General features: G+C 43.4%; 1 protein-coding gene across 2 annotated transcripts; it reads left to right on the forward strand.

Moving 5' to 3' along the window:
- Window positions 1-1,252: 1,252 nt before the first annotated feature.
- Window positions 1,253-101,954, forward strand: Add2 (adducin 2). Of its 2 annotated transcripts, none has more exons than XM_090336738.1 (16): window positions 1,253-1,500; window positions 55,202-55,319; window positions 61,316-61,532; window positions 63,069-63,207; window positions 68,121-68,272; window positions 68,681-68,761; window positions 70,757-70,906; window positions 72,533-72,676; window positions 73,975-74,073; window positions 83,242-83,418; window positions 87,189-87,446; window positions 88,234-88,353; window positions 89,399-89,488; window positions 91,346-91,493; window positions 92,727-92,852; window positions 100,157-101,954. In XM_090336738.1, exons 3-16 carry the CDS (start codon window positions 61,350-61,352, stop codon window positions 100,462-100,464), a joined length of 2,175 nt encoding a protein of 724 aa, XP_090192864.1. In that variant the 5' UTR covers window positions 1,253-1,500; window positions 55,202-55,319; window positions 61,316-61,349; the 3' UTR covers window positions 100,465-101,954. The 2 variants fall into 2 exon arrangements, with proteins under 2 accessions (XP_090192864.1, XP_090192865.1); XM_090336739.1 differs by having other exon boundaries at window positions 100,160-101,954.
- The last annotated feature ends 42,225 nt before the right edge of the window (window positions 101,955-144,179 follow it).

The following is a 144,179-nucleotide window of genomic DNA, read 5'->3' on the forward strand; positions in this document are numbered from 1 at the left end:
ATTGTAGGTATGTTGGGGTGTGAAGAGGGACTAAAAAAGATCAAATCTTCCATTGTATCTGGGACAGAATGCGAGCCTGGTGTTCCAGGGTGGTCGCGATAACATTTTCTCTGCTCTAAATCAGGGGTAGTTCACATAAGAAAGGCAATTTTTAAATGCTAGTGTGCAAAGGAGTGTCTAGGGGGTTAAAAAATTCAGAGACTTGAATTGCTCAACAGCACTGTGATGGAGTTCAGTGAGTTTATGTCTCCTACACAAAAATATCTGAAAGACTTGATGCTGAAGAACCCAGAAGGAGAAGTGGGCTGTGGTTTAATTTGGAAGACTTGTCTGCCTGCTTTTAGAAGCATTTAAAAGCATTTAGAAGGCCCGGCATGGTGATATACACCTGTAATCTCAGCATTTGGGAGGCTGGAGCAGTCAGATTGAATTGGAAGCCAACCCAAGCTACCTAATAAGAACCTGTATAAAACTGAGCAAGGCAGGCAGAGCCAAGGTGTCTAGTGGAGATTTGGAGAGCTGTTGCAGATTATGGAGATGTAAAGACTAGGGCATCCCGCTCTGAGAGCCGGGCCTAGACAATTACCCTCAGAAAATACAGGACTCGGCCTAGGTAACTCCGCAAGTGCACAGTCATTTTCTGGGGGCAGACAACAAGGCCGAGGGAGTTGGGTGGCGTCATCCAGGTCACACAGCTGATTGATGGCAGGTCTGAGTGCTGTCAAGGGCTGGCACCCCACCCAGCCACCTCCTCACTGGTACTGCTCTCCGTGGGGTAAGAGAGGAGAGGGAGGGGAAGGGGCCTGGGAGGACAGAGCCCCAATAACATTTTTGTCTTCATTGGAAATAGCGTCACAATTGGAACAAGGAGAATTGCGATTTGGAATTCAGAGAACCACCATTCATATCACTTAGTGGTTGTCTTTGTAAATTCACCTCTCAAATATCAGACTTTTTGGGTTGCTTTGTTTTTAGAATCCTTGGACGGGGCAGCCCCGAACAGAACCCCGCTTCTCCCTGGTAGGCAGGGCTGCTGGTGGGCGCTGGGCTCTGGGAACGCGGTGGCCGCGGGCCGTGCAGGGTCTGCGGCAGGCAGGGCAGGCGGGAGGGCGGGCGGGGACACTGCAGTAGCCGCGCTGGACGCCAGCCGCGGCCCGCTCGAGGGGGCGCTGTGGGCACCGCCGGGCCGCCTTTTGTCAGCGCGCACAGCCGAGAGCTCTCATTTCCTCCCAGCCTGCTGCGGGAAATGGATTTCATCCTGACTGCGGGGCCGTGAGGGGCCGGCGAGGGAGTCGCAGCCTTTTGTCAAGCAGTGGCAGCCTCCGCGCTGAGCTGACCTCCGGCTGCCGGAGGTGCTGCGCTGCGGGGCTCCGGGCAGCCGTGCCCGGCGGCGACGCTGCAGGATGGCTGGGCAGCGCTGCTCTGCAGAGTAGCTGGGCGGACTTGGGACGCGCATCCCCACAAAGCCAGACTGGAGATGGACGCGGCGTTGTGCGGGAGGTAGGGCGGTCTCAGGAAGGGGTGGTGGTGCTAATAGCTTCGGAGAGCGGTCAGCATCCCGCGGCTGGCTGGTCCAGCGCGAGAAGGGCTGTGGGCTGTGTGTGGTTTACACCGACAGCTTTTTGGCGATGGCGGTGTAACGCGGAGCTCTTTGGAAGCTGGGGCGGTCTGGTGTTGCTTTTACCTTGATCCTGATCTGATCTGCCTCGCCTGGCTGGGGACCACCCCGCCCCTCTTTCCTTCCAGCTCTGCTGGCCTCCGCCCTTCTGGTGAGCCGGGCTGTGGGCTCGGTGCAGCCTGGGCTGGGATGTCCTCCCGGGGCCACTGCCCCGCTGCAGGCGCAGGGGCGCACACGTAGCGGGTGTGGTGCCCGCAGCGAGCCCACATTTGGATGGGGGTGACTGGCGTGTGAGCAGCCCTCAGGGTTTGCATTTTTTTTATGTGATTCTACTACTTGGGGAGGGGTAAAGGCTACTGTCCTTGAGGAGGTGTTACTCGTCTGTTTGTCTTGAGCTTCCAGAGAGGAGACTACCCTGAGTCCAGGAGGCAGTGTCTGCTCCCCCCACCCCTCCTTAAAGTCTGCTGCTTGTTTTGAAAATCTCATCCACAGGCTACCTGGGGTTGTAGGGAAGGGAGGGAGGAGCAGACTGCTTTGGGATGCTGGTCAGACGCTCTGTCTGGCCTATTGTCTTGCTTTTTCTTCTTCTTCCTATTCTTAAATCTAATCTCCACCCTCTGCCAAAAATAAATAAATAAAAATTACCCCCCCCAAAAGCCACAGCCCACACCCTATCAAATTTCCTTAAAAATGTCATTTTTCTATGACACATGATTAATACCCATCTGTTTCTTTACACCCACTCTTCCCTCCGCTGGCGGTTTGTCATCCAAATGAGCCTTATAAACCCTGAAGTCAAAGCTCAGTTTCCTGTGAACCAGTAAGAGGGAGTTGTCTTGGTACAGTGTGGAAAAGGTGGGGGTGGGGGGGTGGGGGGAGACCGGTGTTGAAGTGATGAGAGATTCAGCTCCTTTCTCATCTAGCTCATGGAGATCAGTGGAATTTGTGAGAAGTGTTCACTTTAGTGGGATTTAGAGGTTATGCTTTGCTTAAGAAAAAAAAAAATAGCTAGTCAATGTTTGAAGTGAAGGTGTTTTAAATGAGTATGACCAGAGAAATTTCATCCTTATAAGTGACACCTCCCAATAACATGTGAATAACACAAACTGGAGATTATAAAAAGGGCAATATTGTACAGTTTCCTTTCTAAGTGCTTTTAACTTATTTAGCTATTTCTTTGTTTTACCGTACTAGGAATAGAACCACTTTAAGCCACAATGTCACTTCTGGGTTTCTGGTATTTAATTGGAGATAGGAGTCTCGCAGACTTTCCAGATTGGCTTTGAACCATGATCTTCCCACCTCAGCCTCTTGAGCAGCCTAAGCTCAGCTATTCTTAAGGCTTACAGATGATCAAATATTTTTGTTGGCAGAAGGCTTAATATTAAGCTTTTAAATATATGTATACATATGTATGTGTATATATATATATATATCTTTGGAAAATACATCTTTTATCTTGTTTCACAGAGGATTTAAGACAGTTTATAAGAATCCATAGATTATAACAAGGTAGTCTAAAGTAGGAAAAAGGAAATTCAGGTTGGAGACTTTGGGTAGGCCAGGAAATAATATCTTATTCTAAACCTTCTAGCAACTTATACAGAAACGACCTGCCCATGGCTCCTTCATTTCATTCTTCTTTTGGGGGTGGGTGGGTCATGGGCTTGAACTAGGCCTCGGCACTGTCGCTGAGCTCTTCAGCTCAAAGCTACCACCCTACACTTGAACCAAGCCCCACTTCCTGTTTTCTAGAAGTTAATTGGAGATGAGTCTCAGGTCCTTGCCTGGGCTGGCTTTGAACCTTGATCCTAAGATCTCAGCCTCCTGAAGCTAGGTTTACAGGCGTGATCCACCGTACTTGGCTCTTTGTTTTATTCTTTAATTCAGTTGTTTGCTCCATATTCAGTGAGAACCTACTATGTGCTGGGTTCTATGAGAATTTTTGAGAACAAAGAAGTAACTTGGGTAGATAGGGTTACTGCCCTAATGAAATTTAATGATAAATGGAAGAAATGGATATTGATTAAGTCATTTCTTGGCTGGGTACTAGTAGCTCATCCCTGAAACCCTAGCTAATTGGGAAGATCTTGGTTTGAAGACAGACAAGGCAAGAAAAGTTTGTAAGACCCCATCTTAACACCTGGATAGGTAGCTCATGACTATTGCCAAACTACTACAAGAAGCATAAATAGGAAAATATGGTCCAGGCCTGTGCTAGCAAAAAAACCCCAAAAAACAACAAAAAAAAACCAAGCCCCTATCTCGAGCATGATGAGAACAAAAAGGGCTAAAGACACATCTCAAATGGTGGAATGAAGCCCTAAGTTCAAACTCCACAATTAAAAATAACCCCAGTCAACCACAATTAGAAAAACTCTCAAAATGCAAAATTATTAACTGTGATAAGATTTATTGCAGGAAAAACACAACATAAAACATCATATGCACCAAATACTATAAAAACATTAAAAAAGAACCACCTAGTTCTTGATTCTAAAACCAGAGAGATTCTCCCAAATGCAGTGTTTGAGGTAAAGTCTGTAGTTATCTTACCAGACATGGTATGTGTCACCCATTTAAATTTTAGTGTCCCTGGTTGAGGTCACAATACCACACCACAGGTCTCTCATACCCTTGAGGATACAAGTATTTTAGGGGATTTTATATTCTCTAAATGCATAGCTTTATTACAGTAATATAAAAAATAAGCTGTGGACCATCTTGAAAGCCACATAGTGATATTGGGGCCTGAGCTTGCCTCTGTCTTTTGGGTTGGGCCAGGGGCAGGTCTGGCGAGTTGGTCACAGTACAGATGAATGTTGAGAAATTTGAATATGGGAGAGAGAGGGCACAGGCTTGCCAAACTCAAAAGAACAGATCCTGGTGACCACTGCGGTGTTGGCCGAGAATGAAGATATCCTGCCAAACTGACTTTCCTTTAGACCAGGTTGTAACAATGAGCAGCAGGTGCTGTAGTAAGAATGTAATGAATAAATCGCTGTTGTTGGTTTTAGCCATAACTGGATTATATTTCCCTTTAAAGCTGATCAAACAACTACCCAATAAAAGAACCTTACACCCAAGACAAGCAGTTTGGTATAATGCTTCCAATTCTAGTAGCTGCTGTAAGACCCAGCTAGACTTTGATCCCCACGTCAGTGAGCTTGTTCCTCCATTTCTGCATGGGCCTATTTGCTGGGGTCTCTGTTTCATTCAGCTACACGATTCCTGGCTAGAATCTGTAGTCCTCAAATGCCCCCCTCTCTTCCCTGCTTCTCATCTGACCACCGCTGTCTGTAGCTGATCTTTCTGAAACAGAAATGGAGTTTTATCATTCTTCTGCTCTCAGGATAAAGCCAGAACTTGTCTAGCACTGCTGCCTTCCCTCTTCTTCCTCTCCACTCCACTACGAGTGGACTGGCAACTACTTCCTCTGGAGGCCCACTCAAATGTCTCTCACGAGCCCTTTCCCCCATTGTGTTCTCTCACATCTTCTGTCTAATACGTTGGGTCTTGCAGAAAGTAAGTAAAATAGACAAACTTCTAGCAATACTGATTTTAAAAGGGGGCAAAATTCATCATGCTAGAAACAACATATGATTAGAGGAAAGAAAAGATTTAAAACCATAAGGATACTGCCTCGTTGAATCCCAACATGTGAAGTTCTTAATGAAATGGACAGGTTCTTAAAGTACCAACTTCATTACACACAGAAGGAATCGAAAGTCATGTTGCTGTATGGGGGAGAAGGACCATGTTGCAAAGATACAGATCCCCCACACTTCCTGTGCGTGGAAGGCAGCTCCTGGTAACCCAGAGCAAAGCAAGTCTGTTCCTATTTTCACATTCCTTTGGTAATTTTCTGTCAAATTTTGAAAGGGTGGTTTAAATGCTGGTGTTCAACAGTGAAATGTTTTATTGAAGAGAAAATCCATTCAAGTGCATTTGAATGTCACTCACAGATTGTTTTTCTGGAAGAACAAATGAAGTTATTGAACTTTGAGATGCAGTGGGGACTTCATGAAGACAGAATTGCCTTTAACAATGGACATAACTTTCCATCTGTGTTATTTTATTGAATATGAATTTCCTCCTGTTTGTTTTCTTTACTTGGCACAAGGCCCCCAGAAGGATTTGGCTTTTACTTAAATAAATCTACAGTGAAAAGACACAAGAGAAGCAAGGGTGGGTTCAGTTCTTTCTTCTTCACTGTGTCAGATGGCAGAGCATCCATACTGATTATCTCAGCATCCCTTTATTTAGAGTTCTCTTTCCCTCTGTATGCCAAGGTTTCGCTTCGCTTTTTGCAACACCCTCATTTGTGTCCTAAATTAGCTACATCTGCTACCATGGTTATGCGGTAGCCAACTTAACCATTCCAAGCTTTCTTGGCTTTTCTGGGCAAGACTTCCTTTCTCTTATTTTAGGAAATAGATCACTGTTTTTCTTATTTTTCTGTCTCCATATATATTTTTTAAAGATAGCCAGGTTGACCTAACCCAGGTTGTCCTAGAACTTGTGATTCTCCTGCTGGAATTAGAGGTGTGCACCACCATTCCTGGGGAAATTTTTAGTTTCAAGGCAAGACATGCACATAATTAATGAATCAAATAGGACTGAAAGGAGTTTTAATGGAAAGCAACAATCCCTGCCCCCACTCCTGTATCCCATGCCAAACCATTTTTAGTTTTGGCTTCAGTTTGTGATTACCTCTGTATCTTAATCTGCACATAAGTTGTTTCTGAATTCATTAACTACAGTCGTCATCTGGTGACTTTCTGTCATAAAAAGGGAAGACGCTTATTTGTGCTGAGCCTCATTGCCTTTCTCTTGATAATACCAGATGACTTATGTCTTAGAACCAGACTTTCCATTTCTTCAACTGTTCTTAGTGTCACTTGACTTTCTATTCAGAGGATCATACTTTACCACCCCCTACCCTTGCCATTACCTACTCTTTCACTCTGGCTTTACTATCTACTTACTTTTGAATTGTCAAAGTAGATATAATATTCATTCTATTTCACAATCATAGTCTGACTGTATGGTTTGTCCATGAGCTAATTGTAAAAGCTGAAAACTCCTGACGTTGCTCAGTATGGGAGTAGGCTGATATTCACTGCACAGTAAGTGAAGTTCTAGGATCTTATGTCCTTATCCAGGCTCCAGTATCTCAACCCTTAGGCCACTAAGTAGGAAGCATTCTTAGGGCGAAGTTCAAATGGATTCTGCTACCTTGAGAGCCAAAAGACAGCCCCTGAGAAAGACTTGCCTTGAGGGGCACCACCACTTCTACTCTAGTCCTCTCCTGCAATGAATGATGGACCTTTCTTTAAGAAAGCCCATGTGTTATTGAAGCTGATGAGTTCAGAAAGTAGCATATGTACACCATTTTGAAATAAAAAGGTAAACCATGTCTGAGTGGACAACTGTACGTGGATCAAGAGAGAGGTTGTATTGATGTGTACTTTGTGCTTGTGCTCAGCATCTTTTTCCCCCTTCCTGCTCTCTGTGGCGTACCTGCCATCTCAGACTTTAGAGCTCTGCCACATAGATTGGCTGCTTCCGTGGCTCTAGACTCCTGTGCTTAGAATGTAGGCCGAGTCTTCTTAGACATTAGTCACCAGTCTCCCATATGTTTTGTTGTCCTCTAGGAAGTTGTTGAAGTCTCTCCTTTGATTATGACCTACTTTCACGTTGTCATAGGATTGCTTTTATTCCTTATTATCAATGTAATGGAGTCCAGTGAGGGTTACATGAGCCAGCTCTTGCCATCTTGAAATCAAAGCCAGGAACATTACTTTTCAACCTAGCCATGCAAAGTAGTAAATTAAATTCGTGTCGTGGACATAATTAAATTCTAAGCCTGGTGAATTTTTCTTTGGCATAAAAAATGACCTGAGATAGCTTTCATACTTAATAATTGTTTCAGTATGTTCTCCAATCTAGAGTAGCCCAGAAACATAACATTCTTTTACTCCATTTGATTGTTGCTGTTTAGTTTACATGCAATTCTAACAAGCACACGTATGGCTCATTAGAAAGCAGAAAAACAGAAGCAATAGATTGATTAGAATGAAAAATTTGGCTAATAGCAGATAAGGGATTGGGATGAAATGAGAGTTAGAGGAAATGAACCCTTCTCTATGCACAGGTGCTGTGGAAGATCTTCTGTGAGGGCGGCTAATCTGGGAGAGCTTTGGTGTCCACGGCATGTGGTTCCAAGGAGATGGCTGTTGAGGAAAATCCCACAGTGCTCAGGATGGAGATCTCACTACTGTTTGATGGATGCTTGATTGCTTTCCCCAAATACCTCCCAACTTGTGCAAAAAACATGACACCCCTTTGACAAATCTGAAATGTTTATCACTTAAATGAAGCACATTCACGTTTACCTTGATTTTTATGGACCTCATTTGCTCTTTGGGAGCCAGGTTTGTCAGAAACTTAAGGGCAAGGAATCACTCAGATCATGCAGTTTCAACACAACTGCAGATAAGGCAGGACTGACAATGCTTGGCACCAACTGAGCTGCACAATGTGTGTGGGAGTTCAATATTTTTTTGTCTTTGAAATCTCTTTTTTTTTTTTGTGGGTCATGGGGCTTGAACTTGACCTGGGCAGTGTCCCTGAGCTCTTCAGCTCAAGGCTACGAACCTACCCTCAAGCCAAGCCCCAGTTCCCATTTTCTAGAGGTTAATTGGAGATAAGTGTCTCAGGTCCTTTTGTGCCCAGACTGGCTTTGAACCTTGATCCTCAGATCTCAGCCTCCTAAGTAGCTAGGATTACAGGCATGAGCCTGTAATCACTGAGCCCGGCTGTCTTCGAAATTTCTTTAACTGCACCTGGTCAGAAATGCATGTAATGAATCTAGGAATAAGATGGATTTACTAGATTTAGTCCCAGAAAATAAGAAACTAACAAATGAACCCACAGTGCATCCACACAAGGAGGGGCTGCTAGCATTTTTACCTGCAAAAGAAAGCTAGATTTTTGGGCACCAGAATCTATTCAGGGAATCTGGAGTTATAATACTCCATATTTCTGTCACCTTGGCGATTATTGCCTCACTTTCCAGCTTTAGCAATGATTAAGACTGCAAACAGGTTTTACACTCTTACTATATAGAGCTTAAGTTTGATAATGTTACAGGCTGCAAAACTTGTTAGTATAGATGACTATATTTGTTACCTTTAGTTCAAACTGAAGATACACCAAGCTTAAGGATATCAAAGAATTTATATCTCTATTATAAGGGGAAAGTAGTGTAATGTATAGAGTTTATCCCAAAGTAATTTTTTATGGGGGGGCAGGGCAGGATAACAAATGAAGATAGAGGTAAATTAGGATAGATGAGGTGGAATTGCTGATGAAGAGTGTAATCTATCATCTAACCTGGTACGTTTGTCAGGATGCAGGGAAGTGTGCTTTGTATAATAACACTAGTATAAGAGGCATACTCTGGATCTTCTGGGCAAACTGCAGGTGACAAAGTAACAAGTCTTTGGGGTTCATTGTGGCATGTTTTAAAAGTTCATGTATTTTCTATTTTTCCATAATTAAAACCTACTGTTTTATACTATGTCCTGTTTTACTAGAATTGAAGCTTTTCTAGTTGAATCATTATGTTAACAACTAGCCAACTCCAAGCAGAAAATGAAAACAACTAGAGACCATTGTTAAAGGGTAGATGTATTAAGTTGATTTATAATGAAGCACAAATCTACAGATTTTGAAACAGTGGCACCCAGAAAGCAGTAGTTAATTAAATGGACGACTCATATGATCTGTAGCTTCCTTTCATGCGAGGGAGCCTGGTTGCTGTTGTGCAGTGGCATCCCAGGGATGCTATGGCTGAGTGGAAGTATCTCCAGAAAAGTGAATCTGCTGGCTGGGAGTTTGGCCTAGTGGTTAAAGTGCTTGCCTAGCATGCTTGAAGACCCGGGTTCAATTCCTCGGTACCACATACATAGAAAAAAGCTGGAAGTGGTGCTGAGGCTCAAGTGATAGAGCTCTAGCCTTGAGAAAGTCCAAGGACAGTGCTCAGGCCCTGAGCTCAAGCCCAGGACTGGCAAAAAATTAAGAAAAAATTTTAAAAAAAGTGAATCTGCTGGAACAAGAGCAGGACTGAGAAAGGAGGATTTCCATTTGCGGAGCGAGTCCACGTGCTTATCATAATTGTCATAGTGCCTCTCATATTTGAGTCTCCATGACGTTTCCCTTGCCGAAGTACTCATTTAAAGTGAGTCTGACTTTGAAAAAGGTTTCACTGTCCCTGCCCCTTTGCAATTCTCATGATTCAGTTATCAGCAGATCTTCTGATGCTTTTCATAGCTTGACTTGTGGTAGGGTGGCCAGGAGAGCACTTGGACAAAGTTGAAAAGGTGGGCACTGTCTTTCAGGATGTCAGTCATGTGATTTCTGGCCGTCGTAGGTCCCAGTGGAGGTGGACTGCGAGTAAGGTTTCTTGTGCCTAAGCTGAGGTGGATGACTGCCCAGCCTCCATGTGGCAAGCAGCAAGGTGGCTAGGATTACAGGCATGAGCCACTGTGCCAGGCTTTTCCAGAAGGCTTTACAGGAGGACTTTGCAGTTTGCATTGGGAGGTGCTGCACATAATCCCTTAGGAAGAGAGGAATACTGATTCCATTTGATTTTATTACTCCGAGTTCTGTTTGTTATATTGTTAGTTCAGCAAATACCTTTTTGAAGTAGATATGTGTTTTGATAGCAGCCTCACTGTTAATTTTTACAGGGTGAGGTAAGTGAGAGATGCTAAAGAAAAGGTACGATTAAATTTGCTTGAGGCATCCTAGTACCAATAAGTAATTGGACACAGTATCAGTCCACACAAATTGACTGGACCCCTTCATTTGCAGCCACTGTACAGAGAGTGAGAGGCTACCCAGAGCCAGGAGTTCCCGCTCCAGTCAGGAAAGAAAAACTAAACACGCACTAAACAAAGGAATGAACAGTGCCAAGCACTGATACCTGCTGTGCAGAAGAGAATTCTGGCAGCACAGTGACAAAAGGAGACTGCCTGGCCTGTGTGGCCAGGGAGGGCCCCTGGGAGGTGGAGCTCTAGTGACTGGGTCAATGGATTGCATGATGACTGTGGGCATGCTCACTGTGCTATGTGAGGTGACTACATCAGCTGAGAGTGAGATGAGCAGCATATTAGGACCTGAGAAGAGATGAACAGAGTCTTGAAGAGTCTATGCCAGGGACGGGGCAGATTTCTTGCCAGTGGTAAGAAATCATGTAAAAGGGATGGAAGACATTTTTGAAGTGAGTCCTTCCTACATAGTTGTGTGCAAGGCTCAGTAGCTCAGGAACAGGTAGAAGCAAGAGAATGCAGTGTTTAACCAAGGTTTATTCAACCTGTGTAAGGGAGTGCTTATCTCAGGATCATTTCATTTAAACTTTGTAGGAAGGAGTAGAAAGAATCAAAGAGTAGAAAGAAGAGTAGTGAAAAAGTGACCGTGAGGTTTCGGTGACTTGTTTAATTGCTAGGCTGGGGATACCAGAGGAGGTGGACTGGAAGGGCAGGGCCAAAGAATGAGACATTGACACCAAGATGGTCTGACTAGTGACGGCAGGATATGATGTATGAGACTAGGCTATGAGGCCTACACCTGTAATCCCAGATACTCAGGGATAGAAGTAAGATCATCACTGTCTAAAGTTGGCCAGGGTAAAAGTGAAAGGTCGTATCTAAAAACAAACTAAAGCAAAAAGGGCCGGTACTGTGGGCTCAGTTTCAAACCTCACAATTGTCCCAAATAAATCCCCCAAAGCAAAACACGCAGGGTATGATCATGGCAAGAAATGGTCAAGGTTGAGGTGGGATGAGAGGATAACTAGTGTCAAAAGCCATGTGGATGTGAGGCTGGTATCAGCAAGTCATTGTGGAAGTGGAACCCATGAGGAATGTGTAAGGATGGTGATGGAAGTGGGGATGATCAACCAGGAGCTGATGTCATCAGAGAAGGAGGGGATTGACCAGGAGAAGGAGAGCCAGTTAGAAGGAACAGACTGCCAGTGGGAAGATGCATACTTCCACGGTGATGGGTTTTTGAAGGAGGAGAAATAGAGGGAGGTGGCAGCTGTGGGGTTCAAATAGGGTTGTATACACCCAGACAGCCCTGAGAATGCAAGGTAAGAGGAATACACAGGATGAGGACTGAGGAGATAATAGTGTGTTTTTTAATTTATGTGTCACAGAATGTTTTTTTTTTTGCCAGTCCTGCGCCTTGAGCTTAGGAAGCTGAGCACTGTCCTTGGGCTTTCTCAAGGGTAGAACTCTACCACTTGAGCCACAGCATCACTTCTGGCTTTTTTCTAGGTTTGTGGTACCAAGGAGTCGAACCTGGCCTTCATGCATGCTAGGCAAGTACTCTACCACTAGGTCAAACTCCTGGCCCCCGGAAATGGGTTTTAGATAGCTGGATTAGGGAGTATTGCCAAGAATTATGTTTGGAAATCATATTGGATTGGTTTCCAACGAGGAAGGAAGGTAACCAAAGAGGTATTACTGACTGGGCATGTTCAAAACTCAGCCACAGACAATTAACAGTATCTGGTGTTTACCAGAATATTCTGTCTCAGGAGGGATCTCCCAGCAGTTCTTGTGCATGGTAAGAAAGAGAGGAAAGACTTCTCCCCTGAGGCCTCTTGCATTTTCCCATCTCTAATTCCCACATCACCCTCAGTCATAAATCTCACGGAGGAGGCAGAAGGCTCCTGTCCTTTTGTATCACTGTCTTGCTCTGATGATTCCCTTGTATATCTTTGCTCTGCTGCTCCTGACCTTTAGTGTAAGAAAATGCTTACAGGAACAAAGAAAATTAATGGGAAAGATGTGCCTTCTCCTGTGTCATGTCTGTGTACACTAGTGCAGAAAAGTTTTGGAGGGATGCAGCATACTAAGGGAACTCTAAGCTGAGCCTGCTCCAGGGCTCTCACCTGTCTTTGCTGTATATGCTGTTCTGGAACGCTAGTCTAGGCCTTCAATTTAGATTGCATTTATATTTATGTGGTACCGAGTCCGAAGTACTTCTCCTCACAGCTCTAGTTCAGTAATTTTTTGGATTTTAACGTGCACCATGAATCATCTGGGCAGACTGTTAAAATGCAGGTTCCAATTCCATAGTGCTGAGGTGGCCTGGGTCTCTGCATGGCCACCCAGCTCCCAGGTGGTGGTGCTGTTGCCACTGTACTGGTCTTTGGATCTTCCTACTTGGGAGCTATGTAAAGGTGTAGAATTGTGTACCCATTGCTTTCCTGACATTGCTAGCGGGATGTCTTACAAGCATGTCAGGCCAATGCTAACATGACCCTGTTAGAGTTCTTGATTTCTTTCCTCACTTTTCTCGCTGCATATTTCTTATATTGTCCTTAAAGTTTCTCAAGCCAAATATGCTGGAGTTGTCTTTGGTTCTTTATTTCCTTCAGTTTCTCAAACAGTCCAACAGCAAATCCTGTTGGTTGGATATAACAATGACTACTTCCTCCATATCAGATCATATTAGTAATATCTTTATCTTGATATGTATTACAAGTCTAATCACAACTACTTCATGGGAGTAGATGGTATTAATTTTTTTTATGAGAGAAGTAGATCGATCATAAACAACACATCTTTAGGCTTGAGTAAATGAATAAACTTTATACTTGTGTCTCTCCATAGAGCTGAAATTTGTGACTTTAGAAAGCTCAGCTTAGGTTGTTTGGGAGTGACACCTCTGCAGCTCTGTGGCAAGTGCACCCAAGGATGCTTTTGGGGTGGTGGTGGCAGTGGTTGAGGGCCGTGGTGGTGAGGATAGCGCTGGCCTGCAGGCCTGTCTCCTGAGGCAGACACCAGTATCACTGAGTGCTCTGCAGCTTCTGTTTCTTAAGTCTCTGGGCCTGGACTGCAGTCACCTTGTCTCTTGTCTTCCCAGGCTGGGGATCCCCTGCTTGGGACTGCAGCTGTTCTTTTCACTAGCCTCCAAATCCCATTAACTACCTTTTCAGTGTTTCCTTTGGGAGAGGCCAGGGTAGCTGGATGAACTGTCTCAGGGAGTCTCCAGTGAGGAGAACCAAGAGTCTGTGGTCTTTTTAGAGGGTCCCATGGGGCTTAGGTGGAGTAGGGGTTGTTTTTGCATAGATGGGGACTTCCTGAGCCTTCTGAGCCATGACTTGAACTATAAGAGTCAGCTTACCTCAGCCCTTTCATCCCAGTTAGCATAGCATGCATGAGAAGAAATGTCCCTTAGGGTGTTGGAGAACCTGATGACAATTTTTCCAGGATTGTTTGACCAATGAAAGAAAATATGAGATAGATACCTTGGAGAATATATGGAACAAACTCAGGAAAAAGAGTATCTCATCTCTTTAGTTGTATTCCCTGTCTGTCCTTTCTCACCACTATCTTCATATTTTGGCTATGAGGTCTGGGCCAGAAGATGGTATCAGTGAGTGACAGCAGCCAGTTCTGTGTCTTGGGGCTGGAGTGCTGGCCACATCCTGCATCCATGACTCATGTCCAAGAACTGGGTGCCTATGGGATCTAAGGAGTATTTGTTGCATATGTTCCAGCAGACCTAGCTTCTGCAGAAGGTATTATTATCTACAGGGATAACATTGCCTATGCAGTGAAGAGCAGGCTACCGGAGCTCCAGAAGAGGACATGGAGAAGTATATGGACTTCCTATGGCTCTTGGTGAGTGTCGAGTCCTACTCTCAGTTCCCTGTGCTGGGGTTTCTGCCTCTACTCTTTGAAGTACACATATCATCAACCTACGCATGAAGATTCTTCTCTTGTTTGGATATCTGCACACTCCTTTTGGACTCTCTGACAAGTAAAATTTAAAGTTGTCTTGAAGACAAGCAGTTCTCAAGAGTCAAAGGGTGCTTGGTTGTACCTTGTCCTCACTGACCTAAGCTAGGATCTGAAGCATTCTGGGGGATGGAAGTAGAGTTGATGACAAGTCTCCCAAAGTCTGGAGCCTCCAATTGATCAAAGACAGATAACCCTTCAACATCTCCGGATCTTTCTGGTAGCAATAGACGTCCTCTTCTGTACAATTACCACATCTGTGCCTTATAAATCATTGGTTTCTTTCAATATCACTCCTTAAGCTGATATACAAGAGACCAAGGGAATATTACCAAGGAATGCAGTTTCAGCTCCATTAATGTGTGATGCCAACTTTTCCTCCATCCTTGCTCACAGCATCATAGAGGCACTTTGTAGCTATAGTCATCACCTGACATTCACATTCTAGGCTCCAATTGTTCAAATAATTCACTTTGCTCCAGGTTCTAGAGCAAGAGCCATGGCACACGTTACAGCTCATATAATCTAGGATACAGCAGCTGCTAATTTGAAATTGTTTGTGTTGTTGAATATACTTTGAGTGAGATATGGATTGGAGGGCATCCTATAGAGTTAGACTTGGGAAGAATAAAGCCCTGATCCCCCAAGCAGGGGGAAGCATGGCAATGGGACTCAAAGAGCAGAGAGCACAAGGATAAGCCACCATCCATCCATCTTCAGGGGTGACCTCTATCTACACTGAGCATGTGAGCCTGCACAGGACCTCTCTGGTAACCAGCCACGGCAAGTACTTGTGTCCTATGAGTCCCCAAGTGGAGGCAGCGTCTCAAGACTACCATCAACTAGTGTTCCTATTTTTTGCGATGGAGAAGTGCAATCTGCACAGACCCTCATGAAATACTAACAGCATATTTTGGAAGATAGTATATCTCCAAGTAGTAGAGGTCAGACCCACCAGAAAGTCCTCCACCGAGGATTTTTTGTATGACAAGGAAGAACATCTTTTGCTCAGAACTTTCTGGATGACCAATAGTGACAATTATCCATCACAGACCCCCAAGTAGTTTATATCTCTGCCCTGGGGAAGACAATCTGTGCAGACCCTCTTTGATGATCAATAACTGCGATTGTCCAACCACTGTATGCCCTCAAAGAGTCAAGGTTAGAGCTTTCAAACGGATACCTACTGGGCTCTTATCTCTGCCTTCAAGGAAGGAAATGTGGGCAGAGTAACCTTAGTGCCCAACAACAGCATAATCAACTTAAAAACCTGAAATCTTACAGGCCCAAGTTACTATACTCAACGCCGACAAGTCTAACTCAGCAGCAAAGAGATTAAACCTCAAACACACCTCATCCAACAAGAAGGGGCATTGTGATCGTGAGTCCTCAGAGAGAAGGCCAAACTCCAGGTTCTCAGCTTCAGAAATTAATCCCTCAGTTAAGGGCCAAACTCTTAGCCTCCAGTCTGCCAGGGCCAAATCTGCTATTGACAAAGTTAAATTACACAGGTCTGTCTTGAGTACCAACAGTGTGCAACACACCTCCAGTACCCCATTAATTGAAGGCAGGTGCCATTGGAAACCTGGCTACTGAGGAATGTTCAGCAGTTGAAGAAATTAAAGGCATCCTCCAAGGTTACCAAGACTCAGGTAACCTTGCCATTTGACTCAGGCCTCTCAAATGCAGAAGTCACCAAGACTCTGCAATTTGACTTAAGCCTCCCAAGAACAGAGGGCACCCAGACTATATGATCTGACTTGAGACCCCCCAAAAGCGGCTGAGCCTCCTCCTCCCAGGGGTAACTTGACAGCTGAGGATACTAAATTGTGCCAGGCCACCTCAAACACCAAGAAAGACCCTGAAGTAAAGAGCTGCCCATTTATGGACAACTGTGCTGAATTCAGAGCTTAGTGTCATTTTACAACTAAAGAAGGAAAACAACACTTTAAGGCCATCTTGCTCAGTAAGAGTGCAAGAGCCTGAGAGCTCTCAATTAGTTGAGGCCCCAGCTGTTGAAATCCAGGCTGCTGGATCTAATTCAGCAGTAGAATACACTAAATAAGGACATACTTCATGATTGTCCCAGATATCATCCACACACATCAAATATTTTGTGATCAAAATAAAATTTGCTCCAAACTACAGAAATTGCCCAAATTGGAAAATAACTGGGAAAACAGTGGAGGTACCAACAAACATGGATGGCACTTGAGAAACTAAATCTGTCAAGAAAAGGTGCAACTTGTTGATGGGAATGTAAACTAATGCAACCACTCTGGACAGCAGTTTGGAGATTATTTCCTATGACCCAGCCATACCATTTCTCAGCATCTACCCAGAACACAAGCCAAGACACCATAAAGACACTTGCATATCCGTGTACTGTTAACAATAGCCAAGTTATGGTAACAGCCCAGATACCCTACAATAGATGATTGGATCCAAAAAATGTACTATCACAATGGAATATACAATATGAACAATGGAATTTTTTTAGAGGTTTTTTTTGTTCTTTATTTGCCAGTTGTAAGGCTGGAACTCAAGGCCTGAGCACTGTCATTGGACTTTTTTCTAAAGGCTAGAGCTCTACCACTTGAGCCACAATACCACTTCCAGCTTTTTTCTACGTATGTGGTACCGAGGAATTGAACCTGGGTCTTCGTACATGCTAGGCAAACACTCTACCACTAAGCCAAACTCCCAGCCCCTGCACAATGGAATTTTATACACCATTAGAAAAATATGTCATTTGCAGGGAAATGGATGGACCTAGAACAAATCATGTTAGGTAAGCCAAGCTCAGAGACAAACGGTGCATGTTTTCTCTCATGTAAAAGGTAGATCTAAAACACACCAGCACATGATAAATTATACAAGTCTCTAGGCATTTACATGTAGACCAAAAGGAGATATTCTCAGGGAAGAAGACAAAGGCATAATACCTACGTGCTTTGATCATATAAAATAAAATTTACTGAAATGAACTCCAGGGAATATAAATGAGGGTTTTCTTCGTTGTTTTTGCTTTATTTTGTCTTGCTTGTTATTTATTAGTCTTTGGGAGGGCAAGAGGCACAGAAATGGATGGATAAAGGGTGAACTATACAATTTGTGGGTGGAGGTGGAATGAGAAAACTGGGGGAAGGAATGACATCCAAAAATGACTTATGTATATCACCTATATAACAAAAAAGCTGCAACAAAACAGGAAGCAGCCACATGAACAAAATTTGTTAAAGGCCATCATCTCTCCTTTCTGGAGTTTTCTCACATGTACTGAGCTGAGTGTGTGTGTGTGCCACTAGAGGAAGCTTCCCCCCCCACCCCCAAGATTATGGAGCAGCAGAAGAAAAGAGAAGTCTGCATTAAAGTATATGAAACCAACTACAGACCTTAAAGAATAACACTTAAATATTTATAGAAGGTGCTAACTGGAGGTGAAAACCGGTTACCAACAATTAGTCATGCTTTTCAACCAAAGGAGGTACTTAGATACAATTGTAGTGTCATAGGATGAGAAAACTAAAAATGATCAACTTGCTAAGAAATGGAATGAATTAATGAATTAGTACACAAAAGACAACCTCTTCAAGCCCGGCGTGGTGGCTCACAACTGTAATGCTAACTACTCAGTAGCTGAGATCGGAGGATCAAGGTTCAAGGCCAGCCCAGGCACAAAAGGACCTGAGACTCTCCAATTAACTCCTAGGAAATGAGAAGTGTGTCTTGGTTCAAGGGTAGGGTGGTAGCTTTGAGCTGAAGAGCTCAGGGACAGTGCCCAGGCCGAGTTCAAGTCCTATGACCCACCAAAAAAAAAAGAAAAAGGCAATCTCTTCATAGAAAACTGAAGTAGGCATTAAACACCTGAGAGCCTATCAGATGAGAAGACACAAAACAAGACAACCTGGGTTTGTCAGGGAGATTTGTTATGAAGCCTTTGATATCAGACAAGATAAACAGAAGACACCAAAGCCAATAAAGCCAATTTGTCCGTCCAGAGGCGGAAATTAAAAGTCTAAGTAGAAACTAAAGGAAAACGGAAAAGGTTGTGTATATGTGGGGGTGGGGATGAGAAATGATCATGTAGGAGAAACTGAAAGACTGATATGAACCTAACAGTAATCAATACCCAAAAGATGCTCCAGTAAGGATTCACTTGTCTTGCCTAGCAAGTCAGCAGTTGGCTGGGGTAGCAGCTCAAGATGGCACTGCCATGACCAGGCTGCTGTCCTCTGCTTGCCATGCTCAGCAAGTGGTGTTGCTTCTCATAAAAGCTCGCCAACCAGCTACTCCCTTTCCAGTCTTCTACCTTCCACACAGAGAGGAGGAGTACTTGGGGAAGAAGAAAGGACGGTATTTCCATCAGGAAATGAAACTCTCAGGATTCCTAGCAGAATTTTTCTTGTACATTATTGAGCAAGGATTATTTCAAATGGTTGCTGCTTATATCAGGAACAATTGGTAGATCCCGTTTTTAAGTGAGCTTGTTTCCTGAACAAACTCTAGGTTCAGTTAGGAAAGTGAATAGACAGCTAACACACACACACACACACACACACACACACACACGTGTAATAGTCTAGTCCTTGGCCAGTACATGTGGCCAGAAGAGGGCCCTTGTTACACTTGGTACCTGCTGTCCTTCCAAGAGGGTGCTTCCTTTTGAATTCAGGATTCTAGAATTAGCTTCCAGCTTAATCCTTCGAACATTTTAGCTCAGTACAACTCAAGCATTTTGAGTGCTCAGGCTTACATGGCTCCATGTAATACTAAGAGCTCTTTAAATTATTTAATGGCTTGATGTATGTTTGTACTCCTAAGCTAATATCATTTTCTTTAATGTGTGCTAATGGAATTTGGAACGTACCTCCCTATAATCTCCCAAATCTCTTAACCATGTTGCTGCCTTTGTGAAAGGAGCCCATGCAGAATGCATTACGGGTGCAGTGCTGGCCAGTATTCAAGCTACAGACCCTGAAGCTTCTACCTCTTAGACCACGGGTATAGGAGACCTGGGCAGTGGCTAGGGTCTGCCATGATCATGTGAGTGGGCATAGCATTCTAATCACAGGGAAGCAAAGCACAGGTCTTCATCCCCAGATAGGAAGTGCTTGGTCTTGTATCCCAGATGGACCCGAAGTGAGGCAGAGGAAGAAGCCATGTCTTTCCTTTTGATTTTCTTCCTTTCTCCCCTACTCTTTCTTCCCTCACCCACTAGGGTAACTCCATGTCTCCTGACAACATGAAACCCAAAAGATACAGACACAGAGTACAGATTCAAAACCAAACCAAACCAAACCAAACCACCATCTTGTCAGGAAGGATTCAAAGCTCTCCTAGGTTCTGGGCATCAACAGGATGCCTGCTTCTATCCACAACACCATCTCCAGAGTATTTCAAAGCCATGATAATCTATGCTATTAGAGATTTCCAGGAAAGCACAGGTCATCACAGACCTCATGTGGGCAGGCAGCGGCTGAAAGGATCCTTTTAGCATTGATAGCTGGCTTAACTATACAAAAGAAACATTTACAGTGGGAATCCATTGAACACAAAGGAAATTTTATTTGAATCATTAGTGTTTACAAGGTCAGAAGTTGTAAATGGCTCCCAACCACTGGCTTGTAGAGAGTTAACTTATTTGGAACACGATGCATGTGGAAGTTAGGAAGGGTAACAGTAAGAGACAAAATGAGTTTTTCTTGCCTCAGTGACTGCTGGGAGGTGATGGGAGGCACAGGGCATGATGGGAGAGCACTTACCCTACAGCTTTGGCATCTTGGGGATTGCTTCCTGTGTGAATCATCTTTGGTCTGTAAGCTTCCAGACCATAGTGCCCATTTGCTAAATCATCGTTATCTCCCAGCTCGTCGCCCAAAGCCTCCTTTTGTCTTGAAAGCCTGTGAAGGTGGGGGTATGGCTCAAGTAGTAGAGTACTTGCCTAGCAAGAGTTGGGCCCTGAGTTCCAAACCCCAACTGCCAAACACAAAGTAAGACAAAAAGCTGTGAGGTTAGTAAAGACTGTTGTAGAGCAGTGATATCCAAGTAAATAAATCTCAGGTTATCTGTCTCATCAAAACCATTTGGCTTAGGCACTAATCTAGAGGCTCAAGTTGTGGTGAAGGATGGGGGTTGGATAGGGTTTTTGCCTGGGGCTGATTTTGGACTGTGCTCTTCCTGCTTCTGCTTTCCACAGCTGGGATTACAGGTGTATGGCAACATTCCTGGAACTCGTCCTACCTTCTAAAGCTGATAGTGAGGACGAACAGGGTTAATGTACCGTGTGCATGCCTAGTGCCATTAACTGATTCATGAGTGACAGCCGCTGCCAGCTCCATGGCTGCTGATGCTTTTTCCTATTTGCATCTTCTTTAAAAGCCCTAGAATAAAGGGCAAATTGAGTGGTATGCCAAGTACTGCCATCAAAGACGGTCACCCGAGATTTACCATGATAAATAATTCTCACTCATGAGTGTTATAAGCACTCAGAGGAGAAGCCCATTAATTCTGCTCCACAGATCAGAAAAAACAGGACAAAGTGGGTGACATCTGACTGGGCCTTCCAAAGAGAGATGGAATAGTTCAGCTTGGTTCCTTCCCCTCTTGGAAGAATCCTTTCAAGTACATGAGGCATGTTATTTATTGGTGGGATTTTAGAAGTGATTATTGCGATAGCAGACTCCATAGCTCATTATTCTTAGGGTTCTGGAAAGAGCGTATCTATTGTTTGCAGCTCACCCCATCATTTACATAACCTGTAGATTCTGTTTCACAATGAATTTTAGACGAAAATCACCCTTATCTTGGCATCTTCAGTGAGAGGTAGTTATGTAACACATGCAGTTAATTTGTTTTTCTAATGATTGGCTACAAGGGTAGGGCTCGGTTTCTCTCCTCTCTGCGGGGTCTTTTTGTTGTCCTTCAGAGCACACCTCACACATGTCCTTGATTGAATGTGACTGATTAATCATAAAAATGGTGACATTCCTTGGGGTAATCGGCATTATATAAAAAGCATCACATCTGCTGTGCTTTCTCAAGAAAGAGACAGGCAATATGCTGTTAGCACAGACAGCTGCTCTCTTGAGAGGGCCGTGCTGAGGGTGGCATCTGCTCTCTCCTCCCACCTGCTCCCCTGCTCATAACACTCCCCTGTTTGGTTTTGTTGTTGTTGTTGTTTTGTTTTTGTGTACTGGGATGTTAGAAGCATCTTTGTGTACTCAGAGGTGTATAGGCTTGAGGAGGAAACCAGCCTTTCGCACCTCCGCTGCTGTGCTTTGTGTCACTGTCCCCAGCACCTACCCTGCGTCAGGGATGGACTGGGAGTACTTGACTAGTAGGTTTTGTTCTCTTGGCTGACCAGCAGGCACATCCAGGTTACACCAAGTCCTGTTTGAATCCCCAATGGAGTCACCATTCTTTGGCTCCTCCTTTTCCCAAGGCCAAACTCCATCATTTCTGCCTGATACCTGCTGCCGCATCTAACTGCCTCTTCATGCCCGCAGGTGCCCTGCCTTCTCCCCATACTCTCTGCCTCATAAGCAGCCAATATGAAAATTGAACCATGCTATCCTGGTTAAAGCCCATGGGTGCTTCCTGTTGTTCTTCATAAAAAGACACGATTCCTCTCTGCCCTAGTCTCATGGCACTCACCCCTGTGCCTACTCAGCTTTAGCCATCAAATGTTTTCTGGCTGGAGGGTCTTTGTGCTCGCCGTTCCCTTGGCCTGCAGTGCTCTTCTAAGGGTTCTTCATTTGTTCTTTCTTGTCACTTTTATAGAATCCTAACTTGTACCTCCTCCATGGATGATCTCTCAGTGTATCTATGTGTGCTATGCATATACACATGTATACACATGTATCCATACATGCCCCAAAGCGGTATAATCATGGTATTTTCCAAATTGTTTGAGCACAGAGCAGACACATGACTGCCCATTTCAGTGTTACTTTCCAAGACCTCCTTTTACATAGCCAAATGCAATTTTTGACCATGGTCATTGACATTTGACCTCTGCCATTGACAGTTCTAATATTCTCTAGAACAAAAAGAAATAATTTTCGGATCTAGGACTTGCTCCTAGATCATGCCTGCCTGGACTCCTTGCATCTGGAACAATTCCTTCCTCTCCTCCTGGCCTTGTGGCATTTCATATTTTCAAGGTCCCCGGCCAGTGCTTGTGTCACATTCTTCAATTAGGGCGTGTCTGGCAGAGTCTCGGAATTGAGCTCATGTTATGTGTTCGGGGCAGGATGTGAAGGGAGGGTGCTGCCCTCTTTCCATGTACTCTTCAGGTAGCCCATCCTGGCTTTGCTGGTATGTGTCAGACTTCTGTCCTAGAGCAACATTTTATCTCTTGAGATTTCTAAGTCTCATGGAAGTTTCTTTGTGACTGGATATATTTTTTAATTGTAATTAATAGAAGGGTTACATTATATTCACCAGATAGAAGGTGCATTACTTCACACACATTGATACCCCTTCTCAAGTTTTTGTCCCCCATTTCCTTCCCCCACCCCTCCCCTCATCTTGTTTTCCCCCTTCCCTATCCTATTTTAAATAAACATATATACAATATATCAGATAGCAAGGTAAGATACTGTAACAATATGAGATAACCAAGGGACAGCAAAAGAGATAAGAAATAACATAGTACATTAAAAACAACAATCACACATTATATGGCTCTTGTTTCTATATCCTGGAGCTCCTTTCATTTAGCCTCATCCTATATGGCCTTATGTATTTAGGTTTTGCCCTATTGTAAATCTCTGCTAGGAGAGTCCAAAGTTTCTACTAATTATAACAAATGAGGGAAACCATTGTGCCTATGTTGCTTTGAATCTGGCTTACTTCACTTAATATGATTTTTTCTAAGTCTTTCCATTTCCTTACAAATGGGGTGATGTCGTTCTTTCTGATGGCAGCATAGAATTCCATTGTGTCATGCTAATTTTGCCTGTCCCTTTCTCATCCAACCATGTCAATCGCTTCTCCTCAGAGCTTTTATCGCCAAGGTTTTGAAAGTATCATATGTATGTTCCATCTAGGATCTAAACCTAGAAAAAAGGCCCCCTAGCCATCCTGTTTGCAGCAGTATCCCCTCTAGGACTTGGAACAGAGTCTGATACATAGAAAGTTATTGGTCAATATTTGGTTGGAGAGTGAATAATGAAGTAGCTGGATGGCTCCATGTGTCACCTCCCACTGGCTTCTCAGCTCTGCTGTACCCTTCCTTTGATTCACTGGGCTTGCCAAGCCCTTACCTACCACAAGACCTTTGTATATGCTAGTGCTCTGGCCTCAAACACCTTTTATTCCAGTTTATTGTTAACTCATTCTTACAATAACAGCTCAAATGTCACTTTCTCAAGGAAGCTCTCTCTGGCCTCCTTAGGCAGCCAACAGATGTACCCCATATACAATAGATACCATGTAGGTGTGTCATGGCTTCCTACATAGGTGTGCAAACAGTCTAGGAGCGGTGGTGCATATCTAGGCGTGGTGATGCACATCTCAGTACTAAGGAGGTAGTGGCAGCAGGATCATGAGTTTTAGGCCAGCTTGTGCTTAAGAGCAAGGCCCCGACTGAAAAACAAACACCAGCATGTCTCTGACGCTAAGAGACTGTAACTGTAGGTATGCTATCTAAACCAGGCTACATGCCATTCTCTTTGGGATGTTTCCTGGTTCTGTTTATCATTCTGCATTCTAGGTGGTATTTGCTGAGTGATTTTTTTTCTCAACTAGATAGTTGGCAACAGCTGATGGCAGCCTTCCTTTCTTTTATGCAAATGCTCTGTTTAGACAGAGATGATTGAATGAACTTCTCAGCCAATTAAACCATCAGTGCTTGGTAGAAAATTCTCAATGTGCTTTTAATACTATGCTATTAAAAATTTCCTCAGCCATTACTTCTGTCACATATTTTCCCAGCTTTACAATAACCAAATGTATTTTGTTATGAATAGTAAGTCTGAATGTCTTCATGATCAATGCTAAATGAATTTGTAAACAGATGATATCATGATCCTAAATTGCTAAATTAAAGTCATTTGGGTTATTAAAAATATCAACAAGATACAGAAGCTAGTGCACCCTTGTTATGTTCTGGAGGTATTCAGCTAAGAGTTTCTAGGCCTGGTAGTTCAACTGTTTAATCTTAGCAAGTTGAGAGGCTGAGAGTGGAAGGATAGTGATTCAAGGCCCGGTGGACAGAAAAAAGTTGAAAAATCCCTTGTCAACTGAGAGTGAACCTGGTAATACATACTACAATGAAGAGCCTAACCTAGATCAACTGAATAATTGGGCAAGAAGAGAGACCCTATCTCAAATATTCCCAGTCAAAAACGGATTGAAATGTGGCTCCATAGTAAGAACATCTGCCAAGTAAGTGAGAGGCCTTGAGTTCTAAACCACAGTACCAAAAAACAGAAAAAAGATACGGAAAATAATTCTTGTCACATATGAAGCAATTACATAAACAGCTTGCCTTCGAGTAGCCAGTAAACTTTTATGAAACACAACTAACTATTCCAGAGTTCACTATCCAAAGTAGTATGAGTAATTCTGAGGGGCAAGTCAAAGACTATGTCTTAAATTGCTTGGCAAATTATAAACTTGCTTCAAAAGGCAGATACCTTCCTAAGAACTTGTGTTTGTCTTTAAATGTCATATAGCAGTTTCTAGGAAACTGCTGTTCCTGTGTTTCTTTAACGATAAACCCCGAAAATCCATCAGAATTGTACACACTTGTTTGAAATGTTACACATCAAAAGGAAAATATTTTGTTCTTTTTTTATGAAAGTTTCTTTTTCTACTGCTGAAGATTGAACTCAGGACCTTGTGGTTTTTTTTTGGGGGGGGGCTAGTCATGGGGCTTAAACTCTGGGCGTGGGTACTATCCCTGAGCTCTTCAGCTCAAGGCTCTCTCCTTACCATTTGAGCCACAGCGCCACTTCTGGTTTTCTAGTGGTTAATTGGAGATAAGAATCTCACAGACTTTAGTGCCCAGGCTACCTTTGAACCTCAATCCTCAGATCTCAGCCTCCTGAGTAGCTAGGATTACAGGCATGAGCCACCTTGCCTGGTTGGGCCTTGTGCTTTTTATTGTGATTGTTGTATTTCCAAATAGGTTCTCATGCTTTTGCCTAGCCTGACCTTGCGCTGTGATCTGCCTACCTTTGCTTGCAAGGAGTGGTGGCTGATGGTGTTGCCAGATCTCCCCCTTATAGAGAACACATGAGGGGCTTGAATGGATTTTATTACAAAAGGAAAAGTCCTGAAGACACAGAATGGTTATTGTATTTTCTTGTCTTTAAGGCTTTATGGTATTCCCTTTCTTTCATTTCCTATTGTTCCACAGCCAAGAGTTGAACATTCAGTGGGTATCAGATGAATCTGACTTGATGCTTTGCCTTGAACTTGTTCAGTTAGATCACCGGATTCATCATATTTTCTTCAAAAAATCCCTCTCTTATGATGGAAGGATATTGTCCAAATTGGATTGTTCTTATGAACAAACATGTTGAACCGAAACCCCTTTGTACAGCCTCTTAAAGATAATTCAAAAACAAATAAAATCTCAAGATGGATGCTTGTGGCTCTTTCCTATAATCTTAGCTACTTAAGAGGCTGAGATCTGAGTATTTCAGTTCAAAGCCAGCCAAGGTAGAAAAGTCTCTGTGAGATTTTTTTTTCTATGTATGTGGTACCGAGGATCCCTGTGAGATTTTTTTATCTTCAATTTACCACTCATAAAACAGAACTAGGGGCCGGGAGTTTGGCCTAGTGGTAAGAGTGCCTGCCTATCATGTATAAAGACCCGGGTTCGATTCCTCAGTACCACATACATAGAAAAGGCTGGAAGTGGTGCTGTGGCTCAAGTGGTAGAGCTCTAGTCAGGAGAAAGCCCAAGGACAGTGCTCAGGCCCTGAGTTCAAGTCCCAGGACTGGCAAAAAAATGAAACAAACAAAAAAACCCAGAAGTGATGCTGAGGCTCAAAGTGGTAGAGAGCTAGGGTTGTGCAAAAGAATTCAGAGTCAGTGCCCAGACCCTGAGTTTGAGCCCTACAACTAAACAACAACAACAACAACAACAACAACTAAATCCTCTCCAACTAGTAGTCTGCTGGGGGCCGAGTAACGCCATGTCTAACTTTGAGATATCTCGTTGGTATTGTGAATAACTTTCTGCTGAGACTTGATTACCATTGGTTATGAATGCACTGTTGCTTTATCACTCTCTGCTGAGACCTACAGTGAGAGTAAACATGTGGACATCCCCCGACCACCTTTGTGCTATATTAGCTGGAGGGACTTCCTCAAGAAGGGGGTTGGGGTTAGAGTTCCTGCCTTGAGGGACCTCGGGCGAGGGAGGGCTGGGTTCGGGTGGTCAGTGGGCCCTCTCTCCTCTCTAGGCTGATCCTGCTCGGGGTGTGCTGTCCCTATCCCTCCTGCTGATCGAGAGGGACCGGGGACAAAAGACCCCGACAGTAGTCCATTTATCTTTTGAGGGTAATTATTTTGGGTCACCTGAAAGAAATCATAGCAAAACTTAGATGTTAGGTTTTCGGTACATGCTTTTATACTCCGAGCTATGTGGGAGGCCAAAGTGGCCTAGGCTAAAGAAGGAGACCTTAACCAATAAATAAATAAATAGCAAAAAGATGGGATACTTTAGTAGAAGAGTTTTTTGTTGTTGTTGTTGTTGTTGTTTTGCTAGTAAGCATGAGGTCTTGAGTTAAAAATCTAGGAACACCTCCCCAACAAAAAAGTAACACCCAAAACTTAGTTCTGCTATTTCAGGAGCTCGTTTCAAGGATATGTAGTTAAGTTGTTTGTCATTTTATTGGACCCAGTGTTTGAACTCTTGGGTGACATGACTGATCATGTATTTCCATGTGAACAGACAGGAGCGGACTTGTTCCTCCATAAAAGATCCTGTTCAGGGCTGGGAGTTTGGCCTAGTGGTAGAGTGCTTGCCTAGCATGCATGAAGACCCAGGTTCAATTCCTCGGTACCACATACATAGAAAAAAGCTGGAATTGGTGCTGTGGCTCTAGTGGTAGAGCACTAGCCTTGAGAAAGCCCAAGGACAGTGCTTAGGCCCTGAGTTCAAGCCCCATGACTGGCAAAAAAAAAAAGATCCTGTTCAGGTTCTCAAATCTGCAGCGATGTCAAGGAAAAGATGAATTAGAATAAGGGATTTGTAGCCTCAATCCCTTCATATTAGAAGTACTAAGTATATAGCTTATTATGGTACTCAGATTCAATCAAACACAGATCTGTTAGAGTTCTCACATTTACAATTTTCCAGCCCAATACAACTTCTTATCTTACATTTGTTGGTCAGGCATTTCACCACTTGACCCATGTTCCCAGCTTTTTTTTTTTTTTTTTTTTGCTTTGGTTATTTTTGAGATACTGCCAAATAAAAAGTAGAATGCTTTCTGTTTGTAGCTAAGTTGACAGCTGCCCACTAGGTAGCCTGTTCTGTTGAGACAGATTCTTATAAACTTCTTGCCTGGGCTGGCCTTCAACCACCATCCTGATCAGCCTCTCAAGTAACTAGGATTATAGTTGTTAACCACCGTGCCTACATTGGCCTCCAACTATTGATGCTTCTGTGTCAGTGCCTTTTCTGGCTTCCCCAAGCCTTTTAACTAGAGAGATTTGCACCTCTGTCTACCACTTTTTACTTTTTCTCTTTGTATTTAGAGACAGAGTGTCACTATGTTGTCAGGCCTGGCCTTTGACTTCTGGGTTCAGAGGACCAACCCTGCCTCAGCCCCCCAGTAGTTGAATAGCCATAGGGAGCATTGGGAATACAGGTATGCATCCCACCTGCCTTTGCCTCTTACTCTGCAGGATTGCTGCAGCTAATCGTGACTCACTCAGGCCTCTGGTCTCCACAGAACAGTTACACTACAACATCATGTATGACCTCCATAGCTGAACCCAGCAGGGATGATCTCTTGCTTTTGTTTGTAGGGCTGGTGCTTGTTAGTGGTGGTGGGATCATCCCAGGCTTTTCCTCCTGAGAAGGGAGTTGCTGCCACATGAAAGCTGCCAGTGGCTACAGCAGAGGGAGTGCACTGCAGGGCCTGTTCCCAGAAGAATTTGTGTTCAGGTGGCATTGATCACAAAAAGCCACATGGCCACCTCCTCTAGGAGAAAATAGAAGCAATAGGTCCTGCAGGAAGTCTAAACACTGTTCTTCCTCCCTCTCGTTAAGCCACACTTTCAATCAAAGCACTGGGGGTTAGAGAAGGTCATGTGCTATGGAGCACTGAGCATTTAAATTTAAAAATGTATCAAGGATTCCAGCTCAAAGGCAGGATGGCTCACTGGCTTGCTTGGTATAGGCCTTCAGGGTTGGCTGTATTACCAGGGGTCTGATTGTCCTTACACTTCTGATTATTTTTGTTTGCTGTTGGTTTACCATTTGATTTTTTTTGTTGCTTTCTCTACAGAACAATGCATCTCTCTGTTTCATTATCTCCTTCCATTCAAGGCCAGCAGGGGATGGCAAAGGAGACAGGAATGCCCTGCTTATAAGGGGCTCATAAAAAAATCTTAGACTAAAATCTCAAAAATCAAAACATCTCCTCCTCTCTTTCCCTCCCCTCTCTTCCTGAGGATTCACTGTACAATGAAGAAGGGTTTTGCTGAAGTGTTCGTGTGAACTGACATCTCATGCAACTCTAGATGCTTGCTTACTAGAATGTCCAAAACACACTTCACTATCCGAATCTGTGTGGGCCCTCGTGATGGTGCACTGGCAGCATGAGGATAATGAAGAACATGTCCAATTAATCAATGTGTTCAGCTTCTGTACAGCTCCCTCGTTGTCCTCTTTCCCATCCCCAAGCTTCTATAATCTGTCAAGGACTGAGAAACTTATTCATCTCACCCATTCCCTTTGTAAGCTTGTTATTTTTTCATGGGTACTTGAGGTTGTTAATTTATCTGTACAGTTAATATGAGGTAATTTGGTACATAACATTGTTTGGATTTTTCTTTTTAGTATAAATGTCATGGAGCCTTTTCTGGGGGTCTGTTGTCTAGCTTGAACTCAGGACCACACCACTGTCTCTAAGCTCCTTTTCTCAAGGCTAATGCGCTACCACTAGAGCCATAACTACACTTCTCATTTTTGAGTGATTATCAGAGATAGGAGTCTCACAGGGACTTTTCTGCCAGGGCTAGGTTCAAACTGCTAAAGGGTCTAGAGCTTTCTTCTGGGAATGTTATTGTCTGTAATGTATGTCTTGTAACTCTGAGTTTTGGATGCATACTTATCCCAATTGCCGGGGCCAACCGGCAGCAAACCAGGGTTCGCAGATTGGGGTTCCTGAAATAGGGGACAAGGACTAGGAAGAAAAAGAAGAGAGACAGACACACTAGGTCCGGGATGTCCGCAGTCCAGGCAAAGACTGACTAGACTGCCGCGTTTATTTTCCCCTCCCCCTTCTTCCCTCCTCCTCTCCCAGGGAACCTCCAGGTGTTACATTCATATGGTAATTCTCAGGTCATTTACATAGAATAGGGCCAGAAAGCAATAAGACAATATAGCCATCGTCTGATGCAAGTCAAGGTACAGTTTGATTCCACTCTGGCTCCCAACACCAATGACTTTTGTTAACTATTCCATGACTTCATTATAACTGTCATTAGTAACTGAAGATGGATTTGCAGCCATTTTTCTTTTACTGGTGTCTTCAAACCACTGCCTGCAACACTGCACTGGAGTCCATTGGTGTTCCTAGCCACATCCTGTGACTGACACTGACATTGGTTTGGAAGAAGCATGAAATATTCACACAGAGATGATTTGGTGTGAAATGATGTGGCATTTGAGAATCGGCTTTCTTGTCATTGTGGACGATGGCTAAGCTGTCTAGAAATACAGCCCTTGAGCTGGGAGGAAGGCTAGCCACAAGACGGGGTGAGCATTGCCTCCAGTCCAGGAGCTGTCCCTCCTACAGTGCCACTTCAGCTACTGTTCCAGCCTCTCCTTCAGTCTCATGAGTCTTGTGATAAGTCATTGTTCATCCATCCTCTACCAGCAGGATTCATGGAGCTCACAGGAGTTACTCATTGGCTTTGTGTGCCAGTGACATTGCCTTTTAGTGAAAAGTTGTGGGAGGGTGGGATGTGAATTCCTTGCAACTTTTGTGATCACTTAAAAGATTTTAGTCTCTCTTTAGTAAAGATTTGTGTTTTTGTTTATGGATAGGTCTTAGAAGTAGTGCTTAATGTGAAAAAGTAGACAAGTTATAGAAGCTACTAAAGATATCACAATTTAGTCAGATACACCATGCTCAGTTTAAGCTCTGCTGCTCATTAAATGTGTATTCCAGAGTAACTTGCTGAAATTGTGGGTGAGCCTCTGTTTCCTTTTCTAGAAAATGAGGATAATTCTTACTGTAAAGGATGAGAGTAAAGCTGGGTGCTGGTGGCTCACACCTATAATTCTTTCTATTCGGGAGGCTGTGATCTGAGGATTGTGATTTGAAGCCTAGGCAGAAAAGTCCTAATAAGACCCATATCTCAAGTAAACTACTCAGAAAAAACAGAAAGTAGTTCTGTGGCTGAAGTGGTAGAGAACTAGCCTTGAGCGAAAGAAGCTTAGGAATAGTGCCCAGAGACTGAGTTCAAGACTCAGGACCAGCAAAAATGAGAGAGAGAGAGAGAGAGAGAGAGAGAGAGAGAGAGAGAGAGAGAGAGAGAGAGAGAGAGAGAGAGAGAGAGAGAGAGAGAGAGAGAGAGAGAAAGGAGTGAACGGTTGAGGGAGTGAATGGTTGAGGTTGTAGCTCAGCACATTGTGTGCTTTCTTGTATGTCAAGATATGGGTTCAATTCCCAGCACCACAGATAAGTAAGATTATAGTGAAGAGCAAAGGTGGTATGTGTGTGTGTGTATGAGTGTGTCTTTGTCTGTGTGTATATGAATCAGGTAGAGAGAGAGACAGAGAGACACAGATACACAGAGAATAAACCCGCTCCAAGCCTTGTTCTTTTGGCCTCCAGATGGGGAGAAGCTGAGTCACAACCAGTTCTTACAGAGAGGGAATCAGAATAGGGAATCTTGAATAGGTAATTCAATGGTGTCAGGCTCTTATCACAGATATAACTCCTCTCTCCCCTAAACTACCATGTATTTATGAGTATCTTAGATGGACTAATGATTCTATTTTCAAGCTGAGATTATTTAAATTACTTTTTTTTTTTGCCAGTCTGGGCTTGAGCTCAGGGCCTGAGCACTGTCCTTGGACTTTCTCAAGGCTAGAGCTCCACCACTTGAGCCTCAGCACCACTTCCGGCTTTTTTCTATGTATGTGGTGCCGAGGACTCAAACTGGGTCTTCGAGCATGCTAGGCAAGAATTCTACCTCTAGAATAAACTCCCAGCCCCTTAAATTACTTTTTTTTTAAAAGCAGGAGTGTAGAAAAAGATTTTCTTTATGTCTAAAATAGTCAAAACATTAATAAGGTTTTCTGAGCTGGGTAGTATCTTGAAAGATGGATGGAAGGTTCTAGAAGCAATATAATAGACTAGATAGCTGATCTCATTACATAGAACGGTGTCAAGTCTTATTTGGTTTAGAAATATCAAGTGGATGTGGTGACAGACTTTGAAGACTGTTATGCTTACACCATGAACCTGGAGGGGTATTTTGCAGGGATACTTAAAACCTCCAGGCCAGCACAGGCAAGGAGCTGTCATAATGTTTCTGTCTCTTCAGTGGCTGCAGAAGCAGTTTAGATTTCACCCTAAAGTGAGTTGTGCCCTAGAGAAAGCCAGTTGTTGTTTCAACTTTATGTCTAAGACATTTGCCAGAGCTGGATGGTTAGAACTCCAGACATCCACTCAGCTGGGGTCCCCTTTACTTCAGCTCCATTCCAACCTCTGCCTCTTTCATATATGGCTTTGTGTCTATGGACTCCTGCCTCCTACACTACAGTCTTTTCCTATGTGATGGGACAGATGTCATTTCTGGCTGTTGGATTGTTCTTTGCTCCCCTGCAGTTGGCTTCACTGGGCTTTGTGTTTTGTGGCTTCTTTCTTTGTCCCTCCATCCTGAGGGGAAGAGAGGCCCATCAGCCTTGTGTGTTAAGAGGGGGAGCCGGGGGCGAGCTTGGAGGAGAGGTGGGCTGGGTGAGTAAAGGAAAAGAAATTGAACATGAATATTTGCATAGTAATGTTGAAGTTGTCAGGACAGGGAGGGAGGGAGGAGAGCATCGGGAAGCGGGCAGAGCAGCCTGGGGCAGTGGGATGTTGGGGAGGGAGGTTGGAGTGGGAGAGAAAGGCCTGTGGGTAGCTGTGCGTGGAGTTCAGTGAATCAGAGAGGAAGGGGGGCTTCAAAAAGCACTGATGAAATCTAAATTTGTCATGGAGTTTGAGAAATTCTACCACAGGATTTGAGATATTTTAAATTTCCAGTTGCATAACTAGGACATCTTCTGGGAGTAACCCAGGTGTGTGTCTGTCTAATTAAAGTCTAGTCCTACTGGTCAAAAAGTCATTTGCTTTTCAGTTAATTATTTTGTAAATCCCAAGCCAAAGCATTGTGTGGGCTGGAAGGGTTTTATTCAGAATGGCTCTTAGGCCCTTAATTCCCTGGTCAGGTGTCTCACTTGGACTTCTCCATCCCCATTGCCAAAAACAAAGCAACTGTAGTAATTGTGTGGTTGAATAAAGCACCAGTAGGAATGAAACCCAAGCTAATACGGTTTGAAATTCTATCAATGACAATCTTAAAGTTATTTCCCTACTTATGCTTGCCAGACAAGCATTCTCCACTATTTGAGCCACACCTACAGCATATTTTACTGTTATTTTTTTCTGGTAGGGTTTCATTTTTACTGGGGGCCAGTCTCAGGACTTCCTACCCCTCCTTCTTCTGAATAGTTGGGGTTATAGCTGTGAACCAACATACCTGGCTTGTTTTATGACAAATTATCAGTTTACACTAGTTTTTTCCCATATATTTTTATTGTAATTAATAGAAGGGTTACATTATATTCACTAGATAGAAGATACATTACTTCACAAATATTGATACCCTTTCTCATGCCATGGTCCTCATTTCCCTCCCCCCACCCCGCTCATCTTGATTTCCCCCCTTAACTATCCTATTTCAAATAACCAATTAAGCATATATAAAATATATCAGATAACAAGGTGAAATATTGTAACAATATGAGATAACCAAGGGCAAAAAGAGATGAGAGATAACATAGTACATTAAGGACAACAATCACTCATTATATGGCTTTTGTTTCTATATCCTGGAGGTCCTTACATTTAGCGTCATACTACATGGCCTGGCCTTATGTATTTAGATTTTGTTCTATTGTGAATCTCTGCTAGGAGAGCCCAAGGTTTCTACTGATTATGACAAATGAGGGAAACCATTGAGCTTATGTTCCTTTGAGTCTGGCTTACTTCACTTAATATGATTTTTTCTAAGTCTTTCCATTTCCTTACAAATGGGGCAATATCGTTTTTTTCTGACAGCAGCATAGAATTCTATTGTGTATAAATAGATGGTCCCAATTTTTAAGTAGCTTGGATTACTGATGTGAGCTACAATGCCTTCAAAATTCTGCACACTACTAGGGGATGACACTGTTCAAAAGAAAATGTATTCATTACCTGACATATAACTGTAACCCCTCTGTACATCAGCATTACAATGAAGTTTAGAAAAAAAATCTAAAAAAGAGTGAAAGATAAACTTAAAATTTTTTTTTCTGCACACTTTTTTTTTTCCCAGTCCTGGGCTTGGGCTCAGGGCTTGAGCACTGTCCCTGGATTTTCTCAAGGCTAGGGCTCTACCACTTGAGCCATAGCACCACTTCTGGCTTTTTGCTACATATGTGGTACCGAGGAATCGAACCCGGGTCTTCATGCATGCGAGGCAAGCACTCTACCACTAGGCCAAACTCCTGGCCCCATTCTGCGTACTTTTTGAAGGCGATTTCACAATGTCCAGAATAAGAATTCATTTATTCTTGAAAATTCAGCAAACCTTCATTAACACTCAATAATGCCACTAGAAACCATTACTCAGAGGTATAGGGATGGAAGGGGGTCGGCATGTGATTATTCAGGGCTGTTGGTTTATTTTAGATAAATACATATTCAAGTGAATATAATGTCAGGCAGAGGGTTGAGGCACAGGTTAGCTTGGGGAGTTCAGAAGACTGGGGACAGTCGTGTGTTGTCTATTGAAAGGAAATCTTCTCAGAAGTACATTGTTAGATGACTCCAGAATTGTCCAAGCAAGACAGTATATACTTATATACTCCGATACTTAACACACTTCTGGTATGGCCTGCTACACATAGCTACTATATGGCATAGCCTGTATAAGTTACGGCACTAAGCACTATAGATATAGTGATACAATGGTAAATATTTCAACTCTAGTTGTCAACCCTCTTATGGGACCAGCTGCATATTTGTGGTCCATTATGGATGGCATTGCTCTCATGTAGTGCACACATAATCTGGGAGTTAGTAGATGAATTGTTTCGTCAAGACTGTGCCTGTTAGGTGACCTTCATGATCTCCCTTCATTAATCCTCCTGTCCACATATTCCACAAACATATTCCCAAAGATACTCCGCATTCTCATTAGCTTATTCCAATGGGGCCCCTTCCCCCCTTCTCCAAGATCTTTATGCTAATCTTGACTATCTCAAAGACCTCTCTGGGCTATACTCCCTGCCTCAGATTTGATACCAGGTCCAGCCCATGGGTGGATGCAATCGGCTGAGACTCCTATTTGGAAATGGGAGTGGGGCAGGTGTTGTGGAGAGAAAAAGTGCAGGAGCCAGGAGCATGGCCTAGTGGTAGAATGCTTGCCTAGAATGCATGAAGCCCTGGTACTGCATACACGGAAAAAGCCAGAAGTTCTGGGTGTGGTGGCTCACACTTGTAATCCTAGCTACTCAGGAGACTTGAGATCTGAGGATCGCAGTTCAAAGCCAGCCCAGGAACTAAAGACATGAGATTCTTATCCCCAATTAACCACTAGAAAACTGGAAGTGGTGCTGAGGTTCAGGGGGTAGCTTTGAACTGAAGAGCTCAGGGACAGTGTCCAGGCCCAGAGTCCAAGCCCCACGACTAACAGAAAAACAAAAAGAAAAAGCTATAAGTGGCACTGTGGCTCAAGTGGTAGAGCCCAAGGACAGTGCCTAGGCCCTGAGTTCAAGCAGTCAGTTCTGCAACTCTAAGCCATTCCTGATAGCATGGGTTAATCGTTTGGCACATGTCCCAGGCCCTTGTCAATTTTTCTTTGTCTTCTTTGTGTAGAAAAATATGATTTTCCTCAAGAGTTTGCTAGTTGGCTTTGGGTTGTCGGTGGAGTCCCACTCTAGTGACATGCTAGGGAAGAGGTCTTCAGCATGCTGGCCTGTGATGGGAGAAGAGATGACAGGCTGCTCCGGGAGGAGTGGGTGGAAGACACTGCCAGGGCCAGGCCCAGGCTTTCTAATTCTAGAGCTGTGAACAGACTGGTTTCCTTGACAACAGAGATGAAGTCTGCTCATCTGCTGCTCAGGATGGGCTTTTGTGTGTCTGTGGAAAGCTCTGGGACTTGGGGACAAGAAAGGCAACCCTTTCTTTATCAGTGCAGCAAGCCATTTCTGAAAATGCTCCAACTCTTACTGTATTATTAACAACATTAAAACCTTCCCAGGTGGTATAGAAACAGCAGTTATGTAATCTGCAGATTGGGAGCCCAGATAGTCTTCTATTCCTTTCCACTGCATTGCTTCTGATCCTTACTGTATCTTACCAGAGTCATACCATTTTTTGATAACCTGTTTTAAAATATCAAATATATAATCACCCTTACTGCAAAAGACTACATCAGTAGCATTTCTTCCTTTGTCAGCTAGCAATGATTTATGTGGCTAGGTTTCTGGGAGGAAATTAAAATCAACAGGACACTGACTGGCTCAAACTTGAACATGTCAGATGGCATCCTTTGCAAAGACTCAGGAATCCAGACCCTCATTCTTGATTCAAACCAGAAGACTCTGGCTCACAGACAGTTGGTTTGCTTTAACCACCAGGCTTTATCTCAAGGCAGCTTGAGATCCTGGCTTGGTGTTTTATTCATGCACCACCTTTTCTTCCTATGCATAATTAAAGTCTCCTCCAAAAGCAGCCAGGGATCATTGGGAAGATGAGCCAGCAGTGATTTCACATCTCCCTGTAAGAAGCAATATCTGCTGCCAGAAAAACTCAGGGAAAAGATTCTGCAAAATTGTAGCCTATGGCAAACTGAATGGGAGATGGGCCTCAGTCCTTAGGCTTATAAAAATAGCCAATTTGTTCAAGCATGTCTTTTTTTCCCCATGTCTGTGTCAGTGCATGGAAATCTTGAATGCTAAGTGGTACAGATGGGAGACTGTGAGCAAGAGTGACTGTGATGAGATGGAAAATAATTAGCAGAGAAAGGTAGATTCAGACAGATGGAGGAACAGAGATGGAAGTCAGAGCTTGGTACCTTTCTATCACGCATTTCAGTGATTCTTCTTGTGACATCCACAACACTGGCTCAAGTTTAAGCTGGTGAGTGAATTGTGGCATTCTAAAGCTTTCTGCACAGTTCCTTTGTTTACTTCATGTTTCCAAAGGAGAGCCACTGATTTTCACAGGCAAACAGTGACCACAGCCTAGAGGCTTCAGTCTGCTGAGCCCTTTGTTTGGAGCAGAGCCCTTTACCCCTGGTGACTCTGCTGCTCTGGCTTTAGACAGATCTCTCTCCTCCCACACTTCTGAGGGCCATCTGAGGATGCCCCCGGAGGATCCAGGACCAGATTCTTGGTCTCTTAAACACATCCAGTCCTTTTTCCTCTTGACAAGACTACTTTAGTTCCCTGGCTTCTCTGCAGTGTGGTGTGTGCATGTATGTGTATGCATGCATGTGTGCAAGCATGCATATGTACATACATACATACGTACTAGAGCTCAGGAGAAGCTGTTTTGCATGGGTATGTGACTCATTTAACCCCAGGTGCTTGAAACAGGCCCCCATTTCTCAGGTAGAAAGAAATGAATGGCTGGCATGTGTAGGGTGGCTTTAAGAAGTCATGCTGCTGGTTAATTACAGAATTGTTTCTGGTTGGTTGATAAATATGAATTATAAAGACCTAAAGGTCTCATACTGTTGGTTTGTTGTTGTTGTTGTTTTTCTACTTCTTGACTTAGTTGCAAATTGTTAACTTTATTCTTCCTTCCTACAAAATCATGTCTGTTTGTCACATTTACCTGTGCTGCTTCTTGCTCTGAGCCCGGTATGTGGAGAGTGGGGGGCAGGGGCAGGTATTGAAAATATGACCGTAAGTTGCCTCAGGGAATTGGGTCCAACAGAATACCTGGGATTTCATTTTTGCATTGTGGTAATTAAAAATTTAAAAATAAAGGGTAATAATCCCTCCCATGCCTCCTCCATGCCAAATTTTCCCTATGTGATTTTTCAATATGAAGCCTGCTGCCTGGTTAATGATGGAAAGGTTTGGTTAAGGATAACTGAAGGTGGTTGCACACAGGAAAGACACCGTGTATATTCTGATGTGACATGCGTGGGCTAGCTACCGAACAGATGCTGCCTAATGAGGAGAGCGAGAGCAACCCAGGGGAGCAGCCAAGAGCCAGCAGGGTTTGGCAGCGCCTCTCTGGGGGAAGGTGAGGGATCTGTGAGGGCTCTGGCCTCTCCCCAGGGGTAAGACCAAGCAGCTGCACATGCCCAGGATCCTGGGGAGATTAACTGTGATTAGAAGGGCCTCCAGTGTCAGCTCATTGTCTGAACCATTGCATTGCATTCACCAAGCCCATTCTGATGGAGCATCTCTCAGAGAGGGCAGAGTACACTAATGAACGGCAACAGACACAGTTCTGCTCTCTGAAACTTCCAGTGTGGTGGCAGAGGTAGCTGGGCCTAGATTTATGTTATCCTCAGCATTTCAGGAAAGTTTTTGCACAATGAGCCTTTCCCCAATTACACGTAGTCTTTGAGGCTACTTGTGTTTCCACCACATTGTCAGCCTTCTACTTCGTCTCTTCCCACAAAGAGGAAACAGACTTAAGATTTGGGACAGTGACAGGAAGTTCCAGATAAATCCTCATCCTTTGGTGTCCATCAACTTCTAAGGACCCCTGTTTCCTAACAGTTCAGGGGCTCAGGCCTTGCTGTTGTGTTAAAGAAAGGAAGCCTGCATTCTCTCTGGATGTGTCCCTAACTGCTGTCTTAGTAGATTACATTGATGTTGGAAGGATGAAATATCTCCATGAACACTGACTTTTAAAAATAAGAAATATTAGCTAAATCTGCAAATGATCAAACCTGACAAAAAGGAGTGGGGAAGGATGCTTAGGTGGCTTGGTGATATTTGAGGCACAGGACTTCAGTCCCCACTCCACACCTATGGTCAGTGACTTTCACAGACCATGTCATTTTGCTTTCTGCATTGTGTGTGTGTGTGTGTGTGTGTGTGTGTGTGTGTGTGTGTGTGTATTTATTTATGGTATCTGGCTTGAAGAGCATCTTTGTTCAAGGGCCAGATATAATGTTGTGCTCCTGTGCTCCCCACAATGTCAGCAAATCACACCCAACATCTAACACCACTCCATTCACACAGAGGGAGCGAGATGAGATATTTCACATACACTATTCTAGGGTTGCTATTTGGAAAAGAAATAGGATTCATTTTCTTGACACTATCTTTCACCAGTTACAAGTGGTAACAATTGCCTGTGGGACTTTGGAGAAATTACGAAGTGTTAATTAGCAGAAGCACTGTGTATTTAAAATATATGGCATATTTAAATAACTATAAAATGAAATCTACTCTGCAAAATTACAAAGCCATCTGGTCCAAAAATCTGCAGCCTATATTGAGAGAAATTTCTAAATACTTCTGGAAATTGTATTTCGTACCAGTTTTTGTGTGTGTCCTTAGAAATGGAAGCTAAAGTCTAGAAGCAGGCTATGGGTTGGCTATGGTCAAAGTGTGATACACTCCAATTGTCCCTAGTTTCTAGAGGCCCTGTTGAGAGAATGAAAGAACTGAAGTCTGGCTGTGGCTGCCCCTCAGAAGTCACATGTTTCCGAATGTTTGACTCCAGTGACTGGCTCTCCTGAATTAAAAGGAAGTATTTTCTTCCATATTTTGAGCGGTACAGAGGACTGACTAAGAAACTCAGTTCAGGCCACTAATCATAAGTATCAGTGTATTTTTTTATACACATCGCATCCTTTTTGACCTGTTTTTTTCATAGGTTTAATGACAAGAGTTGGGTTGGGGCTATATCTTAGTAAGGATCCAACAAGGGGAATAACTTCTTCAAGCATCTCAACAAAAGGAACTTTATGCAGGTAGTTTAAACCCATAAAGGAGGAGCTGAAAAACTAACAGGACATGGTAACATCACCTAGAGAACTGTCCCTAAGGAAGTCTCCACCTTGAAGCTGGGGACTAGGTGACGGTGTGTAAGCTGGAACATGGCAAATCTCTCTGGTGGGTGCCACTTGAGTTTCAGCATGAGAAAGGAAATGCGTTGGCATCTTCCTCAGTTCTGGGGGCAGTGTCTCCCATGAGCCCTACCGCAGCAGCATGGAAGCCTGCGTGGTACAGTGGGAAGGCTGAAGAGTGGCTAGACTGGTATAAGCCCAGGAAAGGTCACCTTTGATGGACTGTAACTGTGAGATTCAGTGAGAGCTGGATGCTCACATAGCCTTGAGAATTTAATGGGAAAATTCATACCAACAGACCCTAATGACCTTTAATGAGACCTCCCTTTCTTCGATGCAGAATGGGAAATATGTATGTATATCTTAAAAATCCATTTTCTTAAATCATATTAAGTGAAGTAAGCCAGACCCAAAGGAATTTAGGCTCAAAGGTTTCCCTCATATGTAATAATTAGTACACATCTAGAACTCTCCTAGCAGAGGATTACAATAGCTCAAACCCTAGATACATAAGGTTATGTAGGATGAGGCCAAATTAATGGACCTCCAGGACATGGACACAAGAGCTTAATTATGTGACTTTTATTCTTTATGTGTTATGTTTTTCTCTTTTTTCTTGTGTTGCCCTTTGGCTAATCTCATATTGTTACAGTATCCCACTTTGTTACCTTTTATATAGATGTTTACTTGTTTATTTGAAATAGGAGGGGAAAAATGAGGGGAGGGAGTATGGGGGGAAATGGGGACAAAAACATAAGAAGGGATATCAATGTTTGAGAAGTAATGCACCTTCTATCTGGTGAATATAACTGTAACCCCTCTATACATTGAAATAAAAAATATGGCCAGAGTTTTAAAAAAAATCCATTTTCTTTGCTACTGCCATCCTCAAAGTTTCTCTTAACCCAAGGACCCTAAATTTCTACATTCTTCCTTAAAGGTTCCATCCTCTCGTTTGAACCCATCTTGCTTCCCTGTTACTTTGACATGTGAGAGATCAAAAGAGCCAGTAAGGCACAGCAGGCTCTTCTTGGACTTGAGGCAGCACATCTCTGTCCTGTCCCTGCTGCGACTACAAAATACAAAAGAAGTTTATTTGGGTAACCACTCTGGAGGCTGGGAAGACCAAAAAAGGCCACATCTGGTGATAGCCTTGCTGCCTTATACTATGGTGGAAGACATATTACATGTAAAGAGGATATAATAAACAGAGAAGTGGACTGTGCACTTTAAATACATGTAAATATATACCAAGTAAAGCATTTTTTCTTCCTTTTTGCCTCCCTTCCTCCTTTCTTCCTTCCTCCCTTCTCTCCCCCCTCTTTTTCTTTCTTTTAAAAATGGAGACCAGAACCTCATGCATACTAGGCTAAGGAGAGGGGAGGGAGGATGATGAGGTTCTGGAGACTACAAAGACCAGATAAGGAAGGGAATAGGAAAGGAGAGCCCTGAGCCCAGCCACAGAGGCAGGGCTGGCTCACGCTGGGGTGGAGGAGCTGGTTCTAGTCTGATCAGAGAGTTTCATGTGGAGCAAAAGTGAGGGATGACACTGTGAAGCTTGAAAGCCAAGAAAACTATCCTGTTGTCCTGAAAGAAAAGTCACCATGCTGCTGCCTGCCTGAGCTCATGGCAGGCACTGGAGATCAATCCCAGTATTCTTCCTGATTGAATCAGGAAAGCACTCAGCCTCTTTAAGTTGGCTGCTCCTGATTGATTGGAGTCACTGCCTGACCCAAAGCCTTGGGACTGTCTTGAGCACAGACCATAAAAAGTCATGGATGATTTGTGTGAAGTGTACTACAAATATAATCAAGCATTATATAGCATGAGTTAGGAGTACCCATGCTGGGAAAATTCAGACTAAGAAATATCTGCTTACTCCTGCACTAGACCAACAGTGAAGCAGCTTTTTGCTGATTGGCTGGTTGGTTGATTTTCTTTTAGCATAGGCTGTATAGTGGCAAAGCTATTCCCACTTCATCCTGGGGTTTTTGTGCCAGTAGCCTCTCCTCCCTTGTCTATTTCCCTGAGGTTCTTACTATCTAATCATAGAAGAGCCCAGGCTACACTAGAGGCAAATTCTCATCTCCTTTTTGATCAAGTGTTTTTTTCCTTATGGATGTATTAAGACAAAAATGGTTTATCATTTTCAACAAGTGCATTAGGAAATTACGAAAAGATGATTCTATTGGTAAGGTTTCCAGTCTCCTAGGAATTGTTCTGATCCTAGAGATATAAGCCAGAGATGAGGGTCTTTTTAAAAATTCTGTTTTCCTGACTAAAAGGTCAAGACCATCCTTGGTTGACCCCGTGAGAGTGATGAACTAGAGCAGTCAGAACTCATTAGCATCACTTGTGTGAGCTGTTCAAGTCAGAGGGATCGATTGAGCCTTGGGAAAAGTGCCACCAGAGGTCAATAGCTTGCATCCACTCTTGATCCCACAGCTAACAGCAGAGCTGCTTTCTGCACAGTCACAACAGCCCTGGCTTGTGAGTGACTAGATCTTCCTCCATCTTCCCCTCCATGCCCATGGTTTTCTTTGTCAAGATGCTGCTGCTGCTGACAGGGTACTTCTGCATCCTTGCTACTCTAGGTGTGGCATGGACAAATCACAGCAATAGCATCAGGAGTCTTTGAGAAATGCAGATTCTCAGGCCCCACCTGAACCCACTGAATCATCTGAGTACACATTCACATTGGTGAAGTTCAGAGACATTTCTGGAAGCCTGAAGTCAGAAATCTAGATGTCAACAGAGGTTCACTCCCACTATAAAGGCTCTATAGGAGGATCCTTCCTTGATTGTTGCAACTTTTTGTGCCTTCCTAGCCACATCATTCCACTCTGTGCCTCCATACATCTATAATACCTTCTATGTGTGCTGCCCGAGTCTCTCTATCTCCCTCCCTCCCTCCCTCCCTCCCTCCTTCCCTCCTTCCCTCTCTCCCCCCCTCCTCTCTTTTTCTCTCTTTCTCTGCCTCTCTCTTATAAGGACTCTTATGGATAATCTAGTTAATAGCATATTAAGATCCTTAGTTTAGTTACACTTGCAAAGACTTTGAGATGTGTGACAACATCCACAGTGCTTGACTCCATGCGTGTACCATACATGGAGGTAGGAGTGGGATTGGAGAGCAGAGGATACATCTTCATGGAGAGCTGCTAGGGTCAAGTTTGAATACTCTGTGTAGAAACCACCCAGATATTCCAGTGCGACACTTCTCAGGAGGCACTGCCAGGGCTGCTGTGTGGAAATTCAGCACACCATGGAAGAACTTCTCCAAAGTCACACAGCCGCAGAGTTCCTCATCCAGTAACACAAACTGGACTCAAATGGGATCGTAATGGGGCAGGCCCTAGTCTAATGTCTGGAAAGAGCCTGTGCTGAAAAGTAGACATTTATTCTACCGGCTAGTTCTTTCATTTAATACCACGTGGGTCTACATTTCCCTGAGGTAGCATGCCAATGCCATGTGAATGTGCATCATCAATTAAGCATGGTAGATAGAACTTAGTGTGTCTTTATCACTTGGCACTTTTGGTCTGTTCTATACTTCATGCTAACATATTTCATTTGTTTCCTAACTTGTATTTGAAGCCTCAGTGAATTTGGTTCAAGTGCTCTCTGCCTTTTCTTTGAGTGGTCAAAGGTAGAGTGATGCTGGGGGCCGAGTAACGCCATGTCTAATAACTTTCTGCTGAGACCTGTAGTAGGGGTAAACACGTGGACCTCTTTGTCCTGCCCACCTGTTGTACTGATAGGCTATGGTACCAATATTAGGAGGAGGGATTTGGGGGTTGAGAGAGAGAGATTTTCCTGCCTTGATGAAGCTGCCTGGTGTTAGGGTCCGTGATCAAAGGAACGAGTCTGACACAAAAGCGGAATTTGGAAGTTAAGTTAAACAGAGTTTTATTCCGCGCCTAGCATCGAGAATCATACTGACCGGTCAGGGCCGCCTCTAAGATGTGAGTGAGAGAGCGACCCCGCCTGATCTTACAGGCTACTTTTATAGGCCCCAGCCATGTGGTTGGGCTGGCCATATACAGGTGGCCAATGGAATTCAGCATGGTTGATTGATGGCTGGGGCAACCACTGACACCTTTTCTGTTTGAACTGACCTATCATCTCTGTGGGCTTCAGGCACACTGCTCTGACGACAAAGGAAGGGGAGGGAATTCCCTGGCAGGCCAAGGGGGTGGGGTGGGGAGGAATTCTGGTAACTCCACCTGGTTTAGCTGTAATCTGAGCTGTTATCAGAGATTCTGCAGCCCCTGCCTCAGGTCAAGCCCTTTGTCATAAAGATGGGAAATGCCTAGAGTGGATGGATTTGGGGAAGTCAAGAAAGGGATCCCCTTCACCTGGCATCTCTGTTTGTGCTCCGGGGAAGGAAGGCTGAGTGCGGGAGGTCGGGAGGACAGTGGGCCCTCTCCTCTCGCGGCTCATCCTGGTCAGGGCGTGTTTTTCCCATCCCTCCTACTAGCCGAGAGGGACCGGGGATGAAGGACCCCGACAGAGTCCCCCTTGCAGGCTTTGCTATTTTTAGTTTTCTCAGGATGAAAAATTGCTACTCTTATGTTTGATGCTTGTCTCCCAAGAAGCACCAGAAGCCCCTCCCAAGGCTTGAGTATGTCAAGACGTGACTGAGCCCGCCTTTCACTGACGATAATAAATGGCCAAAGACATTACGGAGGTTACAGGAAAACACTGCAGCCCAACCCAGGCATTCTTACCACTGATGCAAACAGCATTGTAAGCAGAACTGGAGGCTCTAGCTTACTGTTCTTCTTCCATTTTCTGCTGTTATAACAGACTACTGGGTACTTCTTGAAGAACAGAAGTTTCTGGTGCTAGAGACCGGGAAGTCAGAGACCATTCTTTCAGCATCTGCTATAAGCCTGCTTGTTGTTGAAGGAGGAGCAGATGCTGGCACTGTGGTCTTAGAGAAAAGAAGCAAATCTCATCTTTTTACCAAGAGCCCACTCTGGAGATAATGAGCCTAATCCACTCATGAGGGCCGTGCTCTGTCAGAGTAACCTCTTAAAGCTTCTGCCTCATGGCACTATTACAATGCCAATTAAATTTCAGCAGGAGGCAGGGACACTCAAACAAAAGCAAGTACTCAGAAAGGCAAGTGGAACCAACCACTTAAAACGCTTATTAGCCAAAAATCTGTGTGCTTAATACAGAAATTTAGCTACATGCATAACCTTCCTGATTTTATTAAGCTCCATCTCACAGATTCATTGGCATTCCCTTGAGAACACTGAGGAAGCAACCAGCCCAGAGGCATGCATGGTGGCAAGATAGAATCCAGTCAGCAACTTAAAAAATTAAGCTGTTACAATATCAGTAAGCAATGCTAGGAATGATTTAATAACATCTATTTAACATCTTTTGAGTCCTTACTATTCCTTAGTCCCCGTGCAAAGCCTGAGCTTTTTATATATTGTATCGAACAGCCCTTGGAGGAAGAACTATTTTTCTTCACATTGTACAAATGAAGACCTTGAAGTTCAGAAAAATTAGGCTACAGCTGGAAGGATGTAGAGCTTAGATCAAACCTGGGCCTTTCATGTTGGATTCCTCCCCATGGTACTCCATGGTAGAGCCAATTCCCTGGGTCTGTGGGGTGGGAAGAGTTTTGGACTCCTCTTGAGCAATTCACCATCCTCAGTTTTAATTGCTGCATTCCAGCGTTGAGAAAATACAAGCAGAACTGGATGGCAGATCCGGGAGGACTTTTGGAAGGATAGTGCTGGTATGGAATCCATTGGTTGAGCACCTATATGTTAGTTGAACACTTATATGTTAGTCCCTCTGGAATCTTTCCACCATTGTGATTTTATTACCCAGTGAAGCAGCCATTACATTTTCATCTCATCTTTTCAGCTTTGGCCTTCTCATGCTAGTCTAGTCTTGTCTCATGACATTATGTTCCTGTGTCATGGGGAAGAGACACCTTTCCTCATCAGAACATGGATGTACATTGAGTGAAAACCTGTTTGGGAGCTTTGTCCATAAGTCTGCCTGTTATCCTGGATCTCAGAACACTGTTTGGCAAAGGCAGATAGACAGGTAGCAAACAATGTCTGTTAACAGGCTGTTGAGAAGCTCTCTTAAATTCCTTGTGGTCTGTTTCTCTTGAGTCATTTCTTGGCTTCCTGACCTTGAAGATGACCTGTTACCTACTATGTGATGACACTAACATCTGACTTGGGTTCCCACTTCATCAATTGTAAGACACATTTTCCTTGCACTAAAAAAAGATCTGCCAAACTGGAATATGTCCTCCAATCTGTAGTGATATAACTGGCAGCATTTTTCTTTCTTATTAATATTTAAGGTAATGGTGCATAAAGCGATTTATATCTTAGATTTGAAGAAATAGGGTGGTACCAGTGTTTGTTTATTGCTGGTCTTGGAGCTTGAACTCTGGGCTGGGTGCTGTCCCTGAGCTACTTTGGCTCAAGGCTAGTGCTCTACAACTTGAGCCACTTCTGGCTTTTTGTGAGTAGTTTATTGGAGATAAGAGTCTTGTGGACTTTCTTGTCCAGGCTGGCTTTGAACTGCAATCCTTAGACCTGTCTCTTGAGTAGCTAGGATTACAGGCATGAGTCACCAGCACCTGGCCAGTGTTTATTTTTTTATTCCCTCATTATCAAATCACTTCTAAGACCAGTATCAAATATCTTTTTTGTGTTCACTGTGACTCACCTCCACATCATCGAGTCACCAGTATCTGACAGTCCCAAATTGTTAGGATGCTGACCTTTCATTCCCTCCTTAGTTCTTACCAATAGTTTTGTGGTATCTCAGGCAGGATTGTGGGTTTACTTAATTATTTCTTTAGATCTGATGTTAATTGTCCAAGCACTCCACCACCTTGAATGAGTTTGGTTGAACTTTATTAAGTTTCCTATAGAAGAAACACCCATTTTGTAACGTCAATGTAAGATTTGGCTAGCTTTCTCGATAGTTATCCTTTGATGTCTGACTGATTATTAGGGCAATTGCTATGGCATGTCTTTGCAGAAATTGCCCAGAGGCATAAAACATCACACTAGATTTCTGAAAAACACATAGCTTCCTGATCGTCTTTTGCTAGAAACCATTTTCCCCTGAAAGGTGATACCTTAGGGACTTGATTTCACCTTCTCTGAAAATAAACTAAAAGAAAACAAATTAAAAGTGTCTTGAGAGCAAAAAGCACTTTAGAGGAAAATAAATCCGGAAGATTCAAAAGAATCATTTACTTCAGATAACAATCTGCTAAAACAACCAGAATAAAAATGTCAAAGTATTTTATAGGCTTTGTGTAGTTTAAAAAGACCTAGTTTCTAAAAAATAGAAGAGAATAGTTACAAGGAGAAAATAGACTCACACAAAAAGGCCTGAAATAAAACTAGAGATTAGGGAAGGCATTCAAAAGTAAAATGTTAAATATAATAATTAAGCAGCAAAATCTGTTGATTGGTTTAAAGCATTAAAATGTGTGCCTAGCAAGCACAAAGCTATGAGTTCGAATCCCAGTGCTGCCCTGTCATAATTAAAATTTACCATAATTTTGCTGAATTGCAACCATCGAATCACAGTATTCATGAAGCGGAGACACAAGGATCATAAGTTTGAGGGAAGTCTGGGCTATATGGTGAGACTGTCTCAAACTAAACAATATCAGATTGTTAGAATGCAAGGAAGGAAACGTGTCAACAATGAAACTAGTGAGAAGAAAAGTGATCAGTTTTGAAGACAGAGGTTCAATGCGTGGATAACTGGTGACCCTGAATAAGACACTGGAATGCATAAATGGAATGGAAGCAATAATGATACAGTTACTAGAAAAGTGTCTTTAGCTAAAGATCAGGTGTGATTGTTTTTCAGTGTAGACTATGTGCTGCTGCAACCATGTTAGAAAAGCCAGTGCTCAGTGGGCTTTCTTCCATTTGGTGGCTACATCGTTCCTCAGGCCTGGAAGCTTCCACGGGGTTCTCCACATCTACCCAGGAGCCAAGGCCTGAGAAAGAGTGTGATCTTACTGCTCTGCTAGTCAACTTTCTGTTACTGTAATGACTACGCTAGAGGAATCATCTGAGAAAGAGGAAAGGTTTATTTGGTCTACAGTTATTGAGGTTTGGTCTCTGACCAGTTGACCCCATTGCTCTGATACTATGGCAGCCCAGTATCGTGGTTGGAGTACTTGGTGGGCGGGGAAGCCCATTCACTCCATGGCTAGGTGCAAAGTAGAGGAAGAGAGTGGAGGGCCCACAGTCCCTCTTGAGGGCACACCCCCAAAGCATTCTAAGCCCCCAATTCGTCCAGTTTATTTAAACGTCCTACCAAGTCTTTAACATATGGGCCTGTGGGAGGCATAGCCAATCCATATTAGAGCAGTTGTCTAGGGCACAGGTCAGGCTCTCACTTACCTTCCATTTGCTCCGATCCAGAGAGAAAAAGGACTGGGAAAATCTGGGCGCCTCGTTAGTAGAGGGACTGTGTTTGGGGAGCACATGGCATTATCTTTGGCACAGATATGCAAATATTCAGAAATAAACATTCGTAGGAATAGCTCTTTCTTTCTCCCCAATATTGTTGTGATAAAAAAGTCTAAACTCAGAAGTGGCGCTGTGGCTCAAGTGGTAGAGCGCTAGCCTTGAGCTGAAGAGCTCAGGGACAGTGCCCAGGCCTAGAGTTCAAGCCCCACGACCAACGACAACAACAAAAAAACCCTACAGAATTATCAGGGACAGCTGTGGAAAGTCAACAATATTTGTCCTATACCATTTGCTCCATTTTCTCCATCTCATTGCTGACATCCTGTGATAGTATGAGCCTCACCTCAGGCTTTTGCCATGTTTCCACATGGTATCGGCAGCCCTCAGATCCTTCCACCCAAGACAGTTAGCAGATCTACTTCCCACCATCTTCTTTTCCTGGGCCAGGCCCTTCCTTCCCTTCCTCCTTCCTTCCCACCCCCTCCCTTCCTTCTTCCCTCCTTCTCTCCCCTGCCCCCCAAATCAGCAAGGTTCAAATCACACTGAAGTTGTGACTTTTCAGAGCCTCTCCAAGGGAGAAAGGGGAGGACGGGGTCAGAACATCCTCCTATGCTAGATGCCAGATGTTTTCTTATTTTCTTATGTGTCCAATTAGTGAAGCAAAATACTCCTAAACACAAATAACATGAAACTCACATGCAACTTTGTACTTACTGTGCTCATCTGGCCTAGGATATAGTTTATAATATTAGATGTGGGGGACACATTGTCCAATTTCTAATCCCTTGGCTGTGAGTGGGTGCAGGAGGGGGATGAAAAGGCATGAAGACTGGAACTGGGGCTGGGAGTTTGGCCTAGTGGTAGAGTGCTTGCCTAGCATGCACGAATACCCGGGTTCAATTCCTTGGTACCACACACATAGAAAAAAGCCAAAGTGGTGCTGAGGCTCAAGTGGTAGGGGCAGTGTGGTTTTGAGATCAGTGGCAGAGCCCCCTGGCTGAATGGGTTAAAATCCAGTAGGGCAGAGCCCTAGGTTGGAAACCACCTGGTGTCTTCGTGGGCCTTTGTTGGAGCACTGTCTACCCCTTTCCCCACCAAGTATTACAACATCTGCCCATAAGTTGCAGTCCCCATTGTGGGACTTTTGAGAACAAGGTTTAGGAATTTTACCTTTGGATCTCAGAGGTGAGCCAGTCCTGGCTTGAAGCAGCTGTTTAGGGAAGGAACTGTCTTTGAGTCCCAATGAAGCAATGCTCAGAAGTGAGACTTCACCTTGCATCTCACCCAGCAGCCAGGGACGTGCATGTAGGCAACCTGTGGCCACCTGACCCCATTACAAACCACCTGTGGAGGGCCGGCATCCTCCTCCCCATCCCAAAGCAGGGCACACCTTGTCAGAGTGAGTACCACAGGTGCCGCTCCACCCTTGACTTCTCATCCTTGTTTGTTTTTGAGTTGGGGGACAAGCTCAGCTCTGAGACTTTTTGCCAGGAGCAGAACTCGAATCATCAGGGCATGTGCCTAGGGATGCAGCCTGGGCTTTGGGTAGTGGCCATTCTTGATTTCCATTCCCCCCAGTACTACCAGCCCCCTGGCACCCACTTACCTTCCCTTGAAGGAAGATGGAAGATGTAGTGAGAACACGCTCTGGAACCCCAGACTCTAACCTTAACCAGCTCTGTGACCTAGATTCAGTTACTCTGTAGCCCAGAGCCTCAGGTTCCCCACATGAAAAAAACCCAGATATCTTCCGTCTCATGTCCAGTTCTAGTACTTGCTCACTCCAGAGTACTAATAGATCCTAGGAAATGCCTGTGCTGTCCAGTAAGTGGGAATGGAACCTGTTCCACATCTGCAATTAGGAACACCAGCTGGATCTGATCCAGTCCACCACATATAAGTTCTGAGGAGTGAGAGAAGGAAGATTACGAATGCATCAGGGATGACTAGAAGTCAGTCCTCAGGAGCCTGCACCAGGCAGCGGTGAACACACTCTTCCAGACACTGGGGTTTCTGGAGATGAACACAGAGACTTGACTATCTCTCTCCGTCTTCCTTTTCTTGTTTGAAAGTACTTTTGTTCTAAGTGATCACAGCAGTGAGTGTCTGATGTGGAGCTCTGAAGAATTCAGACACATGTGAAAACATGATGATAAGCAGAGAAGTGGGTGCCTTCTTTATCTGGACACCCCAGGCAGGGCGTGGCCCACCCCCTATTCAACTGCCTCCATTTATTCTGTAAAACAGCAGCTATATGGCCACGAGTGACTCAAGTGTCATATTCAAGGATCGGTGAGTTTGAGTTTTGACTCCAGGCCCTCGGCTTGCAGCAGTACTGTGCTTCCTCACCCAGGGCTGACCTGGGAGGGGGTAAGGCAGGGCTCACAGGCTGGCAGCACTGAGTGGTAGCTGTGCCTATGGCACTGGTGGGCAGCTGAGAAGTGGCACTCTATGGTATCTTTTCCTTTGGGCTGTAGGTACCAAGCTCAGGTCTGGAAACACTCTACTGAAATAGAAGGGAGATAATCACCTCCCTCTCCTTTGATACACAGAGCTTAAGCAGAGTTTTGCAAAAGACCAGGCAACTTGGGTATCTGTTATTCTTCTTGTTGACCGTCTCTTCTTTCTACAGCCACAAGAATTAATCCATTAATGTTATTTCATTCTCCAATGGGCATAAGTACTTGGTCTTGGTGGGGCAGGGAAGGAATTGCTCCTTGACAGGGTACATGTCCATTACTTAGAGCCTCAAGTTGAATGCCAAGCAGGGTCTTTGCTGAGGAGGGAAAGAGGTCTGAGTGAGTGCTCAGACTGGTGCTGAGTGTTCAGAATGGAGTACCAGGGCCCCCTCTGAGCAGAGGGAAGGGTCCTGGCTGGAGAAGTGGGGGAGACAGAATGGGTCTTTGAAGAGCCCAGAGGATTGTAGAGCCTGATATGTGGTGTGTAATATTACTTTGTCTCCTTATGTTGCATTGTGGAATTGAACTAATTAGATGCACTCGGATGTTGGGATTGTGTTTCAAGGTATAAGAGTGGCCTGAGGGGCTAAAGACAGAAAGTTTAGGAAGATGTGACATAACACTAGGGCACCTGCACACATGCCACCATGACCACCTGGTATCTTGCCCTAAAAAGGGCTGCTTGGGGTTCTGTGAGCTTGTGAGCTCCCTCAGGCTTTCCTCCTCTTTAGGAACCCCTCAAGCCCGCTTTGTCAAACTGGTCCTATTTGATTTCCCAATAAACTCTTAGTTACATTGTTGGGATTCAGTTAGCACCCATTCATCATCAGCCTAGCCCCAGCAATGAGGGGCATGAGGGGCGTGTGTGTGAGTGAGTGTGTGAAATGCCTAATGTATGGGCTCTGATGCTCCTGTCAGGTTTCATGTGGAATGAAAGAGGTGAGTCACAGATGTGACTGCCTGAGGGAGCGGGCTGTGGGGACAGGACTCCTGAGCTGAAGGAAGAGGAAAAGGTGTTCCTGATACCGGTGCCAACAGAGAATCTTTGTGGCACCTTCAAGCCCTGCAAATAGCCCCTGGAACATGACAGGTGGAGAGGGGAGGATGGCAGTAAAAAGGACCATCACTCGATAAATGGCCATTCTCAAAGAGAAAGGAGTAGGCAGAGAGACAAGCACAAGCCCATCACTGAGGGTCGATGGGCTGGAATTTCTAACATGAAATATGCATTTGGGTTGAAAACACAAATTCCGAGTTAAGACTTTAGATCTGGAAAAGGCAAAAGCACACCTGACAGAAAGTCTTATGAGTGAGCAGGAATTTAATAAAAAGGATCAGGACCTCTGCCTATGGTAAAGGGGCAGGGGCTCAGCAGCTCTGCGGTAGGCAAGGGCCTTACTTGTCGTTTCTGAACAATGACTCTGGAAACTGATTTTGGATGATGTGCAAGAGAAAGGATGACAGATGAGAGGAGATTATTGAAGGAGCAGAGACTAGATGAAGTCAGGATTCAGGGGCCTCGAGAAATGAAACATAAAACCAGAAATGGACATAAAACCAGAAATCTTGATGACCAGTTAGCTGCACAGGGAAAGATCTAGAAGAGTCAAGGCTGCCTTTTAGGTCCTTGAGCCTTTATTTATTCTTTGGTGGAATTGGAACTTAGTACCTTCTACTTGCCCGGCAGTTGTTCTACCACTTGAGTTATAATCTGGCTTTTCCTTCTCTAAGTTTTTGTTTTTGTTTTTTTTTTTTTGGTGGGTCATGGGGCTTGAGCTCAGCCTGGGTGCTGTCAGTCTGAGCTCTTCAGCTCCAGGCTACCACCCTACCCTTGAGCCAAGCCCTACTTCCCATTTTTTTCTGGAGGTTAATTGGAGATAAGAGTTTCAGATCCTTTTGTGCCCCGGCTGGCTGTGAACCTTGATCCTCAGCTCTCAGCCTCCTAAGTAGCTAGGATTATAGGTATGAGCCACCGCGCCGGCTTCTAAGTGTTTCTTAAGTAAGGTATCAGAGCATTTATGCCCAAGTCAGACTGGACTGTGATTCTTCTATTCCAGCCTTTTATGTAGCTGAGATGACAGATAGGAGCTAGATAATTTGTTGATTGAGATGGGAGTCTCCTGGGCAATTTTCTCTGGGCTGGCCTTGGACCACGGTCTTCCCAATGGCTATCTCCTAAGTAGGAGGGTATAGGTGCCTATTCGTCTTTGGGCACCACACATGGTTCACATTGCCCCTTGACTGTCAGCTCTGCTAGAGCTCTGGATAGCTAGAAGCTGAGGTGAGCAGAGTATGTATGTGCTGGGAAGCCTCAAGCTGATGCACAGTAAATCCTGGGCTTGATTCTGTGGCAGGCTCAGAGAGCTCTTCTAGGCAAAGTTAGCAGAGGCCCCCAGGACCGCAGCCTTATTCTTGGAGCTCTTATAGAAGAATCTCAATACTAATAGAGAATGGGATAGGAATTATTTTGTTCAGTGCTTTTATTTTGTTCCCCAAAGCACAGATGTCTTCCTTGTCCTTCCCCCTCCCCCTCCTCCTCCCTTTCCTCCTCCTTCCTCCTCCCTTCTCCTTCCTCCTTCCTCCCTCCACCTTCCTCCTTCCTCCTTCCTCCTCCTCCTTCTCCTTCTTTTTCTTCTTCTTCTCTGGCCCTAGGGCTTAAACTCAGGGCCTGGGCAGTGTCCTTGAACCTCTTTGTGCTCTAGGCTAGCATTCTACCACTTGAGCTGCAGAGCTACTTCCAGCTTTTCCTGAGTAGTTTATTGGAGATAAGAGTCTCCCATTGGGGCTGGGAGTTTGGCCTAGTGGTTAAAGTGCTCGCCTAGCATGCATGAAGACCCGGGTTCAATTCCTCGGCACCACATACATAGAAAAAAGCTGGAAGTGGTGCTGAGGCTCAAGTGGTAGAGTTCTAGCCTTGAGAAAGTCCAAGGACAGGGCTCAGGCCCTGAGCTCAAGCCCAGGACTGGCAAAAAAAAAAAAAAAAAAAAGAGTCTCACAGACTTTCCTGACTGGGCTGGCGTCAAAGATGCCTGCGTTCTTATATGAGTAGCACATGTCCCTTCTGTGAACAAAAATAAAAGTCGTTTTATTGCACACAAGAAATTGCTCAGATTCCAACAGTTCCAGCCTTAGGTGCTTATGACATGACAGTCTCAGACCAGGCGAGAGGAGGAAGCAGTACAGCAGTACGTGAGCTGAGACAACTCACCTGGCTACAGGACTGGTCTTCAGGGAGAGTAGTGTGTTTATGAGGCTAGAAGGAACCCCAGCAAGGGGTCCATTCTGGAAGGAAGAGCTCCCATGCTGGTAAGCACTGGACAGATACAGCAATTTAAGCCACTGGACATGTAGTGCTGGACATGCTATGTGCTGAGCTGAGTTCTTAGAAATAATTGCTGGTGCACTAAATATCTGGCTGAGGAGGCAGAATCTGCACACAGCTGGACCCCGACAGGCACCCTATACCTACCAACTCCAGTCTCCTTGCCCCTGGCTGTGGGACAAGCTACCCTCGAGACTCTACTAGGAGCAGTATCAGGTCGGGAGTGGAGCTGAGCCAAGCCAGAACTACAGTCAGGGGTTAAATTGGGGGATGGCTAGGGTGCTGCAAGGCCTAAGTAAGACACCCCAGCATCTGTGAGCGGAACCATAGGGCACTCAAATGAAATGAAAAAGCTCTTGAAAAAGAACTGTTCATGACCGATCTTTTAAAGAGCTCGGTCCCCACGAACTTTGAAATAGCAATTTCTTGATTTTGTAAGATGTTAACACCTTCCTTTAGGAGTACTTTACAACCTGTGAACCAGGTGTAATGGTGGTCTTTCTTCTGCTTGGACTGTAGGTGGAACTGTTTTGAACCATGAATTTATGACCTATGTTAAATTAGGCTTTCCCACTTCCTGGAGATGATATATTATTTTAGGTGCTTTCTATTGGTAAAGATAACAAGGGTGACTATCTTTTATTTTTTTTTTTAAATGGCCATCATTTTCTTTTTCTTTATTTGGCCAGTCCTAGGGCTTGAACTCAGGGCCTGGGCACTGTTTGCTTAAGGCTAGCACCCTGCCACTTGAGCCATAGTGCCACTTCTGACTTTTTCTATGTATGTGGTTCTGGGGAATCGAACTCAGGGCTTTGTGCATGTTAGATAAACATGCTACCACTAGTCCACGCTCCTGGCCCACCATCCCACCATCATTTATTTTTAAAATAAAAAAAATATTTGCAGCTCATTTCCTAGCAGTCCCATAAAATAAATCAGATGCAAAGTCAGGGTAGAAGTCCTGATGTGTGTGTACTGTTTGTGTTTTCCAGTTTCTACCTGATTGTATGATGTTGTGTAGATGTGGCTGTTGGTCCTGATCAAGAAGCAGGGTGTGCAGACGCAGCACTAAGAGGACAGAGCCTTGGACAGGCCTGGGACAGCCATCTGGTAAGTAGTCATGGCTTTTGGAGGTGATAAATACTCTGAAGTTGGAACCGTTGAATTAGGATGAGCTTTCAGACACTCGGACCATGCTCCACACTCCCTCCATCTTGCTGACCCGAGAGCCAGGGAAGTCACTGGGCCCTACGCTTTACCTCTGTCCCAGCCCCAGCAAGGGCCTGAGCCTCAAGTGGGCACTGACTGCAGGAAAAAGCTCACCACCTTATGAGCAGCTGTCCTGTCCTCCATTCTTGAACTGCTCCTGCTGGTAGGAAGTCCTCCCTTACCCTAAATAGTCTGCCTATCTGCAGCCACCACCTGGCTTTCCAGTTCCAGTTCTGGAGACTTTAGGGTATCAGCCTAATCACTCTTGCACTAGGCGCTGGAGTGAAGTGAGGATCAGAAGTCAGACATCTTGGGTGAATCCACTGTTGCCTGGGTGACCTTGGACAAGTTAGTTAACATGTCTAATTTAATTTCTTTACCTGAAGCTGGGACAATAATTACTTTCTCATAGTATTCCAGGTTGCGGAAATAAATAATCAATATAAGTTCTCTGGTGTGATGTCACTAATTCTGTCACCAATTGGCTGGTCTATAGTTCAATTCAATTGAAGAACTGTATGCCCAAGTTAATGGACCCACAAAGTCAAGGTTGCCAACAAGACTGCTCGTGTTTCAGACAACCACCACAACCTGTAGCTCTGCCTGCCTTAGCTATGGATTTGTAGAGTGGTTGGGAAGGTCCCTACAGCCCCTCTTCAGGTTCAAAAGTTCATTAGAATGACTCAAAAAGTGCTATAGTTGGATAGTTTTATTATAAAAGATTAAAGTCAGAGACAGCAAATGAAAGACCCAGAACAGGGTCTGGCCAGGGATAGGGACATGCAGGGCTTTGTAATCTTTTTGTTGTTGTTGTTGTTGATTGTGGGGCTTGAATTCAGGGCCTGGGTTCTTCCCTGAGCCTCTTTGTGCTCTAGGCTAGAGCCCTAGTGCCACTTTCAGTTTTTGAGTAGTGAACTGGAGATAAGAGTCTCACAGGGACTTCCCTGCCCAGGTTGGCTTCAAACTGTTATTCTCAGATTTCAGCCTCCTGAGTAGCTAGGATTACAGGCATGATCCACCAGCACCTGGCAGAGCTTTGTAATCTTGATACACCACTCTCTCAATGCTGTAATGATCAGGACACTTTCCTAAGCTCAGTGTGCAGGTTTTGACTTTTTAAATCGGGAGACTTTAATAAAGAAGCCTGGTTAATTGAATTCAATCAGAGGGAAAATGATTTAATCTGTGAAGTGTGTGAAGGGTGGAGCTGAAATTCCAACTTTCTAGTCATGTGCTTGGCCAGAAGCCACATGAGTCACTTTAGGAAACTCAGGTCTCCTTGAAAGGCACTCAATATGAACAACAGAAGGTATTTCTACTTACTATCTTGTGCACTTTAGAAGAAGAAAACTCTCAGGATTTTTGAATTTCTGTAACAGGAAGCAGAAACAAAGATCAGGAATGTTCTTCCTTTTACCACACCTGGCCTGACAAACATCAGTCCCTTTTGGACCAGGCTGATGTGTTCCCATTACCTGATCAGAAAGCTGGACCTTCTCATCAGTGTTTTTCTGGAGGTTCCTTTTTTTGTTAATATAGCTGAAGACTGAGCAAGTCTAAGGCAATAGTTTCAATTATTTAGTATGCACCTGTATACAGCTCAATCACAAGCCTCTCATTACTCAAATTCCTAATGCTAAGATGATTGTAGCTCCCAAATGACACCTAATAAAAGCAAAGGGTTAATCGCATCTTTATGTATCACAGGTCCTGTCTATAAGTACTTAAACTTCATAAAGTGTGATTATCTTACAGTCTCCTTTTGAGGCAAATGAGTACAAACTCTGCTTATATATGGAAAAAAGGTATACAGCAGTTATATTAGTTGGTCCAAGAGCACATATCTAATAAGTGACACAACCGGTATTCGAACCTGTTCATTTCTTGTTGCAGAGTCTCTGTGTTTTTTGTTTTTGTTTTTGTTTTTTTAATGACTAGGCCCTTTGCATGTAACCTATACAGCACTGCAGGAAGGGAAAAAAAGAGCACAAAAGGATTTTTATTTTGGTTCGCAAAGTGACAGGATTAGACTAAGTCCTGTTGTCATGGTGATGGAATCAGGACATCTACCTATTGGCTCCTCCCATGGAAGCACCTCTAGAACAGTCCTGGGCTAAGCTCTAAGAAGGGAAGGTTTTTAGGAACAGAGTAATGTGAACTTCTCTCCCTCAGACCTTGAACATCTTGCTTCTTTGTGCTTCATGGAGGAGTGAGTTGCTTTCCAGCCTTCCCAAACCCATTCTTGGGCAGTGCAACCACTCCACAAGAAAGAAGGCAGAGCGCAACATTCCTTGCCTGGATGGATAGGGCTGAGGCCAAGGAAGGACTACTATGAGATTATGCTGGCACAGACAAGCCTAGAGAAGCAGAGCGTTTGGGTCATTCTGGAGCTGGTGGCCTGGAGCCCTAGGGAACGCAGGGAGCTTACACCTCATGCTCACATTCAAAGTACCCACCAGGGGGTTGCTTGTTGCTGTTTTAAAAATAACATCCCAAATCCAGGTTCTTGAAAGTGCCAAAGACAATCATTTGCCCCAATGAGTCACCGAGCAAAGCAGTGGTAGGGTTGAATGAGGTCCATAGCTGGAGAGGAATTTGGGTCGGCAGTGCTATCTGCCGAGAAAAGTGTGGTGACCACATGAATGCACAGCTCCAGTAAACACCACTGTGTTCGACCTTGAAGGCCCTTCTGATTCCCAAGGTCCGGGGATGAGGTTGGATGGGAGCATGATGGAGGTTGAAGTTATTTTTAACTAATCCCTCCTACATAGGATCAACCTGACCTCACAAGGCCACTGTCAGTTGCCACATGTGTGTTCTTTACGTGTGTTTCTCTTTGGGCATCAGGCTTGAGGGAAGCAAGCAGGTCCCTCACTCTAGAAAACCCAGACCCTCCAAACTTTTGCCTTTTCTGAACAGACATAGCTGTCTCCAAATCAGACAGATTCTACAGAGTCAGAGCCAGAAGGGATTCGTAGAGGTCATTCTATTCATGCCTTCCTTTAGAGATGGATAAGGTAAGTCCAGAGAGGGAAACTGACTACTCAGTGCCCATGCCGTTGTGGAGTGATAGAAGTAGGAAGATTGTAGCCATTTGACTTCTGGGCCACAGCAAAGGAAATATTCCTAACAGCTCAATTACCCTCTCTCCATTTTTAGGTGAAAGGACTAGATGTAAATGATACTAACTACAACCTGAAATTGTCCTACCACCCTGCCAAATCCATTTCAATCTCCTGCTTTAGAGAATATTTTTTGAGGTCCTGTCATGTTCCCAGTAGCTCACCCCCTTATCTTAGTCTCTCATTCCCAACTTTTATTACCAAACATCAACACAACTAGGAAGGGGACTGCTGCTTTGGGGACAATTTGGTAAAGTTTTTCAGACATGAGACTTTGGGCCATCTTTGTCAGGCTTGTAGAAATGGCCAGCACCTAGAGGAGGAACTTCATTATATTATAAATTACAGCCAAATAGCCCATATTATTTCAACACTGCTGCTCACCAGAATCACCAAGACAGCTTATAAAAATCCTGATGCAAAGTCAGGATGGGCAGCTCATGCCTGCAATTCAAAATACTCGGGAGGCTGATAGAATCATTATTCGAGGCCAACTCAGGCACACAAAAGTTTGTGAGACTCCATCTCGTCAGTTAAAAGCTGTACTTCCCACCTATCTAGGAAGTATAAATAAGAAGATAGTTGGTCCAGGCAAAAAGTGATATATTGAAAAGAAAAAAAAAAGGAAAGCAAGCAAGGTATTAGTGGCTCATATTTGTAATCCTACCTACTCAAGGAGGCTGAGATCTGAAGATTCTGGTTCAAAGTCAGCCTGGAGGAAAAAAGCTGGTGCAGTCTTATCTCCAATTATTCAGAAGTGGAGGTGTGTCTCAAGTGGTAGAATACTAGCCTTGAACAAAAAGGCTAAGTAGGTACAAAGCTGAGTTTAAGTCCCACTACCAGGACAAAAAAGAGGGGGGGGGGAAGCAAAAAGGAATGTGATTATGAGTTCTTGCCTAGCAATTACAAGACCCCTTGTTCAAATCCCAGAGCTCTATAACAAATAATCCTGATGTCTGGGGCATACTGGATGACTTATATCAGAATCTCTGGTGTTCTTAGTTTTGAAAGTCTGTTGGTAATACCAGAGTGCAACCAAAGTTGAGATACGATGCTCTGGACAATGCTTAGGCCGTCAATCAACCCTCGAGGGCTCTGACAATGTGCCTTCCTTTGAGCTTGTTAGTCACTTTCCCTACCAGGAAACATGAAAACAGCAGTAACAACTGCAGGCTATCTGTTATTCTATTCTAACCCAATACTTTGAAAACTCATTTATCCTTTCTGGGCTTTCCATAGTACCATCCTCTACCCATTGTAAGATACTGTAAGAAAGGAGAGTAGGGGGCAGGGAGTTTGGCTTAGTGGTAGAGTGCTTACCTAGCATGCACTAAAACCCAGGTTCCAGTCCTCGGTATCACATACATTGGAAAAGCTGGAAGTGGTGCTGTGGCTCAAGTGATAGAGAGCTGGCCTTGAGGAAAGCCCAAGGACAGTGCTCAGGCCTTGAGTTCATGCCCCAACACTGGGGGGGGGGGGGGGAGAGAATGGAGAGTGGGCTCCTGACAGAAATGGAAGAGATCACAGGCAGCTGTTCTTCCGGCCACCAGCAGGGCCTCCTTTGCATGAGCTGCTGCTGCTGGCTCAGATGAGAGTTGAGGTTGGGTCATACAGGACTGCAAGGCTGCAGGGAGGCAGGTGTCAGCCGAAGGTCAAATGCAGAACTGGCAGGGATGTGTTTCCAGAGTACAAGAAGGCATATAGTCTTCTCATAGAATGTGAGCCCGAGAATGTTTTTCAAGGAGGAAAAGCAAGAGCTTGACAGGTTACAGATGAGACCCAGAATTCTAATTCTATTTAATGCTATTTGTATCTCCACAGATCCATTCAGAACCGCATTATTGTTGCCTTTTGCTCTTTCTCCTGTGGCACTGGATGGTGGAGGGGCATGGCTTAGACTTAAGGCTAGGAGAATAGTTAGCAGAGATAACTCATAAAGGGAGTCTGGTTTATCCTAGGTCCTGTGGCTGGGAAGTGAGGGCTAAAACTTCAGTCTAATTTCTCAGAAGGACAACAAAAGATATTCCCTTGCTTCTTGCTCTTGTACATTTTTTTTTAAAGACAACTTTAATAGAAATGTGTCAAGCTTTTCTTCAGCTTGACTGTCAAGGTTTCCCTGGTCCTCACTGCAGGGGGCCAGGCTCAGCATATGGAACTCAAGGACATGACAGGGCTCTTTGCAAATCATGTTATTATTTGTCTAGAGGAGAATACATTTCTCTTCAATAAAAATTCCATACTTCTTTTTACACCTGGAAGAAGAATTGGATTCTGCATTCAGAATAGCAAAGCTCTAAAGGAAAACGATAAGCAAAACATTTCCCACATTTTAGTAGCTGTGATTTTTCTTTAGTAGCAATTTTTCCTCCATAATTTTTGAGGAGGCTTTTAAAAAGAAGGGTTCTACCTATAGCTGTCTAGTAATGCTGGATAGTGAAGCAAGGGCCTCCTGCATGCCAGGCATATGCTCTACCCCTCAGCCGCACCCCAGCCCCAAGGGAGGCTTACATTTTAGGTGAGTTGCCAAATCCCAGTGGATTGCCACTCCGCAGAGGTAGCACCACAAAAATGCTAAAGTTTTGCCCTCCCACCCCACCCCCGTGTGGCCCCTATCTTTACTGCACCTGATGATTCCCTAGCGTTCCCTGGCCACCTGGCGTCTGTGCTCATACCACCTGGGAAGTGGCACAGCCCCCTGTGAATTCAGCTGGACCCCAAGGTCCAGGGCCCAGCCTGGAGCACCCATCATACTCTTGCCCTGTCCTTTTGCTACAGGGTTTGGTGAGCAGATTGCATCCCCAGCAGGAAAATGAGTGAAGACACGGTCCCCGAGGCCACTTCTCCGCCACCTCCCCAGGGGCAGCACTACTTCGACCGCTTCTCTGAGGACGACCCTGAGTACCTGCGCCTTCGCAACCGTGCGCCCGACCTGCGGCAGGACTTCAACCTGATGGAGCAGAAGAAGCGTGTCACCATGATCCTGCAGAGCCCAGTGAGTGGGCGGGGAGGCGGGGGAGGGCAGGCAGGGTGAGGGAGGCGGGGAGAGGGGCCGGGCTGATTCTCTAGGGAACCTGAAAGACCAGTAACTCCTCTTCCCTAGCGCAGGGTTGGTAGCATTTTAGGCCTGCTGAGCAAGAAAGGGCCTGGCTACGTGGGTGTTTGATTCCTGCCCAGCCCCTAGGGGATGGCCAGAGCCATCAACAGTTTTGCTGTGAAAGTGGGAAAACAGGACACCGGCTGGCGTTTCCGTGTCCTCCAGAGTCCGCTTCCAGTCTTCTCTCCTGTAACAAGGAACCAGCCAATCCATGTAGACGGGAGCCAGCAGGGGGTTCCCTTTACTGAGCACCACAAAGTAAGACTCGATGTAGGGGTGAGGAGGAGAGGGTGCAGGGGCTGTGGGACAGGTACCCAGGAAGCAAGGCTGACTTGGGCTTTGAGTTTCTCCAGATTGGAGGCCCGGTGGTGCCTGTCTGGCATGACCATCATAGAGTGCATCCCAGAGGCCTGGAAAAGGGCAGCATGGCTTGCTGGACTGTTCGGCAGAAGGGGGCTGCCACCCTCCGATGGGGAGGCAGAGCAGTGGAGGCAGAGCAGTGGAGGCAGAGCAGCAGAGGGAGACAAGGGAGAGCAGGTGATCTCTAGACTTGAGAAGCCCAGAAAGGAATCTGCCTTCTCCCACCACTTGTTCAGCTCCTCCCCCAGCCCCACCAGCAGGTGCAGGGTATCTTGTGGACCGGATCTGTACAAACCTGGTGGAGAGCAGTATGGGGGCTTGATGGCACTGTGTAGGGAGCCTGGAGAAAACTGCTAGGTGCTAAAGCGTTGGCATGAGGAGACCCTGAGAAGACCCCTAAAGAGCGTCTAGGACCTTTGCTGCGTTCATACCAGCCAGGTTTCAGAGCCTCCGAGGGTGTGGACTGGAGAAGGGTTCTTTCTGTCCTTTGTAGGATCTCCAACACCAAACACCTGCTTTCCTCCCAAGTACTTCCTGCTGCCACCTGGCGGCCAAGATGCCAAATTTACTGCCTGTTGGGGTGGGGTGAAGAGTAGGATTTTAAAAGTAGAAGTGACCCCAGAAGTCATCAGAGCCTTCTGCCCTTCCTCTCAGCCGTTCAGTAAGCACATGAGGAAACAGGCCCGGAAGAGCCTAATGGAGAGGACAGGTAGCGCTTTTTCTAATTTCTGCTCATCAAAAAATGTCCTTAATTTCTGTAGTGAAGTTCTGCCCTGTCTGATGGACATGGGTCTTGGCCATCATAACAGATGCAGGAAGGACATGGAATCAGGATTCCATCCCACGAGGAAAAGGGAGCACAGGAGTCATTCCTATCATGTCCTTTGTACTCCTGCACAGCCATCTGGAGAGAAGCGGCCCTGACACACTAGGAGGTCTCACGCAGGCCCCTGCCCTAGCTTGACCTAGGAGTAGAAAAGCTCATCATTTAGCAACTAAAGCTAAGTGACTGCCCATTTCCTTTGAGAAGGGCTTGGTGGGGGGGGGGGACTAGCGTCTTGGGTCCTACTTCAGTCTTTCAGGGAGGAACTGGAAGGCCTCATCCAGGAGCAGATGAAGAAGGGCAACAACTCCTCCAACATCTGGGCCCTGCGGCAGATTGCAGACTTCATGGCCAGCACCTCCCACACAGTCTTCCCAACATCTTCCATGAGTAAGTGGGTGCCTGGGGAGCTGCCAGGAGCAGAGGAGGAGGGATGGGGTGGGGAAAGGAAAGAGGAGCAGCAGCAAGAAGCAGCTTGGTTGCTAGGCAACGGTATAAGCCTGCAGTTGCATTAGCAGGCCTGGGGGAGCTGAGCAGAAACCAGGGAGGTGCCTGGCTCTGCTTCTGATGCTGCTGCTGCAAATTAAAGACCCATTGGAGAATTATCTGTGGTGCCAGCAATGGGAGGATAGAGGTGATTTTAGGGGATGAGAGGAGACCATGGAAATCTGTCCCCATATTCCACTAGGCATCTCAACCTGTTCCCATAGATGAATGCAAAGAGGATGTAGGGCTGTGCCTAATCCCTGGCATTGTAGGCTATGAAGCTCTGCCCACAGCCTTTAAAACAAATATAAAGAAATGTTCTATTTCAATATGATTCACACAGGATAACGGTTGAAAATTAGGAAATATTCAAGGAAGGCAAGCAAAAATCACTATCTTGTGTACTCAAACCCCAGAAATAATTATCATTAATCGATTGGTGTGCATTCTGTCAACTTTTTCTCTTTAACATATATAGATTATATAAAAATATAAAAACATATAAATAGAAATAGACACATGTAAAAATCACATTTATACATATAATTTTAATAACATTCTAACTATGTTTTTCACACAAGAAAATGTTCTGCAACGTAAGTTTTGGTGGATGCATATCATTTCATCAGTTTTCATTATTGGACCTCCAGGATGCTTCAGCTTTTTGCTGTTGCAGTACAATAGAGGGCCCCTTCCTCTACACTATCTTAGTGCAATCACCATTTGCTTTAGCCTCCTGATCTGACAGGTGATGATTTATATTTTATTTTTGTTTAATGTGCATTTATTTTATTACTAATGAGGTTGTATTTCTTTTACAATTCTAGAGACACATTGGGCATGATTTTCTTTTTGTAATAAGTTCTCTATTTATGGCCTTTGTCAATTTTCCTATTGGTATATTTTTCAAAAAGATTTTTGGTGGGTCATAGGGCTTGAACTCTGGGCCTAGGCACTGTTCCTGAGCTCTTCAGCTCAAGGCAACCACCCTACCTCCTATATGTGTATTTTCTTATAGAGTTTTCAAATTTCTATAAATGAATGCTATTTCCCTACATATATCAAATATATTAAAATTATTTGTCTGGTTTCTCCTTTGCTTTAACTTTGTTCATGGTGGGGTGTTGTCATTGTTGTTTCTAGGACTCCTTAATTTTTGTACAGTTGACTCCATTGTTGTTTTCTTTTGTGTGTACTCTTTTGAGTTGTGTACTGGAAAGCACCTTCCCCAGATTCTACCATCCAATGGGATGGGTTTTCTTAACTGTTTGGATTTTTTTTTTTTTGCCTGTCCTGGGCCTGAATTCAGGGCCTGAGCACTGTTCTTGGGCTTTCTCAAGCTAGAGCTCTACCACTTGAGCCACAGCACCACTTCCAGCTTTTTCTATGTATGTGGTACCAAGGAATCAAACCCAGGTCTTCATGCATGCTAGGCAAGCACTCTACCACTAGGCCAAACTCCCAGCTCCTTAACTCTTTGTTAAAGTTCATTTGTGCAAATGATTTTAGAATTGTTTTTGTCAAACTCCAGCCCTCCCTACTTTAACATAGCCCCTTTGGAATTGTGTGTGACTGTGTGGGTATATGGGCACTCATTCTGTGTACCAATACTGGGACACAGAACTGAGGGCCTACGTATTGTCCCTTAGCTTTTTCAGTTCAAGGATGGCTCTCTACCACTTGAGCCAACTCTACTTTTGGCTTTTTGCTGGTTAAGTGAAGGTGAGACTTTCTTGCCCAGGCTGATTTTTTGAACCTCAATCCTCAGATCTCAGCCTCCTAAGTAGCTAGAATTACAGATGTGAGCAACCAGCACACCTGCCTCCTTTGGGGATTTTGGTTGGCACTGTATTAGATGAATAGATTGACTTTGTGGAGAATTTATAATTTTTTATTAGAATATAAGTTCCCTAGGGAAGTTGTATGTTTGGTTCTAGAATATTATAGCTGAGAGTACTGATGGCACATAGGAAGTAGTTAAAGAAACTTTATGAATTTTAAATCTTTTCAAACTTGTAGAATGTTCAAAATTTTTGAGTCTTTCATATTCATCAAAAAAGCTTAGTAGGTATTTTCAACGAATACTTTTCTGTTCCATTTTCTTCTGGAGATATATACATTCTCTTGGGTTTTGCCTACTGAAAAATCACATCATCTGCAAATGACTGTCAGTATGTCTCCATCATTTTGGTGTATTTTTCCCTGTTCTCATGTTATATCTGTAGCACTTTCAAACCTGTTTAATAATAGATTAGAGAACAATCATCTTTGTCTTGTTTTTGACTTTAATGGAAAATCTCTTACCACTGAGTTTGAGATAATTATTCTTTATCATGTTGGGGAAATGTCTCTTTAATCTGTCTCATTAATGAGCCTTTGTCAGAAATGGAAGTTGAGCTTTATAAAATCATTGCAGACACTTATTGCTCTTTCTTTCCTTAAACGGCTGTCAGGATGAACTAGAGACTTGTGACTATTGATCTGTTTTAAATTTCTGATATAAATAATTCCTGATCTTTACACATTTTCCCAAAATTGCTCTTCTGGATTTGATTTGCTAGAATTTTATAGAAGATTTGTATATCTGTTTCCATGCATGAAATTGTTCAGCTGTTCATTTCTTAGACAGTTTTTATCTAGTCTTTGTATTAAACTTTGCACAGCCAGTGAGATGCTGTCTCATATCCACCCTGCTGTTGTGTAGTCCCAGTTTTTTGTTGACGAATTTAGATATTTGTTTATTTATGGATCTTGCACATGCGCAGTTCTTGGATTTATTTCACGGTTCTTATAATTTTCCCTAATTGCCAATCTCTAGTCTTTATATTCTGTGTGTGTGTGTGTGTGTGTGTGTGTGTGTGTGTGAGTGAGTGTGTGTTTGAAACCAAGTCTCACTCTATAGACCAGGCTGGTCTCCAAGTAACTCTGTAACTCAGACTGGCCTCAAAATTATGATCCTTTTTAACTTTAGAATTATAGACGTGTATCAGCATGCACATTTTATTTGTTTTGTTGATTATTTACTTGGTGGTACTTCGGTTTGAACTCAGGGCTCTGTGCATACCATGTAGTACTCTACCACATGGATCATACTTCCAGCCCTGGTTATTTTTGAGATAGGGCTTGCACCCTTTCTTGGGCTGCCCTGGGCTTCAGTCCTCGTTATTTCAGGCTTCTCACTGCAGAGGGGATAGCATGTACACACTACCAAGTCCAGTTTTTCTTTTGAGAAATATCTCACAAACTTTTTTTTTGCCTAGGTAGGACCAGAACCACAATCCTCCTTAATTCAGTCTCCCTCATGACTGTGATTCCAGGACTAAGCCACTGGTACCCCATTCCAACTCACTTTATTCTTTCCCATAACTTTTCTTTGGTTATTTTGTCCTTTACGTTTTTATAGAATGGAATAAAATAAATTTGATTGATTTTGCAGGTTTAATGATAAGACATTTAAGGCTATGGATTTTGGTGGGGGGAGTATACATTTAGTTTTCATCCTATGAACTTTGACCCATTTTATTTCCTTTATTGCTAGTGTCTACATAGTTTGCATACATTGGTTGTATTTTTATTCATTTATTTTGATAGTACTAGAATCAAACCTAGGGCCTCACACATGTTAAGAACATATTCCACCACTGAGTCTACCACCCAGACTATTTTATCTTTATTCTAAAGGTTATCAGGGAGTGTTTTTTTAATTTCCAAATAGTTGAAATATTTAATTTCTGTGATGGGAATTTATTGAGTTTTTGTGGCCCAATTATTTAAATTATATATATATATATATATATATATAGTCATAGGCAATCATTAGGGCATATTACTTAATCTCTACTTCCATTTTCATTTGATTTTTGTCACAAATGAAAATTGTATTTGATTTCTATCCATTATTTTGTATTTGTGATCATTTTTGCTTTATGTATCTTGATGAAATATGCAGAGGGTAGTATTTATTATAGCTCAAGATGAGTACGTGGCTAAAATCTAAGAAGCAAGGGCTGTGGAGAAAGGAAGTTCCAGGTGTCATGAGTTCAATGCCAAATAGATGTTCTCTATCTAGATACATTTGCCTGCCTGCTTGCTTTCTTTCGGCCTGCCTGCCTTCCTTCCTCTCCTTCTTTGTTTCTTCTTTGTTTCTTTCTTTATTTATTTATTCATTCATTCATTCATTCATTCATCATTCGTTCATTGGTCTTTTAGTATTAGTTTTCAGTGGATTGTGAATTTTTATCTCTGTCTTATTACATACTTGGAATAAATAATCCAGTTAGATCTGTGCCATGAACATGGCATTCAGCCATAACTGTCGTGAGGCAAGATATATAAGACATATCATTATTTAAGAATCACAGAAGAAGTAAAGGATCCAAGACTACTCAATTTATATAAAAAAATTATTGACTTTGGAATTATTCTTGGCTAACTAGACCTTTTGACTGCTGCTTTCCCTGTCAACTACATTTAATGGACACATGCTCTGGAGGTATATCATTTCTTAGTTCACAAAGGCCCTTTGAGTGTTTTGCCCTGACATGAGGCATCTCAGATAAGCTTTATCTATGGCCTTGAGTCTTACATATTTTTTTTCAATCAAATGGAATTTCATGTTTCCTCCAATAGGCAGAGGACTTCATTGGGCAGAAATATCCATTGTGTGTGGCCATTTTCCCCGAGTTAAGGATAAAGAATGTTTAAGCCCCAGCCTAGGGATACTTTATCTTCGGTTGTACTGCTAGTGAAATCTGGAGGACAAGATGGGGAGGGGTGAGGAGCTGGCGGCAGCTGATGGAGCACTGCTGTCCCCACAGACTTCTCCATGATGACGCCCATCAATGACCTCCACACTGCGGACTCCCTGAACCTGGCCAAGGGGGAGAGGCTCATGCGGTGCAAGATCAGCAGTGTCTACCGACTCCTGGACCTCTACGGCTGGGCCCAGCTGAGCGACACCTATGTCACGGTGAGGAGAGCACCTTGGAGTGGAGTGGGACATGTGGGTGGCCCCCCCACAACATCCAAAGAGAACTCTTGATGCCTTGCATAGCCTGTGCCCTTCCTGTTGGTGGCCTGTCACCAAAGTACATAGAATTCTTCCGAGAGTTCTAGTCACCAGAGTCACACGAGTAGACAACTCACGCAGTAGGGCTTTCTTTGGATGGCACGAGGAACTCCTGGCTGCTGTCCTCAAACACTGAGATTTTTCTTGGAGCTACATTTCTTCAGGTCAAAATAAAGGCCAGGTGCTTTTATCTGTTAATGGTAGGAGCAGGAAGGGGTTCTTTGGGAGAAGATGGGTACAATGTATGTAGGGGAAGAAGGAATCCACACACAGTGTCCCTATTCCTCTTTGCCCCTGTCTTTCTTCTAGTTGAGAGTCAGCAAGGAGCAGGACCACTTTCTAATCAGCCCTAAGGGCGTCTCCTGCAGTGAAGTCACAGCCTCCAGCCTGGTGAGTACTACTTCATACGTGACTGTCCACCCTCAGATGGTAAAGGCCATCTCCAAATTAGCTACTGTTGTCCTGTCCCTAGTGGAGCTGAGACTAAAAAGGTGAGGGAAAGCAAGCACAAAGGAGGGAAAATAGAGAAGAGATGAGCCTGGAAATCTCTGGGAAGACTCATAGCTAAGCTTTAGATTGGCTGGCACAAGTTGCCAATATCAAGTCTTTCTAGATAGGGAGCTGCCATTAAAACAAGAACCAAATCAGTACAAAACTTATCTGCCACCAGGCCAGATTGCTTCTGGGTGTAGGATGGAAAAAGACGTGCAGAAAGTGTCAATAGGGAAAGCTTCTGGTGAAAGGAATGCCTTGAAGCAGAGCATGACTTCAAATTCATGTCCGTTTTGTAGATTTCATGCTTAAGACAGTGTCTTAAGCATGTTACTTTTACTTTTGCTTTAGTTCGTGTCATTAGCACGTTCCTCCTTCACACCAGGGGTCCAATGTCTCCTTCCTCCTTCCTTTGGTCCCTATTGGTTTGTGGGACTTTCTGGGAGTGATTTATGGAACTGTTTTGGCTGCTAGATTCAGGATCCCATGGGCATTTATTCTTAGGATCAAAGTTATGTGGTTTTTAGAAACTGCAATCCATCTTATTCATGTTCGGAATAGGTTAACCAGCAGCATCAGGGAGATTGCATGTAGAGAACAGCAAGAATGCTGGGAAGACTTGCAGGCCTGTGTTAGATCTGGGTTTCCAAGAAGGTGTGGCCCTAGAATGTGGGCTGTGATGATAAAGGGACAATGTAAGACTGAATATATGGATGTTTTGCCAGTTTTTACCCAAGAGGGCTAGTGGTGGCGTGCGAGTATGTCTGTAGAGTGAAGCTTTAGCTGTCTTTGCTAACAAGCAGCAGTTCCTCTGGTAGCCAGCAGAGGGGAGTGGTGGTATCTTTATACTTACACTGTTCTTGTTACGCACTATTGAGTGGTCATTTGTCTTCTATTACAGTAATAACATGGACTTCTCTGATGTTGGTATTCTGTGAAATTGTTTATATTAAGTAGGGACATTATGACCAACCACTATCTTTCTCTCCATCCTCCCTTTCCCCCTTCTTGTTTTGTCTTGCATGTGTGCACATATACATGGATATATACATAAGCATGTGGTTTGTGTTGGCTGCTTGGAGTCAAGGCAGATGATAAAACTGGTGAATTTCCTTTTATCCTTTAAGACCTCATTTCTAGATGATTGGTAAATGGGTATTCAATATACTGTTCTCTTTGCCTTTTCTTTGGGGATTAGAAAACTGTGGTTTAAATGCAGGGTATTGCATTTGCTAGCCTGGAGCACTGTATCTGAGCTATATCTCTAGCCCTTGTTCTCTTTTATAGAGGTTGTAAAACTTTTCTGAAAAAAAATTGAAATGGCTCAGCTTAGACTAGACTTCTTCTGGACAGGCATCTGATTCTCCTATTCTGCTGGAACTGAAGATTCTTCATATCCAGGCATGATGGCACATACATATAATCCCAGAATTTGAGAGGCAGAGGCAGGAGGATCATGAGCTTGAGTCCAGCATCAAAACAAAACCAAATACCCTAAAATGAAAACAAAACAAATTCTTACTTTTCGGGAATTCTATAAATTACTCTTTTCCATGTCCTTGCTACTCACAATGGTGTCTATGGGCACTACTTGGGAAATTTCTGCAAACACAGGCTGTCCTGTGAGTCAGATATATATTGTGACAGGCTCTCCAGGTCATTCCTATGCACGGTAGTCCAAGAAGGGCTGCTTTAGCAATTTTCTCTGCTGAATTGTAACCATCAGTGATCCCTAAAGACTATACATACTCTGAGAGCAGGGAGGGTCATTGCCCCTAAACACAGAGGCCAGCCCATTGCTCTTGGAACAAATGTTGAGCCCACATTGTTGGAAGAAGAGTAAGGGTCTTTTCCTGCCTCATTGTTTTAAGACTGTCTTCCTCCCTGTCCTAGATCAAGGTGAACATCCTCGGAGAGGTGGTGGAAAAGGGCAGCAGCTGCTTCCCAGTGGACACCACGGGCTTCTGCCTGCACTCAGCCATCTATGCAGCCAGGCCTGACGTGCGCTGTGTCATCCACCTGCACACACCAGCCACAGCAGCGGTGAGTAGGGCCCTGTGAGACCCACGGGCCCTCCATTCAGATCACACCCCGTGTGTGACAGCCAGATCCAGCATACCTGTTTCTCTCACATTCTCTCTAAGGGAAGGCAGATGTCACCTGACATACAGCAATCTTATTATTTAAAACACTTTTGGAAAGTTCTGAACCTAAGGCCAAAGTGAGGAGAGAATTCCCAATGTAGAAACTCTCGTCATCTTCTTCTTTTTTTTCTTAAATATACCAAAAATCTTGGCATAGGGTACAGTTTGGGACATCCACTCCACTACATACTTCCCATGTCCTGCATTCTACTACCACTAACCACTACTACTACTACTACTACTACACACACACACACACACACACACACACACACACACACACACACACACCACTTGTGCAGAAGATGGTGCCTCCAAGTTTCTAGTCAAGTCATTCTTGTCAGGCCACAAACTGCCTCTGACCTACAGAGCGGAGGGGATTTCTTTTTTTTTCTTTCTTTTAATTGTATCTTATTGTCTGGGGTGTATAGAGGGGCTACAGTTACATTCTTCAGGTAGTGGGGTGCATTACTTCTCACACATTGATACCTCTTCTCATGTTTTTGTCCCCCTTTCCCTCCTCCAACCCCCTCCCAGTCATCTTGTTTTTCTTAGGAGGGGATTTATTAACAGAGGATAGCAGGTTGGTGGGATCCAGGACCTCTCCATTTTTTCATGGCTTCGAGTCACATAGAGCTGAGGACATGAGCCCCCCAAATTGGGGAAGAATAGACGAAATGACTTCAAAGGAACAAGTGGCCCTTTCCTATATATGTACATAAAACCTTGTACTATCACTTGAAAGTCAGTAGACACAAATTCTAGACATTGCCTCAACCCTCCTTCCAACTAGCCCGCAGACCACTACAAGGGCTGAGCAGACTTGCCAGGAGCCTGCTACTTCGTTAGGGAAGCACAGCCGTCATGAGCACAGGGACCTTGCACAGTTGAGACCAAGATGCCTACCACGCGTTTGTGTTTGGTACGTCTGCAGAGCCCCAGGCTGATGCATGGGCACAGTGAAGGAAGTAAGGTCAGAGCCCTTTGACACTTCTCCATGCACACTGCTGTTTAGGCGAAGAGGTAGGAATAGAATTAGTCTGGTTTTGAGCCTGATCGCTGGTGCTCACACTGGCACATTGCCATACGACAGGGCCTTTCCTGTTAGTGAGGCAACATGGTCATTGTGCACTGATACCATGGCTGAGGGTCTCCACAAACCCATTCCAAGGGACTTGGATCCTGTTTCACCACAGCCTGATACAGACTTTGTGCCCCCCCCCCATATCCTCCTCTTCCTAGAATCACAAAGGAAGAGCAGAGCTGAGGGGGGCAGCAATAGCTCACTGAATACATTCTCACCATCAGGTCTATCAGCTGCTATAATGGTGTGAAAGCAGTGATGGAAAGCCATTAGAGACCACATCATTAAAGCATACACCAGTCAGTGGAGGCAAGGGCAGTGTGCCTGCTTCCTTCACCCCACTGGCTCCAGAACATCATTGGCCTATGTTACTTTGAGGGGAAGGCAGCTGTGCTGTGGGGTTGGAGCTGCAGGCACTAGACAGCCATTGTTTCTCTACAGGTGTCAGCTATGAAGTGTGGCCTCCTGCCTGTCTCCCACAATGCCCTTCTGGTGGGGGATATGGCTTATTATGACTTCAATGGGGAAATGGAGCAGGAAGCCGATCGCATCAACCTGCAGAAGTGCCTTGGACCCACCTGCAAGGTTTGCTCAGCTCCTCTGGGGAGACGATCTGGAGTGGCTTGTCAAGGACTGATACCCCAATGTGACTTATGTGCATTAGTGTTTAGATGTTGCCTGAGCACTGTTCCTGAGCTCTTTCTTTGGTTTTGCTCAAGGCTAGTGCTGCAGCTCTACTTCTGCCTTTGTGATAGTTTACCGGAGAAAAAGGCTTCATGGACTTTCCTATCAGGGCAGATCTCAGCCTCCAGAGTAGCTTGGCCAAAAGATTGTTGGTTTTTTTATTTTGTTTTGTTTTTAGATTGGGCCACTATATTGGACATCAAATAGTTGTATTAACTTGAATACCACATACCAATTTTTCAGAATTCTGATTTCTCGAAGGCCTGAAAACCCATGCATTGACCATAGAAATCAATATGCTATATAGTATCAGTTTAAAAATGCCTATTCAGCTAGGTATTATAGTACATGTTTATAATTCCAGCTACTGAGCAGTCTGAGGCAGGAGGATAAGGAATTCAGGGACAACTCAAACAAAGTTAGTAAGACCCTGTTTCAGTAACAGAATAAAAAGCCAGGCATGGTGGCTCACACCTATAATCCTAGTTACTCAGGAGGCTGAGATCTGAGGATCACAGTTCAAAGCCAGCCTGGGCAATAAGGTCTGTGAGACTGTTCTCTCCAATTAATCACCGGAAAACAGGAAGAGGGACTGTGGCTCAGAGGGTAGGGCAATAGCCTTGTGCTAAAGAGTTCAGGGACAGTGTCCAGGCCAAGAGTTCAAGCCCTACAACCAACCAAACAGAAAAGAAAAGAAACAGAGTAAAAATGAAAACGGACTGGTGATAGGTCACAAGTGTGAGAGTACTTGCTTAGTGCACATGAAGTCCTGGGTTTGCTCCCCAGGACAGAGACAACAGAGCCAAAAATCCTGTGATGCTTTGGGTATTGTTGGGGTGTTTGTTTAGGGAGAATACACAGGACTGAAGGAGGCACTGTGAGCCTGGGTCTGGAACTGATCTAAATAAAATATAAATGTCATGGGGCCAGGAGTTTAGCCTAGTGGTAGAGTGCTAGCCTAGCATGCACGAAGGCCCGGGGTTCTATTCCTCGGTACCACATACATAGAAAAAAGTCAGAAGTGGTGCTGAGGCTCAAGTGGTAGAGCTCTAGCCTTGAGAAAGTCCAAGGACAGTGCTCAGACCCTGAGTTCAAGCCCAGGACTGGCAAAAAAAAAATTAAAAAAAATGTAAATGTCAAGAGTAAAGTGTTGAAGGCTTGAGGCTATTAACGCCTATCAATATTCTTCTCCTTCCCAGATCCTGGTGCTAAGAAACCATGGTGTGATTGCTCTAGGTGACTCCGTGGAGGAAGCATTTTATAAGGTCTTCCACCTGCAGGCTGCATGTGAGATACAGGTAAGCCATGTCCTCTGTAAGTGAGCCGACTTTGGCATAGACTTCAACAGGGTCTGTGGGTGATGATGCTAACCCCATTGGCATTAAGTCTGAGGTAGAGGGTACAAGCCTGACATTCTATTTCTCTGCCTCAATGTCTCTTCAACACTTACCATTTCACACATACAGTCAGTTCTGTGCCTTGGTAAACTTGGTCACCATTGTCTTAACAAATACCACCCAGCTTTGGGGGACCTAGAGCCCAGAACAGGTGCTGCCTGGGCTCCCCATCCACTAGACAGGGAGAAAAACTGTCATGGGACACATGAAAGTACTCTTATATTACCTGACGTGCCTGCTCTACCTACCTGTGCCCGTAGAGGCACAAAGGTTAAGTTGTTCATTTTGTGTGAGGGAGTAGAATGGAGTGAAGATAGGGGGTTATAAAGGCCAAGAACATAGTTAAATCTGAAAGGAGAAGTGGGAGCAGACCAGCTGGAATACTGACATGGAAGCCTGGACAACCAGGGTCACCTCCAGGCCATGTGAAGGCAGCCCACTGGGCAGTCCCCTACCTGGTAAGAATGGGTAAATGGGGACCAATGGAGAACACAGAGCCCTCTAGAAGAGCTGGTGGAGAAGCAACAGGAAAACAAATGATCTTCTGTGGACAACAAGGTGGTTGTGAGACCACACAGCGCCTACTCTTTTTTTGTTGTTTGTTTTTTGTTTTTTTCTGAGTTTTTTTATTAAAGAATTTATTAACATTGATTTTTACATCATATTTCAAATGACATATTTAACAAACAAGTATTCAAGAAGGGAATCTCTATATACAAACACTGGCACTTAGATTTTAAAACATAATTGAAATTAGGCTAAGAGTTTGTATGTCACAGATACATATTAATCTATGTAATAAAACCTTATGTCTATAGATTCATAGATTTTTTTATGTCTATGTAGTTGTGTTTATATTTCCAATATCATGTCCATAGCATTGGGTATGCAAATGCTGAATCCTCACTCTTGTACTGTTTGGATCTAATAGCCACATATTAAGGATACCATGCAGCTTTTGTTCCTTTGGTCTTGACTTGTCTCACTCAACATGATTCGCTCTAGATTCATTTACTTCCCTGCAAATGCCATTGTTTTATCTTGTCTGTTGGCTATGTAGAATTCCATTGTGTATATACATATATATACCACATATTCTGTACCCATTCATCTGCAGTAGGGCATCTGGATTGTTTCCATCTCTTGGCTATTGTGAATAGTACAGAGATAAACATGGCTGAGCAGGTGTCTTTATCATATCCTGGGTTATGATGTTCAGGGTAGATGCCCAGGAGTGATATGGCAGGATTGTAGGGAAGGTCTATTTTCTGTTTTTTAAGAAACAGCCACACTGTTTTCCAGAGTAGTTGAACTTGCTTACAATCCCACCAGCAGTGCAGTAGGGTTCCTTTTTCTTCACAACCCTGCCAGCATCTGTCATTGTCTGAGTTCAAAATCTTGGCCATTCTTATTGGGGTAAGGTGGTATCTTAGGGTTGTTTTTATTTGCATTTCCTTTATGACCATGGATGATGAGCATTTTTTCATATGCTTTTCTGCCATTTTAACCTCTTCTTTTGATAAGTTTCTCTTTAGTTCCCTTGTCCATTTAGTGATTGGTTTGTTGGGTTTGGGGGAGATTAGTTTATTGAGTTCCCTGTAGATACTGGATATTAAGCATTTGACTGATGTATTATTGGTAAATATCTTTTCCCAGTTGATTGTCTGTCTTTCTACTTTAGTAGCTATGCTTTTATCTGTGCAGAAACTTTTTATTTTTAGGTAGTCCCATTTATTAAGTCTCTCTCCAATCTGTTGTGACTCTGGGATTCGGTTCAGGAAGTTTTTGTCTGTGCCTATGAGTTCCAGTCTCTCCAACTCTATCATGTAGCAGTTTCAAGGTTTCCTGTCTGACATTGAGGTCTTTGATCTATCTTGAGTTAAATGCTTGTGCATGGCCAAAGGCTAGGGTCAATTTTTAGTTTTCTGCATGTGGCTGTCCAGTTTTGCCAGCTCTTTTGTCAAATACAAGCTGACTATAGGTATATGATTTTATTTCTGGATCTTCTGTTCCATTGATCTTTTGGTCTGTTTTTGTGCTAATACCATGCTCTCTTTGTTATTATGGCTCTATATTAGAGTTTGAAGTCTGGTATTGTAATACCACCTGAGTTGCTCTTTTTGCCTAGAATTGTTTTGGCTATTCTAGGTCTTTTCTTGTTCCATATGAGCCTTTGGATTATATCTTCTATTTCAGTAGAGAATGTCTTTGGGATTTTGATGGGGATTGAATTGAATTTGTATATCAATTTTGGCAGTATAGCCATTTTCACTATGTTGGTTCTCCCTAGCCATGAGCATGGGATGTCTTTCCATTTCCTAGTGTCCTCTTTAATTTCTTTCTTTAGGTTTTTATAGTTTTCATTAAATAATTCCTTTACATCTTAGGTTAATTCCTAAGTATTTTATTCTTTTGGGGCCTATTACAAATGGGATCATTTTCTTGATTTGGCCTTCTGTTTGTGTATTGTTGGCGTACAAGAAGGCTACTGACTTCTGAAGGTTAATTTTGTATCCTGCCACTTTGCTAAAGTGGTTTATTAATTCTAGAAGTGTTGGGTCATTCAGGTAGAGGATCATGTCATCTGCGAATAGGGATAGTTTTATTTCTTCTTTCCCTATGTGGATCCCTTTGATATCTTTCTCTTGCCTTATTGCTCTGGCTAAGGGTTCCAGCACTATATTGAAGAAAAGTGGAGACAGTGGGCATCCCTGTCTAGTTCCTGATTTTAAGGTAAATGGTTCCAGTCTTTCTCCATTTAGTATAATGCTGGCTGTAGATTTGTCATATATGGCTTTAATTATTTTAAGGAATGTACCTCTTATTCCTATTTTTTCTAGTGCTTTCAACATAAATGGATGTTGTATTTTGTCAAATGCCTTCTCCACATCCAGAGAAATTATCATGATTCTTATCCTTAGCTCTATTGATATGATGTATTACATTAATTGATTTGCAAATGTTAAACCAGCCTTCTGTCTGTGGGATGAAGCCTATTTGATCATAGTATATAATTTTTTAAATTTGTTTCTGGATTCTGTTGGCTAGTATTTTATTGAGGAGTTTTGCATCTGTGTTGATTAGAGAGATAGGTCTGTAGTTCTCTTTTTTTGTTGGGTCTTTCCCTGGTTTGGGGATGAGTGTAATATTAGCTTCATAAAATGAGTTTAGTATTGCTCCATCTGCCTCTATTTCTTGGAAGAGTTTCAAGAGTATAGGTATTACTTCATCTTTAAAAGTCTTGTAGAATTCCGCAGTGAAACTGTCTGGACCTGGGCTCTTTTTGGTTGGCATTTCTCTGATTGCTTCCACTATTTCATTGTATGAAATTGGTTTGTTCAGTTTGTTTACCTCTTCATGGCTCAATGTGGGTAGCCTATATTTAATTTAAGAAATCATCCATTTCTACTAGATTTTCCTGTTTCTTTGAATATAGGCCCTGGTAGTACTTATTCATAATGGACTGAATTTCTTGGATATTGGTCGTGATTGTTCCTGTAGGGTCTCTAATCTTGTTTATTTGGGTCTTCCCTCTCTTTTTTTTGATTAATCTTGCCAGGGGTCTGTCAATTGTGTTGACTCTTTCAAAGAACCAACTTTTTGATTTATTAGTTTTATGTATAGTAGATCTTATTTCAATCTCTTGATATTTTTTATTTTACTTTTGTTATTTCTGTCTTTCTAGTTGTTTTAGAATTAACTTTTTCTTGTTCCTCTAGGTGCTTCAATTTCTTCTTTAGGTTATTTACATGCTCTTTTTCTGTCTTTTTATTTATTTTTATTTTTATTTTTTTGCCAGTCCTGGGCTTGAGCTCAGGGCCTGAGCACTGTCCTTGGACTTTCTCAAGGCTAGAGCTCTACCACTTGAGCCTCAGCACCACTTCCGGCTTTTTTCTATATGTGGTACCGAGGAATCGAACCCGGGTCTTCATGCATGCTAGGCAAGCACTTTAACCACTAGGCCAAACTCCCGGCCTTTTTCTGTCTTTTTAATATGAGCTCCTAATGCGATAAATTTGCCCCTTAGAACTGTATGTCCCATAAGTTCCTTTGTGATGTATCTTGATTGTCATTACATTCAAGAAAGTTTTGAATTTCTTCTTTGATTTGTTCTGTAATCCAGGAGTAATTGAGAAGTGTGTTATTCAGCTTCCAAGTGTTTGAATGTTTTTTTTTTTTTTTACCTTTTACTATGTTGTTCAGAACTAATCTGATTCCACTGTGATCAGATAGAATGCATGGAATTATATCAGTTTTCTTGTATCTGCTTAAGTTTTCTGTCTGAACTATTATATGAGCTATTTTGGAGTATGTTCCATGTGCTGCTGAGAAAAATGTATAAAGTTTTGCAATTGGGTGGAAGGCTCTGTGTATATCTGCTAAGCCCAGCTGGGCTGTGGTGTCATTTAAGTCAGTAGCATCTTTGCTTATCTTTTGTTGGGTTGACCTGTCATTTGGTGTGAATGGCGTATTAAAGTCTCCCCCTATGACTGTGTTTGGGTCTATCTTGTTCTGTAACACTAAGAGAGTTTGCTTGATGAATTTGGGTGCTCCCGTGTTGGGGGAGTAAATATTTATAACTGTAATATTCTGGTTATGAATTGTCCCCTTTACTAATATGTAGTGGCCACCTTTGTCTTTATGTACTGATTTAACTGAGAAGTTAATTTTGTCAGAGTTTAAGATAGCTACTTCTGCTTTTTTTACATGATGCATTGGAGTGGAAAATTCTTTTCCATCCTTTCACTTGGAGTTTGTTTCTGTTTTTGGCAGTGGGTCTCTTGGAGGCAATATATGGATGGGTCTTGTTTCTTAATCCAGTCTGCTGTTCTTTGTCTTTTGATTGGGTTGTTCAGCTCATTCACATTTAGGGAAATTATAGAAAAATGGTTAATGTCCTTTGTCATTATTTTTACTTCTGAGTTTCTTTCTCTCTCTTTTGTTCCCCTTTGTGTTTACTGGCTTAAAAGTTATTGCTTCTTGATGTGGGTTCTTGCTGTTCTGCAATTTGTTCTTGATTATTTAATATTTTTTGTAATGCTGGTTTAGTGTGCATGCATTCATATAGCTTCTCTTTGGAATGAAATATTCTTGTTTCTCCCTCAAATGTAAATGCTAGTTTCGCTAGATATATCAGTCTGAGTTGGCAGTTGTTGGTCTTCAGGGCATGAATGATATTTTCCCAAGCTTTTCTTGCATTTAGGGTTTGCATCGAGAAGTCTGCAGTTATTCTAATTTTTTCCCATTGTAGTATAGCTCTTTCTTTGTTTTCACAGCATTTAAGATCAACTCCTTAATTCGGGTCTAATGTTTTTACTATGATGTGCCTAGACGAGTTCCTTCTAGGACCTTGCCTGCTTGGAGTTCTGAAGCCTTCAATAATGTGAGTAATTTCCCTTTTGAGGTTAGGGAAGTTCTCTGCTATGATTTTGGTGAATAAGGGTTGCAGTCCCTTATTTTGAAACTCCTCCCCTTCTTGGATTCCTGTTATATGAAGATTAGATTTCTTGGCTGCATCTGCCAGGTCCTGAAGTTCTCTTTGGTGAATTTTGACTGATTTCTCCAGACTGATGATTCTCTGTTCCAGCTCTTGTGTTTTATCTTCCGTTCCTGATGTCCTATTCCCCATCTTCCGTTCCTGATGTCCTATTCCCCATCTCAGACAATCTGTTGCTAAATGTTTCCATTTTTGTTTGCATTGTGAATGTTGAGCTGATCATGTCTGCTCTGAGGGTATTAATCTTTTATTCTAGGGATGTATAATGTTTTTCTATTTCTCTTTTGAATTTGAGGAGCTCCTTGGTGATTTCCTGCTTATGTTCCTGGAATTGTTTTTGGAATTCTGCTTTAATCTCTTTAGTCATGTCCACAATCATCTCCTTGAATAGAGTCATGTTTCGTGTCTCTTCAGGTGTCATTTCTTAGAATGGTGACATCTCTCTAGTCCCCTCACTCTTGTTTCCTTTTGGGCTTTGAGTGGGACTTTGATTATTTATATATGTTGTAATTTGTAGTTGCACTTTCAGAGGCATCGAAGACTGTTGTTGTAGGTTTGCTCTGTGGTTGGTAGGTGGCGGTCTTTACTTGGTTTGGGACTGGTGGTTCTGGGAATCTGTGTATACGTGTGGTTCTTAGCCAAATTAGTTTCGCTGCTCACTGGGTCAGAGTTTGCAGTTTTTACAGGTGTGTTCGGCATGTTCCCAGAGGCTGTGTGCAGCTGCACAGCTAGCTCTCAGCCCAACCAATGGCCCCACAGTGCGCCATAGGATGGAGTTGCGCACTTCAGTCTCAGCTAGCCCGGCAGATGGCTAGTTTTCCTACCCTGTTCCCAGGGGCTGGGCCCAGCTGAGGGCCTGGGGTTTGGGAGTTTCTGGGGAGAAGCACCTACTTTTGAATGATTTAGTGATTGGGAGGCTTTGCCCAGTCCCAGAAGTCTTGTTAGCAGGTGAGCTGGATTCCATTATCCCCAGCTCTGGCTGTGTGTCCTTGAGGAGAGGACTTGTCCTCTGTGAACCTGTTTCTTCTACTGCAGAAAAGGTTGCTGTGAGGACGAGGCTTCTCAGACAGGGAGAGGTGGTGTGGGTAGTATTTTAGGACAGAAAGGAAGGCTGGTTGCTCCAGGATGAATCAGCTCTTTGCACTTCTCGGTGCCTCATCTGCCCCCTTCTAGCTGGCTTAGCCAAGTGGTGCCCTATGGAGAGTCGTCTGCCTTTCTCTCTGAGTTACAAATGACAGGAGAGGAATATGTAAAAAAGAATTGTGAAGCCAGGGGTGCCTCTTTCCCCAAACATCAACAGTCAACTGGTGCCTCTCTGATACAGCGCTCTCTTTTCCCAACCAAGGAGGCTGATCTGAGCTCTGATAATTGAATGGCATCAGAACTTGTTGGAGCTCTTACAACAAGGAAAGGTACTTGCCTTCTCCATACCTAGACTCTTTGTCTTTTGAACGTACTGGTGTTTGAACTCAGGGCCTCACACTTGCTAGGCAAGTGCATTATCCTTGAGCCATACCTCCAGCCCTGTGTTTCCTTGGTTACTTTTAAGATTTGGTCTTTCTTTCTGCCCAGACACATGCCTGGACTGTAACCTGCCTATTGTAGCTTCCCATCATTGATGGGGTAACATTGCTGGGGAGGCCAAGCCCAGAATCCTTCCATTTTGATGGAACCTGGCAGATGTTTCTGCTGGAGCTGGCCTAAAGCTGTGGCTCTCCCAGTATCAACCTCCCGCATAGCTTAGGATGGTGGCCACACACCATTGCGCCTAGCTGTGGTTTGAGAAGGGGTCTCCCAAATGTTCTGCCTGGGCTGGCCTCAAACCATGCTCTTCATGTCCTTAGCCCTCCAAGTAGCAAGGACTTATTTGAGCCAACAGCACCTGCTTCATACCTGCACCCCTAGGCTCCTCTGGTGACAGGCTTCCAAGAAAAACCTTATTGGAAAAAACACATAAATTTGCAAATATATACCAATGCCAATTCCCTGTAATACTGTAGGCCTCTTCTAGGCTCCAAACCCCAACGGTGGCCTCTGGAAATTTTATGATAGGCAGATAACCATCTGTGATCAAAGGGCAGAGCTGCCAGCCACCAACTTTTGTGAGCCCTTCTGGCTGCTACTGTTCCTGTTCAGGACTAGTTTAATGTGGCTTTGTTAAGGTCACCTTAGGCAATGTAGACAGCCAGCTCCTAGAAATGCTCCTATGCCTTTTGACCAGCCAATGGGCTAGAGAGGATCCTAGAGAGATGAATGATTCTAGAAGATGTGGAAGATTAAGCCAGAGCTGGTTAGTTGGAAAGAGCACAGTTAGCTGAATCTGCAGGTGCTGTTGGAATTGCACCTGGTCCTTTTGGGTAGAGAAGCCATCCCTAAAGTTCTGCTTCCATTGTGATCCCAGTCTTCTCTCTTAATGACATTGACAGACAAGCAGAAGTAACTACAATCATGTTTATGGTTCTAAGCCAAGTGCTTGCTAAGCTCTCTTGGGTACAGTGTTCTCTTTGTTCTTCATCAATTTGGGGTTCCAGGAAACTGTGTCATCTCTACCTGACAGAGGCAGCCTTCTGCTCTGCTGACAGGCAGATGGGACAAAGTGCAGGCAGTTCTCCATCTGCTACCTATCACCATGGGAACTAGAAAAGAAAGGGGGAGTTGGAAGGCAGCAACTCTTGCAAGATGGTAGGCTATTTTTTTCCCTCTCCCCTTCTCCATAAATGGCTGGTCCCAAGGTAGGTGGCAGCTCAGAACTCCCATATCAGCCACATCCATGTAGCACTCTGTAGACACTAGGGCTATTGTAATGCTTCACAACCATGACATTAAAGACTTTTCAGTAGGTGGGCGCTGCCTTTTTAATTTTATAGATGAGGAAATAGAGGCACAAAGATGGTAAATAGTGGCCAAAGCTAATCAGTGAAGAAATGTCAGAGCCAGGATTCAAACTCAGGCAGCATGGTGCCCAAGTCTGAGCTCTTAACACTATTTTGGGCAGATGATCATTTTTCTTTTCTTGGATCTTCTCAACTGGTTAATCCTGTCACGGCAGTCGCATTTTGCCTTTACTCCTGTTAAACCTTCCATATGGGCACACACACATTCCATTGGCCTAAAAGCCAACCTGTTTTACCAAGTCACAGAGAAATGGAGAGAGAGTGGAGACTAAGATTTCAAACATACAGAAAAATGCAGACAATAATGTAATAGGCATCCTGAGTGCCCACCACTCAGATTAAACAAATATTAATAGCTTTAAAGAAGCCCCAGATAATAACAATTCCTCCCGAGATAATAACAATTATAAGTTGCTCGTTATCCCAGGAACTTTTCAGTCCTCTATATTGTTTTATTCCTAGGGTTTAGCATTTGCTATTTCTTTTTCTCTGTGGTCTCTAGGAACTAAGAATAGAAAAGGAATGACTAATATTGCACTTTCAGAAAATGGTAGGATTTCAGATAGCATTTCTCAGTTTCCTGGAATTTCCTGGGTTCTAGTTCTCCATGGTGCATGTCGTTGCATGGAGGAGTGTATGTGAAGGCAGGTCCCACGGGCTCTCTTCTTCTTGCTGCAGGTGTCGGCTCTGTCCAGCGCGGGAGGAGTGGAGAACCTCATACTCCTGGAGCAGGAGAAGCACCGGCCCCACGAGGTGGGCTCTGTGCAGTGGGCAGGGAGCACCTTTGGGCCCATGCAGAAAAGCCGGCTGGGTGAGCATGAGTTCGAGGCCCTCATGAGGATGCTGGATAACTTGGTGAGTCCTGTGAGGCCCGTCTGTGGGAGTTCAGCCTTCAGGACCTGGCATTACAAGTCCCAGGAGAGGTCAGGGACACTGCCAGTGCCACAGTGAGGTTGTTGAAGGCCCCACTGGTGAGCATTTTGAGAATCTGTTGTTCTAATAGCAGTTGAGTTTTCTTAAATGATAGCCTTTGCCACCCCTTTCTAAGTGCTGTGGCTACCTTCATACCTGCTGAGTGCTCACGAAAAGTAGTTATCCAGTACAAGTCAGAACAGCACTTGCATTCTGAGCCTCTTTCCCATTGAAGTCTCGTCTGTGCCTCTCATGTAATTAGCCCTGCCTTTCTTTCTGAAGTGTCCTGACTTCAAGACAGGAAGCACATAATGACACTAATCTGCTTATTCCTGGGCAACAACTTTGTGATAATATCCTATTGTGACAAATGAATGAATGAATGAATGAGTCACATACAGAAACTGCTGTCAGAAGTGGCCTGATTCACTAAAGGATACCTAAAATTTTTCTAGATATTTTTCCTTTCTACAAGGGCTAATTAATTTAGTTGATGATATAGGATATAAACCAAGAGACAATTAAAGAACAAAAGACAAGCATATATAAATGAAGAATTGTAAGGAAAAGAAACCTCTATTATTCCTTAGGTTGTTCAGAAAATGAAGATGAATTTATCTTCGTAATATTTCTGTTGGGTTCTCTCAGCCTCTTTCATTGCTACTTCCCTGAGGTCATTGCAATATGTATGCCAAGGCCACTGCAATACTTTCCCCTGCTTTCTTTCCCCAAGACATCTTTACATATTACCAGGCCAGCCATGAGGACCACTTTACAGGGACGAAAAATTCAATCCACAGTGAAACTGCAGCTCCTGTGTAATGAGAAATCTATACCTAAATAAAGCACCAAGATTAGACAGTTTCCTACAGGAATTCCTTCAAACCTTTATGCTTTGACACTGTTTCCGAGAAGAGTCAAAGATTATTAAGTCATAGCAATTATAGCACAGACCACCAGAAAACTGGAAAGCAACATCCATATAATATTAAAATCGTAATATATAATAACCAAATAAGGCCTCCTTCCTAGAATCATTTAATATTCTAAATCCTTTAAATACAATTAATTCATTAATTTGGAAAGTCAAAAGAAAAAAATTCCTGATTTTGTTTTCCTGTCCTGGGGCTTAACCTCAGGCTACCCCTGAGCTTTTTTGCTTTAGGCTAGTGCTCTACAACTTGAACTATAGCTCCACTTCCCACTTTTTGCTGATTAGTTGGAGATAAGAATCTTACAGACTTTACTGAAGCTCAGATGTCAGTGTCTTGAGTAGGTAGGATTATAGATGTAAGCCACAAATGCTTAGCTCTTATCCGTTTAATAAACATCAAAAAAACAATTTGAGCCAGATGCCACTGGCTCTTGCCTGTAGTCCTAGCTACTCTAGTAGCTCCTTAGGAAGTTGAGATCTGAAGGACTGAAGATTAGAGCCAACCTAGGCAGAAAAGTATGTGAGACTCAATCTTCAAAATAACTAGCAAAAAAACCAGGGCTAGAAAACCATTCAAGAAAATCCAGCAAGTGTGAGGCCCTGAGTTCAAACCAGGTATTGGCAAAAAAAAATTTAGATATTTGTTAAAAATTCCACATCAATTTATAAAAACAGCCACTGATTAGGAGAATACTCATTTAAAATGATTTCCCTAAAACAAGAGCCAGTAGAAGTATGAGATTACTATGTATTTCCATTAAATCTTAAACAAAACAATGATTCCTGCTCTTAGCATTATTCTTTGATATTCTGGAATAATAGTGAAACTGAAACCCAGGCAGTGTGATAAAAGGATAAAAAGTATAAAGGAAAGAAGGTTGCTAATCCTCACAAATAATATAGTTGCAGGCCTATAAAGTCCAAAAAAATCAACCGAAACAATATTAGAAATGAAGTTATCTTAAGGCAGTTAGTTATGAAAATAAGTAAAAGATTAAGTATTTTGAAAAGATAACAAGGTCTAGGGGCATAGTTCAACTGTGAAATACCTGCCTAGAATGCATGATATATGAAGCCCTGGGTTTAAACCCCAGTACTGCAAAATAAAAATAATAATCAGAAAATAATTTTACCTGCAAATGTAGCAAAGTTAAAAACAGTAAGCAAATCTCATTTTAAGGAAACCATAAAACTTCTGATTGAAATCAGAGAAAATTTACAATGAATGAAGAGCTACAATTTGTTCTTGGTTAGAAGCTTCAACAAAGTTAAAGAGGTCATAGACCCTAAATCAATGTATAATCTCAATGTAATTCCCTGCAGAAAGAAAGAGAGAGAAAATACAATGACTTAAGAAAATATGTATTTCAAAAACTGGAAGTGAGCTGTACACTCAAATTGGTAGAATATTAGTCTTGAACAAAAGAGCTGAGGGTTATTGCTCAGGGCCTGAGTTTAAGCCCCACAACCAACACAAATACCCTTACACATAAGATCACTAGGGATTTAATTCCACTCCATGGTAAAGTATGACAAGACTTCAATAACTAAACAGTAGGACATCAGCAAAATGGACAGCCAGCCCATTCAACAGCCAAGGCAATCCAGAAATAGACTGGGGGTATATGAGAATGTATACAGGGTAAGTACATATTTTATAAATAAGCAAGGAAAAGATAGACCTCTTGCCATTTCAAGGTAAAGCTAGGCAAAATTGCTTCCTCTTTCTTCTAAAAAATTAAAGCATAAAAAGCAAATTCACAGAGTTATTAAAAAACAAGGATTTATATTTATAATATTTTTGTGTTAGGAAGACCTTGTCAAGTAAGGTTAAAAAAAGCATGACAGGGGACGGAGTTTGGCCTAGTGGTTAAAGTGCTTGCCTAGCATGCATGAAGATCCGGGTTCGATTCCTCGGTACCACATACATAGAAAAAAGCTGGAAGTGGTGCTGAGGCTCAAGTGGTAGAGCTCTAGCCTTGAGAAAGTCCAAGGACAGTGCTCAGGCCCTGAGCTCAAGCCCAGGACTGGCAAAAAAAAAAAAAGAAGGAGAAGAAGAAGAAGAGGAGGAGGAGGAGGAGGAGGAGGAGGAGGAGGAGGAGGAGGAGGAAGAAACATAGTTAAATGTTGCCCCAGCAGGTACCCAAATCCTCATTTGCTTTTGCTACACAGCCATCAGCTCTGCTTTCATAGGTATAGTTATTCCTTAAGATAACTATAGTTCCAGAGTTCCTAGACAAACATATAAGAAGGAGTATCAATATGTGAGAAGTAATGCAACCACTATCTGGTGAATAAAAACTGTAACCTCTCTATATATTACCTTGATAATAAAAAATAAAATGAAAAAAAAAAGAAATAGCTGCAAGGATTTAGAGTCAAGGAAGGGAGAAGTGACTGAATCAACTGTTGTGTTTGAAAATTCTCAGGTCATGTCATTGTGCAATTAAATGGGCAGCTCTGAAGTGGGGGGTTAGGTAGGCATCAGCATTTTTTAGCTCCTCTGAAACAGACCAGGCCTGTGTGCAGATGGGAGCAAGGTTCTAGGGACTCTCAGTGCTGATCAGACAGCTTGAGTTGAAGACCGGAAGGAAATGGCTCTGAAATCTGCCAGAAGTGTGGCAAGATGCAAGTTATAGCATGGAGATTTGGGTATAAACCGAGTTCTTTAACAGGAAAGATACCAAGTGCAAATGTATATACATGTGTATGAATAGACATGCACATCCATGTGCATTTTCCCCTCACCACTAAATGCTTCTAATTTTGTCCTTGCTAGGGCTATAGAACAGGCTACACATACCGCCATCCCTTTGTCCAAGAAAAAACCAAACACAAAAGTGAAGTGGAAATCCCAGCCACAGTCACAGCCTTCGTATTTGAAGAAGATGGTGCCCCAGTCCCTGCTCTGCGTCAGCATGCCCAGAAGCAGCAGAAGGAGAAGACTCGTTGGCTCAACACGCCCAATACCTACCTGCGAGTCAATGTGGCTGATGAGGTCCAGAGGAACATGGGAAGCCCCCGCCCCAAGACTACAGTAAGAGGGGGAGAACAGGCCTGGAAGGATGGGATGGGGTTGAGGAGACTGGCTCCATATGAGAGGATACACAGATTTACAGTGGGCACAGAGCAAATCTCCCCTTGTGCCATTCCCTCCTAAGACTTTCTGTTGAGCCTCTGGGAGCAGCAGTTCAGCTCTGCTGAATTCCTGGGGTCTGCATGGCAGATCCCCTCGGAGGGAAGCTTGACTAGTGTATTCCCATAGCACAAGACCTGGGACAGTCATTTCTTTGCTTCTTGTTCTTTTGTCTGGAGGCAGGGGGTTTCTGGGAAATTCCTGGAATGGACATATGACATTTAGGCTGCAAGTCTTACTCAAACAGGAAATGGGCACTTGCCATCGCTATCCAGTCATCTTCTTGTTATTTATCCTACTTACTCTCACACACAGACGCTCAATTTGATATTTCACTTACATAAAACTGGCAGCAAGATAGACTAGCTGTTCATGAAGCAATATGAAGTCCTTTGAAACTCACATCCAACTACCTGGATTCATCCTGAAGCCCAAATGGCTTCCTGTCTAACCTGGTCACTAAGGTCCTATGCCCTGTTCTTCTGTTTTCCTTATGAGGGCCTTATTGGGCATATGGATCATCTGTCACTTATATATGTTCTGGGAGACCAATCTCAAAAGGGGCCAAATCAGAGAGAACATCTCTAGTAGTCTTACTGACCTTGTATGTAGACTGATGGGTCCAGATCTTGAGGGCGAGGCCAGGGGTCTTATTCCTTTCTTTTCCTGCCTGATTTGCCGTGTGCAGTGGATGAAAGCTGATGAGGTAGAGAAATCCAGCAGTGGCATGCCAATACGGATTGAAAACCCAAACCAATTTGTGCCTCTCTACACCGACCCTCAAGAAGTGCTGGACATGAGGAACAAGGTAAGGTAGTGGCTATTTTTTTGTGTGTCACTCTCTTTGCATGCAAAAGGACCGCAATCCTGTAAACATAAGCTGAACTCCCAGGAGAGGCCCTATCCTCCAGTACCCCCATAGGTCACAGGACACAGAAATGACAGTGCGTGGACCATGTTTCAGACACTGTACTGAGAACTAGACTTATGTAGTCCTGGACTGCCCTTTATACTTGCTTTATACATACATGCAAACCAAGTTCTTGTGAATTCTATGCTGTTTTCCTTTGGCTTGCTTTGAAGATTTTTGCGATCCTTTATAATTATTTCTGGATCTTTGCCTGAAAGTTCACTCCCTTACACTTTTAATGAGATTTTTAAGAACTTGAGTTGTGCCAGACCAGCTTCAGTAGGTCAGCCTGGGCAAGGCAAAATCTTTCCAAGACTTCTTTTCAACAAACAGCTCGGTATGGGAGCACACACCTGACATTCACCTCAGCTGCACGGGAGGCCAAGATTAGGAGGATGATAGTTCCAGACTAATCTGAATAGGGCATTTTGTGAGACTTCATCTCCATACAAAAAGCTGGATATGGTAGTACACGCCAGCTACTGTAGAAATCATTAAATAGGGGGACTTCAGTCTACCTATTAGAAGGAGAGAGAGAGAGAGAGAGAGAGAGAGAGAGAGAGAGAGAGAGTCTGTGTCAAAATAACCAGTGCAAAAAGCATTGGAGGCATGGCTCAGCAGTAGGGCATCTGCTTAGCAAGCTCAGAACCCTGGTGTTATACCCTAATACTGAAAAAATTCCTCAGGGGCTTCTTAGGAGTATTTACTGCTTACAAACACTCGTCAAAGTTAATGATGTGTGGTGTTTTGCATGAATTAGGAATCACTCCAGAGGATAATTAGGAGCCATCTCACAGGGTAGATAGGTTGTGTCTAGATAGAGGAGACGACTCCTTTCTGCACCAGGGGAGGGTCTTTCTAGACCCGAGGCACAGGATACACTGCACCCCACCATGCCCACCCACATCTGATGTTGAACCTTCCTTGTCCCCTTTCCACACAGATTCGAGAGCAAAACCGACAAGACGTGAAGTCAGCGGGGCCTCAGTCCCAACTCCTGGCAAGCGTCATCGCTGAGAAGAGCCGAAGCCCGGTACAGCAGAGTCTGCTCTTGGCTGGAGGGGAAGCATATTTGCCTTCTGGGTCTTCCATGTCTGGGACCGGGCAGCAGGACCCCTGAGTCCTTATGCCCACCTTCCGTTGTGGTCCTGGGCACTGGGGCACCTACTACAAAATAGAGGTTCACCTGCAGGGGGGCTGCAAGGTCCTGAGAGGACAATGGCTAATTGCCCCTATGGGCGTGGGGTGGGGAGCAGAGCCCAGCTGCCCTCTGGAGTGCCGCTGGCCGGTTCTAAACTCCATACCTCCCGCTGTGGGAGTCCACGTGGCTCTTCGGCTCTTCGTTAGAGCCCACCGCAGCTGGAGGCTCCCAGGTGCCCTGGGCTTGCCCAGCTCTGAGTATTTCAACCTTTCTGTGTAGACATGGTATCACCCAGCCACAGCTCTGAGAAGATGCTCCTGACCCCCTGAGAAGGGAATGTAGAGACAGGAGGGAAACCTTGCTGACAGCACAGGCCTGCTTCGTGTTAGGGAGCATGAAGTCGCTTCTGCGCTTGAGCTAGAATGTTGTCTCATCTTGAATTCACCTGGGGTAAAGTTCAAAATCCTAGTCTGTGTTTGAAATCCCTGCTACTCGTGGCAAGGCAGCAACAGGCATGATGGTTTTCTTAGCAGTGAATTTGGAGAACTGCAGGCAGCATTGCTTTTGGCAGAGCAAATGGAGATGAGGACACAGTTTAGATCAGGCTGCAGCCCACAAGGTAGGAGCCAACTGTTAAGAGAAACAGCACTGGGTCTTCATACATGTCATCCCCCCCACTCAGGGTCAAGCATAAAACTACCCATGATTCTAAGGGAGGTGAACAGTCACTACAGTGGGCAAAATTATTTAAAACCTGTCTCTGTCGTTTACATAAAAACCTTTCCTCAGAATCCCTCTCTTTGGGATCTTGAATCCTCCTTGACCCCATGATTTTTTGCAACAGGACTGTTGCTGTACCCCTTGTGCAAGGAGTGCAGGGCTGTCCTGAGAAGACCTGGCCACTCTAGGCTCACCTTGCCTTGGCTTTGCTTTGCTTCCTCTCTGCTTCAGAGCACTGCATCCTCAAGACCAAGACTGGGATGCTAAATTAGACAAAAGGGCCTTAGAGTCTGAATTTTAATCGTTGCCTTGAGCCACGGGGGCCAGAGGGATTCTCCCAGCTTACACAGTGTCCAACTGGTCATCCCCCCAGAACCAGGGGCCCACAGACCGATGAAATGATGTGATTTTGCTAATATCCCTGCAGGGACCTGCAGAACAGGCAGGTTGAAGATCTGAGACTCAGGACATTGGCCCCTTTGTTGTTTATGACTGCCAAACAGGACTAACCACTGGACTGAGAACGCTGAATCCGCTGTGTTTTGCATACAATTTAATGCTGTGTGATGTGGCTTGCACTGCTGTGGAAGAGGGGATGGGTAGGGAGGGGATAGGAATTGCTGGCATGAAGCTTGCTTGAGCTAATGCTGTGCTTGCGGGACTTTGGTTGACTGATACTGGGCCACTGATTGTATGTTCACAGTGATGGCTTGGAAGTACCCGTAGAGGGGGATTATAATAAAGGTGTGTCGTCCTTCTGCTTGGGAGCATCCTTTGATTTTATTTCACAGAGTTAAAGGTGATCCCCTGTATTCATCCAGGCAGTTGCAAAGTCTGGGCTGAGGATAAGGTAGCAGTGGGGAGGAATGAACAAGCCTCACCCCAAGGCCCTGAGCTGTTTCCAAGGAGCTGCATGCCACACTATTCTAGCAAGACTGCTGGCAGCCACCTGAGTCTGAAAGGAAGTGCGGGCCCGGGCCCCCACCACAGCGTTCAGAGAGCGACACACACTCTGTGGTTAACTTTCAGTCTACAGAGAGCCAGCTGATGTCCAAGGGTGATGCAGATACCAAAGATGACTCAGAGGAGACGGTGCCCAACCCCTTCAGCCAACTCACTGACCAGGAGCTGGAGGAGTACAAGAAAGAAGTGGAGAGGAAGAAACTAGAACTGGAAGGTAAATACCTCTGGCCAGCCCTGGCTTCAGAATGTCCCAGGGCTGCAGGGGAGGTACAGACAACCTAGCAAGGATTTTCCTGCCCCATCACCAAAAAGATCCTAGAATATTATTAGACACAAGGATGGCCCTTTATGGCTCTGTACCTAACAGTTACCCAGTGCCTTTGTGTCCTCATTTGATGCTCTTACCTGGGAATAAAGGAGTTATTATTTAAATGTAAAGGACTTCGAATGGTGCCTGTAATTATGACTTCGGTGAGGTTGGTAAACACAGATAAATGGTAGGTGTATTAAGATAGATACAGTAATCATAGTAATGATTAATGACTTACTATGTCTGGTGGAAACCTTTTAGCCTAGAAGTCAGCTTTATGTCTTCTCTACTCTTCCCGTATTTCAGAGTCTTCAGTCAATCTTGTCTCCATGTTAACTCCCAGATATGTTTAGCAGGCCCTGGTTCATGGGTTTGTGCCTTTTTGGCACTGCTCCCTTCTTGACTAGCCTGATCCAGAGTCATCAACCCTGCAGGCTCCACCCCAAGTCCCCCTCCTGCTAGGAGACCTCCCCAGTATAACCAGTTTGAGAAGTCCCTTCTTGCTTCAAGAGCACCAGGGCCTGAGATACATAATCCAGCTTTCAGCTGTGTCCCCTAGGTTAAGCCATCATTCTCCCAGGACAGAATTCTCACCCTAGACTAGTCATCTAGGCACAACATAAACACTTCCTGGCTTGGAATTCAACTGTGCCAACTTGAAAAAAAAACAGACATGACTTTTTAATTCCTAGGGATTATTTGAGTAGAAAGTACAAATTAGATAAATTATCTCGTAAGTTCTATGAAAACAAATCATGGACATTTTTCAGAGCGGTTTGTGATTGTTTGGGGCCCTACTCTCATCTATTGGTGATATTTATGTGGTTGGTCCTCTTCAAAGAGAGAGTAGAGCCAAGTTCTGATCTGAGCATATGAGCATTTCCTGTCATCTTGCCCTTCAAACCAAGGTAGCATATTCCATTGGGAAATGTGCTTTGATGAAAATGCACTGTCATAGTTGCTTCTTTCTATTTGCCTCCTTGAGGAAGTAGACGGTATTTTAGGAGAAATAGCTAGCTTCAGCTGAGAGAAATGACCAAGTAGAAAAAAAATAAAGCATTGTTTTTATTTCCCACCCCCTCTCCCTATCTTCTTCCCTCTCCACCACTATGCTTAAGTAATTTTATGTACTTTTAGGAGAGAAGGATACTGCCACAGAAGAGGCTGGCTCACCTGTAAAATCTACACCTGCTTCTCCAGTGCAGAGTCCAACAAAGGCCGAAACGAAAAGCCCTGCAACTTCTCCTACCAAATCAGTAGAAGGTGAGTGGAGCTGAGCATGAGGGAGGGAGGGAAGAAACATCCTTCAGGGGAAGGTACCTATATGGAAGCAGCAGAGGTCTGCACATTGCAGGTGGCTGCCTTTCAACAGGTATTGTCTGCACCCTTGGAGAAGCTTTCTTCCAAGCAACTTCTATGGAATCAGAACCATTTCCAACTTGTTCCACTTACAGCTATGGCAGTACTCCTTACAGTGTAATCCCATGCCAAGCAATGATGAATAAACCAGTGATTGACCTTCTCAGACACACTGGCTGATGAGCCTTTCCAGATGTGCTAGCCTGCTTCTAAGACTGTTACCTGCATAGGGGAGACCTGAAGATCTAAGGAAAATGAAGCTTCTGACCCACTCGGTCTGGGATGGTACCTGAGACTGAATTTTCCAGGGATAGGCTAATAGGGTCTTTCTCACCCTTACCTACACACCGGAACTGCCCAGGGAAGGTGTTAAGGTCTCTGAAATCATCTACGGGGAGTATGGAGACGGAGTATACCTTGGAGCTATAAAATCCCTCTGGGAATATCTATGTGTATGCCAGGTTGCAAAAGCTTCATTTGGAGACTCTAGTATACAGAAATGGATTCAAGGCCCAGTTGAACTTGTAATTTCAGCAAATCTGATGACCTTTATGGGCCTCAGTTTGCCTTGTCCACCAAAGGGAGCTCCTAATATTTTCCTCTTTAAAGGTTCTTGTATGTATAAAGGAAGTGTTGATGAAAGCATATTTTGAAAGAGTAAAAAAACATAACTTAAATGTATGGTAATTATAGTTATGATTCTACATGTGGTAGGACAATGATGCTATTATGACTTTGGCCACCTAAATCACAGAAGTGTGTCTGATGGGCTCCTGGACCCTCTCCTGGGCAAAAAGACTCCTCTCCCTAGTCCCCCAGAGACCCCATCAGAGAGGGCCATCTAGAGAGCAGCACGTTGGTTGACTTGCTAGAACTTTCTCCCTCCTGGGTGAAATGACCACATGTTGAACTCAGAGAAACTGCACCCCTGAACTCCCAGCCTGCCAACTCCTGCTTGGAGTGTAGGATAGGCCCAGTGTTGCCAGAGGAAACCTATCTGCTTGAGGCCAGAGCTCAAGTGGATGTCCGCAACTGTTTGTATTCACTGTGTCTCATTGTGATGTTGTGTTGTCAACCTGTCTCCACAACGTCTTCCTTTCTTTTCCCATTGTGCCTTCATCAAAGGAGTTTCCTCCGATTCTGAATACTTGTCTCTGTAGTAAGTATAGAGAGGCTGCGAACTAATGCACGCCAACGTGTGCAACGGGGAGGGAGGAGTTGTCAAAAGAAATATAGTATCCCATCTTTTTTTCTTTTGCTACCTACACCTCTGCCTTGAGGAGGTTTCCTGGACATAAAATTCATGTCAGTTCCACCTGCCTCGTGCATGAACGAGGCTAACGTCAGTGAGAAACTTGGTTATATGCACAGATGAGCACACACAACACGCAAGCACATCCAGAAGCACCCAGCACCACGGGGCAGGGCAGTGGAACCACTCTGAGCACTTCCATGGTAGAACTCACCTCTGTCTGTACCCTCGTGCAGGGTACCTCTAAGGAGCCCAGGGCCTCTTCTAGGGCCAGGGCCAGGGCCATTGCTTTGGATGCCAGCTGCCTCCTGGGAATGAGCAGAGGGCCTGACCTGCCTAGAACCATCAGCATCTGCCTTTAGGATTTGTGTACCAGCTGCAGAAATGAAATGTAGAAATAGAGAGGAGGTTGAGGAGAGGAATAGAACAATGGGTGGTGATTGGTCATCAGCTTCTAGGAGGAGAGAGGGGAGGAGTGTGTGATGGGTAGGTCAGCTGTTCACGCACCACCTAACACCAGACTCACTAGAGCAGGAATCTGCTCTGCTTCAGGCCCACAGCGGGGCAACTGAATTGTTAGAATAACATCTTGAGATGTAAGAATAACAAAAGGTATAGTCTTCCCTGAAGGTCTTCCCATGCCATAATCAGTGGCCCCAGATGATGAGGCCACGGGCTACAGTGGTGTGGAGTAATCAGTGTAGGGTGAAAATGGATGACCTTGGCCGGTTCCCTTGGGCAGTTAGGGCTGACCCACTAGTAGAGAGCAACTCATAGCTAGCTTACCTATCTGAGCATGAGTCATTCATTAACCTGTTAAAACTTCTTGTGTGAAGTCGCCTTCATGTCACTCCTCATTTGTCCTGACTCCTATCCCATCATGTTCTCTCGGGGAGACTCATAGCATCCTCTTCAGTTACCTCTGGCTACTGTGCTACCTCCATCTCTATGACTGTCCTCTGACTGCTTCTTCCCCAGTGAAGTCAAAGGGCTACTGGCTGAACCTGTAAAGAAATGTCTCTATATTTGACATCAAACAATCAGCTCTGCCGCTAAATAACTGAGCTATTTCAAAGAAGTGAAAACATTGCAAAACAGGAGAAACTGTAGATTTTTGCTTTCCATATCTTACAGCATTGTTTTCCGCGTGAAATGAATTAAAGAATAGAAAAACCCTCTGCCAGGTGCTTACATCAATTAGTTCTTATGTACTATGTTCTTGGAATTGAGAGAATTCATACACTACTTGATGTTTTAAGTTACGTATTAGGTAGTTGGTTACATTATTAACTCAGAATGCGTAAAAATGACTTTTATAAAAGTTAGTTCTTTAGTGGATTTACTAGAGTTGACTAGGCTTAGTGTGAGGGTTCCTCTCTCCCTGTGATGGGGAGTGGAGTGGGGGTGGTAGCTGACTGGGAGTTTCAAGTGGCCAGAACTTCCAAGATGGCCCACTCATGTCTATCACCTTACCAGCTGTAGCCAGAAGGTTCTCAGTGTGTTCCCCTGGCCCCATCACCCCTGCTCTTCTCTCCTCTCCTACAGTTTTCTTCCTTCCCTCAACATGTGATGGGGTCTTAACCTATTTTTATTATGGAAGCTAGACTTTTTATTTGGTAACCTAGGTCTTCTAAAACTAAAAGCAGATGTTTTTAGGCAGGCTTTGGCTCAAAGCTGACTCAGGGTACTTTCTCTGTATTCCAGTGGTTCTGGAGAATGTCTGGATTAGCCTAGATCAGTATGGGAAGGAAGCTCATAGGCATGTGTGAACCTGAAGGCACTGTGCATGGTGCCATATTTGCACATCAGCAACATCGTGTACCTAAGTACCATTTGGGTGCTTAACTGTGTTGATAAATTTACTCAACAGTGAGTAAACAGGGAGTCAGTGAGAGTTACCGAGAGGTAAATGTGGGAAAAGATAGGTCATTCTAAACCCATGTTTCTCAGTGGCAGCCAATAGGCCCTTTATATCATAATTACCTGAAGATTTATTAAAAATGGACAAACATCAGGAGAGGATGCACAAAGTATGGCTAGAGCCAGCATTGGGGGCTGGCAGATAGAAATGGAATAGACTACCTGGCAGTAGTGGTCAGGAAACTGGGGAAGTGGGCATTTTAAAAAGGCAATCTTAAGGGGCTGGGAGTTTGGCCTAGTGGTTAAAGTGCTTGCCTAGCATGCATGAAGACCCGGGTTCAATTCCTCGGTACCACATACATAGAAAAAAGCCGGAAGTGGTGCTGAGGCTCAAGTGGTAGAGCTCTAGCCTTGAGAAAGTCCAAGGACAGTGCTCAGGCCCTGAGCTCAAGCCCAGGACTGGCAAAAAAAAAAAAAAAAAAAAGAGAGAGAAAAAAAAAGGCAATCTTAAGATTTTCCAGAGAAAGCCACTCTACTGATAGAGTGCTTGCCTAGCATGCACGAAGACCCGTGTTCAATTCCTTGGTACCACATAGGAAGATAAAAAAAAAAGCCAGAAGTGGTGCTATGGCTCAAGTGGGAGAGCTCTAGCCTTGAGAAAACCAAAGGCCAGTGCTCAGGCCTTGAGTTCAAGCCAAGCTCTTGGACTGGCAAAAAACAGCAACAACAACAACAAAAGATTTTAAGAGAAACAGAACCAATAGTTTATGTGCAAATCTACTTAAAGAAGACTTATTAGGGAATTGCTTCACATAACTATGGAGACTAAGTCCCACAATAGCATGTATGTAAGCTGATAAACCAAGAAATCTACTGCTATAATTCACCCTCAATCCTAAGAACTAGGAGCTCCAACATGCTGATACAGAAGATGAATGCCTGTTACAGAAAAGTTCATCTTTTTCCACCTTTTTGTTCTATTTCGGCCCTGTGCAGATGGGAGGCTTCTCAACTATATTGATTAGGGCAGATCTTTACTCAGTCTACTGAGTCAGTGCTAACTTCTATCAACACCTGTATAGACAGATCCAGAAATAATATTTCATGAGTTACTTGAGTATTCCTTAACTCAAGTTGACACATAACATGAACCATTCAGGGACATTGGCAGATCGAGAGACAAGAAGTAGACTAAACACTGGAGGCTGTGGAATATTGAGAAAAGATGTCTGAAAGTATCCAAACAGCTCTTAGCAGCTTCCCTTCTCATTCATCCCCTAGAAGTTTTTCAGCCCTTTGTCTCCCAACCTGCAGGCTCTGGAACTGGGCCTAACTCTCTTGAATCTACTTTTGCCCCAAATCACTTGCTCTCCCAATTCCTTAGAGCCTTCTCCACCTCCAGCCATTTTCCAGCCTAAGCGCCACTCCTCTCACTCCCTGTGTTTCCTCTTCTCAGAAATGCAAGCATCCCACTCAGGAGAGAAAGCTAGTGATTCTTGGAGGAGGTGGGAAGGTGAGCTTCCACATGCACCTAGTTTCTGGTATCCCTCTCAGCCTATTCTTCAGCTTAACTCCCCTGAGATACCAACAGGAGAGAGCTAGGCTCTTGGATCCAGTCCTTGATAACTGTCCAGGGAATAAAACCATTTTCTTGCTGGCTTCCTAGCCCCTTGCCCCCTCTCTTGACCTATAAAACCTCCCAGCATTGTCTATCTCTATAGTTCTCTGTCCCTATAGCGAAGTAGTGACCCCTATTGAGAATCTAGTTCCTTCAGCTCCACATTTACCACTGCCGCCTCCCCCAAAGACATGACAAAGCTGTCTGCCATCACAAGTGTACAGCAGGTGGCCCTTGTTTTCTCCATGGCAAAAAGACCATTGAGCGTTGCTCTCCTAAACCATGATCCATGCTAGCAGCTGAGCTTGTAAATGAGGTTGGCAGCAGAAGAGATGTGGGTGAAGGGACAGGGATGGAGGCATGGAATAAGGCACCATTAGAGTGAGGATACTCGTCACCAGAGGGCAGCAAATGACACTTGAATAGAAAGTGGGATCCCCTCTTGTTTTATAAGTTGGTTTGTAGAAATAGAAAGCAAGTATAAAAATTACCTTAGAACAAGTGCAGCAAGGGTCAAGCTAGAAGAATGTATCCTAATGGGTCATGTAAGAGGGGCACCTGTCATGAGGGTCTAGACTGAAGTGCAAAATCACAGTACATGCCAGAATTCAGGAAGATGTGAGGACCAGAGAATTTGGCACATGAGCAAAGGGCAGTACTCAGATTTGTGATGATTTACATGGGTAGATTCCACTCAGGCCGGGCTTTGTTAAAATATATCCATGCAGTCAATCACTCAGAGGTTCCTCAGACATTTTCTGAGTACCTTCTAGGAGCCAGTTACATAGATAGTCATAGTCTTTCCTTACTTTTAGTTTATAGGAGGGCAGAGATGAGCACAAAGAGTTTTGGTAGACGTTTACAAGGGAGGCAGGATAGAGTGGTAAATTCTCCCTGGTAGTGGGAATGAGGGTTGGGAAAGACTTTAAGGAAGACAAACTCAAACGGATGGCTTGTATGAGGTGAAGGTCAAGAACACACAGAAAGAAGGAGCTTCCCGGCAACAGGAAGCAGCCTAGGATGACACAGAGGGGCTCAGGGACCAGGAAGCTGATAAAGCCAAATAGCCATAGAATAGAAGTTGAACAGAGAGACTGTAGTATCCAGACTGGTTTGTGGCATTCAAGAACACTGCCAGGGGAGGGCCATGGTACTCCAGGACCTTGAGGATGTGCTGGCGGGATGATGACAGGACATGCCCTCAGTGGGAAGAAGGGGAATCGGTTTGCACAGCCTCCGGTGCTAGGAGGGAGATTGTCCTTGGAAAAGGTCTGACCTGCCAGTTTCAGAAGTGAGGAAAGGCCTTGTGATGAGATGCCCTTGCCCATGTAGCCCATTCTAGCTGCCCTACGTATAGCCCTCTCCAGCCCAACTTCCACAGAACCAAATATTCTTGCCAGACCCTAGCCTGTTCTTCGACCTTATTTCTATATCTTCTTCAGTAACAGAGGCTACATCTTGCCCTCTTACCCACATTCCCACATAGTGGATCATATAGGGTGCCTTTGTGTGCCCTGGCAACACAGCACAGTCACAGTATCCACCCTATCAACACACACACCACACCACATCTCACACATCCCATACTGGAACACCTTTCAGCTAATGGGATGGGAAGGACACTGGACAGGAGGTCATAACCTGACACTGCCTACCACAGAACAGTCGTGTTCCCATTTTAGCTGTGAGATGGACGGGGAGGAGCTGGATGAGCTTCACATTGCTTTACAAGTCTCCTCCTCCCTCTCCTCTCAGGCATTTCAAAGCTTGCATGGGAACAGGGGCGGTGAGGGTGGTTGGAGGATTTGCTTTCTGGAATTTAAGCAGCTCTGCCTTTGAACACGGTGCTTGATAATCTCCAGGCATAATAAGCCCTGGCCCCTGGTGGCACTCTAATGGTCCAAGCCACCTTTGCCAACATTTATATTATGAAATGTGAAGTCCATGCTGATCAGGGTATTTTGTCCTCCACCTGCCTTTACCTCCCTGCCTCTTGGTAAGATATTCTGAAATTTCCTAGCTTCCTCACTGGTGCAGGAAGGGCATGGGTTTCATTCCGGCACAGTTTTACCTGTGGAACTGGGCTGCTTATGATTCTTAGCTGCTTCCACCAAGATGAATGTGACATGCCCTCCCCTTCCAGCAGCCTCTCTCTTCCCCTGTGTCTTTCCAGATTCTCCACCTAGTGTTACTCTGAACTGAGTCTCTGCTGGGCCCCTGACACCTGACACTTTTACTTCCGTGCCCCTGCCATGTTCCCCAGGGCAGGCCATGTAGAAGGGGCACAGGGTAGGGGGGCCCTGGCCTTCCATCTGCCCCTGAGAGCCCTGCTCTCTACCCCAAGACCATCTGCCCCACCCGTAACTCTAGACTTAGCGAACAGAATTGCCTAGAAGTGATTTCATTGACCCCAAATGCACACTTTTACCTGAATAAAATCTTACAAGTCCCGTCTTTCAATCTTTTCTCTTTCTCTAGAAGATGCCAAGCAGGCAGAAACAAGCAAAGCCACCACAGAACCCGAGAGCACCCAGCCGGAAGGGGTGGTGGTGAACGGGAGGGAGGAGGAGCAGACCGTAGAGGACATCCTCAGCAGAGGCCTGAGCCAGATGACCACCAACGCCGACACGGATGCTGATGCCTCCAAGGACAAAACCGAGTCGGTCACCAGCGGCCCCATGTCCCCCGAGGGCTCACCTTCCAAGTCTCCCTCAAAGAAGAAAAAGAAATTCCGAACCCCCTCCTTCTTGAAAAAGAGCAAAAAGAAGGAGAAAGTGGAGTCTTGATGGGTGGCAAGGTGGACTCCCCTGTGCAGCTCCCCCTCCTCCCCTGTCCTTCCCCCACTCTGTCCCTGGAAGCGCAGGGCTAGGAGGGATGAGATAGGACCTGGGATTACCCTCAGAGGGGGAGTTAAAGATCACCCTACCCAGGCCTCATCTTACAGTTATCCCAGGGAAATCAGGTGACTTACACAAGGTTACGTGGCTGGTTAGCAGCAGAGCCTGCAGTGAGCTTGAACTAGAGCTCTGGCCTCCTGACTCCCAGTCCAGTGCTCTTTCTACTGTACCACACTGCCTAGTCATGGGCCGCCTCTGTTAGGATGTTGCCCTCTAATCTGAGCCCAGGGCAGGAAGGCCAGAAATGGGCTGTGAACATTCACAGGCTCAGATGGAATCAGATGGTCAAGGCTTCCCCAAGGGTAAGGTCTGTTTCTTCCCAGGAAATCCATCTCATGCCAGTGGAGCTATCTCCACATTAAGAAGCCTTTCTACTACTCTTTTCCATTGGGGGACCCTGCCCTGCTGCTCCAAGTAATTAAACAAATTGACCCATCCTCTCCAGTAAAAGAAGTTACCCCTTGATTCCAGGCTGATGGCTTAGCTTGTACTTCCCCAAACACTAACCCTGAGCTTTCTTCATGGAACCTCTTGAATGATGGATGGCAAAGCTTGTAAGAGTTGAAAACACAAGGGCAAGCCAAGTATGCCCAATGAGTGGCTGTGCTTTAATGGATATAAGAGGCCAGCAACTTGCCCTGTTTGGATTGTACATCTCAGATGCTTCCAAACAAATACCAAACCACTATAGGAAAAAGTTGTCTCATGCTCAAGGCAGAAATTTTGGAATGCTTAAATCCATTGGCATTGAGTCATACAAAGAAGATGCAAGTAGCACCAGAAATGCTATGTCTGTCTAGCTTTGCATGATATACAGAGCAGTATGGCCACATCTGTCCTATGGTCAAATGCCTCCCCACCCCAGACCTTACCCTCGAACCCAGGAGCACTTGCTCTCAGACCAGAACTGGCATCTTAACCTTGGCAGCTTGAGTTTGGCTCCTTTGGGATTCCAACTTTAAGTCACTTGGGTCCAGAAGAGGGAGAGTCAGAAATGTGTTCAGGATTAACCCTTATGAATCAGCCCAGAAAATAGTTGGGTATCCCCAGCTCTGTCAATTTGTCATCTTGGAGCCTGCCATAGCCACAGCTATGGTTTTAAATGCTGACATCATTTTTCCATCTCTTTCCATGGGACACTGATTAATGAACATTTCTGGCTCCAAGACAATCCATTCTATTTAAAGTACGGTGTCTTCAAAGAATATATCTCCTTTCTATCCTATTATTGTTCAAATGTTTTTGAAAGTTCTTTATAGTTTTCCATTCTAAGCACTATCTGTAGACACTGTGCAGGCTTCACATATACCTACTAACCCCCAGCATATTCCTGTGAGGTGAGTAAAGTTATTCCTGATTTATGATGAGGAAACTGAACTTACCCCACCATTGACTTGCTCAGAAAGAGTGGGAGTCTAGATTTGAATCCAGAATTTGAGCTCTGAATTCCTGTTCTTAACAGCTATGGTAGATGGACAGTTTTAAGGGCGATTGTTGTAGTCCAGGATCCATCTCTGTGACTGGTCTCTACTCCACACGGCCTGAAGGTAGGCAACTACCTGGTTCTTGGCATTCTGCTCCTGATAAACATTGGCTGTGCTGCTGCCCATTTGGACCTCTGACAAAGGAGAAAGAAGAGCCCCTGCTTGGGGCAGGAAATGCTAATCCATGGTTGGCTATTCTTAAGAGGGAAGGAAACTTGCATATGACCAAGGAAAACCTTATGCTGAAAACTAAGTGCAGGTTCTTAAATCTGTACTTAAGGTAGCTCTGGCTCCCTCCCTCTGTTTTGCTTTCTGACTGGGTCAAGTCTTATGGTGGACATCCTAGTAGTCAGAGCATGGATGCCTCAGAAAAACCTGTTATATGGGAAATGGGAAATGCCTTTAAAAGCCAATCCTTTGATGCCTTTTTTAAAAAAGTAGATTTCACCTTCATTCTCTCATAGTATTTGTTAAACATCCACTTTGGGCATTAGGCTGTTATTGAAAAAAAAAGCAATCATTGTAATTGGGATCGTACATGGCAGAGAATTTGAGAAAGGAGGTGTGGACATGACCCGGGGTACATATAGTTTTTGGTGTGTGAGTGTTTCTTGCTCAGAGATGTCCTCAACTCAACAAACTCTTTATTCCCTTTATAGTAAGAGGCCTCATTTAAGTGAAAATGGCAGGGCCCTTGCTGGAACATCATCCTTGGAATTTAGGCCATAGGTCCACCTCATCATTTACCAGTTTGTTCATTTCTCATAGTGTTCAGAGAGTAAGCATTGATCTTGGGTTCCAAAACAGACATGAGGAGAAGACACAGCTCCTTCCCTCAGAATCATTGGAGGCATGTAGACAAATTGCAAAACAGGAAAGAAACAAAGGAAATGTAAGAAAATAATGACTGACTACTGTAGATGCCATAGAAACCTTCCTGCAAGGAGCAGTGGCTGAGTGAGCTTTTCAGAACTAAGAGGAGCTTTCCAGACAAACAAGAGCATCAGAATGGTATTCCATGATAAGAGAACATGCACATGGTGTGGGGTACCAACTCCCTAGCATGTTCCGTGGCAGGGGGCGTTTGCTTCATAGGCACAGGCCTGGCTCACAGGGAAATGCACTGGAAGGATAGAGGAGCTGAATTTCATCATGTGATGACTCAGGAGCCACTGAGGCCTGGCCTTGTGGAAGAATCTCTTTGGTGGCTAAATGGAAATAGAGGAAATGTGTGAAGTATGATGAGAGTTTTTGGAAATGTCAACACTGACATGTTGGACGGCTTGCCTCATGCTGCATTATCCTCTATGACAAGTAGAGTTTCCATCCTGGAATTAACTTGCCACATTTTTTTTTTTGTGCCAGTCCTGGGCTTGAGCTCAAGGCCTGAGCACTGTCCTTGGACTTTACCACTTGAGCTTCAGCACCACTTCCAGCTTGTTTCTATGCATGTGGTACCAAGGAATCAAACCTGGGTCTTCGTGCATGCTAGGCCAGCATTCTACCACTAGGCCAAACTCCAGCCCCCACCAAAGTTTTTGATAAAGTATCTTGAGAGATTTTTGATGAAAGCAAGGAGATGGAGATATTCAAAGAACTAATGCTTAGCATCCATTTTCTGGCTCTACTTTGTCTAATTGTAGAATTGCTGGGAGACGTGTAGGCTTACTCTGCCATATTTCTTCTTCCCTTGGACATGAAGAATGTGATTCACTTAGCTCCAGGCTGGAGGATACATGCCCAGCACCATAAACCCAGAATGTAGTCCCTCCCTTCTCCAGAACCCCTAGGATATTATGGCAAAGGAAAGGGAATTTCTTTGGCTTTCCCTAAAAGTTAGCGGAAAAGTTAGTATCTAACTAGAGAGAATGATAATTTGTGAGCTCAATGTATAAGCAAAGAGTTCATGTCTAGCTGAGCCAGGGTGCTTGGTTTTGCCACAGGGAACAATGATAAAATCCTGTAATGTGTTTGCCTGATCTGGGAACAGAAGGGTTTCTGGACCATTTCCATGGGGCGGTGGGCAGGAAGAATGTGGAGAAGAGTGAATGGCTCTGATGGCTCTTCATGCACTGGTAGCTGCTGTCCAGGTGTGATGTCGGGGAGCCATCCATACCATGACACCTTCTCCCAGTGTGTAAAAAGCACTGTCAAGGGAAACCTTCCACCCCAACCCTGATAGACTGGCCTTCATCTGGCCTGCAGTTAGCCCAAGTAATTCATCCAGGTTACATGCATAAAAATGACCCCATCAACATGCTTGCAAATAAAATGAGGTGTTGCCTTTGTGGACAGCAATGTTGTTTTTAAAGGATATGGGGACTTGGATGAGTGCTAGGTTCTCACAGTAAGAACCTCATGGTAAAGCAATTCCCTCCATCTCCAATTTATGTAGACTGAGCCTTGAAGTCCTGGCACCTACTAGGCAGTGATACAGCAAAATAACTTCCCAGATGCAGTAACTGAGGGCTGCTGCTCTTGTCAGCATGCAGAGAAATGCTAGAAACCTACTTCTTGCTTGCTGTGATTTTGAAAGAACCAACACTCAATGATATGATTTACTCCTCAGGGTTTTTAGTTTGGTCTTTCCGGGAAAGGTATGCATAAGCAGAGAATGCATGACCTATTGTAGGCCAGGGTGCCAGGTCTTTTGTTTCAGGCCAACACTGTCCTAGTTCTAGGCCAAGAGTGATCAGTTCTTGATTACTGGATGGCTGAGAAGACACCTTTTACTCTTGCACATGTGTGGGTCTGTAGAAGCCCTTGGTTGGGTAGCAGAATCACAGCTGAATCTGAACATTGAGAAACCAGTGTTCGTATATTTCTCGTTGAACTTCCTTGCTGTACATTCTAAGACTTTAGGTTCAATAAATGAGAAGAAGTGGGCAAGGATAATATTCTCTCTGCTGCCTCAGTAAGGACAGGTTACCCTGCAAGTCAAAACTCAACAGGACATTGTCATACCTGTTCTTACTGTGAGAACCTAAGAGTAAATTAATTCAAGAAGGAAGAGGCCGGGCCAGGAGTTTGGCCTAGTGGTAGAGTGCTTGCCTAGCATGCATAAAGGCCTAAGTTCGATTCCTTGGTACCACATACATAGAAAAAAGCTGGAAGCAGTGCTGTGGCTCAAGGGGTAGAGCACTAGTCTTGAGAAAGTCCAATGACAGTGCTCAGGCCCTGAGCTCAAGCCCCACCACTGGCAAAAAAAAAAAAAAGGAAGAGGTCTGCAGTGACTTTGTGGTCATAAAGTAAGCTTACTAGTTATCTGTATACACGCCCATTTGTGCCTCTATGTGGAAAAGCATACCTATTAGTGACATTTCCCAAAGCCTTGTCTAACCAACCTGTTTCGGTGAAGCACACATTTTGTGGGAAATGGGAGACCACACACAGGGCTCTGTCTCCAGGCAGACCCATGCATGTGCGTCCCAGGAGCACATGCAGCAGGCAGTGTGTAGGGGTGGAGATTTTAGGCTGAGCATCCTTTAGTGGAGAAAGTACCTGTTACGTTTATATGTAGACAGTTTCTAGGATAGGTAGGTCTCTCGTGGGAACAATGAGGAAGAATATCGAATTGGAAATATGTCTTACACACTTACATGGTAGAAAATGTTGCCAAATTGATGATTAGTGCCACTTGCCTTCAAGATTTTCCCCAAAGTTGGGCAATCACTGAGAAGTCAGGGCCTGGAGATGGAGGAGGATAGTCCTGTCTGATGCAGGAGGGGTTTTCGGACAAGGCTGGAGTCAGTCCTGGTGTGAGAATGCACCGTAGTCTTCCTAGAAGTTAGATCCACGGCTTCATTCTTATTTTTCTCAAGCACAGAACGAAGCTTGATGTTAGGGGGCACTTCTCTTAACTCTAAGAAATGTAGCTAGTACCAGAGTTTAGGGGTGGGAGAATACGAACTGTAGGAAGACCTTAAGCTCATCTCCCCACTAGAAAATAATTTTGAATAACTCTTAGAACCTAAGGCCAGTTTTTCCTTCTTAATGTGACTCAGAAGATAGCAATTGGATCAAGGCTGGAGAGACCACATTTGAAAAACATCACAGCCCCATGTGCAATGGGAAGGAATCTATCTGAGGGAGCCCCATCCCTTCCCGTTAATTCCACTTCATGCCTCTTGGTCCTGTTTTATGAGTGATTATTTGATACGGCAAGAGTGACCACCTTTAAATGATGGCAATTTGCTACAAGTGTCAATGGCCAATATTCACTGTCTCCTGGGAAGAGGCAAAGGGGCGGGGTGGGAGGGACTGTTGGGGGGCAGGGCCCCAGGGCCCCAGTGTAGCTAGGGAGTGTTCAGTGGGTGGTTTCAGTGAAATGTCTGTGTCTGACAATCGTCACATGAGAGAGTACTACTTCCTGTCTTCCCTTGTACATACATTGTCAGTGTTTAGCTTTTTCCAGTATCGTGAGAGTTCAACTAGGGGTTCCATGTAAATACTCTTTCTGCTACTGAAATGCCAGCTTCCCAGATTGCTCCTCATTTTCACAAACAGTTCTGCCTTTCTCTATGCTAACCCTTTTTGAGCCATTGACGTGCAGATGGATGGTTAGTCTCTTGGGCTTTTATTTTGCAATTTTATATATATATACACGTATAATATATATATATATTTATGGGTTGGTTTTGTATAGTTTTCTGTTTGAATCTCTGAGCACCAAAGCTGCCCTTTGATTTTCACAAGAACTTTCCAAAGCCACCTCCTGAGCCCTTCTGATGCTTTGGTGTCTGACCATGTTTCAGGATGGCGTTCCTGCCCGTGGATTTCTGTATGTACGTGCTGTTCTTTTACCTGCGGATATTACCTAGTAAATTGAACGTGCTTGGCTCCACAGTGTGTGTGACTCATCTCTGTCAGCCACTCAGTTCTTCTAGACCCTAGGGAAACTCGGACCAGGTGTCCAGTGCTCACATATAGAAAGCTGAATAATACATGTATAATTGAGTTCTGATGTGAGGAGGCAGTCAAAAAACACTCCTAGCCTCTAGGAAGGAAAAAGGCTATGGCAGTAGAAGAACATGGACTTTGTGGGTTGGAGTGGGGGCTAGGAAACAAACATGATGAGAGCCTCTACCACGTGGAGATATGTGGCAGATTGTGGGCCAGAATGGAGTGGAGTGGTAAGCTTGTATCAGAGAACTGGAGAGAGGTAAGATGCCATTCTGAAGGAGAATGGATTACTAGAAGAGGAGAATGGAAGAGAGAAAAGAGGAAAGAGCCCATTTTGGTCTGCCCAACTCTTCTTTCTTCAAAAAACAGAATACCCAGGAGTTGATGAGCATATATTCATATGCCAGATGCTAAGTATCATATAGCCCCCTTACTCAACCCATATTTAACCCCACTTAGTCCCAGGGATATTCTGTTAGAACTACTAACTTTCAGATGAGAACTGGCCTCCAAAACGAACAGCCTTTCCACAAGTGCATCTGTGGTGAATCCTAAATTCAAATGCAAGTTTTATTGTTTTTCTTCTTTCCAGAAATGAGATTTGAACTTAGGGCCTTGCTTGCTAGCAGATGCTGTAGGACTTGAGCTATGCCCTCAGCTCTTTTTTACCTTATTTTTCACATGTAGACTCAGGCCTGAATCTCAATTTTCCTATTTGCTTATTCCCATGTCATGCTTCCATGACAAGTGCACATAACCACATTCGGCTTTTATTGGTTGAGATGGGGTTTTAAGAACTTTTTGCCTGAGGTGTCCTCACACTATGATCCCCGCATCTCCACCTCCCACTAACTAGGATTAGAGGTACAAGCTACACTGCGCTTGCTCAAATGGAAGCCAGGCCCTGGTTCTTTCCATGGCCTGAGGATCCTGAATAATGTTCTACTAAAACCATTGATCTCTATTCCAGGCCTCCTGCTCAGATTAGATCTTTTTCCTGCCAGTGCTAAGGTCAGAGCCCCACCATTCTCCACTTGTATCCATGTCCCCTGAACTTCCTTTGGGTTGGTAAACTGTCCATTCCTCCTGGGCTGAAGTCACCCAGGAAGCCACCTTTAAGGAGTGGGTAGGATTCTTGAGTTCTCACACTTGTCTGCACTGAGCCTTAAGATGGTGATATAAACCCACCTATGTAATTGTGTTCTCTTCTTGGTTCCACTGAGGAGACTGAGGGACACACACATAGCACAGAGTAACCCCTGTTTGTCAGAAACAATGGCAATGCCTCCAGGGCAGGAGAAAGACGAAACTATATGCAGCCAATCCATCATCACCACATGTAGAGGTAACACCCACGTTGAGGTCAAGGGGTCATTGACCAGCGTGCAGGGCGGGAAAGAGAGTTGGAGACCCTGAAAGGGATGCTGGGGGGCCAGTTCTGGTCTCTGGAATACTGAGGAGGGTCAGGCTTCACCCCGAGGGACCCATGTCTACTGCAAGTTCTAAGTTTAAAGAAAGCAGGGAAGAGGGTAAGTGCACATGGACCCCAGAATCCTAATAAGAGTCACAGACTGTCATGGCCAAGCTCAACCTGGTCATGCACATAGCTATGGATTTACAAGACAGTGCTATGACATCCTTATCAGCTTAGAATTCCATGCCCAGTAAAATCGTTCATTTTTGAGTGTAAAGTTTATCGAAGGAGCATGGAATAATTACAAAAGGCAATCAGCTACCAGGATACTTTGCTTACCCCAAAATCCTACAGAGCATCCAGGAAGCATTCCCGAGAAGACAGCACAAGATCCTCCGTCCCATTCATTCAAAACAAAACCTGACCACAGGCTTGGGTAGGAAATGTTTTACTATAAGAAGGGAAGAAGATTCTTGGTTTGATCCAGTCTAGGATGCTCGTTGGTTAGTCAGATGAATCAAGAGGGAAACAAAGCCCCCTTTGCCTTAAGTGGATTTGAATGCATTCAAGTTCCTTTCCAGTGATACAAAAACACAATGAGACCCAGACCTCCATAGGGAGGTGGGTTTATACCACTGGGCAGCTACCAGCTTTACAAAGTAGGGTCAGCACACTGATTCTAAAACAGTAATCACAAAACAACGACTTATTTACTTTTAAGGAAATCTGTCTTCAATTCTTACTGGATACTTTGGCATTCACCATACAGCAATTTCTTTTGCAGAAAGTTGATCAGGCCTGTCTAGGTGCTCGGTGAATGGGAGGAAGTGCCCTTATCATGCTTGGGGAAACCCTGGAGCGGCTCTTTGGCTTGCTATACTGCCTATGGCCTCTAGAGGATGCTCTCACCCCAGAATCCCATCCATTGGTACTGCTTGTTTCAATCCCTCCAAGCTCTATGCATTCCCCCATCAGCACTCCATTCAAATAACTGGATTGGACACCGTTTGCAGATACAAAGGTGTCTTAACTTACCCTAACTGCATGGCCAGCCTCACCATTCTGTGCCCTAGTCAGCCTGTGTTTCTATGCCCATTTCACCTCATCCTTCAGTGCGAGTGGAAGCTCCTTTGGCTCCCCACTCAACTCAAAGGACTCCTCGCCCTCCACCCTGCTTAACATGGAGCCCAGTGACCTTGGGGACATGGAGGAAATCCTGGGAACAACATACTTGGAAAGGCTGTTGCTGAATTTCCTCCTAACTTGTTTCACAGATGACTTCTGATGGGTCAGTTCTGATGGCGTTGTGACTAATTTCAAGTGTACCATCGTGTATTTCAATAACAAAAGGAGAGGAGAGTCTTCCCATCCCATCCTACCCCACCGCCATCAAATAATGTCCTTCAAGTCCTAGGGAGGGAAGGGTAGGGAGGCAATACACAATGTAATCAGATGTTGTAATGATTTCTTCTCTTGGACCATTGTTGCAGATGCAGGCTAGAACAGGTTGGCTTTCCTAGGCCGGTTTCAGATGCCGTGGTAGTGGTTTTGAAAGGAACAAGAAAGATAACATTTTAGTCTAGGACATTCTATGCTGTGCCTCTCACCTGATCAAGTCCTCAGAAATCTCACTGTTTACTCAAGAACCAGCAGCAGGGACTGTGGGCTCTGAGACACCATAGGGAGAGGCCTGACGTGCAAAGCAAAACCACAGTCTGCCCTTTGACTACCTTTTACTTCCATGTAATATGGTACTCTCTGAGGAACTTCAAATACTCTGTTTCATTATAATCCTGGCTCTGCAGTCAACAGACTTGCCCTCACATATGAGTCCCATCTTAATGGCAAGTCAAGCATTGTCTCAGTGAATTGGTTCTACAGAATGAAATGTTGGGCCTCCCGAGGTACTATATGTCCCCCCTGAGTTAAGGCAGTATAGCTCTGGGTACCAACAAATGCTTCACAAACACGACTAGTTCTCCCATTTTTAATATAAAGGAAGCTAAGATGGGTTTACCACTACATTGACAGGGCTAAGAGTGGAACTCTGGCGTCCATCCTATCTCAGTTCCAGGAAGTTGAGACATCTTGCTATGGTAACAACCACATAGTTGTTCCTGCAGCCCAGGAAGAAGATGTAATTAATGTCTCCAGGATATCTAGATGAAAGGAAGCTCCACTTTGTCATTAACCAGCGGTTTTTTGTGTGTATGTTTTTTTGTCTTATCACTACTTTTGAAGTTTATTTTGGTGGAAGAACACAATGATGTCCCTATGTTCGGTCTTGTGGCCAGTTCACTGGCCTCTTGCCTTGCCTGTACTTTTGTCAGGCCCTGGGCTTCCCCTGAAGCTGGAGCTGGTATATCTATTTGGAGCAGTTATTGGTGGGCCACCTGGATGTCCTCTTCATCCAGTCTCACATAACTCTTCATGTACCTGTCATCTCTGCTCCTTCACGAAGAGACTTCTGGCAGGGGTGACAGCAGAGAGTATGAATGCATAGGCAGATGTTTTGGGAGGGACTGATGCAGCTTAGGATAACTGAGTGGAGAAGGGGAGTGAGAAAGGGAAGGAGTGACCTTAAGACAAACTTCTCCTCCCTCTACAATTATGGGAAAGGCTGAATCATTAAAGACTGATTCTCATGGCTTTGAAAACAAACACCTAAGGCCAGTGTGACCTCAGAGCCCATTCTTACCCACACAGGCCTCGACTGAGAAAAGACAAGGCGGCATGTTCCTGCCACAAGAGTGTGTTGTCCTAAAAGATGAGACCATCAGCCTTGCTGTAGTGAGAAAGACACTGGGCTCTTGTGTCACTGTGGGCCCGGGTGGGTCACTATGGCAACAGGAGGGAAGCAGGTTATAGAAAGAAAGAGAGCATTATGGGAGCATTTTATTGCATCTTCTTTCTCCAGACTTGTCTTGGAGTCCTGAGAGGTGAAGGATGCTCCAGCCTGGGTGGAGAATTGCTGCCGGAATAGAGTCCTCTTGGGGCCAGAGTGAGCATCACTGCCCAGAATGCCCTCTGCCCGTGTCTTGAACTTAAGAAAGCAGGGAGGAAACTCAGGAGTGTCAGGAAAGGAATCCAGGAAAAATTCTTTCTAATTTCAGTTGTCTGAAATCCTATCATTCACTTGCCTTGTTCCAGTTCTTTAGTTTTCGATGGAGCCTCTGACTTTTTTTAAAAATCTTTTAAGTAGTTACACAAAGGAGTTTTGCTTCAATAGGTCAGCATATGCGGATCCATACCACTCCTCCCGTCATTTCCCTGTCTCTCCCACCCCACCCATCCCTCGGTTTACATGGTTCCATTTTCACACGTGTACATTGAACATTAGGCCAAACTTGAGTGTAGAATTAAAGTCTTCCTGTTGGCAAGCTGGAAGCATCATGGGCTTGGGGCTAAGGGCTGGATGAGCTAGGAAAGCCATCGTGCCTGGAAGGGAAGGACCTAGAAGGACACCTGCCAAGACAGGGACAGGAAATATGTTCTCCACACTCCTAAAGGTTGAACTATGTTTCCTCTAGGAAAAAAAAGACTTTTAAAAACCTAACTCCCACTACTGAGGTAGTATAGGGATAGGGTCATTGAAGTTGTGGCTCTTTAAGCTAAAATATATATATATACATATATATTCATACACACATGTGTACATACTTGGATGTATGTATAGCCTTCCTATTAGACCAAGGTAGCCAGGAAAGGTATCCATGCACATAGAGGCAAGCTTCCTCTTACTAGGGGAAATTAATCAGTCTTTTAAGTCAATTTTTGTTTTATCAGGACACATATTTACAAATATCAAATTGAACTAAAATACGTATAGCAAAATACAGTTCCCTGCCCACTTTTCCCCATTCCACTGTCCCCTCCCTCTCAGGCTGATTTCCTGGCTTATACCTCTTCCTGTTCCTAAATAAGATAGGTATGCCACTATCTCCTCCTTGATGCACTGACTTCCTATTATGTAGGCGAGGATCTAGGATCCAGTGCTCTTCCTCTACCACCCCTCCTCTGCTTCCTGTCCCCTCCCCACACATACTTATCACACTTCTTGGTCAGATCAATAGTCTCTGTTTACCTTATCCTGCCTAGACAAATATTATTCACAGGGGAGCAGTACAGTACACCATGATTATGGTTCCGTCCTTAATTTTTGTTGTATCGGTCGTTAATAATTACCTTCTTTTTATTTATTTAATTTTCGTGCCTATGGTTGGTTCTTTTCATAAATCCCAAGTCTCTCAAAACAATTTTCTTCCCTTCTTGAATACTTGTTTGTTAAACACAGCATTTGAAATATGCTGTAAAATCAATGTTAATAAATTCTTTAAATAAAAAATCAGTATGACTTAAACCATGAAAAACAAAAACAAAAACGATTTTCTATGAGGACAACATGATCAAGAGATCTATTTCTTTCTTTTCTCACTCTTTCTTCCTGTTTTTGTGATTGTTTTCCCCCCTTTTCCCTTCTCTCTCTTCTCCCTTCTCTCTCCCTTTTCCTCTCCATGTCTCTCTTCCTCTCCCACTGCATCTTCCTCTCCCTCTCCCTCTTCCTTTCTCTCCCCATTTTCATTTTCCCCTTCTCCTCTCCCTTTTCCCTCCCTTTTTCTTGCTCTTTCCCTTTTCTTCCCTCCTCCCATTTCTCCCTCACTCTCCCTTTCTCTTCTCCCTTTCCTTCTCTCCACACACACTCTGTGTGCCTCTCCCTGAAGCATCATCCCTCATGAAAGCCTACGATCCTCTCTAGGCTAGTTGTTCCTTATCCTGTTCACTGTTGCCTTCATGGGAATGACTTCTTATTTACCTTTCTCTTTGAGTTGTAGTCTCTGTTTCTTGAGTGTCTTCTCTTTAATACTTAGTTTTAATGGAGTGCATGCTCTAGTAGTTTCATCATATCAGAAAGATGGTTCTACCAAAAGACAAAGACGGATTGGTTAGAATTTCCTCCAGCATCTCTCATCTAGTTAGATGATGTCTTTGTTAACTCTGTGCGCTATGGTAAGGCATTTACACAATTCTCCTTTAATCCTCCCAGCACCTTTTTATGTCCTCAGAGTTCTAAGCACATTAAGTGGATAAGAACACTGGATCCAGGGACATTTAGTAACCTGCTGAAGTTTCTTGAAGTGCTCTGGAGGGCTAAAATTCAAATTCAAATCTCTATAGCTTCAAAGCCATGGAGAACTCTGGGTATGCCCAGATGTTTTTTTTCCCCCAGTAACAATTTCTCTTATTTATTTATTTACTTATTTATTGCCAGTCCTGGGGCTTGAACTCAGGGCTGGAACACTGTCCTTGGGCTTTCTCGAGGCTGGAGCTCTACCACTTGTGCCACAATACCATTTCCGGCCTTTTCTATGTAAATGGTACAGAAGAATTGAACCCAGGGCTTCATGCATGCTAGGCAAGCACTCTACCACTAGGCCAAACTCCCAGTCAATTTCTCTTTTATTTGTTCCACCAACATTCTTGGCTATTTAATAACAAAACCTTCATTCCCCAGATGCTTTCAAAAGGGAAGAGCAGAGAATGGACTCTGTCTCTCCCCTTCTACATGTCCAAATATTTAGCACACTAGGTATTTATGGCTCTTTTTTTTCATATCATGTATGTGGTTGGTCTTTGTTTTCCTTATAATTTTCCTTCGAATTTTTCCTCTAGCCCTAACATTTTAATGTTAGTATTATTGGACTTGTGAATTTCAGTCTTTTGTTTCTCTTATCTGCTTTCCTAGTGCTTCTTTTTCTTTACTCCAGTCACAGTTTTAGTTCTTTTTCATCCCCCCACCCAATTCCCATCCTGAGGCTTGAACTCTGTGCCCTGGTGTTGTCCCTGAACTGCTTTTACTCAAGGCTGGCACTCTACCACTTGAGACACTTTCAGCTTTTTTCTGTGATTTAATTGGAGATAAGAGTCCTGCAGACTTTGCTGCCCGACTGGCTTCAACTGTTCTCCTCAGATCTCAGCCTCCTGAGTAGCTAGGATTACAGATGTGAGCCACTGCCTCCCAGCGTTCACTTCTTTCTTGAACTCGGCCACTTCATTTCCATTTATCCCTGTCTGTCTTTTATTATCTTTTTTTCCCCAAGTTCTTACAGCTCTGCTTCGTCCTTTTCTCTGGAAATAATTGATTTTTTACATGTTTTCAAAATTCACAGTGAAAAATTTCCCATCTGCTAATGATAATGTTTTTAGGTTCTTCATCTGCCCTTTGCTTTTTATTTTTCCTGTTGCCTTTGTTTTCTTTCCTTCTAGCACTTGACAATTTAGACTCTGGTTTATTTTCTGTTTTGTTTTAAGTTGCTTATTATTGGGGAATAAAGTGAGATTTTTGTTTTGTTTTGTTTTGCATCCGCTATTTGTGTATGATGCTTGTGTGTCATTTCTTACTTCCACGTCAATAAAGTGGGACAGCTGTTATACTTGTTTGTTTTAATGCAAAAGCCCTTTGTTCCTGCCTGCCAAAGAAAAAGTCTTCTTTCTGTGATTATGACTTGCCTCTATGACTTCTTGTTCTCTCTTCTTTGCATTTTGAACCACACTAAATTCAAAAGTACTTTTACTGATTGCTAGATCCCTCTTTAAATATGGCTTGGAAAAAATTACCTTGGTTTTCCTGTCCAAGGGTTCTCGCTCCTTGAAAAGAGTTCTTTTCCCCTCTTTTTCTCAGATTCAGGCCATGGCACCTTCTCTCTGCAATGTTTCTATTCTGTACATACCCATTCCTGTAAGCAAGTTGCCACATGACTGAGGTTATAACTGTTTCTAAATTTCTCCCTAAATTGAGTTTATATTTTGTCTCTATTTCTCAAGAAAAGTGAAGAAGAAGGCTCTGAGCAACCATCTTCAAACCAGATATCCACTGCCCTTGTTTTTGCAGGCTTGTTGCTCAACTTTATGTTTACTGATCTCTCCATAGTTCTGCCATTCATTCCTCATGCCTGGATATTCTGTTTGTTTGGCTTTGCCTTTTTTTTTTAACCCTTGTTTGTCTTTGCATTTCTGAAAATATTTTACTTCAACCTGACATTTAATTGATATTTTAGTAAAATATAGACTTCCAATTCAGAATAACTTTCCCTCAGTACTTTGAAGGATTAAATTAATTGTCTTCTAGAATTCAGCTGCTGCTGTGAAATATGGTGTCAGACTGACTTCTGGTCTTTATTTGTTTTGATTTTCCTCAAGCCATGTACATAGGAGGTGGTAAACTTTCTATTAGTCTGGAATCACTGAGAAGTGGACTGCATACTATTGCATACAGACATAGGGAAATATCTGGATAAACCTTGGCGAGCTACAGACCACTATGTAGATTTACTTGCGAGGTGGAAGAGGAAAAGTAGATTAGGCAGAAGTGTTCTAGATTTCCATTCAGTCAAAGGGCAGGTTTGGCAGAGATGTTTTAAGGTCCTCCTCTGACTCCCAGGAGTGGGCCACCTTAGGATCCCTGCCACCTTCAGCCACTGGCTGAGAACTGCTGTGACTTAAGGGACAAATATGGGTTCTTTGTTCAAGTATACTCCCCATCCTCAGAGATCTGCAGCCTGAATTCTCATGGCATCTACATACACTTTGCTTTGCCTTTCCTTTGTATTTCTAGAAATATTTCAACCTGACAATTTTTGTCTTTACTTTTATCTTGGAATAGTTGTTCATAGGAGTTTCAATTAACATGCCGTTTATCTGTATCGCATCTTCCTTATTGTCACCCCTTCCACTGCTCTCCTCACATCTATGCCAGCCCCACCTGTCGCTAAAGTTTCCTGGCTTCATGTTCACATCTACACATTGAGCATTATGAGTATATATTTCCCATCTTTCCTAATTTCCTGCCTGTTCAATCTGTCTTTAGTCACTTTGATTACATATTATGTGCTATACAGATTCATAAAGGTATTGTTTATGTGAGGGTGTAACTTCTACACAGAAGACAAAACTTGAGCCCTTTGTCTCTCAGAGCCTGACTCACTTCACTCAACATGAATTTTCCCATGTCTATCAATTCCCCGCAAATGACATAGAGTTAATACTGTTCTTCCTGATAGATGAGCAAAGTTCTATTATGTGTATGTATGTGTGTGTATGAATGTGTATAGCATACATACATGATGTGTATGTATGTGCTGTGTAGCCATATATGTATATATAGTATATGCATATGTATATGATAGCCATGTGTATGTGTGTGTATCTCATTCTCTGGAACCATTTGTTGCATCTGGGCTGCTTCCATAAATGGGCTAGGGTGAGTGGTACAGGCATGAACATAGGTATGCAAATATCTTTATTGTATCCTCCAAGATTATTATCCCTGGATCATAACATAATTCCTTTTTAGTGTTTTTTAGTTTTATTTTGTTTTTAGTAATCTCTGTACTATCTTCCATAGTGGTTATACTAATTTACATTCACTTTCCTATACTATAATATACAAATGAATAACCGTAAGCCAGGCATGGTGCCTGTAATCTTAGCTACTCAGGAGGCTGAGATCTGAGGATCAAGGTTCAAAGCCAGCCCAGGTACAAAAGGACCTGAGACTCTTATCTCCAATTAACCTCTAGAAAATGGGAAGTGGGGCTTGGCTCAAGGGCAGATTGGTAGCCTGGAGCTGAAGAGCTCAGGGATAGCATCCAGGCCGAGATCAAGCCCCATGACCCACAAAAACAAAACAAAACAAAACAACAACAACAAAAAAACCCCTATAATATAACAAGGTTTCTTTCCTTGCATCTTTCCCAGTATTTGTTCTTGTTTACAATCTTCATGATGGCTCCTCTGACCAGAGGGAGAGGGACTCAGAGTTGTTCCAATTTGTTTTTTCTTTATAGCCAGGGCTTTTGAACATTTCTTTATGCATTTATTGGCCATTTGCACTTCTTCTTTTGAGAAATTTTTTTGTTTTGTTTTGTTTTGCCAGTCCTGGGCTTGAGCTCAGGGCCTGAGCAATGTCCTTGTGCTTTCTCAAGGCTAGAGCTCTACCACTTGAGCCTCAGCACCACTTCCAGCTTTTTTCTGTGTATATGGTACCAAGGAATCAAACCCGGGTCTTCATGCATGCTAGGCAAGCACTTTAACCACTAGGCCCAACTCCTGGCCCTGAGAAATGTTTTTTTAACTTCTTTTCCCATCTATCAATTGGGCTATTAATTATTTGGCAGGGTTTTAGATTTTTGTGTTCCTTTTATATTTTGGAATTTGTCCAATGTATTACTAGCTGGAAAATATCTTCTCCCATTTTGTAGGTTATCTTTTTAAGCTTAGAAACTGTATCCTTCACTGTGCAGAAGCTTTTCAGCTTGATGCAATTCCATTTCTCATTTCTCTCTTCAATTTGCTGAGCCTTTGGAATTCTACTCAGAATGTTCCTGCCTATGCCAGTACATTCTAACCCTTCCCTTACTCCTTTCCTGTAATGGTTTCAGGTTTCAGGTCACTTGGAATTGATATTAGGATGAAATGAGACCAGAGGTCCAGTTTCACTCTCCTGCATATGAAGATCCAGTTTTCCCAGCACCATTTTTTTGGGGGGGTCAGGGTAATGTATAGAGGGGTTACAGTTACATTCATCAGGTAGTGGGTACATTACTTCTCGAACACCAATACCCCTTCTCTTGTTTTTGTCCCCCTTTCCCTTCCCCACGCCCTCCCAATCATCTTGTTTCCCCTTTCCTATTTCAAATAAACAAATAAACATATATACAATACATCAGGTAACAAAGTTAGATACAGTAACCACATGAGATTAACTATAAAAGGGGAAAAAAAAGAAAAGAAACAACTGCACATAGTACAACAATCACAAAGATAAACCTCTTATTTCTATATCCTAGCTTTGGTTTCGTTTAGTCTCATCCTGTATGGCCATGTGTACATAGCTTTTGAGCTATTGTGATGAAGCGGTTACTTTTTTGCATATTTCTTTTGGTCAAAACTCAAGTGGCTGTAGATGTGTGGGTTCATATCTGAGTCTTCTAGTCTTTAACGTAACATAGCAAGAAATAGAATTCTCAACTCAAAACACTTTCCCTCAGAACTTTGGTTAACCCCTTTGTCTCCTAGAATTCCATGAGAAGTCTGGTGTCAATTAAACTTATTTTATTTATATTTATATTTTATTATATATCTATTCAGTGTTTTTTAAAAATCAACTCTCTCCTCATCTTTGTAAAGGAGAAATTTGTAGAAAGTTGTTAAAGGTATGTAAATTTTGCTCTACCTTGAACTCTGAAAAAACTCCTTTGACTTTGTTTCAGCTAATCTATTCATTTTTTTCTAATTAATTTTTTGATCATTCCTCTTGAGGAGTATCTCACCCTTGTTTTTAATCCATAGCTGCACAACATGTCATAAACTCTGAGAATATTAATTAAAGGTTTGGGCTTTTAAAGTGTTTTCTTCTCTTCACTAGATGACTTGTTTCTTTTGGAGTGAGTTGGTCTGTTTGTCATTCCATGCCCTGGTGTTTGTCTCGTATCTGATGATTGTCAGATCTTCCTTAATAATAGGGACCAGTGTTGATTTTCCTCCAGAGGTGCTCTGGGCTCCCTTCTTGTGCGAGGGTGTGTCTGTTTTTCTCCTGGTTCTCTCCTGGAACCAGCATGCTGCTGGGATCTCTGTGATATCTGTGAAGTTCAGATCTAAGCCCACTGATCTTTGTGACCAGGATGTGGATCCCCAGCGTGTAAACTGGGATTTTCCCAAGGGTGTAAAGTGAAGGCTTTCTTTCCAACTCTAATCTGGTCCCTAGAAGTATCTTTAGAGAACAGTACTACAGTTTGTAGACCTAAAGAGAAATGCTAGGATTCCTGTAATGAATCATTAATCATTTTTCTTTCTTTTGACTTCTTGGAAATAGGACTACAAAGGAAAGTGAGGGGATCTGTTTTGCTGCCTGCCCCTTCAACCCAATCCTCATTCTCATCCTCACTCTCCATACCTGCCACCTGTGGCCAGAGCCTTTCTCTGGTATCTGGCTTTCTCCTTTGTTGCCTGCTTATTCGGGGATGATTTGTTTTACCCTACTTATTTATCAAGTCGTGACACTTCATGTTCATCTATAAGAAACATGTTAGAACTTCTCCCTTACCAATTGTTTCTTTACCATGTCTCCCATCATTTTCTGAAGTTTAGAGTGTGCTCAGCCTGCCACTTGAAGTGAAAATCCCCAGGCTGCTTTGCCTGCTCCCCAGCAAGGGCAGAACAAGAGCGCGGCTGCCTAGCGCCCCAGGAGCGCTCACTCTTCCTCTAACCTCAGGGCACTAAGGAGCCTACGTGGCCCCCTTGCTCTGTATTGTTAGTGTTACCAGCTGCTCTGCCCTCCCCAGAAACATCTCAGGTCATCAGATTATACCACCCACTGTGTTCCAGGACACCCTCTCTCTCCCCAGTCATTTGCTTTGATTCCTTGGAGATTCCTCAGCTAACCCTTCATCTGGCAACACCACTCCTGTAAACAACTTCGCTGATGACATTTCCAATACTCAGCAGCCCCCTTCCTACACTTTGTTTCATTCTCCATTGTACCTTACTCACTCATCACTGTACTTATACCCTTGACCTTGTCATTAAGAACAATGTCAGTCTGAAGTGCCCATCCATCCACTACCCTTTGTAAGTAACCATTTTGTTAAAATAACCTTTGTAAATAACTTGTACTTAAATGTCAGCAACTCTCATCAGCTCTTCCAGCCCATCCATCCCAGTTTTTTCATTCTTATTTTGTGTCTTATCTAGCGTAAATCCCAGTCCAACCCCACAATCTCTGTTAAAATGTTCGCATTCTCTCCCTCTTCACACTACTCTACTGGAATACCTCAATCCTAGTTCAATCCAATTCTCCATATCTAAATCTACACAAGAGATTGAAGCTGCTTATAAGCATGAAACCATTCTGGTGTGTTGTATTTTGATGACATTGATTCTTTTCCGTTTGTCCTAGGAGAGGGAATATGCTAGGTCCATGAATACGCTAATCAGCGATCGCATCCTGTGTTCCCAGGACGAGCATTTTCTCCGCCGTCCTGTTCTGTCAGTGTGGATGGGGCAATGTGGATGCTCGAATGTTCGGGATTCTCTAGCATTACTAAATTTCTGCTTATTTTCTCTATCAATTAATGACTGTGCAGTTGTGAAGTCTCCAACTGTAATTTTGGATTGCCTATATCTCCTGTCAGTGTTACCTGTTTTTCTTTTGTTTCCTTTAAAATTCTATTCTTACATGGATATGTATTTAGGATTGTTATCTCTTGGCTCTCCATTGATCACTATGTAATATTTCTCTTTACTGTCCCTACTGATAGTCTTTGACTACAAACTTTACAGCTTTCTTTTAATTAGTATGTTCTCAGTGTATCTTAAAAAAGACTTTTACTGGGGCCGGGAGTTGGGTCTAGTGGTAGAGTGCTTGCCTAGCATGCACAAAGACCCAGGTTTGATTCCTCGGCGCCACATACATAGAAAAAACCACAAGTGGTGTTTTGGCTCAAGTGGTAGAGCTCTAACCTTCAGAAAGCCCTGAATTCAAGCCCCAGGACTGGCAAAGAAAATACTTTTACTTACATTAAAAGTGGGCTCCTTGTTGCCAACATTTCATTATGTGATTAATTAATACATTTGCCAGCTACTATCACAACAATGCTATGTAACAGTTTTTAATGTGCAGTGACTTACGACCATATGATTGCTCCGAGGTCTATAGATGGGCTGTGGTTTGGTTGGCATAGGCTGGGCAGGCAGGCAGGCCTGCATGCTTTGGGTTGGGCTCAGGACTGCCCTAATTATCCCAGGCTGAGCAGGCTTTGCTCAAGTTGCTCAAAGACTTTGGTCTCCCAGTTCTTGCACAGCAACTCGGAGTGTCCCTCCCCGGGGCCTCTCCATTGCTGTGCCTTCTGGTTCAGCTCCTTCATCTCAGTTACTTGCATGGCTCACTTCTCATCTCCTTTTTTGAGTAGGAGAGGATAGATTGATTCAGAGGCTAACATTTGATTATTTATCTATCTGCTATCCATCCACCCCGATCAGTTGCCTGCATAGTATATTATACCTAGCTGACAGTTCTGCCCTCGTCTTTATCACTTCTTTGGGGATGGTGGTATTAAAAGTTTTTAAGCCACCAAATTAAATTATGGTGAAAATTAATTCAAGTATATAATTTATTACTTTATCAAATCCGGATAGACTTTTCAACTTGGTCAATGGTAGTTAGTGAAGAATATTCATCCTTTACGTAGAAGACTACGTAAAGACTACAATTTATATGTGCATGTGCCACACTGGGGCTTGAACTCAGGGCCAGGGTATGTCCCTCTCTTAGCATTTTTGCTCAAGACTGGTGGTCCACCTATTGAGCCACAACTCAACTTCTGGCTTTTTGCTGGTTAACTGAAGATATGAGTCTCCCAGTATTTTCTTCTTGCTTTAAACCATGATCCTCAGATCTCAGCCTCTGAGTAGGTAGGATTACAAGTGTAAACCACCTGTGCTTGGCAGGAACTATTTCTTAATCTGACTGATAAGCTACAAAAAGCAACTCCTCTCTTTCAAACTATTCTAGATATACTATACAATAGAGGCCTGTGTTATGTGTTTTACATTATCATCATGTGATGGTGGAACTTATTGACTTTTATAAATAAACAGAGGCAGGCTTAATACATTTTCTTTGAGCTTTCCTAATGTTCCGAAATTCTGTTCCTTGTAGACTGCAAACTCACAAGCAAATCCCTGAAAATACTCCTGGTTGCCAGCAGATGGCGAACTCTGTGTGCTGGGCTCTTCCCAGGAACCAACACAGGAATTCTGAAGGAGTTTTGGTCTGGAAATCTTGCTTGGGTTTCTGGTTATCATATTTCTCCAACGGGCACCTGTTCGACTGGCAGTTCCGTGCATGTACCTATCTTAGCATATTTCTTTGTTGGTCTAGGTTGGCTTGAAGGGAACTTTTGTTGGTTACTACTTTACACAGCAGGTAAGTTCAGATTTTCTTAGTTCTGAAACCAAGATACACCAAGTGATGAAAATAAACATGGTCTTGAGTACCTGGACAGGGATATTGCTGTTATACTAATAGGGTGTTAATTAGTAAAGAGCGCTTAATTTTTTTTTTACTGCCAACCTAAACAAGCTGGCTTTGTGTTTGGCTGTGGGCCTTGTAACTGCGTCTCAAAGTGCTCTGCAAACATTAAACACGTCAGTGCACCTCCAAGTAGTAGGTAACCCACAAATCCTTTTCCAAGACGTGCAAAACAGATTTGTTTTGAACTCTTCCAGTCTGCAATTGACTTCAGGTTAGGACCAAACTGAGACTGGGTTTAGAATTCCATGATGGATCTTCAGACTGCACCCACCGCCCCAATGGGCCTGACATTCCCCCATCCAGTGATACACAGAACTTTTCTTCCCCATGGATATTTTATGCTACCAACCCTACTCCCAATTTCTGTTTCAAAAAAATGTGATTTTTTTTAGAGGTAGGTGTGTGTGTGTGTGTGTGTGTGTGTGTGTGTGTGTGTTCCTATCACTTTATAGACTTCACCTGATAGTTGAATACTTCTGAATGAATACTGAGCTGTAAGCACCCTTCCCGTGATCATCTAATATTTTTTCTGAGAGGCTGGCTGGTCTTCCTGACTGAGTGAGACTCAGGTTCTAGGCTACAAAGATCTATGAGCTAGAAGACATGAGATGCATGACACTGGGAGGCAGTCTTCTGTTTTCCATGTTTCTGTCTGGCTTAGAGAAGTAGGAAACCCAAATCCACAGGATACCCCAAAGCAGGAATCCCTCCTTGCCCCCAGAATTTTCTGATGTTCTGATGTGTCCAAGACTGTTCATGCTCTTCCTTGCCCGTGGAACAGTGGCTCCAGGGAGGCCATGTCATTTTCAGAGAGAAGCAAGCAGAAGCACCTCACAATCTGGCTGTCACTCATGATTGAGCCCCTAGGACCCGAGTGCAGCCTAGAAAGACACCTGCAGGCCTCACACTCCCTCTACCAGGGAGATGGGCTGCAACTGCAAATCGGGAGGCTACAACATTGCTGGTGCTTTACTACTGGCTTCTAGAGGTGACATCAAGCTGACCTGTCCAGCTCTGAGAGCATCTTCAGAACAGGTAAGTCACTCTACTCTGCCAGGTTAGCAGAATTTTCTGTGAAGAGGATGCATTCCAGATGAATCATCTGAGCCCAGGATGTGGCTAGCCATGAGTTTGCTCATACCTGGCTCTTCTCCAGGGAAGCGCTGCCTGAGAAGCCCCTCTGCCCTTCGTTCACTTGGTTCAGAGTTTCACAGAAATCCTGACTTCAGCTAGATGCCCTAAGAGGGCTACCTAACTGGAATCAGACTCACCTGTGATCAGAGAATCGGAGGACTGTTGCAGCTTTATTTCACCTGGTTGACTTCATTTCACCTGGCTTTCCAAGGAACAGCCAAACCCAATAAGTAATTAACCCCTCACAAGCTGAGTCACCAGACTTGGGCCAGTATAGAATCAGAGCTCAGCTAAAGCACCCATGCCTGGGTTTCTGGGGCCTTGGGCGACACTCTTGATGGATTTTCTGAATCCTCAGCAGAACTCACAGGCAGAAAGGCGGCTACTAGGGTCTTCCCAGCCTCTGCATGTGCTGGCCCAGCTAGAGATGTACGTTATTGGAACACACCACATCTCTATAGACGGGACTGGGCTGGAGGTTACAGTACAAATGACTGAGTGGGCCTCACTTGTGGATGAGATAGGCTGGTTCATGAGTCTTCCCAGCCCCTGAATAATTACACTGATATCAGCCCACAGGTGATGGTGGGGCCTTTGATGAAGATCCGGTCCTGAAAGCCAAACAGAACAAATGCTCCTATGAAAAGGACACGAGAGTGCACCCCCATTCCTCCTACCTTATGAAACCCAGAAGGTTATGAATCTGGAAGTGAGTCTTCACTGAATCGATCTGTAGCTTCCTCTTGGTTTTTCAGCCTTCAGAATTGTGAGTAACTAATTCCTATTATTTAGAACTATCTAGTTAATGTCACTCTGGTGTATTTTAGCCTCGTGACTAAAACAATGGTGGGTCTTTAGACACCAGAGGTGTTCTTCAGGAACAAGAATCTTAATGAAAACAATAACAGTTCCCTACCTCACCACCACCACCCCCATTTTAATACAAATTATCTCTGACCTTGCAAAAACAACATTTAAAATTTCTGTTACTAGGGAAAATGAGACATTCATATCTATAATCTAATTTGCAGATTATTCTGGTGATAGATTATTAATTCAAATTCATCAATTTCCATGGAGGGAAAGTCAAAACAATTGGTATTTTGACGATGGTACCTAGTGAACAAATCCAATGCAATAACTTACTGTGTCAAAACCAATCCAAATTGCCTACAAGTTCTACAAGTCATTTCCATGTCCTCCTTTACCTCTTCCTTCCAATGACCCCAAAGTAGAACACAATTTAGAGTTCCTGCCTTTTCTGTGATCGATTGCAGTACTCTTTCCCAGCAAATGTCTGTGTGTCACCACCCTGCCTTCCGTTTACCTAAAAATATTAATGACTGCATCCCTCCCCCTTCCTGTTGACAACCCCTGAGCATCACTCCTTGCCCCATTCACACAGAACCTCCCAGCTCTCCCTAGTGGCTCAACAGAAACCACTGTGAATCTCAAAACAGCTTTGCACAGTCTGAGTATTATCCATGAGCCATGGGCCATGATACCTGCTTAGCCATCTTTGCTTTCATTTCTTTGGGATAAATTTTATTCTCTTCCTAAGATGCATAGACTTTTCTGGTGTGCCATGTATTCAAATTTGAAGCTTGAGAGTCCAGAGTTTAACCTATGTAACTCAAATCTGATTGCTCCTTCTAAATTAATCTCTGTAGTTTTCTAGGATTCTTGGAGTCTTTAAGATTAGGAAGTTCCCGTCTACTTAAGGGTGTCAATCCATACCCCAGCCCCACAAGCTACTTTAGTATTTTCTTAGTCGGCATTACTTGCTGGTAGACCCTCTTTCCTTTTGCATGCTAGTTACATTTGTGATACTGGAATTGGAAGCAATTAGAAGATCAACAAGCATGTAGGGACTAACATAGCTCATATGATAAGCTATCCCATCTCATTTCATTTAACCCTAGAGATAATTATGCTGGGTGTTTAGTTTTTATAGAAACATAAAACAATGTTATAAACCTGAGAAGGGCTACTTTAATAATAGGGAATAAGATTTGTTCTTTCTTACATCAAACTGGAAAAGTCCAGGCATGGAAAACAAAGCAAAAGCAGCTAAAATATCCCCAAGTCAGTCAGAAGTCTGAATTAAACCCCAGAAGAATCCCAGGCCATCATAGTGCTCTAAATTGTTACAAGTAATGATGGTAATTATAAAATACAACACTCATGCACCAGGTACTGGGTTAAGTGCAAGTTTATTATCTTACTGGATCCCCCGAGTACCACAAAGCAGGTACCACAGATGGCACTGAGGATGGAAGGGGTTAAACAGCTTTCCCATCTAAGCAATCTGGAACTCTCCACCCTGCCTGTGGCTGCGAAGCTGAAAGACATTGCATGGAAGCCTCCGTGGAATGAACAGTGTCTGAAGCTCTGCTGGTTCTCAGGTAGGTTAGGTCATGTGGGGACAAAGTGCTCAGGGCTGGCAAGTGGAGGCCAAGCCAGATCACGAGAGCTCCAGGTTTCACTGCTCTGTGTCATTCTTCCAGCACACGTTGCTGCTAAGACCACTTCCACATCAATGAGTCAGCATGAGTTATTAAACCTGAGTTTTCAATAGTAATAGTAAAAAAAAAAAAAGAAAAGATCTTCTGGGCCAGGAGTTTGGCCTACTGGTAGAGTGCTTGCCTAGCCTACACAAAGGCCCAGTGTTGATTCCTCAGCACCGCATAATAGAAAAAGCTGGAACTGGTGCTGTGGCTCAAATGGTAGAGCTCTAGCCTTGAGAAAGCCCATGGACAGTGTTCAAGGCCTGAGTTCAAGCCCCAGGACTGACCAAAAAAAAAAAAAACAAAAACTTCTATCTGGGACGAGAACCAATTGGTGTCATTGAGCCCAAACCTCCCCTATTGAAGACAACTAGAAAAGTTGGGTAGGGAGGACAAAAACATGAGAAGGAGTATCAATGTTTGAGAAGTAATGTACCCATTACCTGACGAATGTTAACTGTAACCCCTCTATACATTACCCTGAAAATAAACTACAATAAAAAAGAAAAGCTGGGTAAAACATTGAAAGTATGCAATCATTAATGCTACTTTAAAAAATGAAACTTAAATAAAACATTCCTCGGATACTACGGAATCAGTATATTGCTCAAAACGGGTCAAAAGTCAACTATTCTTTCTTTCTCCAACTATGTAAAACAAGTTAGTTGAGAGAGGGAATTTCCTCTTTGAAATATTCAAGCTAATAAGAAGCTGAAATGACAGGAAGGCAATTAGAATGTCAACATTGTAACTACCAAGCAAACTGGAGATCTGGGCAAAAAGTAAGGAAGGCTCTTAACAGCCCAGACTTCAAAAACCTCAAGAGAAATGCATGGCGCCACCTATGCATGAAATTTTAAACATGTATAAAAGTAAAAAGAATAATTTACTTTCTAGTGTTCTTGCCACTAAGCTACAGTTGTTATCAATTCATGGCCAATCTTATTTAATCTTCAGACTCATTCACTACTCCATTTAAATTTGTATAGCCACTGATAAATTCTTTCCTATAAAAGTTACAGCGCCCTATGCAGTGGTGGATGCCTGTAATCCTAGCTACTCAAGGAGGCTGAGATCTGTTGATCACTGTTCCAAGCCAGCCAGGGTACCAAAGAACATGAGACTCTTATCTCCAATTAACCTCTAGAAAGTGGGAAGTGGGGCTTGGCTCAAGGGGTAGGATGGTAGCCTTGAGCTGAAGAGCTCAGGGATAGTGCCCAGGCCCACAATTCAAGACACACGACCCACAAAAAAACCCAAATTATAGCAATTTGTATTCCCGCAATGATGTGTGAAAATCCTGATTTCTCTTCCACTCTTACAAGTAGGTAATAACATAGTCTCCTCCTTGCCAATATAGTAGTTTTGCTTCCAGTACTGATTATAATCCCAGTATTGAAATTGAGATTGAGCATCCTTTGATAGGTTCAAGAGAACTTCATGTTTTCTTTATTGGAAAATGTCTTGACAACATATTACTTTTTTAATTTTTTTAAAAAAATTTTGCCAGAAAGACTACCACTACAATTAACCACCAGGAAACTAGGAAGTAGCACCATGGTTCAAAGTAGTAGAGGGAAAAAGCTCAGGGATAGTGTCTGGGCTCTGAGTTCAAGCCCCACAACCAATTCTTTCACAGCCGTTGTCACGCTATATGAGGTAGCAATGATATATTATCCACCTACAATCCCAGACAGATTGCATTTTTTCTGGCATCTCTGTATTTCAGGTATTTAAGTAGATGGAGGCACAGTATCATGTCATGGAATCTCTGAAAAATCCTATTCACACTTTTGAGAGAAAGAGAAATAAAAGGAAAAGAATTGCTCAGTAAATTTTTTTTTGCCAGGCCTGAGCCTTGAACTCAAGGCCTGGACACTGTCCTTGGGCTTTCTCAAGGCTAGAGTTCTACCACTTGAGCCACAGCATCATTTCTGGCTTTTTTCTATGTATGTGGTACCAAGGAATCAAACCCGGGTCTTTGTGCATGCTAGGCAAGCACTCTACCACTAGGCCAAACTCCTGGCCCCGACAACATATTTCTTAAATTGTATTTTATTGTCATGGTAATGTATAGATGGGTTACAGACAACATGTATTTTAAAGTAAACCTGAGTCGGGTGCTGATGATGTATGCCTGTAAATCCTAGCTATTCAGAAGGCTGAGAGCTGAGGATTGTAGTAGAAAGGCAGCCTGCACAGCAAAGCCTGTGAAACTCTCATCTCCAATTCATCCAGAAAGGAAGAAAAAGAGAAAAGAAGTGAAAGGAAGGCAGGAAGGCAGGAAAGAAGGGAAGGAAAAGAAGAGAAGGAAGGAAGAGAAAGTGGTGGCTTAAGTAGGGAGTGCAGTGCTAGCCTTGAGCAAAAACAAAATTATAAAGAAGATCTTAGTGTCTAGTAGCATCTGTGAAATCAATGGAGTACCCACTTCAGAAATGTACCCTCCACAAATGAGCCATGAAAAGGATAAAAAATGGTCAGGATCAACATTTTCAGAACTCTGGAAATTAATCAGTTTCAGGATTCTGGAAGCATTTGTGAAAGGAAAACCCTAAGATCTCATCTCTGGGCTGAGTGTGACACCTTACACCCAGTTACCTGGTGAAGATGAAGCGTTAGATCTCATGTCAACGAGTAGCTGAGTGTAATCCCAGCTATGTGAAAAGCATAAATTGGAAGAATGGCAACCAGGCAAAATGCAAGAACCTCATGAAAACATAAGTAAAGTTAAAGTTAAAAAGGCCAGGGGCAGGGCTCAAGGGGCAGAACCTGCGTCTCACTTTTCAGAAAAATCTCATCTCTGGTTGACCTCAAAACTGGAAAAATCAGGAAATAGAAGAAAATCAGGAATAAAAGCACAAACACTTGTGTGTGTGTGTGTGTGTGTGTGTGTGTGTGTGTGTGTGTGTGTGTGTGTGTATGTGGCAAAACTGGCACGTTTCTAAGTAATAATAAAAATATTGGTCCATTAAGATGAAGTAATATTTACAAATATATATTAGCCTAACAAAAGGGCTCCAAAACACATGAGGCAAAAAGGGAAGCAGAACTGAAGGAAGAAATAAACAATTCAATAGTAGCAGGTAGAAATTTCAATATAGCACTTTATAGAACTGCTAGGCAGCCAGTCGTTGCGGGGTCGGGATGGCAAGGAAGCTGTAAATGAACTTTAGCTTGAAAATATACAATTTGCCTCCCCTCTCCTCTGTCATCTCAGCCTTTCTGGGCAACTACTAAATAATGCGTGACTTAGAAGGCTTGGCTTCCTTGTCCTCCCCAGCCACATTCCAGCAGAAAGAAGGCCATACATCCTCCACAGAAGCCGTCATGTCCTGGAACACAGCCCTCCTTCTCTGGGTCTTAGCCTCTCATCTCCCAGCCTGACGTCATCCTTGCCCTCCCTGGGGCTCTGCACAGACCAGTGGGGGTTCTTCACTCAGTCCCCACCCTGGAGTATTCAATGGCCATCGTGTGGGGAGTAAGACAGCAGATGTATCTATGGCACCAACTGACTCAGATAATGTGGCCTGAGAACCCTCGGGTCAGCGAGCCAAGTGCTGAGTTGGAGGGAGTTTCTGCAGTCCCAGAGGCGAGGCCTCTGTGTGGCATGAGTAGAGGCGTTGTCTTGGCAGCCTGAGGAATGGTTCGCTGGATAAGGCTGGTAGCAGCACAGCTTCCCGACCTCAGCTGATTTTGTGCCCAAACAGTGAAATACAAGCAATGCATGGAATTCCTTTCTTCTTTTTTTTTTCTTTTTGCACAATAATTACACAACACAAACCATATAAGACTGTTAATATTAGTATTTGCAAATGGATGGTTTCAGACCAAATCTCACATGAACAGGTTTCTTCCCCCCTCTCTGCATGGAACAAACATCAAGATGGGTATTCATTTCTTTCTGCCAAGAAGTTATATCACAAATGAAAATATGATTTTGAGACTGATGAGTGGATTTGATGGGAAAACCACCCTTGTTCTTCAGAGGGACTGCTCTGCACGTTCTGTGTGTAACTGGAGTCAGATCCCATTCACAATCTTTACTTTCTCAACAGTCAACACCTTCTATCTAGCCAAGTCCTCACCATGCTCTCCTGTCCTCTCCGATCTTGCAGCTCAAGCTCCTGGCTATAGCCAAGCAATGATCTACAAGCCAGTTTAGCAAGCTATTTGAAATGTGTACCTACAAACTACCTCCTTTTCCTAATCCCCACTCAAAGACATACATCCTACCCCATCCCCATCTTTACCTCTGTCTATCCAGACTCAGAAGACCAAGTGTCTAGGCTTGAGTACAAAATCAGTCCTTCCCTTAAGTTTCTAACTGGTTGCTGCCCCTTTTAATTGACCCACTAATCCCTGCATCCACCACTCCCCTAACAGCTTCTCCTTTTTGTTTTTTCCTTTCCTCATATAAACCTATCAAATTCTCTACCAACCACAGAAAAAAATTAAAATACACCATTTAGCGCCTTCCTAGATTTCTTCCTCCCTGATGCCAAGCTCTGAAAAGCCAGCCCTCTCTACTTCCTCTCCCACTTCCTTCTCTACCTTCCAGTTCACCAGTCTGGAAAGGGCTACCAGGCTTCTGAAAGGTTAGAATATGAGCTTCATAGTGTTATCTTCTCACTGTGGATATTTTTCCCCCTAGAAAAGTTTCCTGTCCATTGTTTCCATATTTCCAGCTTCTCATCAGGATTTTCTCCTTGGCACTCTTGTTACAATAAAGAGGCTTTTGTTTTTACTTGCTTCTATATCACCATTATTGTGAGATCCCTCTCTCTCTTTTCCTCCCTTCCTTCTTCTCTCTCCCCCACTCATGCTGTTTTCCTATTTGCTGTGCACTGATGACATTCAAACAACCAAAATTCATCCTTCTCTTTTCCTGTCCATTGGGATATACAACTTCTTGACAAATGCCTCTTACTCATTCAATGTGTCTAAAACTGAGCACATCATTCTCTTGCCTCATCATCTCTTCTCCTCTTCCCATGTTTCTAGTCTTACGTCTACAATCTTACATCCCAAGCCATAAAAACTGACAGTCTAGACTCTTCCCTTCCCTTTGTTTCCCACATTAAAAAGATTTTAAAAATTGCAGCCGGGCACAGTGGCTCATACCTGTTATCCTAGCTACTCAGTAGGCTGAGATCTGAGGATCAAGGTTCAAAGCCAACCCAGGCACAAAAGAACCTGAGACTCTTATCTCCAATTAACCTCTAGAAAACAGGAAGTGGGGCTTGGCTCCAGGGTAGGGTGGTAGTCTTGAGCGGAAGAGCTCAGGGACAGTGCCCAAGCCAAGTTCAAGCCCCATGACCCCTACCCACACACACACACAAAATGCTTCCAGGGGCCTGGAGTTTGGCCTAGTGGTAGAGTGCTTGCCTGGCATGCACGAAGACCTGGGTTTGATTCCACAGTACTGCATACATAGAAAAAGCCGGAAGTGGTGCTGTGGCTCAAGTGGCAGAGCACTAGCCTTGAGAAAGCCCAAGGGCAGTGCGTAGGCCCTAAGCTCAAGTCCTAGGATTGACCAAAAAAAATTGCTTCCAAAAGAATAAAAATTCTAATAATAGTAGACCTCAGAGAACTGAAAGTAGTGGCCAAAAAAAGCTAAGAGAGCACTCAAGACCCTGACTAATTAACACCTCAGTACTAGCACATGCGTGTGTACACAGGTGCGCGCGTGCACGTGCACACACACACACACACACACATGCACACCAAAATGCAAATTACTACTTCAATTACCACTATAATTAAACTATGAGTTATCAGTATACACCTGTCAACTGGCTCAGAAAAGAACTGATGGTATTACCAAATGCTGGCAAGGATGTAGAGAAACTTTGTTGCTCATATACCACTGAAAGGAATGAGAAAAGGTACTGGGAAAGTATGTAGCATTTTCTTTAAAAATTAAACCAGTAATTATCAGGCGACCAAGCTAGTACATTCCTAGGTATTTATCCCAGGGAAATGACTTGGTTTCATATGAAAACTGGACCACAAATATAACAGCCAAACTAGAAATAACCTAGATACCTGTTAAGGTGTAAATGGCTAACACAAATATGTAATATCCTCTCCACAGAATATAACCCAGCAATAAAAAGGAATTACTGGGTCAGATGCCAGTGGCTTACTCCTGTAATCTCTACTCAAGCAGTTAAGATTGGGGAATCATACTTCCAGGCTAGTCCAGTACAAAGTCTGCAAGACCTCATTTTAACCAATAGCAAGACAAGGTATCTCATGCCTGTCATCCCAGCTATGGCAGAAAGAGTAAACCAAAGTACCTCAGTCCAGGCTTGCTTGGGCAAGAGTTGAGACTAAAAAATAACCAGGCAAAAAGGGTATATACCAACCAAGTGTGAATCCCTGAATCCAACCCCCAAAACTATGTATACATAAAAGGAGGGTCAAGCTGCACTGTATTCATAAACTGCTTTGTTGAATAGCAACTCTTTTGTAAAACTACTTAAAGATCATTTTTAACAGAGATGCACCAATGTGACTGTGTTGAGAATTTTGCTAAGTGAAAAAAAAACCCACCAAAGATTATTTGCTGTGTGATTCCATGTATCTGATAGCCCCAACATGACACAAATGGAAATGGAGAACAGATTAAGGATTGTCAATGGCAAAGAAGTTGGTAGAGAGGAAAGTGGATGTGGTTACAAAGACAATATGAGCGAGCTTTGTGATGATGGCAGTGTATCACTTCTTGGCTGTGACAGTGACACCAAAGTTGTGGATCTGTGCTATAGTTTGGCAAAGTGGTGCCATTGGGGGGTAGAGGAACAACTAAAGAAACATATACATGGTAGTTCTGAATTGTTCCTTTCTACTTCAGGTGGATCTACAGGTATCTCAAAGTAAGTTTACTTTTAAAGTATCTCCAGGGTGGGGTTTGGGGAGGGGATTGTCCTATTTCTTCCCAGAAGACCCAACAAAGATGATTTTTGTGCCCTTGAACAGAGAAGTTGATTATGATAACTGCCAAGGAATATGAAATGCTAGGTTCAAGCAAAGATAAAAAGGAAAAGAGAAATGGAAGAAACTGTAAAGTTTTAGAATTCTAGCAGTCATAAGAACTGATGAGAAATCCAAGAAAATGGGGGGATTTAGGAACTATTTTTATATAAGAACCTCTCTTATGCTTCTAAAAGGAAGCTCCAGTAGACTGGCACTTTTTGAGATCAATATTTGTTTCCTCTTTTAAGGTAGAATTGCATTTATTCAGATAGGACACCATGGTACAAGGTGCCCCGAAGCATTCTTATTTGATGAGTTTATATGAGATTTCACGGTGACTGAGGCTGAATCTCAAGCAATAGGGCCCCTGCTGAACAAGCACAAGGGCTTGGATTGTGCTCCCAGTTACAAATCAAAATTCCAACCATGGGAATGGAGTCTTAGAACCCAGCTCTGTGCACTGGGGAACCACATTTACCATGTGGCTTTATGGAAGCTAGATTAAAGGGGGATCCAGTAGTGATCAGGGGTGCAAAGTTGGAAATCAATATTTGTACAGAACTAATCTTAGAAATACGTAAGTTCTGAAGATATTGGAAATTTCATGGGGGAGGAGGCCAGCATAAGACATGCCTGGACATGTTCTGAGTCCTGAAATGTTCTGAATCTGGCTGCTAGAGTCTGGGGTGGAAGTCAAGGAGAAATCTGCAACCACGCACGTCCTATGTGCGGTTAGGAACCTCTCCAACTGCTGCAGGGTGGAAGATCTTGGTGTGTGGAGGTAAAGGAGGTAAAGAGGATGTGTGTAGCTCGGCCCTAGTAATTACTCCAGTGGGCAAGAAGCCACAAAGGCCAGCTCTGTGCCAGAATGCCTGCCCGTGCTAGTGAGTTCTACAGCTGAGTAGAGACGTGCTGGAATTCCAAGTTCACTACACAGAGAGGGGAAGGCAAGCTGGGAACAACACATGTGGTCAGGACTTAAAAGCCTCAGGTGTCAGTTCATTCAAGGGCATGGCTGAGTGCAGTTTGTTTGGAAAGGCAAGAAGAGCTGGCTCCTCCCTGATTGACAATTCATTGGGACTGTCCTGAGCAAACTTGCATCTCCTCTACTCTCCAATTTCTTCACGTTGAGGAATATAATTCGAAAGGAAAGAAAGATGGCAGAATCCTTGGCTACCTTAGAAAACCTGATGGCGCTAAAAGTGGGGTTAGGACCGGAAGCAGGATCCAGACCTGGGCCCCAACAATGATGATGCAGGTGTGACTCAGACTGCTGAGGTCAGGTCCTGGCAAGGCAGGTTCCTGTGGGAGGGGCTGACCTGATGGAAGTAGGGATTGCTTGATATAACAAAATGCAGGGAGGAAAAGATTGTAAGGGTAGTAGAAAAGGGAAAGGATTTGAGCAGCTGCTAGAAGTAAAAAGGATTCTAAGGGAAAATTTCAAAGAAGTATTGCCTTGTTCTTAGCTGTATAGAACTCTTCTCCAGTAGTTGTCTTGGAATAGCTACGGCAAATGACAATCATACTGAGAAAGTTTCACCTAAATATGAAGAGACTTAAATATTTGCCAAATTCCCCTTTTCACTGGGTAATGATTCCCTTATTGGCAGCTTGTCAGACTCCAGCACTATTTACTTACATTCACTTACTGAAATAGCATCTCTGTAGTACTGAAAACTCCAGGACAGGCTGAATCTGAGGTCTCAGCAACTGGGTGAGGAGGGGGGGCGGCTATCTCAGTGGCTCTGCCCTTCAAGTCTGGCTCTGGGTTGGAACACTTACCTACATTAAGAGAAAATAAGTTTATTTAGTTTGAGCCAAAACAAGACAGAAATTTTCAGACTGTCTCCAGCTGGCTCAGAGTAGTGCCATAACGTCTAGAAAAGAGGAAACAAAAGCTAGGGGCTATACATATGGCAATTTAGCTGTGGGTATCTATTATTGGAGCTGGAAGACAGTCTTTCTACTGGCACAAGGATTTTTGAGGCTAGTTATTTTTATTCTAGCATGGCATTTCCTGTAGGGATCCTCATTCCTAGACCCTCCCTTCTGACATGGCTGCCTCTTAGCTCACCAGCCACCCCTCCCCCACCTGTCAGAGTCCTAGCTGTCCTGAATCATTTGGATATGGTCACATGTTTCACTTGTGAGACCTTGGTGGTCTCCAAAGGTCAAATATCTAAATGCTGTCCTCTCATGGACCAATGAGTCTTTTACCATGTAACCCCCCCCCCACACTTCAATGCAAATAGCTCTCTCCTCAAAAAACAAGGCCCCTGGATTCCCATGCTAAAGACCACTGAAGCTTGCTCACCTTCCTTGTGCCATAGGGAGGAGATTGATCTTTGCAAGGACAAGGAGAAACCTGCTGTTCTTCAGATATTTCCCTTCATACTCTGCCACAACTGCCCCTCTCACCTCCTCACCTCAGCCCCCCATACCACAACTTTCTTCAAGCTCTAGCAGGATTGGGAGCTCTGTGGATCCAAAGATTCAGCAGACCTCAGAAAGAAATGCTCACCAGGCTCCAGCTTGGGCTGGTTCATGTTCTGCTGGGTCACCTTTCCATAATCACCTCCCTCCTGGAGTAGCCTCATCTATCTACCCAGCCCCAACTCCTCAGAATTTACCTTGAATTCCATGTCATGATGACAGCAAGATGGGTATTCTTTCTGGGGTAGTTCCACAACCCAGATTCCCACTAGACAACCAGAAAATGTTCCTCTTTTAAGATCAGACTGCACTTCAGTCCTCTCAGTCACACTGGACCCAGCATCCTTTATCCTCAGCTCCAGTCCCACTCTTCAGCTACACTGAAACATGCCTGGCCTATCCGATTCTTCCCTATCAGACAAGACATTTCCTTGCAGACAGAAACTGGCTTTTTGGTTTCCAAGTGTGATTCTCATGACAGCTTCCAGCTCACAAATGGTGGCCAACAGTGGATTGCTGATCAGAGAGAAAGGAAAACCAGGCTCAGCCTCCCATCATTTGCCATGAGGGCATACGTAGAGTGGACATTTCCTCTGGGGAAATCCAGCATCAGATACCTCCTAGGTCCAAGGAATGAGCCATTATGGAAGACTTGAGGTTATATGAGGTTCATCTTTCACAGCCAAAGTTTACAAAGTCAAACATGTCTTCCCAGAGTCCTGCCAAGTAAAGTCTACGCAAGTGGCCTAAGAGCAGTTGATAGGAAGCTCCAGGGTTGGACCCAGAGGAAGGGAAGTGGAGAGCTAAGACCTATGCCCTGGGGCTACAGCAGGCCTCTAAACAGACTGATTCTGGCTACCACCTGGGTCTAGACCCCTTCCCACTGCCACTAATTCTATGATCTACCAAATATCCTTTTCTGTTCAAGTTAGCAAAGCTTTTCTCTTATTCATTAGCAATATCCCTGACTTAGATATGCGGTACACATGTTGGTGGATACAAATTTATGGCTTGGAAAAGATATATGTGTGTACATATTTGAATATATGTATATATAGTCAACCAAATGATAGACATTGTCCATATTTAGTCAGGAATTAGTAAGACTATAAGTTAAGCAACAATATAATTTTTTGGTGTGGGGCTTGAACTTTGATTAGACACCAATAAATGGGGTCATAAAATATCAATAAATTCTTAGGTGCAAGTTACCTTTGACAATAATCTAACAACACAAAGAACTAGTAAGAAAAATATTAAGTAGTACAACCCCAACCCCAGGAAATTAAGCAATATTCTTCTAAATAATTCTTGGGTAAGGAAGGAAATGGAACATGTAATTAAATGCTGTTCTGAAAATAACAATAGTAGTAACACCAGGTTTTTAAACTTCCGGTGTGTGACAAAGCTGAACTCAGAAAAATATTATACTCTGGGATCCTTGTTTTTATTTTAACAGAATAATAAGTAGATTAATTATTCAGCTCATGAAGAAAAAAAATTTAAGTATTGAGCAAGGCTGTTAGTTAATAGACATAAATAAAGTAGAAACTGAAGGTGATTAGTTGAAAAGCTGAAAGGAATCAATAATACAATCCAAAATGGCTTTGTAAAAAAACAAAACAAAATAGCACAATAAATGAGATAACCCCTACAAGGTCTAGTATGAAAGAGAGGCAGAAGAGAGAAAACTAAACTAAAATGAGCTGAGTAGAAAGTGAAATTCATGCTACTGTTCCTTCCAGACATTTTAGAGTTTGAAAAGAAAATCTCCAGTCTCCATGCTTGGATCATTTGGTGACTGGACATCACTTTGCATCCTTAGCTCTCAGCCCACCCACAACTATGGCTACTAGTTCTGCCCTGACTTGGGAGCCTCCGTGTAGCAGGGGCTATTTGACTTTACCCTGCCCCAAGGCTTCCAGTGGATCCCTGCATGCTCAACCAAGTAGGAAGCAGATTCTCTAGGGAATTCCTCAGCCAAAGGTGATGGGAAGAGGAAGCCAATAGAAATTCACCTCCATCTCTTTCCCAAGAAGCAAGGCCTTGAGCACATGCCCAAACGCTTCTCAGATGGTCCAGGGGGGAGACTCTGTAACAAGTTGTTCACTACAAATATACTTTTGTTTAGACTCTTTCCGTGTTGCTGCCTTCGTTCCCTTGTTCCTGTCCCACTCTCTAGATCTTTATTCTCATAACAAGCAAACACATAGAAGCCTCCTCTCATGCTGTTTCTATTCTTGGTAGCATGTAGGGTGATGAGACTCTAAGCTATACTCCCCTCACAGTTACTAAGGCTCTTACTGCTGTGGACCAAGATGAGGCACAGATAGAAGGTAGATGGTTGGGGGTAGAGCTTGAACAGTTGGAGACAATGGTAGTATTAAGATTCTGGAGTTGCCCAGCTTTTATCAGATGCATGGAAACTGTTGGAAAAAAATAAAGTGATCAAATCAAAACAGCCAACTCACCACTACTAGGGTTTGAACTCAGGGCCTCATGTTCGTTTGACTAGTTCTCTCTCGCTTGAGCCACCCTCCAACCTGGCCTTTGGAAGACAGCCAATTCTATTATATTTATTATTGTTATTATTATCATTATTATCCTCAAGTAGTTGTACGAAAGAGTTGCCATTTAACAAAGCAGCTTATGAATACAATACATCTTGATCCATGTCGCCCCATCAACATTCTCACCCCTCCATCTCACCTCAGCTTTTCCCTTGCTTTTCTTAATTTTGTAGGATATACTCTGACATCTTGACTGCATTCTCCCCTCCTCACTCACCTACCCCTCTCCCTTGACCCCACCCCACTCCTTTCAAGTGCCCATTTCCTGCTGTTTATTTCATTGAACTTTGACTTTGCCTTTACAAGGAATTACATTATTTGAATTCTCCCTTGACTCTACGATATTTCATTTAATATGTTTGTATACACTTGCATACCACCCAATGCTTATATATGTTTATAAGCTAATTTCTAACTAAAATTTAAGGATTCATTTTATAAATGTTTATTTGTTTTTTGTTTTTTTCATATATTTTTTATTGTAATTAATAGAAGGGTTACATTATGTTTGCCAGATAGATGGTGCATTAATTCCCATACATTGATACCCTTTCACATGTCTTGGTCCCCATTTCCCTCCCCCCCACCCTCACCCCTTATCTTGTTTTCCTCCCTTCCCTATCCAATTTCCAGATATTATGTCAGGAAATAATAAGGATAAAATGTTTCTATTAAGACAACAGGTATACTAGTAGGTGCCGAAGTCGTCCCAAGTGCTGTTACCAGACAGAATGAGTGAATTCTCGGGCCTTGGAGCTGTGGTTCATCCTCAGGGTCCTAGGAAGACATGGTGGCTGTGGTGACCAGCTTACTTTGCCATTTTCTCCACTGACTGCGCGTAATTCTAGCATAGCCCATACCACTCTTTGTATCGAGGATCTTGAAACTCAGGCATCTTCGCCTTGATGAAAAGGACATGATGCTGAGTTGTTTCTTTTCTTTCTTTTGCTTTTTATCTTTGGGATGGAGATAATTCATTTCTCTGAATTAATAGCGACTAATCCAGACTTTCTCTTCTGGACCTTGACAATTTGGGATGGCCTATTACGATGTTCAACATCATTTCTGTCTAAATATATGAAAGATAAGAGTAGTCAGATGCTGTAATCTTAGCTACTCAGGAGGCTGAGATCTGAAGATCAGGGTTCAAAGCCAGCCAGGGCAAGAAAGTGCATGAGACTCTTATCTCCAATTGAGCACCACCCAAGTGGTAGAGAGCTAGTCTTGAGAGAAAAAAAAATCAAAACTCTAGGAAAGTGCCATAATCATACCCTCAATTCAAGCCTTAGGACTGGGATCAAAGATAGAGATAGATAGATAGATAGATAGATAGATAGATAGATAGATAGATAGATAGATAGATAGATGTATAGATAACTATTTTGTTATCTTCCAGCAATGACTAGATAAATGTCTAATATCCATGGCTATTAATTGTCAAATACATATAATCTTCATATAAAATTAACAGCAATTTGCCTTTCCAGTTCCTCAAAAGACTAAACATAGAGCTCCCCTATGACCCAGCAATTCCACTACTAGGCATTTACCCAATTCTCCAGAAAGAAGGACATTACTAAATCCACTAGCACAATGATGTTCATTGCAGCACTATTTACCATAGCAAAGATATGGAACCAACCCAGACGTCCCTCAGTTGATGAGCGGATCAACAAGATGTGGTATTTGTACACAATGGAATTCTATGCTGCTGTCAGAAAGAATGACACCGCCCCATTTGTTAGGAAATGAAAAGACTTAGAAAAAAATCATATTAAGTGAAGTAAGCCAGACTTAAAGGAACAGAGGCTCAATGGTTTCACTCATTTGTCATAATCAGTAGAAACCTTGGGTTCTCATAGCAAAGATTTGCAATAGAGCAAAACCTAGATACATAAGGCCATATAGTATGACACTAAATGAAAGGACCTCTAGGATATAGAAACAAAAGCCATATAATGAGTGATTGTTGTCCTAAATGTACTGTTATCTCTCATCTCTTTTGCTGTCCCTTGGTTATCTCATATTGTTACAGTATCTCACTTTGTTATCTGATATATTGGATATATTTGTATTTGGTTATTTGAAATTGGATAGGGAAGAGAGGAAAACAAGATGAGGGGTGGGGGTTGGGGGGAGGGAAATGAGGACATGAAAAAGGGTATCAATGTATGTGAAGTAATGCACCTTCTATCTGGCAAATATAATGTAACCTTTCTATTAATTACAATAAAAATATATGGAAAAAAACAAGAAAGTACAGATTATACTGCATAACATTAGTTGAGATAATATGTGAGCAGCATAGGCTGAGGATGAGAAATTAATGAAAAACAAAAAAAATCTAAAGAAAGTTCTACACATGTAAAATTTTTATACATGATAATGGCATTCTTTAAATAATCAAATGGCTATTCATAACATTAAATTAATTACATAAAGGACTAAAACTTTAAACAGTCAAATGATTACTCACTTTGGAAAAAAAGAACCTATTCCACCAAATAAATCTTCCTCAAAGTTAAAAGTGAAATTGTAAAAACTACAAAGGAGGGTCTGGGGTCTGGGGGCACGGTCCAAGTCATAGAGCCCCTGCCTGCCCCGCAGGTGCCAAGCCCCAGGATTACACAAGACACTCCAGAAGACACAAACCCTCAGCTTAATTTTAATTATGTTCTAAAATCTATGTGCCAGTGATTGTATATAGAGATTCCCTTCTTAAATACTTGTTTGTTAAACATGACATTTAAAATATGATGTAAAAATCAATGTTAATAAAATCTTTAATAAAAAAAGAAAACAAAGAAGTAGTTGCAGTTCTACATATCTGCATTTCGAGTACAGAAGTACTTTCTAAAACAAAATTCACAAAAGAATAATGAGATCATGATTCTAAGCCGGGAGTTTAGCCTAGTAGTAGAGTGCTTGCCTCGCATGCACGAAGACTCAGGTTGGATTCCTTAGTTCCACATGTATAGATAATAGCCAGGAGTGGTGTGTGGCTCAAGTGGTACATTTCTAGCCTTGAGAAAGTCCAAGGACAGTGCTCAGGCCCTGATCCCAAGCCCAGAACTGGCAAAAAAAAAAAGATTATTATTCCAACAATATATAAAATCTCTTTATAAAATTTCTAAATAAAAAAAGAGGGAATAAAGAAAAAATCCTAAATAAAATTAATTGCTTGGGGGGGTGGGGGGGAGGGTAATGGGTACCAAGACATGTGAAAGGGTATCAATGTATGTGAATTAATGCACCTTCTATCTGGCAAATATCATGTAACCCTTTTATTAATTACAATAAAAATATTTAAAAAATTAATTGCTAAACAATATTAGAGGGAAGTATTTGCAACTTGTAAGAGAAGCAATCATTTACTATCTGTAATATTTATAGATATTAAATATCTATAAACCAAAAGAAAAAGGAAGGATCTAACAGAAAAATGGACAAAGGCCATGCACAAGCCATTTACAAAAGAAGAAATATAAACACATGCTGGTGCTGAGGATTTCCTCAAACTCAATCATGATCAGGAAAAAGCAAGTTTTAAGAACAGGATACAATCGTATACCTGAAAAAGTGGTGGAGGAGTGGGTACTAGAATGCATGATGGTTTGAGTGTCCTTATGGCACCAAGTATTTGAAGGACAATTTGGAGATATGTAAAGGCTGAATTATACTTGGACGTCTTGAATCAGAAATTGCACCTCCAAAAAAAAAAGGAGATTCAACCTCCAGGGCATTTATACTAAAAATACAAAGAAGAAAGTCAAGCTTGCACCATAATCCTTGCTAGTCATTCTTTTTAATTTTTTAGGATATATATTGAATTCTTGACTACCTTCTCTCCCTCTTCTTTTCATTCCTCTAGCCTTTTCCCCTTGATTCCACCCCACCCCTTTCAAGTACCTGCTTTCTGGTATTTCTTTTGTTAAATTTCGACTTTGCCTTTCTAAGGAATTACACTATTGGAGTTCTCCTTTGAATCTACCACATTTCAATTAATACATCTGTATTTATAAGTTTATAAGATAAATCTATCTTCCGTTGTATAGGGGAAAACATGCATCTGGGCCTGACTTACTTCACTTAACATAATTAAACTTCTTATGGTACAAGAAATTTCTTATGACACCTAGAATTATATTTTACTTCTTTGTTTATGTATTTGTTATCTTTAAGTAGTTTTACAAAGGAGTTTCAATTCAATATATCAAGTTTATGAGTACAACATATCTTAATCCATCATTCCCTTCCATCATTCTCCTCCATTTCCTCCAACTAGATTTTTTAATGCTAACACAAACAATAACTTTCCTTTGGGCTTGTGAGCCACCCATAACAGAAGTGGCAATAGGAAATAGAAAATGAAGTTATTATTCTTATAGTAATTACTATTATTATGGAGACACAATTGTGGTGTACCTGCTGCTCAATTCCTGTTATTACCTGGCCTATGTCTCTGGGAAGTCTGCTCATTGGCCTTTTTCATCAGCAGATCTTAGATTAGAGCATCACACCCACACCCCCATGCCTGATCTGTAATGTGGCAAACCCAGGTGATTCTGCATGAATCACCTGAGCCTCAGTGGGGAAAAGTGATTTGCTGCCTCCCTATGGTGGTCCTGGAATTTGAGAGAACCTTCGAGGCATCCTGACACCCGCTCAGTGCAGAGCCTTGCTCTCTTGTCCTTGGTCGACCACCGTAGAGGCCCCTAACTCACACCAAGCCGTCTGTAATCTCATTGGGCTTCTGTAACCATCAAAAGACTCCTTTACATCAAGACAAAAGTCTGCTCTCTTGGAATTCTCCATCATTGGTTTTGATTTGAAGAAAAGGATTTTTTTTTGCCTTTTTCAGATAGATTCAGGGAGGGTAAGCAGAAAGCCATCTAAGAGAAGCTGGATCAGTAAATTCTGTTCCCTCTGTGACCTATTATATTTTTTCCTTTTTAACTTAGCAGCTTTAGTGTGGCATGATTCACATGGCACATGATTTGCAGCCATGTCAATGATTTTTAGTAGCTTTTCAAAACCACGCAATCCCATCACCACAATCTAACTTTAGAACACTCTCATTACCACAAAAGAAACATAGCACACTGCTGTCACCTGAGTGGTCAAAGACACATCAACTAAAAGAACTAAAAACCAGTCACCTTCAGGCTGCAGAGCTGCGCTGAGGAGGGTGAGGATGAGGGAGAAGGGTGGGGAAAGAAGACAAAAACAGACAGGAAAGTCGTTTGTAGGTCCCATTATGACACCTTATCAAACTCACTGGCATTTTGCCTTTTCTACCTTTATCACATGGCTTGTAATGCTCCCTTAAAACCTTCAAGACATGTGAAAGGGTATCAATGTACGGGAATTAATGCACCATCTATCTGGCAAATATGTTCATATAACCCTTCTATTAATTACAATAAAAAATATATGAAAAAAAGGTGATGTACAGAGACTACAGTTACATGTCAGGTAATGAATATATTTCTTTTAGAATAGTGTAACACTCACTCTCATTTACTCCCAGTTTACATCCTTGCCCCCTACATTGTATAGTTCATTTCCAACATAGTGTCTGGTGAGTATCACTGCTGGATTGGTTCACTCTTTGTCCCAGTTTCTGTGCTCTCCTTTACCAGATCAAAAACAGACAAATTTGCAAACAAAGCAGAAGGTTCATACAAAAGGAAATATAGCAAAAAACTCTTTGTTCATTTCTTGGAGTTCATTTTGATAAATATTTTGTATGGTCATATGCGCATAGCTATTGAGCCTTTGTGATCCTCTCCTAGGAATATCCTCCTTTGAAATGGAATGTCTTGGAAAAAACTATTAAGTGAAGTAAGCCAGATCCAAAGAAACATAGGCTCCAAGGTTTCCCTCGTTGGTAATAATTAGTGTACATTTAGGATTTGCCTGGCAGAGGCGAATATATATGGCTCAAAAGCCATATATATATATATAGCCATATAGGATGAGGCTAATGAAATGAAGTCCAGGATATGGAAACAAGAGGTTTGTCTTTGTGAATACTGTTCTTAATGCACTATGTGAAGTTATTTCTTTACTCTTTTAGTATCCCTTATGGTT

The sequence above is a fragment of the Megascapheus bottae genome, chromosome 7, assembly GCF_031878675.1.
Source record: "Megascapheus bottae isolate mThoBot1 chromosome 7, mThoBot2.hap1, whole genome shotgun sequence".
Classification (NCBI taxonomy): Eukaryota; Metazoa; Chordata; class Mammalia; order Rodentia; family Geomyidae; genus Megascapheus; species Megascapheus bottae.

Excerpts from the sequence above, each read along its gene's own strand:
- Add2 (XM_090336738.1), top strand. The coding sequence starts at position 61,350 with ATGAGTGAAGACACGGTCCCCGAGGCCACTTCTCCGCCACCTCCCCAG. Across the intron at positions 68,273-68,680 it reads TGAGCGACACCTATGTCACG|TTGAGAGTCAGCAAGGAGCA; the intron begins GTGAGGAGAGCA and ends TCTTTCTTCTAG. Across the intron at positions 72,677-73,974 it reads GCCTTGGACCCACCTGCAAG|ATCCTGGTGCTAAGAAACCA; the intron begins GTTTGCTCAGCT and ends TCTCCTTCCCAG.